The 137743-nt window shown below is 42.1% G+C and overlaps 15 protein-coding genes across 31 annotated transcripts in view; 6 read left to right on the top strand and 9 right to left on the bottom strand.

The window, feature by feature from the left end:
- LOC311032923 (uncharacterized protein) overlaps positions 1–12808 on the bottom strand; it is a 19458-nt gene extending 6650 nt beyond the window's left edge. For 2 of the 5 annotated variants that reach the window (XM_084040018.1, XM_084040017.1), the window contains exons 1-28: positions 11027–11077; positions 9416–10140; positions 8807–8975; positions 8369–8718; positions 7650–7775; positions 7373–7570; positions 7071–7214; positions 6657–6914; positions 6327–6507; positions 6071–6237; positions 5807–5950; positions 5526–5704; positions 5221–5393; positions 4891–5115; positions 4678–4787; positions 4255–4470; positions 3966–4071; positions 3684–3885; positions 3422–3569; positions 3080–3257; positions 2791–2968; positions 2447–2573; positions 2245–2364; positions 1941–2085; positions 1741–1853; positions 1070–1220; positions 733–975; positions 91–303 (exon numbers count right to left, since the gene is read on the bottom strand). In XM_084040018.1, the coding sequence (XP_083896144.1) occupies positions 91–303; positions 733–975; positions 1070–1220; positions 1741–1853; positions 1941–2085; positions 2245–2364; positions 2447–2573; positions 2791–2968; positions 3080–3257; positions 3422–3569; positions 3684–3885; positions 3966–4071; positions 4255–4470; positions 4678–4787; positions 4891–5115; positions 5221–5393; positions 5526–5704; positions 5807–5950; positions 6071–6237; positions 6327–6507; positions 6657–6914; positions 7071–7214; positions 7373–7570; positions 7650–7775; positions 8369–8718; positions 8807–8975; positions 9416–10140; positions 11027–11051 (5314 nt within the window). In that variant the 5' untranslated portion in view covers positions 11052–11077. Of the gene's footprint in view, positions 1–90; positions 304–732; positions 976–1069; positions 1221–1740; positions 1854–1940; positions 2086–2244; positions 2365–2446; positions 2574–2790; positions 2969–3079; positions 3258–3421; positions 3570–3683; positions 3886–3965; positions 4072–4254; positions 4471–4677; positions 4788–4890; positions 5116–5220; positions 5394–5525; positions 5705–5806; positions 5951–6070; positions 6238–6326; positions 6508–6656; positions 6915–7070; positions 7215–7372; positions 7571–7649; positions 7776–8368; positions 8719–8806; positions 8976–9415; positions 10141–11026; positions 11078–11809; positions 11892–12552 lie in introns of those variants that run through there. The other 3 variants (XM_084040020.1, XM_084040021.1, XM_084040019.1) reach the window with 3 other exon arrangements.
- Positions 12809–13457: 649 nt separating this feature from the next.
- On the bottom strand, positions 13458–17761 carry lrrc59 (leucine rich repeat containing 59). Of its 2 annotated transcripts, none has more exons than XM_084039728.1 (8): positions 17624–17761; positions 17359–17469; positions 17197–17256; positions 16363–16521; positions 16104–16208; positions 15887–15959; positions 15496–15687; positions 13458–15367 (listed from the first exon to the last, which is right to left on the bottom strand). In XM_084039728.1, the coding sequence occupies exons 2-8, from the start codon at positions 17458–17460 to the stop codon at positions 15087–15089; spliced, it is 972 nt and encodes a 323-aa protein (XP_083895854.1). In that variant the 5' UTR covers positions 17461–17469; positions 17624–17761; the 3' UTR covers positions 13458–15086. The 2 variants fall into 2 exon arrangements, with proteins under 2 accessions (XP_083895854.1, XP_083895853.1); XM_084039727.1 differs by having other exon boundaries at positions 13458–15370.
- Positions 17762–19222: 1461 nt separating this feature from the next.
- LOC311008477 (5-hydroxytryptamine receptor 3E-like) lies at positions 19223–20559 on the bottom strand (the record flags this gene model as incomplete). The annotated part of the gene is made up of 3 exons (XM_084002166.1): positions 20425–20559; positions 20135–20295; positions 19223–19495 (listed from the first exon to the last, which is right to left on the bottom strand). Exons 1-3 carry the CDS (start codon positions 20516–20518, stop codon positions 19223–19225), a joined length of 528 nt encoding a protein of 175 aa, XP_083858292.1. The 5' UTR covers positions 20519–20559.
- A 4174-nt stretch (positions 20560–24733) lies between these two features.
- LOC311008478 (uncharacterized protein) lies at positions 24734–32982 on the bottom strand. Its single transcript, XM_084002167.1, has 21 exons — positions 32924–32982; positions 32425–32496; positions 32042–32196; positions 31856–31900; positions 31622–31731; positions 30412–30581; positions 30163–30323; positions 29717–29927; positions 29461–29637; positions 29229–29314; positions 28791–29017; positions 28019–28050; positions 26994–27160; positions 26865–26909; positions 26665–26774; positions 26273–26442; positions 26009–26169; positions 25707–25917; positions 25513–25614; positions 25357–25424; positions 24734–25189 (listed from the first exon to the last, which is right to left on the bottom strand). Exons 1-21 carry the CDS (start codon positions 32958–32960, stop codon positions 24983–24985), a joined length of 2724 nt encoding a protein of 907 aa, XP_083858293.1. The 5' UTR covers positions 32961–32982; the 3' UTR covers positions 24734–24982.
- Positions 32983–36096: 3114 nt separating this feature from the next.
- LOC311008479 (5-hydroxytryptamine receptor 3A-like) lies at positions 36097–40047 on the bottom strand (the record flags this gene model as incomplete). Its single annotated transcript, XM_084002168.1, has 12 exons — positions 40032–40047; positions 39730–39789; positions 39029–39183; positions 38629–38673; positions 38426–38535; positions 37685–37854; positions 37450–37607; positions 37074–37284; positions 36879–36989; positions 36670–36752; positions 36447–36593; positions 36097–36111 (listed from the first exon to the last, which is right to left on the bottom strand). Exons 3-12 carry the CDS (start codon positions 39125–39127, stop codon positions 36097–36099), a joined length of 1149 nt encoding a protein of 382 aa, XP_083858294.1. The 5' UTR covers positions 39128–39183; positions 39730–39789; positions 40032–40047.
- A 2086-nt stretch (positions 40048–42133) lies between these two features.
- On the bottom strand, positions 42134–45757 carry LOC311008480 (5-hydroxytryptamine receptor 3A-like; the record flags this gene model as incomplete). Its single annotated transcript, XM_084002169.1, has 10 exons — positions 45708–45757; positions 44934–45094; positions 44421–44465; positions 44215–44324; positions 43942–44111; positions 43610–43767; positions 43029–43239; positions 42783–42953; positions 42446–42522; positions 42134–42364 (listed from the first exon to the last, which is right to left on the bottom strand). The coding sequence occupies exons 1-10, from the start codon at positions 45742–45744 to the stop codon at positions 42134–42136; spliced, it is 1371 nt and encodes a 456-aa protein (XP_083858295.1). The 5' UTR covers positions 45745–45757.
- A 2616-nt stretch (positions 45758–48373) lies between these two features.
- On the bottom strand, positions 48374–52673 carry LOC311033030 (5-hydroxytryptamine receptor 3A-like). Its single transcript, XM_084040187.1, has 10 exons — positions 52549–52673; positions 51872–52032; positions 51747–51791; positions 51544–51653; positions 50805–50974; positions 50555–50715; positions 49680–49890; positions 49404–49568; positions 49054–49139; positions 48374–48899 (listed from the first exon to the last, which is right to left on the bottom strand). The coding sequence occupies exons 1-10, from the start codon at positions 52586–52588 to the stop codon at positions 48678–48680; spliced, it is 1371 nt and encodes a 456-aa protein (XP_083896313.1). The 5' UTR covers positions 52589–52673; the 3' UTR covers positions 48374–48677.
- Positions 52674–55430: 2757 nt separating this feature from the next.
- On the bottom strand, positions 55431–72081 carry rnf157 (ring finger protein 157). Of its 4 annotated transcripts, XM_084002039.1 has the most exons (20): positions 71365–72075; positions 68358–68476; positions 65762–65850; positions 65149–65298; positions 64936–65053; positions 64762–64828; positions 64637–64680; positions 64114–64161; positions 63891–63962; positions 63596–63755; positions 63187–63299; positions 62861–63093; positions 62514–62616; positions 62036–62144; positions 60990–61204; positions 60797–60859; positions 60660–60708; positions 57989–58099; positions 56964–56998; positions 55996–56134 (listed from the first exon to the last, which is right to left on the bottom strand). In XM_084002039.1, the coding sequence occupies exons 1-19, from the start codon at positions 71450–71452 to the stop codon at positions 56964–56966; spliced, it is 1986 nt and encodes a 661-aa protein (XP_083858165.1). In that variant the 5' UTR covers positions 71453–72075; the 3' UTR covers positions 55996–56134. The 4 variants fall into 4 exon arrangements, with proteins under 4 accessions (XP_083858164.1, XP_083858163.1, XP_083858165.1 ...); XM_084002038.1 differs by lacking the exon at positions 56964–56998 and having other exon boundaries at positions 55431–56134; positions 60990–61105; positions 71365–72081; XM_084002037.1 differs by lacking the exon at positions 56964–56998 and having other exon boundaries at positions 55431–56134; positions 71365–72076.
- A 409-nt stretch (positions 72082–72490) lies between these two features.
- Positions 72491–75736, top strand: srsf2a (serine and arginine rich splicing factor 2a). Of its 4 annotated transcripts, none has more exons than XR_014596522.1 (4): positions 72491–73050; positions 73392–74426; positions 74697–74779; positions 75261–75736. XR_014596522.1 is itself a non-coding variant. In XM_084002042.1 (3 exons), the coding sequence occupies exons 1-2, from the start codon at positions 72689–72691 to the stop codon at positions 73717–73719; spliced, it is 690 nt and encodes a 229-aa protein (XP_083858168.1). In that variant the 5' UTR covers positions 72491–72688; the 3' UTR covers positions 73720–73743; positions 74120–74681. The 4 variants fall into 4 exon arrangements, 2 of the variants coding, with proteins under 2 accessions (XP_083858168.1, XP_083858167.1); XR_014596523.1 differs by having other exon boundaries at positions 73392–73743; XM_084002042.1 differs by lacking the exons at positions 74697–74779; positions 75261–75736 and having other exon boundaries at positions 73392–73743; positions 74120–74681.
- A 1378-nt stretch (positions 75737–77114) lies between these two features.
- LOC311033266 (alpha-N-acetylgalactosaminide alpha-2,6-sialyltransferase 2-like) lies at positions 77115–104768 on the top strand. Of its 5 annotated transcripts, none has more exons than XM_084040551.1 (10): positions 81900–83032; positions 83253–83535; positions 83807–83963; positions 84526–84688; positions 86349–86484; positions 86567–86670; positions 89918–90001; positions 90219–90318; positions 90817–93004; positions 104111–104768. In XM_084040551.1, the coding sequence occupies exons 1-9, from the start codon at positions 82830–82832 to the stop codon at positions 91012–91014; spliced, it is 1428 nt and encodes a 475-aa protein (XP_083896677.1). In that variant the 5' UTR covers positions 81900–82829; the 3' UTR covers positions 91015–93004; positions 104111–104768. The 5 variants fall into 5 exon arrangements, with proteins under 5 accessions (XP_083896680.1, XP_083896679.1, XP_083896677.1 ...); XM_084040552.1 differs by lacking the exon at positions 104111–104768 and having other exon boundaries at positions 90817–91043; positions 91467–91487; XM_084040550.1 differs by lacking the exon at positions 104111–104768 and having other exon boundaries at positions 90817–93956.
- Positions 96279–102627, top strand: LOC311032693 (alpha-N-acetylgalactosaminide alpha-2,6-sialyltransferase 1-like). The gene is made up of 9 exons (XM_084039656.1): positions 96279–96626; positions 96905–97061; positions 97877–98039; positions 99258–99393; positions 99476–99579; positions 100167–100250; positions 100563–100662; positions 101719–101945; positions 102419–102627. The coding sequence occupies exons 1-8, from the start codon at positions 96480–96482 to the stop codon at positions 101914–101916; spliced, it is 1089 nt and encodes a 362-aa protein (XP_083895782.1). The 5' UTR covers positions 96279–96479; the 3' UTR covers positions 101917–101945; positions 102419–102627.
- Positions 104769–108111: 3343 nt separating the features above from the next.
- On the top strand, positions 108112–117498 carry trim8b (tripartite motif containing 8b). The gene is made up of 5 exons (XM_084039887.1): positions 108112–110838; positions 114505–114600; positions 114716–114981; positions 115097–115212; positions 115298–117498. The coding sequence occupies exons 1-5, from the start codon at positions 110233–110235 to the stop codon at positions 115996–115998; spliced, it is 1785 nt and encodes a 594-aa protein (XP_083896013.1). The 5' UTR covers positions 108112–110232; the 3' UTR covers positions 115999–117498.
- A 3204-nt stretch (positions 117499–120702) lies between these two features.
- arl3b (ADP ribosylation factor like GTPase 3b) lies at positions 120703–124038 on the bottom strand (the record flags this gene model as incomplete). Of its 2 annotated transcripts, XM_084040510.1 has the most annotated exons (6): positions 120703–121789; positions 121873–122058; positions 122309–122359; positions 122463–122579; positions 122683–122826; positions 123896–124038. In XM_084040510.1, 6 exons carry the CDS (start codon positions 123896–123898, stop codon positions 121742–121744), a joined length of 549 nt encoding a protein of 182 aa, XP_083896636.1. In that variant the 3' UTR covers positions 120703–121741. The 2 variants fall into 2 exon arrangements, with proteins under 2 accessions (XP_083896636.1, XP_083896635.1); XM_084040509.1 differs by lacking the exon at positions 123896–124038 and having other exon boundaries at positions 122683–122832.
- A 311-nt stretch (positions 124039–124349) lies between these two features.
- Positions 124350–131519, top strand: sfxn2 (sideroflexin 2). Its single transcript, XM_084040508.1, has 12 exons — positions 124350–124485; positions 126580–126869; positions 127234–127404; positions 127490–127588; positions 128197–128272; positions 129114–129199; positions 129673–129733; positions 129845–129911; positions 129990–130039; positions 130129–130178; positions 130266–130313; positions 130740–131519. The coding sequence occupies exons 2-12, from the start codon at positions 126715–126717 to the stop codon at positions 130837–130839; spliced, it is 963 nt and encodes a 320-aa protein (XP_083896634.1). The 5' UTR covers positions 124350–124485; positions 126580–126714; the 3' UTR covers positions 130840–131519.
- Positions 131520–132145: 626 nt separating this feature from the next.
- timp2a (TIMP metallopeptidase inhibitor 2a) overlaps positions 132146–137743 on the top strand; it is a 9696-nt gene continuing 4098 nt past the window's right edge. The window contains exons 1-3 of the mRNA XM_084040747.1: positions 132146–132520; positions 136876–136979; positions 137100–137208. Of these exons, the coding sequence (XP_083896873.1) occupies positions 132391–132520; positions 136876–136979; positions 137100–137208 (343 nt within the window). The 5' untranslated portion in view covers positions 132146–132390. The remainder of the gene's footprint in view (positions 132521–136875; positions 136980–137099; positions 137209–137743) is intronic.

Below are 137743 nucleotides of genomic sequence, written 5' to 3' on the forward strand. Positions count from 1 at the left end.
TTTAACAGCTTATGCAATGTTACAACATTGATTTCTGTCCAGAGTTGGATCCATTTTTTTTATACAGATTATATACTGAAGTGAAATTACCTGTCTGAGCTTCAGCTTTCTTTTTTTTGGTCTTGGCTTCCTCCATTGGAAAGAACACGCCTTCCCCATTTAGTGCCACCACACGTCCGTCAGCCAGGGGGATTATGGGTAGATCCTTGAGTGTTTGCAAGATGGATTCTGCCTCTCCGTACCCGTGCTCCAAAGCACGGAAGTTACAAACCAGCAGCTTGGCCACCTGACGCAGGCCGCCATCTAGAAAACAGTGGATATGAATGTGTACCCAATGAATGAAAACCAGTTAAGAGCATAAGAGTTGAAATAAATGATTTAAAGAAGAATACCTCCCTTATTTTCATCAAAACTTTTAACATTTATTAGTAAAAACAAGATTCATGATGATTTTAACATACCCAGCTATACCGAGGAGTTCAATAAAGAAGCAAATCTTAGCCAGGCATTTATTAGATGCCATAATTTGTGTTCATATATTACATAAGTGATATAACATGGCTTTAATAAGTGATGCAAAATATCCCCAGATCTTAGAATACCTGATGCTTTTATAAGAATGTAGAGTTTCTGTCGTTACTGGAAAAGGTTGATCTATTATACACGTTGCATTCTGTCAGCAGACTCATACAAGTCATTGTGCTTTGGCATCTTCGTCCCTCCCACACTCACCTGAATGGATGCCTTCCTTCAGCTCCTTGGCCATGGCTGTGGTTATCATGGCAACATCGGATCCCCGCAGGTTTCGGACTCCCAGGTGTTTGAGCAGTGAGGTTGATGGGGAAGGACCAAAACCCGGGTGGAGATAGGACAGAGACAGATGTCTTTCGAGCTCGTCTTGGCCGATCACGTCGCGGATCACGGCGTCCTCACAGACGGCCACTTGGGACGGCAGCTTGTACACGATTTTCCCATCTGGGAGATAAATATTTACATGGTTACATACGATCCTTTCAATGACTAGTAAAACTACGCTGAGTTCAAAGCATTTCTTGTACACAAGTAGTACCTGAGCTGAGAGTAGGCAGGAATGGTTTGCCCTTGAGCATTTGAATAATATGCCCGGCAACCGGCTTGAAGAAGTCCAGCACCTCATCAGGCAGCGGGATAAAAGGCAGGAAGTGGCAGAGGCCCTTCAGCCCCTTGAACTGTGGGTGAGCCTGGAATAAGGAGACAGACAGAAGCCAATGACTTATTTGTGATATCAGTTGTTATTTATGGATTATTTTAAACATACTAGAGTTTAAGTCTTAATAGATGTTATCTATAAAGATGTCATACATTTGCAATGTTACTCGTATGATTTTAATTTGAAACATCTGCAGGAGTTCAATTAATGAAAACAGCGGCTTTCCTCGACCAAAGACATTCTTGTTCAACTTACACTTGATTTGATCAACAGATCTGAGTTTCTCCACAAAGAATCACACAAAAGCACAAGTTTGAATCATCTATTTACCAGAGATGACTTCAAAAATATTTCAGAATGAAAAAACATAATGAATAAACTACGGATATGAGTCGAAATATAGTCGACTAATAGACAACAGAGATTTTAGTCCAGAGATTATATTTGACAAATAGACTACAGAGGTCTTAGTCGACAGATTATTCGTGACTAATGGACTTCAGGGATCTTTAATCAATTCAATCCAATTTTGGTGCCGGATGCAATCTTACAGTGAAGACATCCATGGCCTGGAGGAAGAGTTGTGGTATCTCAGATCGAAGCCATTGGTTCCAGTAGCTGTCTCTGTCCACATCTTCTCGGGAGGAAGGGATGTCAAAGTCACCTGAAGAAGAAGAAGAGCATTTCTTTATACCTACATCAACAGAATGCTGATGAATGGATAGCTCTATAACCCTAAACTCCTTCTCACCTTGGATGATGAAGCGGAAGCCAAAACTGCGGAGGGGCAGGTAAGCAAACACAGGTTGTGTCTGTGGCTGCCACGCAGTTTGTGTCATGTTGCTGTCCAGCTGGAAAGCCAAGGCCAGCTCAGTGGACTCCACATCCTCTCTGATCTGAAGGAGGAACACACAAGCTGACTTCTTACACGCATGGATACTGGTGCCGTTCAAATAGCGGAAAATGGAGCACACGATTTCTCATTTCTTCTCTTAGATACCATAGATACCAAAGATCATTCAACATAAGATGTGACGCTGACGATCGAGTCTTACCTTCTCGGGCGTCACTGTAGTTTTGACAACTAGCCAGCGCTCAGTGCCGTCGGTGTGCTCGACCTCTAACACATTGTGACTCAGGTCCTTTCGAGTCATTGTCACCAGACGCTTCTCACTCTGCAGGGAGAAAGAGGGTCGTTTCTCATGGCACGCATTAAGATTAAAACAATGACACAAACTATGTCAGTGCCAGAGCTACCTGACTGAAGATGGAAATGGAGCGCAGGCGGTGCAGGAAGAGAAGCAGGGAGGGGTGCACGTCATGAAACAGGTTTCTGGTCTGGAGGCTCTCAGAGCGCAGAGGGAGGCAGATCTTGGTGGTCCAGCTGATAAGAGAACAAATGCAGTTAAGGTCGTTGGATAAATACATTTCTGTTTCTTCTTCTAATCACCCAGAACATCTGGTATAACATACTTAATGGGACGATTAAGTGTTCCCTTAATGTAATGTAATCACATCTGCACTCTGCTAATGTTACATAGAGTTGGAATTGGCCAACATCGTTGCTGTATACCCCTCTGACACGCTCTCAATCATCTCACCTGTTTGGATTGATGTCCTTCAGCTGGGTATCAAAAGGCCTCCCATCTTCAGTCCAGTGGGGCAGGATGTACCCCATGGGGCCGGAGGTCTTGTCAAAGCGCAAGTGGAAGCCATTGGAGTGAATCTCAGGGCAGTCTGTGACTTTAAACACTGACTTGAAGCCAATGCCCTTTTGACCTATGATGAGAAGAGCAAACATTTTGGTCAACACAGCAGACAAACAATGCAGATGAGTGACATCAAAATGTCTTTTATGGATTAACATGTGTGTTTTCTGAACATGCTTACCTATGTATCCATACTTGTGTTTGCCCTTGGTGCTGCGACCGACATCACAGATGGCCCTGATGTTCTTCTCCTGGAAGCCGGTCTCATTGTTGAGAATGGTGATGTTGTCACTCTCCACCACAAAGGCCAGAGCTGGAACGACACCAGCCTCTGATGGGTAACTGTTGTCGTCAGCATTCTGGAAAATGGAAGTAGAACCATAAATTAAAATTCAACTAGAAGTCATCTTTACAGAATATGAATCACACCTGATCATAACATCAAGAAGGTAATACCAGAGGATGATGATTCCTTTAACATATATATCTCTATCTTTAAGGGTGTAAGTATTAGAGAATCCACCTGAATGAGTTCCAGGACAAAGTGTGTGTCTTTGCTGTAGAGTTCGGTGGACAGTCGGTCTAAACTGCGGCCCAGTCTTTCCTGGTGGACCTTCATTAAATTCTGGCCTTCAGCTGGCAATTCCACACCAACACCAAACTCACTCTTCCTGTGGAAAAAAAAAAAGAAGAAAGGAAAGATCATCAATACCTTTAAGGACCCATATCATAATACTTTAGTGGACACTGCATAGGTCATAATAAAGAGTGGTATGAGAACAAACCTGATGTCTTCAATGATGGCTTTTTGGAGATCAGATGTGGTCATTGACTGGCAGCTGGAATCAGACATTTCTGACTGTTCCTCATCCTGGCCTCCTTCAGCTTCACTGTCCACGTCTGACGTCTCTCCTCCAGGCAGGGAGGCCAACTCATACAGCTCCTCTTCATCCTCCTCCTCGACCACTACGTCGTCCTTGCCGTTAACTAGAAGAACACATTTAGCAACTGAAAGATGGAAAGGGAATTTGGACGATCCTATTCGGTATGAAATAAAAAGAATTCACCTTGTTGTCGGCTCTGGTTGAAGTCCATTGTGTTTTCCTCAAGATACTCATCTTCATTCATATCCACGCCTGACAGACTGCTGCTCTCAGAATCCACCAGATGAGACTGAAGGCAAGGAAGAGAAGAAAAGCAAATTAGAAGTTAAGATAAAGATATTAACGCATCAGGTTGATATTAAACACAGTGTGAAGAAGGGGCATGCTGATTTACATTTCAAAACTCAAAATATGACCCTTTAAACCAACATAAGTATATGCATTTCCTCTATTATTTTTCTTGTCTCCTGACCTTGGTATGCACCACAGCTTCTGTGTGTGTGTTGTAGTCTTGGCTCTGTGGTGGGTTCAGCTTCTTGTGGTAGTCTTTGACCCAGTCTGTGATGCCCAAGAGGATCCCCAGGCGATGCAGACAGTTCATTTGCCTCGGGTCGGACTGGGCCACAGTGATCAGGACTTGTTTAGTCCTGGCCTGGCCCAGGACACGGGAGAAAGGCTCCAGAAACACCTGGAAGTTACAAAAGAAATTCTTCAATATACCTTCTGGTTCGTGTGTGAGCATTAACTGTGGTAAATCGTAATATTTATGTTTATGACTTTGAATTAAACAATCTATACTAATGTAGTGCTTGCATGTTCTTGTTAAGGCAAGAAAAAAACTAAACCAGCGGCGGCTGGTCACTAGAGGGCGCTAGGGCAATGCAGAGTGACTGACCTGCTTCATAAGAACCTGGCAGGTTCTCGTGGGGATTCGTGTCAGACATGCCAAGAGGAAGTTGGCCACCCTGCTGTAACACGACACATCGTCTTCAAACTGGGACAAATCTAAAGAACACAAGCCTTATTTTAGTAATAGAAACAGTCTCTCTCCATATGAAATACAATAAGTATTTCCCTGCTTGAATCATCAGCCCCGGTGCATCCCGACCTTCTTTAGCAACAGCTGCTGCCAGGGAGCTCTCCAGGTGATTGGCCAGCAGGGCTATGGGAGCATTGACGATCCCGTCAGCTACTACCATGGACACAAGGTGGCCGGCTGTGCCGATGGGGTCGAGGGTCATGGCAGCGCGGGCGAAGTGCTTGTCTCCTGTGTGCGTGGTGATCCTGAGGAGCAAACCTGGTGTCACCTCCAGCGCTGCCAGGCCTGTATTACCTGTGTTGGGAAATACATCAAATCTCATACAATGTTTGTGAAACACAGAATTAAACAGGCGTAGTACATTTATCTAGAATGATCGAGCCATACACAAACTCCTACCTGCATTTCTTTCGATGAACTCTCTGAGGGGGCCATGAAGGGGTTTGAAGATCATCTCCCATTGGCTCCACTCAGTAAGATCCTCCAGCAGAGGGCAGGAGATCAAGCTGGCCAGAGCCTGGGCCTTGGTCATCTCCCCGAGGCGCCCCACTACCTCACGCCCACCGTCAGCACTGTTCACACAAATGTCCATCGCTCAGAAACAAACACAAGTGGGCGTTTGCGTGTCATAATGGAGGCGTATGTTTCTATATCTAGAGGGAAGCAACAAGCAGGGACTGTCTGTCTGATAATACACCACTAACCTCGACTTGCTATGTTTGGCCAACAGGGCTGCCTCGTAGAAGACCTGGCTCTGTCCTCCTCCAGCCAGCCCTCTCTGGCGTTGGACCAGGCCGGCGAGCATTTGCAGAGTGCCGTAGCCTAGGTCCCGACTGTCCCGGACCCTGTAGTGGGATGTGAGTGCTAACTCAATGTGGGAGAGCTGGGGAAAGGAAGGTGACAGTCAGTGTTCCTGTCAACGGCTAAAACATTTATTCTACAGGGAAACAGAAAAAAATAGATATGTTTTTTTTAAATGACTCACTTCATCCGGATCGCTGGACGTTATGTCGCCACACTGTGTGATGAACTCAAACATGTCTTGTCTGGTGGGTTTGAAACCACCGGGAGCAGGTCCCATGCTGGCCCTAGCCAGACTCAAAGTGGATCCAAGTGTGTCCTCCAGTATCTGCACACAACCACGGAAAACAGGATCAACTTGTATCTCTTCACTGAGGTGGAACGCCGTAGATCTATATATTATAGCGTTAAATTTCACACAAGCCCTAGGTCTAAAATAAACTTGTACCTGAATGTGTTTAACCAGGAACTCCAGAAAGTTGCCCTGCTCCAACGAGAGGAAATCTTTGACTTTGAAGTGTTTGGTCAACTTCCTCTCCAAAGAGGCAATGTTGGCCAAAGTGATGGCTGTGCTCTGAGAGGAGAGGCTGTCTTTAAGGAACTGCTTCACTTTGGCTGAGAGACACAGGGAAGAAGTGTCACGGATCCACATGGACCAGATACATATTCTATGTGTTGGCAGAACCTATATTCTGCATTAATACCTTCACTTGGCAGGGATGTGGTGGCCTTGTCCTCGCGTTTAGTTTGTTCTGTGCTGCTGGGCGTCTCATTTTTGGGCACCAGATCGTGTGGGACGGCCAGGGAGCCTCCACAGATGGCCAGCTGAAACAGAGCCGTTGCCAGCCTGTTACCTGACACCTGCAGCAGGAAGTTCTGGATGCTCTGGATGGGACATTAAACAAAGGCCCGTCATGGTAATCATCCACAGGACATCCTAACTTTAAGTGAGGACAAGGTGTTCTCTGGCGTGGCTCTAGTTGCCATAAAATCGAATTATTGAAAAAATAGAATGAATAGAATATAGAATTCACCTTGGCCATCCTGGGATTGAACACCCCGTCTGCGTTTTCGAAGACTGCCAGCGCCACCTCGGATGCAGTCATGGAAGCGTACTTCTTCCTGAGGTCGCTGCTGCCCGTGGACAAGGAACCTGGTCCTTGCACTGGTGCCATCATGTTCTTCTTTATCTTCCTCAGCCGGTCGTGGATCTCCTCCTGCACCTCTTGCTGGATGACCTCCCGGGCGTCCTCCAAGAGGGAGTGCTCACATCGACTCACCTTGATTAAAGTCTGAAGGGGTATGGAGAAAAGACTTAGATGCAAACAAGCCATGTGCTTAGGTTGACTCCCCACCTTTAAAACTTAAAATGTGTTGTGAACTTCATTAAGGAATAACTCCAGCAGCGACTCCATATCGGACCACGGGTGTAAAGTCATGTCTCTCACCGCTATGGGAAGCCCGATGCTGTGTATCCTGACACCCAGCTCGTAGGGGGATTCACAGTTGTAGTGGTCAGTCAGATACTTCATAAACTCAGCCAGGTCTACTTTGGGCTTTTGATGATTCTGCCTCCTAAAAATGCGAAGTTGCTAAACAAAGGAAACAGAGAAGACACATTCAAGCATTTTCCAAAAGAAAACGTGTAATCAAAGTAGTCCAAACACAATAATATGTCATATAATATGTTAGTTGCTGAATGTTTAGTATCAGTGTCGTCAAATAAATCACTAAGTCATCGGAATCCTACCTTTAAGATGTCGACTGTCTCAATCTGGTGGATATCGTCGTCCTTGGTGTTACTGTCGATCTTGAACATGCGGTGGACGAGGGGCAGTTTGCAGAGCGGCCCCAGGTTCAGCTCTTCATAGCGCTTCTTGTGCTTCAGGCCAGCCAGAGACTGGCCCAGCTCATAAAGGGTACAGATGGATGACACTGCTTCACTAGACTGGCAGCGAGAGAGAAAAAGACTTAAAAGCCACCAAACATACAGATTAACAAGTATCAGCAAATTCATATGTGCCAACCTCTATGAACATGTTGATCTCTCTCAAGGTGTACTGGAGGTCTTTTAAAGCTGGAATCATCCAGGTCTGTATTCTTCCTGCATTCAAAGAGGGAATCTGCAGCAGCCTGCACACCCTGGATATCACCTGGAAACAGGAGAGGAAGGAACTGATGGGACAACGAGGACATGAGACCCTGGATGTGTGGCAGCCCTGTGGTTTCCGTATGTGCCTGGTTTCCCTGTATTTGATTGGTTGGTTTGTGTTTACTTTAGACATTTGTTCACATTACGATGAGTTTAGGTTAGCAGCTACAGCTTCCACACATCCAACTGCTCCTGAATGAGCAGGGCATAACAATGGATACCACTATTGTTTGTCTGCCAAATAAACCATAAATAAATTGCAAAAAGCTGTAGTTTAACGGGGAGAAACACGTTGAAACCATTTATTGTCCAAGTGGAGCAACTTCCTTTCTTGCCAGGTAACCAGCAAAAACATCAGGATCCACCTCACCTGGCAAGATACTTCCAGTGTAAAATGAATGTTAAGAGCACAACTTTACCCTCAAGTTACTGTATGAATGCAGCAGAAGTCATGTAAAGTGTTGATAAATACATTTTTTGTTTACCTATGGACGGACACTATTCACCCCTACTTCTAGAGCTTATGCTAAGCTAAGCTAATGGCCTGCTTCATCATATCTATCATATTGAATAATGTATCCTCTTCCTCCTCACCTTCTCTTTGGTGACCAGCTCTCCCTCTGCAGAAAGGTCCCGTATCACATCTTCCGTCAGAGTGTTGACGTAATCCTGATCCAGGACTCTGGACTTCCTTCCTGTGAACTCTTCATCCCCCATAGCCTCCACTGCCCTCATATCAGCTCCATGAACCTCTCTTAGCTGGGCATGGTAACCATCTCTAAAGACGGCAGCACTGCCATGTTTAACATCTCTGATTTTGTTCTTCTTCTCTTTGGTCGAGCTCAGACCTGCCCCCAGCACCGGAAAGTCAGCGTCAGACAGTAAGCTGGACGGAACGGCCGGTTGCGGGTTTTCTTCTTTATGCTCCCTCTCGTCCTTTGCTACTGTGGAAGGATATGGCAACACATTTGTTTTGGATACATGATAATCTTTGTGTTATGCATGAAAGTGAGTGTTGTCGTGATTGTCTACCTGTAGTCTTTAAATGTGCTTTTGGTTCAGATTGAGCGGGACCAGAGGCTCCAATGCTGTCATACATAGACATGTACTGTTTGATAGGGAGCTGTTCACCAAACTGCAGGTTATAGCAGGACTGGAGCTGCTCCATGGATGGGTTACTCAGCTGGGACTTGCTTATCACCTGGAAATCATCAACAAATGGTTTGTACACAGTAAAATGCAATGTAAGGGCCAACATCTAAACACAAACTACAACTACTATCAACTAGTTAGCTTAATGCATTTGTTTAATTCATTTGTGAACCCTTATTAGTTGATTAACATAGAAAATATCTAGATTTGATATCATAACTTCAACTCTTCAATTACATTGTGAATATACCTCAATATGCCAAAAATCCACCAAAAAGGATTACAAATGCAAATCTGTAATCTTACATATTCCTACATTAATACTTACTATTAAAAGCACCAAAATGTGTATTAAACTGCAACTGAAAATAGTCCCCATTATAGTAATACTTTCCTTCAGTAAAGGTGCATTGGTTTATGTCAACTTTTGTATCAATTAACATGTTTGATTAGGCATGCACTCTCTGTTTATTGGTCTTCATAACTGACCTCTATGACCCTCTGGTACAGCTGCGGTTGGGTCAATGTCTCGGCTGGCTTGGATGCAGTAACGAGTGGGTTAACAGGAAGAGAGTGAGTGGATGACAGAGAGGCAGTAGAAGGCACACAATGAGGGCTTCCATTCACCTGAGCACTACTCTCCCCAAAAGTAGTTCTCGGTGGCGTTGCAGGCCTACAGTCCTTTGTGGCGTTTGCTGGCTTACCAGAAACTAGATGCTTTTGAGGCTGGTGGGTCTTATGGAAGACCACGTTCCCCCTTAGAACCAGATCTCCTTTCAAAGATTCTAACAGGCAGGACATGTTATCGAAGCCCAAAGAGGCTAAGGCCAGGTTGTGGCGGTATTTCTGGCTGTAGAATACAGCCAGCCTCTGCAGAGGAATCCCATCTGGGTGTTCTGCCATCATGGCCACAATATTTTTCAGAACCTTCTCATTATTCTTGCTGTCTTCTGTAGTTTTTGCTGAAGCCTCAGCTCCAGCTTGGGTGAAGCTATCCCTGTGATGGTCCTTGTGAAACACCAGTTCCCCCTCTATAACCAGATCCTTGCCCATGGAGGCTACCAGGTTCGCCATGGAGTTGAAGCCCAGGGAAGATAAAGTCAGGTTCTTGCGGTACGTCTGGCCGTAGGTCACAGCCAGCTTTTTAAGGGGGATCCCAGCTGGGTGCTCCTTTAGCATGGCCACTATATTTTTCTTCTCCATTTTGAGTGATGCTATCAAAAGGAAAAACAACCGTCAGTGACAAATACACACTGAGGGTCACGATGCATCTCTATTTTGGTATTTATATAATGAGAATTTTTCAAACTAATACCTATTTGTATGATACCATTGATGTGGTACATTAGTTATATAAACTGTAAAAGAAATATAAAATAATAATCGATTATAGACTTTCCTGCATCAATGCAGAATCGTTCAACAAAGCATCGCGATGCATCATAGAATCGATTATTTCTCCCACCTCTAATATAAAGATATACACACACACTATATATATATATATATATATATATATATATATATATATATATATATATATATATATATATATATATATATATATATATAAACTAGCAAAGTCTCCTTAAGTAGATGTTAAACTACTGACGATAGACTTGCACTAATAATTTGATTTGTCAGTTTTGATACTTAATGCTATTAACACACTCAAAACTCAGCATGAGCAAATATTCTTGTCAATAATTACACTAACATTGCAATAGCGCATTGCGCAGTGCTCCAATCACCTATTCCTTCAGTTACATCAGATGGTCAAGGTCCCTATTTAAATCCAGGAAGCCGACAGAATATAGTGGTAAGTCATGTTTCTCTTGCAACAGAGGCACACCCAATAAGTTTGTTTATGACTAGCCAGCTGACAGACTTGAAAAAGTACCATAGAGTGGAAAAAGGTTTACACTTCTCAGCACCAACAATGATCCTACCCCAGCTGGTCAAAAATAATACTGTCAAATGAAAAATATAAAAATGCCATGCTGCTATTTAGCCTGCAGATAACATTCCCAACATATAGAAAGGCACACAGATAAAATTACAAAGTTGCATGAAAAGTGAGAGAGATTGGTTCAATCTTACCTACGATCCGTGGTTCATCTCTCATGAAGCTGAGCTATACTGAGTATAAACCAGCCAACCAACCGTCCTGTTATATCAGAGAAACTCCCCTCCCCTCCCTCCCTCCTCCTCTTTTCATTCTGAGCCAAGCTACAGAGAAACGAAACTGAAAGTTACCGAGAGGCTCATTCAAGCCTATGGCTCATCCTGATGGACAGCCACACTTTCATGTTTCCTGAAATGGCTCGACCTCATCTCACAAGCAAATCGATACAGAAGCAGCTGGTGTTGCAGTAGAGAGTACGGTCGATCAATTTGTCTGAGGCCCCAATTAATTTCAGTCTGTTTTCAGGTTCAAAGCACATCTGCAGATTATTACACTAATGTAATGATATATATATAATGGTGGTCAATAGATAACATGGAAATTATAGTAATAATAATAGGTCAGTAAGTCAAAGTGACATCACAACTGAACGATAAACAAGAGAAGCAGAGAAGTGATGTGACAGAAAATAAACAGACTTTGAGTTTCACATTCCTGGCCTGGCCCAGCTGACGAACCTCAGCTGTGTAATAAACCACAACATAGTACGCCCAATTATGGTGTCACAAAAATGAGGAAATGAAACTTTGGCACTTTAAACTCTTGAATTGAACTGTATGGATATTTACATCAATGCTTCAAGAACAACAGGGAAATATTTGCAAGTCAGAGCCCACTGAAAACAGCTGTGCATTTAAGAAGAAAAAAAACCTAACAGGATTAAGGTTAGTAGTGAAAGCAAGCACAAAATAACATACCTTTTATGGGTCAGTTTGTGACTATGTGGTCAGTCTGACATAGCTTCTCTCTGTAGCTTCCAACATCAGCTGATGGAGGACACTTATATGACAGAACAGTGATGGTAACGTTACAAACAGCAGAAAAACAACAGGGCATTATGGGTTATTTATCTTTGCACAGTCAAACATTAGAGTTCAATAATACATTTAACCTACATTTGAACGGTGACCTCCTGACACACATTAACAATACACGGTGATAGTAAACACAGCTAACAAGAAGAGTAACTGTGCCCAGGAGATAATTTGTCTGTGCTGAGTGCAAACCAATGAGTCAAAAGGTCACATGGTTCACTAATATGTTGACCCAGTGACACACAGAGAAATGTCCAACAGCCTGCCGTCTCCCTGGTAACCTGTAGGAAAGACGCTCGCATTTATCTAATGCATTTAACGTTAGCTGTAAACAACATTAAACGTTAAGAACAATGGTACTTATAAGTATTCAAAAAACATGTCTTATCATTCATTAATAACTAACTAATAATAGGACATATATAACGTTACGCTGATATATTAAACAAAACGAGGAGGGGAAGTTGACCGTGTCTTCCATCTTCCTCGCCAGAAAGCCAGAAAAACGTAGTTACTGTTTAACCAAATAAGTTGAATTTACGCTATTTTGTGAGCAATACTTTAAAGCCCAGCAGCAACACCAACGTTACCTAAAATAACGGCTGGCTGAGTGAGTCTCTAGCTACCTGTTATCGTGCCAGACACTTGTCCCAACGTATCTTCGCTCGCCTCTCTTTGCGGAAGTAAAGGAAATAACCATGGGAACGCTTTCTTTAGCTAGCAGATCGGCTAGCTAGCAACGGTTGCCAAACAATATTAAAAGCAAAAATGTGATGTGACTCGAAAACAATAACTGTTATTGGCGCTTCGGAATATTTAAACCGCTGCATTCGAGTCCACACGACTCGAAATTAAGGATAAACCGCTCGTAATTCTCACATTGTCTTATTGTGTTAGCCTGCTACTTAGCAAGCCTTATGCTGCATTCAAGTACTATGACAATAATAGTAAATCCGAAAACGTCTTGATAATTTGGGGGTTCTGTCGTGTCCCCCCTATTTTTTTTTGTTATCGATTATCATAAATAGTAACGCTGTCATCACCCAAGGAAGTGTATAACGTTACATGACAACGTGATGCTCAAATAGACAAACATTTGATTTAACTGATCTAATTGAAGAACGATATTCAGGACTTTATTCTGAAAAAATAAATACATTAAAAAAACCTGGTAATTACTGATAATAATATGTTGCTTACAGAGGAAAAACACATTTCCTACGCTTCACTTTCCCTCAGTGTTTCTGGTTTTAGGATGGTTATCATTTATTACCATGTGATGAGGGTAATAACAAACAGCACCTCCCTGTTTTTATCCTGTAATGCAGTCTCTTGGTAACTAGAGGGCTAATAATTCTGATACAACACAGGTTATTTAGTGTAAAAGCACTCTATATTATCTGTTAAAGGGCATTATTTTACATTACATTAAGTAAAATATAAGGATGAGTTGAATATTGTGCCAATGTTTTGTAAGAGATACAGACACTGAGCCACAGTCCTGAGAGAGACACAATGTTCAAGTGTTTCTTGCAGTGCATAGCCATTTATTAATGCTGACAATGTTTGAGAGCATGGACGAAACGGTACAAAAACCACAGCAGCAAAGGGAGCCCTGTAAATTTAAAACAAGTTGCATTTCAAAAGTCAGCAGTTAAACCGAAAGTACAGTTAAATTATCTGTCAGTCGTCTTTGTTTCTTCAGTTACCAGATTAATGGTATTTGACATTTTGGACCATAAATTAAATATCTGCACTTCTTAAACCAGATGGATTAAGGGATTCTGAGCAAGAGAATCACGGCACTCAAGGACTACACTTCTGTTTTTAAAAATCATATTCCCCTTCACAAAACATGTACATTTCTTATTACAGACATATTTTTGTAATCTTTTTGTACTTCCATGCAGCCACTGATTTCCATTTTCTCCGTGCAGTGTCAAAAATCCTATCTGGATAATGTGTGTCTTGTGTGGTAAAGCTGCAGATTTTAAATGAAATGTCTCTTTAGAGTAATTTTACTTTAACGCAAATGTTTGAAGACTCTCTGTTGATGCTTTAAACATCTTTAAAATGTTCCAAGAGTCTGATTACTGCAGACCGAACAGAAATGAATGGAGACTAATGGGTGTCTGGAAAGTTAGTCAAAATACATCCAAAAGGTTTTAAACACAACAGCATGTTTTGGAAAAATGGATATCTGGGATGTAGACAAGATTTTAAGCAAAAAGAGAATTTAAATTAAGTTTCTGCTGAGAAAAAGCCGACGTCAGAGCCTGACAGATGCTGGATTTTTTTAAGGCCAGTACAGAAAGTAGATATTGATTGGTATTTTATTTTAAACATGAATTTGAGTTGAAACATTTAGTCAATTATTTGATTGGTCAATTATCTGTAAAGTATCATTTTGAATTGAGAGAGTGAGCGGCATATTTTGCCCTCTGCTATATAATGACAACACCGTTTCTAAATGACTGTAAACTTATCTTTGGCATTTCTGTACAGCCTTAGCCTCCTTATAAACCTGACAATATGTTGGACATGATAAAGGTCCGCTCATGTATCACATGGGCTCCAGTTTACATGCCAGACGTTGTGTTAGCTGCAAGATTGAGCCGCTTTGAATGATGTAAGACTATAAAGACGGAGGAGGCCACAGATGACTGAGCTCTGCATTCACATAGCCTTCACTGCACGTGCTCAGACTGCCACATCCAGCACTGGCTTATGCACAACCCTGACTGGCAGCTAACGTATGACTCAACACTTGTGTGCAGCAACGACTGTGTCCATCTCTCAAATACACGCCACGCTCCACATTATGCATCGAAAACACAAACTAGGTCAAAGTGCAGAAAATGGTCGTTGGGGACACATTTAAGACGATGAGTTTTGTTTTTTTTAAAAACAGGCTGTAGTACAAAGAGGTCACAAGCGCGACAACAATTCCATAGGAATTTAAGATGATTTTAACGTATCTGTCCATCCCCCTTTGTCTATCTTTACAGACTCTTCACCTCCCAGCACCGCAAACAGGGGCGAGGGGATGCAGTGTTACCCATCTTAATGATATTCATGATTTCAGCATATATTAAAAAAAAAAAAAAAAAAATCCCCGGATTCACAGGTGGGAGGAGAGAAACCTGCAGCAGATACAAGTTTAGTTCTTAGACGCTTGTGTAGATTCAAGAAACTCCTTCGCTGCAGATGACAGATTTTGCATCACCTGCCTGACCACGCCCTCCTGCTTCTTGGCCCAGGATAGGCCGTCGTCCACGGCAACGTTGACGGGCACGCACATGGCTTCCTTCTGCAGGTCGGTCAACCGGCAGGCGACGGCGACTCCGGCCAATCCCAGCAGCAGCAGGAGGAGGAGCTTGAACATCAAGCCAATGAGAGAGCGCTGAGGTTTAGGTGCCGATTCCACGGCGGCCTTTTTATCTGCTGAGATGAAGCGAACGACCCAGAAAACAAACTCTTAATGAACGCCAGACATGTACGTTTGTTCATCAAATTTTTCATCAAACTGATTGATCAGCTTTACAGCCCTTGTGGCGCTCTAGTCTCACCTGCTCCCTGTCCGTTCTTTTTCTTCTTCTCCTCGTTCTTCTTCTTCTGTTGTTCCCGCGCAGCTACGGCCGCCATCTGAGCGTTGTACTCTTTCCTCCTCTTCTCCTTCTCCTCGGCCTTCTCCCGTTTACGAGCCTCCTTCTCTCTGGCTTCCCGATCCCTCTGCTTTACCTCCCTTTTCCTCTCCAGCTCTGATGGAGGAATTTGTTGACAAGACATGCAGTCAGACATTAATGCAACTGTATTTCTGCTTTCCTGCCATCAATACAATTCAGATAAAACTCCTATGAAACTACAAAAATGCAGTTAATTGCTCAAATTGCTTGAATTTAGTCTGAGTCAATGTCATTTTGTGTATAAAATGAAGAAGATTAAGTATATGATACCAACCTTTTTCCCTCAAAAGGCGCTTCTCTCGTACACGATCGACCTCATCCTGAAGATCTCTCATGTGCTGCAGAACCTGGAACAAAAATTAAAATGTACTCTTAAATACTGTAGGCTGCTTAATGTATCTATTGTCAGTCATTCGTAACGCCGTCTCTTTCTCGATTTAATTAAATAAGTCAAAGGAGCTTTATTGGCATCAAAGCGACACCTGCCTCACCTTGGAAGCACACTGTTTGCACTGCTTCTCATCCAGACAGTCCCCTGCTGCCTTGGCCAAGTTGGCCTCCAGCGGGTTATCCTTCAGATCCAACCATTTCAGACTCTGAGAACAAACATCACTGGTGTCAATCTTCTCGTATAACTCTCAGCAAGAAAGCCAAAAAAAAAGAAAGATCATTTTTGACATGATTTCCTATTTAAGTAATAGTGAGGCGGGATCAGAACATATTAATCTAGTGCTCGTTTCTGGAACCCACCCTGAGCTGAGAGACGCTGACGGGCAGGACAGTCAGCTTGTTGTTGTACAGGTCCAGATGCTGAAGGCTGGTCAGGTTCCCCAGGTCATCTGGCAGACTGGCCAGCTGGTTTTTACTCAGATCCACCTTTATCAGGTGGGTCAGGTTGCAGAATTCTGGCTACAGGAGGGGAAACCAAGCAAAAGAAATTAAAATCTTAACATTCCTATTTGTTAGTGTTGGTGCAAACGTTGCTAAATCTGCAGGTAAAGTTTAAGGTAAGCAGGCCAAGTGGTCTAAATAGGGATAAGAATCAAGTGAAACCAGGATGTCAGTGTCACCCTTTAATCAGTGACATCACTTTTAATCTTTTATTTGTAAATCCAAACTCCACATCACAAATTTGCCTCAGAGCTTTCTAATCATAGCACACCTTCTTTCCTCTGATTCTTGATTGAGCCAAAGAAAACTCCACAAAATAATAAGAATCCTTCTGACGGGATGGACGAAGCAACATTTGACTAACATTAACCCTCAATTGATTTGCAATAATCGAGAACATATTAAGCAACATTTTTGTCTGCTTTCTATTCCAACATAATGAAAAACATAGGATCTAAAATCCCCATATTGTTCAGTTTACAGGTATTTAAATATATATATTATGTTTTAGTACATGAATTCATCCTGTTTTCTCCTGAATTTTGTCTTAAGGCCTCTTGAGACATTTGCAACTAAATCAGAATGTCACGGTACACAAAACATATATTTATGTTAAAATGGTCAAAAGCCACAACAGGTTGGGAACAACGGGTTTAAAATGGTTTATTCCAGAATGATTGTGTTTGTACTCACAGGAAGGGAGGTGATGTTGTTGCAGGACAAATCCACAACGGTTGCTTTGGTGAATAAAGCCTGTGGGGATAAATCATCATGGTGTTTCATTACAGCAGTAAATAACACGTTCACCTGATGCTATGGAAGATTAAATCACATTTTTGACGATGAGTAACTCACCAGCTCTCTGACTGGCACCTCGGTGAGGTTACACAGGCTCAGGTCCACCTCATTACCGCTGATTTTATCCTTCAGGTTCAACACTTTGCTGTTTTTACTCATCCTGGAAGTCTGTAACACACACGACGTGGAGCCAATGTGAGGAATAAACGCAGACGCGAGTATTTTCTCGAACAAAGTTTAAACAGTTGGTGCTGCAGATACTTCTGACTAGCGGAGAGCAGGAAACCTCCCAGTACGTTTACGTTTAAAACGATTTGCTCACCTGTTATGAAAGCGGTGACGAAGCTGCGTCGATGTGTGACGAACGAAGGGAATTAAACGAGTCGTCTCAACTTCTAAATGTGAAGAAAGTTAGTGCAAAAGCTCCGAGACGCTGACAAGTCTGTGTTTTTGGCAGCACTGACTGACTCAATGAAAAATCCACGTCACTGATTGAACGACAGCGCGGAGACGTCGCAGCGAACAGCGCCACCTGTAGCAGCGGAGGACACACTACACACCACAGGTCACGTAACGGAACAGCACGCAAATATACTGTTTAACGTGACACTTCTTGTATATAATTAACCCCTTTGTATTATTGGCAATGTGTATATTTTTATAAGCACCATAATTATATTTTATATAATATATTTGCATTATATATGCTGCTATCGTTCCTACATTGTACTGCTGCACAACAATTTCATGAATTTTATTCTTTTATCTTATAATAACTCATGCATGCACATTTCATCATATTAGATTCATCTTTATATTTGTTTTAGCCTACAGTGAGACAAAGAAATGCAGTTTAGAGACTAATTTTAATTCAATTTATTTAGTTCAACCCATATTTAACCAGGGCCCGCTGAGATAAATCTCTTTTACAAGGACAACCTGGCCAAGACAGCAATTATAAAACGTCACAGACAACAACAGCCACAGAAAAAAAATATTAAAATCCAGACGCACAGTTTACCATCATTGTATTTATAATAGCTTTTAAAATCAGGCAGAGAGCAATTTCTTAGTTTTGAGTCTTTTTGAAGGCTATTCCAAGTAAGGGGGGGCATGCAAGCCTTCTTATCAGTGATAATATTCCTGCAGGAACCAAACAAAGTTGCGATAACAATTGCATGCTTCATTGATGAATATTTTAAAATGTTACACATTGAAATGTTTTTGGATGGATTACTCACGACATATTAAAGTTATATTCTTTCGATCTTCTTTCGATTAGATATCTCGGCCAGGTGGGAGTAAGGACACCAAAGTTGAAGGCAGAGTTAATCACCTGCAGCTGCAGCATGACTTTTTGGTCTGTCATCAGACTGAATGGCACTATAATTCTGGAACTAACCAATATATACCCATAACACATAAAAACAGAGTGGCAGCTATGATGTAGACAATGAAGAACACTTTGTTGATGGTCTTAGCCACCGTGGTCCAGTAGGTGGGCTTCATTTCTTCCTTTCTGCTGCTGAGGAGCCGAGTCAGTGTTTTCAGCTCCTCTCTCAGCTCATCTGAGAGTCTTTCAGAGTCGTGAGACTCCTCCTCCGTCAGTTGGCTGCTGCTCTCCTGAAAAAGTATTTCGATAAAACTGTGGTTAAATAATGTGATTATACTAATTGTATTTGTAATTCACATTTGAAATCTGAGAGGCATATAACTATGCTGATTTTCCCCGTTTGCACCGTCCTCACTCAGGTCTTTTACCTCTTTGTCTTGGGAGTCTTTTTCCATCAGAAACATCACCACCATCGTCTCCACGAGGCTCAGCATCATCAAACTAAAGCTCCCAATGCAGTAGACGGATAAAGGGTGAAGGCAGCGTCATCAATGGGACAAATAACCACACATTGACTCAGTATATGTGCTATTCCTGCTCATAATGAAGCGCAGTCCAAGAAAGGAAAGACCCTTTAGCTTCTTCTTTACCTATCAGAGGAATCCTGTCTGAAGAGGAAGGCAGGATGTCGTTGAGAAGGAGCTGCATCACGGTGACGGCGAGCAGCACGGTAACCTTGAAGCTGAGCTTCTCGCCGCCGCTGTCTGAGATCAGGAAGGAGGCCAAGTCCAGACACAAGAAGAACGTGATGGGCAGCAAGAAGTTGACGATGTAGAGGGCAGAGCGCCTCCTCATGGTGATCTGTGAAATGATGTTCGAGGGGTTAGAGCTGCATAATGAAAGCAGGGTGTAAAGTGTGAATGTGTGAATGCTTCTTGCAAGTTCCACCGGTTAAATAATCAAAAAGCAGCATAATATATGTGTTATAAGAATTTTGTATAACCTCATATCTTAAAGTTTTCTTAGTTCAGGTTACAGCTTTATGTGTTGAACTGTTTATTACTTTAGTATCTCCATGGCTGACCTAAATGTTATCAGAGGCCTGGTAGTCATGATGTCTTGTTCTGCATGAAGGTTAACTGTCAGTGACGCGTTATCTCCTGTGCCTTTAAAAGACTCAAGTCACAACAGTGATTTGAGCACTTCCTCTGTAGCATCCTCACACGTTGTTGCACTGTAACTGCTCCTCTTGTACAAGATTAAAGTCAGACGTCGACTTATGTCTCCGATCTCCTCCTTGGGTGAATTTATTCGTTTACGAGAAAATTCTTTTAACAATATGTGAGGTATGTGATGAGGGTTATATTTTGTGCATGGCGTGGTAGGATGCAGATGCTTTGTGTGTTTTCCTGATTTTTTTGGACCTTTGGCAAATCACATGCCTTAACGGCAGCAAACTTCTTGTACTTTCCACCTCCGTCTGTAACCAGAAAGACTTACGGTGAAAACCAACATGCTTTGGTTGAAGCCAAACTCGTTGACAGTTGCTTTGTCAATCCTCAGGTTGTGGAACAGCCACTCGGACTCGTCCTGCAACATATCGTGAGACCACTTTAAGTCCTCTGTGGAGGATCTCCCCTGAGTTAACTTCATGTCGTTGTCTGAGGTGGGAGATACAAATAAAACTGTGAAGATTCCTTTTAGGTTAACGATAAAGAAATGTACGGTATGTGTGTACAATAACCTGTGATAGTCATTAAAGCACATACATGCATTAAAACTTAGCTCACCAGAGTGTATGACAGACTTGAAAGAGAGGGTGCAGCTCTGAACGTCGAAGGGGAATTTGTAAATTTGCATCTTGCAGGAGCTGACCACCACCATGTCTTTCCTGAGCAAGACGCCGCCGCCACTTCTTACAAGGAGGTAAGGACTCATGACTGAATTGTCGTTATTTATCCTGTATGAGAACAAACAATACTTTTAATAATAATATACAGCAAACCTTCATGGAAAATACATTGAAAGAAGGAAATTAAATCCAAACCATACCAAATAACTGCAGTATATCTGATTCAATACTGGTTGTTGTTTCTTTAAATTAAGAATAGATCACCGACACCCATTTGATCATATCGGCTTGTTTACGTATTTGTAAAATGAAGCTGATGCTGGTTAAAATATTTGACAATGCTTATACATCTTTGTTTAAATTACATTTAAACAAATGTAATTTTCAGATTTGGGTACAAACGAAACACCACTGGGAAGCTAGTGGTGAAGAATGAGATAAAAACATAGTAATGGACGCTTTAAATGATCCTGTGCGTCTTAAAAATTGACGAGTACCAGCAGGAGACCAACAAAAAGTTCAGTTTTTGTCATTTCTAAACAACATGATGCTCTATCAGTAGTTACTATTGTTAGTGTGTGTGGATTTGTGAATATGAGAGCACATGTGTTCACACTTACATCTCTTCAATAGTTAGGTCCGGCTTCCACAACATTTTAGTAGGAAGATAAATCTTGTTAATCCCGCAGAAGTCATCTGGATTCCAAGAAATATTATCACTCTGCCACCTCTATAGAGGAAAAACAAGGGGATAAAAGCATTTCAACTAAATACATTTGAGTTTCCCAACAGAGTGAGAGGTGGGAATGAATTAAATCAACAGAGAACTCACCATGTCAAGCCAAACGTAAGCAACAAATTTCTGCTCCTTCTCGTTCTATGGGCAAAGAAATGTGTGTGAATGTTTTTCCAGCCAGACAAGCTGACAGATGTCATGAAACTTAGCACAAATTCAGTGTTAATACGAGTATTTAAACGTCAGAGTTCATGTTTTGAGTGACTCTATCAAACGTTGGTATCATGATACAGTGATACAGCGACACTCTACGACCATAAGCCAAGATAGGTCCAGTAGTGTGAGAGGTGAGCCATGGAAATGCAGCCAATATTACATCCTTACTAATTCTAGAACGTCATAGAGGAGGACGTCCAGGAACACCTCTATGGGCCGTTCAGCACTACCAGGCCGGGTCATGGAGTACAGCTCATTATTTCCGGTCAAGTCCAGGTGCTTTACAACATCCTGATGCCTGCAGTCGCCACTGGAGGACAATGAGACAACATTTCCATGAGAGGGTTCACTCATTCAATTCAATTCAATTCAATTCAACTTTATTTATAAAGCGCATTTCATGCACAAGGCTCAATGTGCTTCACAACAGGTATACATAGTTATATAGAAATCAATTAGAAATCGAATAGAAAACAAGAAGAGTGCAAGTAAACAATCATATATGTCATCTTCAGCACATACACACTTAGACTCACACATGCGCACCCACTGACACAATCACATATGGGCACATGCACACACACACACATACACACACACACACACACACAGTTCAGCAGAATGCTGTTGAGAAAAGATATGTTTTTAGTCTGTTTTTAAAGATCTGTATCAGGCAAGGTGTTCCATTTTCGTGGTGCATATACACTAAAAGCTGCCTCGCCTTCTTTGGATCTGGTGCGAGGAATGAGTAAGTTGCCACTGCCTGTTGACCGAAGTGTTCTTGCTGGGGTGTAAGTGGTGAGCATATCTGTGATGTATTGAGGTGCAAGGCCATGTAGTGCTTTGTAAACCAGGAGTAGTATTTTGAAATCGATTCTTGTACTAACAGGTAACCAGTGCAAAGATTTAAGAACGGGTGTGATGTGTTGATATTTCTTGGTACCAGTGAGAATGCGTGCAGCTGCATTTTGAATTAGTTGTAACCTCTGAGTACTTGATTTTGAGAGTCCAGTGAATAAACCATTACAGTAATCTAATCTACTTGTTATAAAAGTGTGGAGTAATTTTTCTGAGTCTGATTTTGACAAAAAGCCCCTCAATTTGGAGATATTTTTGAGATGATAGAAAGATGATCTGGTAATGTGATTGATATGATTTCTGAAATTTAGATCGCTGTCAATGATTACACCCAGATTCCTTGCTTCAGTTTTGCTGTTTAGAGAGAGAGTATTGAGATGTGCTGCAATTTTCTGTCTCTGAGCCTGTGCACCAAAGATGAGTATTTCTGTTTTGTCTTTGTTTAGTTGTAAAAAAATGTCTGACATCCAATGATTGATATCTTTGATACACTGAGTGAGGGATATTATGGGTGATAGGTCATCTGGGTGTAGTGAAATATAAAGTTGCGAATCATCTGCATAATTATGGTAACTAAGATTATGTTTGCGTATGACATGTGAGAGTGGAAGCATGTAGAGATTGAATAGCAGTGGTCCAAGAATTGACCCTTGTGGTACCCCACATGTAATCTTCGTTCTGTTGGAGGTAAATTCACCAATGGAGACATAAAACTGCCTATCATGAGGCATCACTACATGACGATCTTAATGTTGTCTCTTAGACCTTCCCTGTTTGACTAGGTTTCATAAAAAAAAAACACATGATATGAATGATGATGATATGAATGACCATCCTCTCGTTTCTTCACTTTGTTATAAAAAAACGACACCACCTGTATGAAAGGTGCTAACGTAGGCTTACTAATAACCTTGCTGGTAGAAGCCCAGAAACTATCTGAACGTAGCCTCTGTGTTGTCTTTCACTGATTAAATATTAATCCAGCTCACAAAGGTTTGCAGTAATGCAAATCGATTGTGGTCTCACAAAGACCATCTTGAAGTGGGCATTAGCAGATGTGGACTCGCACTACTCAACCGCTGTATTATTTTATACTCTCCATCTGCTCTACGTCACCAAATGTGTTGATGATAATAATAATGGCCAGCAGCACTCAGAACTGGCTCTAAAAACCTTCAGTTTCCGCTATTGAGAGAGCTGTTAGCAAATGTTCTCTCAGAATTATATAAACATATTCTCAGTTGCCATATTCTTGTAACGCATTTTACTGAGAAGTGTTTATAACGGTTTGGCCACCTTGTTTATATCAGTGAGAGCACCTGTCATTATAGCACAACACCATTCAATCGCACCACAAACTACATCTTCTTAAATGATCATAAAGTTTGTATCGATCTCTTTCAAACAGGCTAAAATAACATCATACCAAATTTATGAGTAGGACGGGATTTCTTTTGTGGCACTCACAAATCTGAAAAGTTTTAATTGAGATACTTTTCTTGGGAGATATTAATTCCAATGAAGGGGAGTCCCAGTGAGGTCTGGGGATTATCCGAAGCTACGCAGATGATGTGATGATGAGAGAAATCTTACCTGTGAGCAGCAGAAAGAGGAAGCAAGCAAGCATCATGAGTCGGTGAGAGGTTTGAACGGCAAACGTACTGTTCGGAAAAATTACCAGAGGCTCGTCTTCGCACCGGAAGAGGGATGGGCTAACCGCGGACCAACCCATTATACTTGTTTGCTTGTTATTGTCTCAGTCATCTAAGGCCAACTGTGTGTTCATCTTACAAGGGAGTCAATCCCTGAATAAATATCATATAGAATATTTGGGGGGGGAAACGATTTCACAGAGAAACAGACAGGATCTTCAATATGCATTTCAAGGGATATTTCCAGCTTTTCAAACTGATCGACTAACATGATAGATAGAAGCGAAAGCCAACGAATCAGTGTGAAGGTGAACCCCCACTGCACCTGGCGATCAAGATGGAAGACAATGGATGAAAGACGTGAAATCACTGTTCCCGTCTTAATTTCATTGACTAACCGTCTTGTCAATTTATGGAGAGCGTTCGATTGTTTTTGCTCTTTTTTAAGGGGGCCGATAAGTTAATAATTTGTTTATTTGCATCCACTACTGTTTAGGAACATTTTGGCTAAAGTTTCCTGTCCTTCACTGCTAACTCTCTGTGCAGGTTTCTCCTGACGGCAAACAGACATTCTACTATTCAAAGTTCTCCATTTTCTCCGTCTGTCTGCACCCATCAGTCTAAAAATGAGGAAAATCTCTAACATGATTGTCTGAGAGTCTATGGAGCAAAGCCCTTTGGTTGTTAAACGAGGCAGTTGATATAAGAAGAGTTTACTTTTCAGAAAAATACACCACAAAGTGCATCCTTTATTTTACATATCTTTTTATTATGCATCTGGTGAATTCATTGAATAGCATTGTGTTCAACACATATCAAATATATCTGCTACGTAATGACGTTACAGTGTAAAAATCAGATTAGGGTCGTAGGCTAAAACAGAATAAGACATGCAAACATCACTATTAAAGGACTAGTTTTATATCTAACCTGTTCTGGTGATGCAGGATACAGCAAAAATGCATTTAACGTCTGTATAGTCAGACATTTAGTAGTGGAAGTAATAACAAGGGAACTCTCAATCATACGTGTCATTATTGTGCATTATTCCAGTGGGAAAACATGCAGACTAAAAACAGACCTGCAGCTGTGACATAGAAAATGAAGAAGACTTTGTTGATGGTTTTGGTGACTCTGGTCCAGTAGCCGGGCTTCCCTTCTTCCTTCCTGCTGTCGAGGAGCACAAGCAGCGTTTTCACCACCTCGCTCAGCTCGTCCTCCGTCTGCCGGCTGCTGCGACCCTGCAGACGTTTGTTTAGTCAGTGGTTAATCGGCGAGATTAAAAGAAAACATGCAAAGAAAAGATAGCACTGCCAGTTGTAACATGTAGCACATGCAACACGATTTAACCTGCAACGTTCACAAATGGTGCAGACAATTAGACATTTCTGTGCAACGTAAGCCCAACCTTCAGCTGTTCAATTGGTGTTTCATCAGCAGAAGCCTGGGCGATGCACGGAGTCCATTTCTTCTGCCCTGGACAGACATGTTAGACAAACAGGATCCAGTATTAGAAGTTATAAATGTGTATTCAGAGAGTAACTCCTTTATGTAGCTTCTTCACCTCTGCACTCGTATGCAGAGTCTTTCTCCATCAGATGCATCACCAGGATCGTCTCCAGGAGGCTCAGCATCATCAGAGCAAAAATCCCGATGCAGTAGACGGCTGAAGGGAGAAAATCATCCATGTGGACACATGACCACACACTGAATCAGCATATCATCAGTGAGAGTTCATTAAAAAGGCGATACGTTTACCTATCAGTGGAATCCTGTCTGAAGAGGAAGGCAGGATGTCGTTGAGAAGGAGCTGCATCACGGTGACGGCGAGCAGCATGGTGACCTTGAAGCCGAGCTTCTCGCCGCCGCTGTCGGAGATCAGGAAGGAGGCCAAGTCCAGACACAAGAAGAACAGGACGGGTAGTATGAAGTTGACGATGTAGAGGAGAGACCGCCTCTTCATGGTGATCTGTGAAATGATGTGCAGGGTCAGGTGGTTCCTACTCCAGCATGTTTGAGGAAATAATAAACCTCAGCAATGATGCAATAAACTTACTTACAGTGTAAATCATCACATCTTGTCTGAAATCAAACATGTCAACCGTTCTGTTGGTGACCGCCACGCTCATGAACAGCCACTCGTACTGGGTCCGCATCACCTCGCGAGACCACTCGGTGGCCTGTGACGAGTTGTGAAGGCGAACGAGCTGGATTTCTGCGACTGGGAAATATAAAAACAGAGGTTTCCTCCGGGGTCAACAAAACACAGAATGTATGTATAAATAAACCGTAATTATAAAAGAGTGAACCAGGAAGCTCATCACCAGAGTGTACCACGGACTTGAAGGAGAGGTTGCAGCTCTGTGTGTCGAAGGGGAATTTGTAAACGTGCATCCTGCAGGTGCTCACCAGCACCTGGTCGTCCTGAACGTGGACCAAACCATTACTGCTAATGGTAATATGAGGACTTGGAGGGGCTTTGTCCTTCTCTGTCCTGTATGATAACACACACACACACACACACACACAGACACAGAATTATGACAGCAATTCACCATTTTGTGTGCGTGAGTGGGCGTGCAGCTCTGTGTCCGTCCACGGCTAAACTCTCATTCTGCTGCAGCCAAATGCATGATATTCTGGGTGGCACTTTAATTGCCCGTTTTAAACATGTGGATGTGTGAGTGCGAGTGCATGAACATTGATTCACACTTACATTTCTTCAATAGTTATATCCGGCTGCCATAAAACCTCGGTCGGAAGAGAAACGGTCTTAATACCGCAAAAGTCATTTGGTTCCCAGTGAATGTGTTCGTTCTGCCAGTTCTACGGAGGCAAACAAGTGGGAAGTCAGGAATATGATCGGAAATTATCAAACAAGTTATTCGAAAAATTATTTTCTCAGAGAAAACTCACCATGAAAATCCAAACATAAGGAATGAATGCCTGGTCAATCTCCCTCTACAAACAAATATGTGTGGAAAACGTTCAAATGAATGAACAGACAGCAAATTCAACTTATATGTGAAATCCCACTTTACTCACCACGTCTAGAATGGCATAGAGCACTACCTCCAGGGATACCCGGGTGGGGTGTTTGTGGTCTTTGACAGGCCGCGTCATGGAGTACAGCTCATTGTCTTTGGTCAAGTTCAGGTAGTTTAAAATATCCTGATAGCTGCACACCGTCTCCGAGGACTCCCCGTCCACAGCTAAGAATATCAGGACACGGAAATGCAGACGCCAATGTGTCAAATTACAACTTCACAACGCTCACTGCTCCTGAATTTAGCTTTCTGAAGTTTTTCATCAATTCGATAATAAAAAATAATAAAATAATATCTGGTACTTGTGATCACAGTTGGCAGGCCGGTAATGTAGAGCACCAGCTCAGATACTCGACCGCTAAATTATGTTTGTTTTACTAGTCACCTGAGTCTAATGAGGCTCTCCATTTGAGATCCATCTACCAGCAAATGCATGATAATACAATAATGGCCAGCAGCACTTAGAGCTGTCTGGAAAAATCCATCACAGTTGCAACAAATTGAAGAGCCGTTGGCAACAGAATTTTTGCGATCACGTGTCCCTCTTTAATGTAATAATGAGCTGTAATACCCTAATAAGCAATATTGCCAGTCTGAGCTGAGCTTAAAAACTTAAAAAAAAGTAAAATATTTTCCAATTAGTGCTTTAGCTATGCAGACAGTTTGAGTTTTTTTTTCATTAACTGTTTATTTAACTGTTTAGACAAAAACTTTACTCTAAATCGAGATTTTTTCCTGAATTAATTCCACTAAAGCTGTTCACGTTGAGGTCAACAGGATGAAAGGAAACTTACCTGTGAGGAGGAGGAGCAGCAGGAAGAAGAAGCCAGAAAGCATCTCAAGTGCAGCACCGATAACAATCCAAGGTCTGTGAGCAAATGTGCTGATTCGAAATATTATCCTCACACTGGGAGAGGGCTGGGCGAAGCGAATGACCAACCCTTTGGTTTGATTTTTTTTTTTTTTTATCTCAGTCGTGTAAGTCAGCAGCTCCCACCCAGATGTAGATCCTTCAGGGTGTACTTCTGTACTCCTCCACAAAGAATTGTTTCTTACTGAAACGGTCGAGGGCAGGGGGGTCGTGACCTTCAGGTTTAAGATGCCAAACAACATCCCTGCTTTTCAACTCATCTCCCCATACATTTTCCCAACTGACCAACTGCTCTTAATCCTTGAAGTGTTTTCCTCTTGTAATACCCAATAATTCCTGTTAAAAAAACACTTCTGATGAAACATAATTTCACCCTTTTTGTGGGTTCACTGCTGCTCCTTGTGGCGGTTCAGGGCAGCAATGAGCTCTTTATGAATTAGGACACCAGCACTAGAAAACTAACAGGCCAACACGAATACACTCAAAACCCAGGACTGGGATTTATTTTAATGTTGTGAATAAAACCATGATCGTCACTACAGAGAAAAGTCGACAAAAGCTCAACATATAAGCGACAACCAGCCGAAAAAACAATCACGGGGACTTCGATTGGGAAACACAAGCACAGAGTACTTTTAGAAAATGAACACTTGAAATATATATGTTTAGTATAAGCAAACAGCAACACTTCAAAGGCATTTACTACATTGCATTTCCACAAAAGAGAACCTCATATGAATTATAAGAGCTACACTTAAATAATAATATATTTTGCATTTTACATATCAAAGGCATATATAACTTTACTTTACAACCAGACTGGTGTCACATGCTAGTACAGAGTATATAGCCACAATGGATTATTTATTTCTGTGGTTTAGACCTGAATTAGTAGGATAAGTACAGTTTTAATCTCGTTGGTACTACTCATCTTTTGCAACGGTCCAAATGAAAACGATGACAACTAAAAACAGAGTGGTCACTGCGATGTAGCACACGAAGAAAACTTTGTTGATCGTTTTAGTCACCCTGGCCCAGTAGCCGGGCTTCCTGCTGCTGATGAGCTGACTCAGCGTTTTCTCCACCTCCTTCAGCTCATCTGAGATCTTCTCCAAGGCGTTGGAGTCCTCCGTCAGTGTGCTGCTGTTGCCCTGCAGACGTGGACCGGCAGTTAATGAGACAATAAGAGACGACTACATGGGACGTACCTGTTTTGTGTCCGTTGTGATGACAATTTATATTTTATCAACGTCTTTTCCCAGAAACAGAATCGTGGTCACTCTGAACAAACTCTTGATATAATTTGTTTTATATGTTTTTTGTTTTTTTAATTAAACCAACACTTTAAAACCTGATTCTGACCTCTTTGGCCATCGACAGCAGTTCAGATGAAGGTTCATCAGCAGACACGTCACAGACAGAAGCACAGGGAGTCCATTTCTTCAACTCTGACAGGACACAAAGACGGTTGCATATTCAAAATGATGTATTACAAGTTGTAAATGTGAGCATTGAATCAGATTAATATAATAGTAGCACAACAATAGATTTGAGTTGAAATTCACAGGTTTGTATACGTTATGCTGAATCTCACCTCCACAGCAGTAATGGCCGTTGGTTTTGCCAAGATTGTCCCTGCCGTCCTCACTCAGGCTTCGGTCTTCGTCCGCTTCTTCTTCTTCTTGGGAGTCTTTCTCCAACAGATACATCACCAAAATCGTCTCCAGCAGGCTCAGCATCATCAAACCAAAAATCCCAATGCAGTAGACGGCTAAGAGGGAGAAGTCATTAATGTGGACAAATAACCACACGTTGACTCAGTATATGTTTGCAGTGCAAAGCTCCTTCACCTATCAGAGGAATCCTGTCAGAAGTGGAAGGCAGGATGTCGTTGAGAAGGAGCTGCATCACGGTGACGGCGAGCAGCAGGGCGACCTGGAAGCTGAGCTTCTCGCCGCCGCTGTCGGAGATCAGGAAGGTGGCCAAGTCCAGGCCAAAGAAGAACATGATGGGCAGCAAGAAGTTGACGATGTAGAGGGCAGAGCGTCTCTTCATGGTGATCTGTGAACGTTTTCAGGATCAGGTGGTTGGTTTTTCAATGAGGGACAGATATTTCCCTCAGGAGTCGGTTGAGACCAAAAACAGAGCAAAAATTGGAGTAAATATTGGACTTAATGGCAAGTTGGCCACTAACACAATGATAATAAGTGCTGGATTTTGAAATAAGCAATTGAAGTCAACATATATTTTTGCTGAAAGAAACCAGGTTTGGCAGTAAAATGTTCTCAATACTTACCGTGTAAACAATCATGCTTTGGTTGTAGCTAATACTGTTGACAGTTTTCTCTTGGACTGTTATGCTGAGGAACTGCCACTCGTACTGGGTCCGCATCATCTCGAGAGACCACTTTGTGATCGCACGATGGTCAAGGATGGCTTCGAATTCTATTTCTTTATCTAAGGCGGGAAAATAAAAATGAAACTGTGAGGTTTCCCATCGAGTCGACGAAGAAGGAATGTGCCGGTGTGTGAGAGGGCGGCTCACCGGAGTATACAGCAGACTTGAAGGAGAGGTTGCAGCTCTGAATGTCGAAGGGGAATTTGTAAACTTGCATCCTGCAGGTGCTGACCAGCATCAGGTCGTACCTCAGTTCCACGAGACCGTAAGCTTTAATGGTGAGATAAGGACTTGGAGGGGCCTTGTCTTTCTCTGTCCTGTATGAAAACAAACACACATTATGGCAAAAGCATTATTCTTCACACAGAGTATTTTTCATTATCCTATCCGGAATGATGCCACATACTTTTTGAGTCTTATGAGTTTCCTTTAATCTACCTTTGTTTCTTCAATTAAAACGCTAATAGATACTGTATCTGCATGTTACTTAAGTGTCGGCCATGGAAGAAGTACAGTACCGGGAATAAGGGGGTGACAAATTTGCATTTAGGACCTTCATTACACTACAATGTAAAGAATTATCCCGTACAATTTACATTTACATTTACATTTAGGGCATTTTGTCCAAAGAGACTTACAGTAAGTACAGAAAGAAACCACAACATATCATTGCCGAAAAAATAAAAACAAGTGTTAGGTCCTTATGAGTAAAGTAGTAGCTGTTCAGCAAGGCAGTACAACAGTCTGAAGTCTGAACAGGTGAGTCTTTAGTCTTTTGCAGAAGACGGCAAGTGATTCTGCAATTTAAATAGAAACTTATAGAAAATGCATTCGTGAAGAATATTTGTGGATTTTTTTTTAATGGTTTTTTCGAAAAAGCTGGAAAACTTCAACTTCACATTCGGGCTTCTGCCAGAGACACTTGCAACATGTTTGTTTTTAATGCATGGCCTCCCCAGAGACACTCTGAGTGCAATCAAGTAAGATCTAGTTTGTGGGACCATTTCCTATCTCGAATATCAATACATTTATTGCATTATTGGCACAGTTTACTGTGTAATATTTTTGTACCCTGTAAGTACTCAGTAGTTAAAAAATGACTTGGCATACATTAAGCCCCCCATATTTGTTATTCCTTTATTCCCTAATTTCCCCAATGTGCAACATTTACCTACATTTTATTCATTCTTGATGTAATTTGCGGGATAAACTGTTGTATTCAAACCCAAGATGCAATAAAAGGTTTTTTTTTTAAACTTTTAATAAAATGTTTATCATAAATGGGTCTGTATCGCCAAATAAATGCTGTGTGTGTGGATTTGTGAGTGTGAGGTCATGCATATACATTCAGACTTACATCTCTTCAATAATTAGATCTGGCTTCCAGAGTAGTCCAGTAGGAACTACGATGCTGTGAAGTTTACAAAAGTCCGCTGGATTCCATTCAATGTGTTTATTTTCCCAGGCCTACGCCCAAAAACAAGGGTTTAGAGGGGGATGGAGAAGCAAGAAAAAGAATGAAAAGATGCAATTCAAAGTTTCCAGCAAGGAAGAACGGGTGAGAAGGATCCAACACTGCTGTCGAGCTCACCATAAAAATCCAGATGTAAGGAACAAAAGTCTGGTCAATCTCTCTCTACAAAGAAATACAGAGTGTGAACATTTTTCCAGCTGCACAATTAACACACAGTTGCTGAGCATATACACAGCAGAAGAACTGTCCTTATACACAGCCTTTAATGTAAAATAGAACACTTTGAGTTCATTTCAAACTTACCACATCTAGGATGCCATAGACGGCCATTTGGAGGTACACCCGTGTGGACTCTATGTAATCTTTCACAGGTCGGACCAACAAGAACAGCTCCTTGTTGCTCAGATTCAGGTGGCGTAAAATAGCCTGATAACTGCAGTCTTTATTGTCCGTCGAATCTATTGGACAAATATTAAAACATCCTATATCAAAGAGTTTTTTTTAGTTTAGTTTTAAGTAAATGCAAACTTTCATGCTTTTAAATTGGAGCTCGAGTTATGTTTGTCAGTATGTTCTCTTGATAATTACAAATTAGAAGAAATTACAAGCGTGTAGGTCCTCTGAATTCATTTTCAGGTCCTTATGACATCAAGTTCATGTTTGGAGTGTTTGTTTCCTGTACTTACCCTCCACAGAGGTCTCATTGGATTGATCGTCCAAAAGCTCTGATTGCTCTGAGTAACTTAAGGTGCTTCCACCTGACAGAAAATCACATATAGCTCTTTAGAACAAATATTATTTCCATGCGCACACACAAACACACCCACCCACCCACCCACACACACACACACACACACACACACACACACACACACACACACACACACACACACACACACACACACACACACACACACACACACACACACACACACACACACACACACACATCGACAGTGAGATATTCCTCTCTACCCTAAAACAATGGGAGTGAATGGTATGTTATTTGTGAAACTCACAGCATTGTAAAAAGGCGATTAAAAAAAATCCATGCAACTGAATAATCCACATATTGATATTGCTTTACTTATTATTGTATTTAGTTATTTTCTTTGTGCTGTGTCATAAACCAAATTAATTGTATTGAATTACCTGCAAACAGCATACAGAATTGTCCCGGCTTACCTCTGACAAGGAGCAGAAAGAGGAAACCTGCCAGCATGATGGCGCACAGAGGACCAGTATCCCCGTCCTCTCTGTGTTGTCTGGAAATCTTCGTGGCAGTAATAATATCACTGCCTTTCCTTGGGAAACGGATAAACAGACGTTAAGACCAACCCTCTCATTAGTCTAAATTATACAAACAAGTCTAATGCAACCAAGCTGCCAGGAACTGGCAACATCCTCACTACTTACCTCGCCTGTTAACAGATCAATTTGCCATGAAACGCCACTTTTGCTGCGGTTTGTATGCATTGTGTTCTTGGAAATCAGCACTTACGATATAGTTGCTAAATGGTTTCTTGCCCAAAGAACTTTATTGTTTGTTTCGTTTGTATGATGTTTTCATAACCAGATGACATGAATGTTACTCCACCAGGGCATGAAATACAAGAAAACAGGACGCTTCTCAAACCTTGAAAGAAAAAACACATCTTCTTCAGAAAATGTGATCTGACAGGAGCCAACCACTTTACAACATGAACCCATATTGCTTTGTCATGATACAGTCAGATAAAAGTATCAAACTATGTTAAAATGCACCAGAATACAGGAAATGCCATTGACTGTGTTAACAGGTGATTATATTTTTATGCACAATATCTATCAGGTACTGGACAAACATATCCTTTATTTGTGGTGTTGCAGGAAAGTCCAATCTAGAGATACAATCTAATACAGATACGATCAACTACAAAACCATACAGAAGGAGGACTCCAAGGTGGACCAGCTGAGGAAACATTTTCAAACCCAGTAGAAGACGGACAAGAGCTACGAAACCATACAGAAGCAGGAGTCGATAGTTCGCCTGATGAAATCTTTTCAGATGCAGGAGCTGCAGATCCAACGGAGGGACAATGAAATCCTGCAACTCAGGAAAGACATGGAGGGTCTGTCTCAGCGGCTCACAGAGAAGACAAACCTGCTTGTGAGAAAACAGGATGAACTCCTGGAGAGTTCAACCTGAGATAAGGAGATGAAAATAACATGTACTGCCAAGCACACCAATGAATCGTGTCCATGCAAATTTGACGGTCCTCACAAGTGACCCAGAAGTCAGTGGTCCTCACAACTGACAGAAACAAGAACTTGTGTGTGTTTGGATAAGGAGTGAAAAAAGAGATTTGGGTGTCTATTTATTTGTTAAAGTCAAGGCAATATGTGATACATAGATTGTGCATATCACACACTAAATAAAGACGTATAAATATTAGATGTCATATAAGCGTACTAGAATTTTACAATACAACCAGACCAGTCCATACAGTCTATATCTGTAAAACATGCAAACACTAGTTGCAAAATACGGAAAGACTTAATATATATAAGTGTGTAAATAGCCTTTCAGCTCAAACAGTTAAATGATAATCATCTGTGGGTAGTCATAACAGTTACTCAATGATATGTTCATTATGCAGCAACGACCCCCTCTATGCATTTCATTCTCCAGACGTTTGACACTCTGGAAGCCGAGTTGAGGACAGAGCTGGCCGAGAAAGAAGAGAGCCGGGTGAGGAACGTCCAACTGATGGAGGACCAGAGGAGGGAACTTGACGACAAGTTCCAAAAGGACCTGGCCAAGTCCCAGCAGAGGTCGGAGACAAGAATCCGCCTGCTGGAGACAAAAGTCCAACAGATGGAGGACGAGAAAAAGGAACTGGAGGACAAGTTCCAAAAGGACCTGGCCAAGAATGAAATGTTGACAACAAAGCTACACAAGGAGGAGGAGGAGAACAAACACCTGGTCCAGACAGTCCAGAGCTTGGAGACTTTGGTTGAACAGATTCACAGCGTTCAGGTGAAATCAATGGACAAGCTCACAAAGGCCCTGGACAACGAAGCAGAGAGCTGTAAGACAAAGACCTCGAGGACAACAGGATCCTGGAGAAGCTCTGTCTGAACATGAAGAAGAAGAGGAGAGGAATCTTCTTCTTCAGGACAAAGAACCAGGACGAGCAGGCAGTGCTGCAGAAGATGAAGGACAAGATGCACGAGAAGGAGAAGAAGAAGGAAGCCAAGCGGGAGAAGGAGGAGAAAGAACGTGAGGAGAAGCAGAAGAAGAAGGGTTTCTTGAGCTTCATGCACAGAACAAAGAGGCATGACGGCCACAAAAAGGTGGAGGAGGCTGCTGATTGTTCAACTTAGGTTGGACAGTAGCACCCTTCATCCATCTACCTCACCTCTGTCCTGCCTAACCTCCAACGTAAAAGGGTTTTCTCCTGGTGCTCCCACAATATATACATATATATTATGTATATATGAAAAAAAAACACCCTTCATCCATCTACCTCACCTCCATCTCCTCCACTCTGTCCTTCCTCAACTCCAATGTAAATGCCTCACAGAGACGCTTCCACCCGTCCCTCTGTGTGGAGTTTGTATTTTCTCCCTGTGTCTGCATTTTTTTCCCCTGGTAGTCAGGTTTTTCCCACTAAACCAAAAAAAAAAATCAGCAAGTTGACAATATAGAGGAGAGACCACCTCTTTATGGTGATCTGTGAAAGGATTGTTTGTCTGATGGTTGATAATCCCACTTTAAATACTATGAAGTGCACAGCTTGCAACAACGAGGTCATGTTCACTGTATGACAGACTTGACGTGTGTGTGTGTGTGTCGTAAACACACAGGGTGCGTGTGAAGCGTCAGTGCAGTAGTACTGTGGTAGTAGTGCGTGTAGCTAGTGCATGTTGCATGCCACTTCTGCTTGCCTCCTTCTGCTTTCAGCTACAGAGGAGCAGAGTTTGTAAGTCTCCCCCTGCAGGTACCTCACGGTCCCAGGCTAAACTGTAGGAGATCATTAAGTGTCATTAAGTATATAGTAGAATAAACCAAAACTGATTGTAAAGTGAAATCTGATAACATAAATATGAACTTTACCCAAATAACTGTTTTGTATGTATTTATTCCAGCAAAATGAGGATACATTGTCTAAAAGAAAACACACACACACACACATGCTTTACAGAAATGCTTCTTTCTAAAGTATATTCTTTCTACAGACTATGATGCTATAAATGCATGAAATTCGATGTATACCCATTTCATCAGTATGAGATTATTATGAAGATGAAGACAAAACAAAAATAGGACTCTGTATTTGAGATCCATCATCCAAATATGTAGCATCAACACAGGTCAATACGTATCTACCTGCAACAGACCAAGAACACCCTCGTTAAAGTAAATATTTCCGTTTACTGTTGAAACCAATACATCTTTTAGTTTAGCTGTAGTTGAAACCTAATTTAATTGTCCTCAAGCTGCTTTTTTGATTTACAGAATACGATTTTTCCTTAGAAAGAATTAATGTTCAGATTGAGGCTGTGAGATGTGTAAATAATAAAAATAGCAAATTATGTCTTTAAGCTTTCTGGGTGTAATCGTGTTGTTAGACTTAAGCTCTACTCATCTTCTGCACTGATCCACATTAAAAAGATAAAAATTAAAAACAGAGTGGCAGCCGTGACATAGGAAACAAAGAAAACTCTGTTGATGATTTTAGTGACTCTGGTCCAGTAGCCGGGCTTCCCTCCCTCCTTCCTGCTGATGAACACAGTCGGTGGTTTCTCCACCTCCTCCGGCTCGACCTTCTCCGAGGCATCGGACTCCTCCGTCTGCTGGCTGCTGCTGCCCTGCAGACGTGGTTTGGTAGACGATTAAATGTGATTGTGGTTAATATAAATGAGTCCTTCACAACACAACTCTAACCTCTTTGGCCACCGACAGCTCTTCAGATGTTTCCTCAACAGACACGTCATAGATGCAGCAACTGGGAGTCCACTTCTTCAACTCTGCAAGGATATGTTTGATTCAACGAATGCAGAGTCGAATACGAGGTTTGTAGAATTTAAGCTTCATCTCACCTCCACAACAGTTACACAAGTTGGCTTTACTGTGTTTGTCCCCACCGTACTCACTCAGGTTCTGGTCTTCATCTGCTTTGGCGTCTTTCTCCAACAGATACATCACCAAAATCGTCTCCAGGAGGCTCAGCATCATCAAACCAAAGATCCCAATGCAGTAGACGGCTGAAAGGGAGAAGGCACCGTCATCAATGTGGACAAACAACCACACGTTGACTCAAGATATACACGGTTCTGCAGCTTCTTCACCTATCAGGGGAATCCTGTCGGAAGAGGAAGGCAGAATCTCATTGAGAATGAGCTGCATCACGGTGACGGCGAGCAGCACGGTGACCTTGAAGCCGAGCTTCTCGCCGCCGCCGTCGGAGATCAGGAAGGAGGTCAAGTCAAGGCCAAAGAAGAACATGATGGGCAGCAAGAAGTTGACGATGTAGAGGGCAGAGCGCCTCTTCATGGTGATCTGTGAAGGGTGAAAAGATGTTTACAGTGACTACAGATAATAAAGAAAATATGTTATACAACAGCGGAAATGTAATAAAATATAGAGACTCACAAAATGGTGCTACTTCAGTTATGTACTAGAAACGGAACATAAATGTGTACTTTCCAACCGTGCATGCCTTACCGTGTAGACCAGCATGCTTTGCATGTAGCCAAAGCTGTTGACTTCTTCCTTGTGTATGCTCATGTTGATGAAGAGCCACTCGGACTGGGTCATCATCCTGCGAGACCAGTAGTTGGTCCAGGTGGAATCAACTAACTGATCTAACTGCACGTCGTCATCTGTGAGGTTTATACAGCATATTAAAAACACATAAATATATACGTATATGCATTTGCAAAAGAGGTTAACCGCTCACCAAAGTGTATGATGGACTTGAAGGAGAGGTTGCAGTTCTGAACATCGAAGGGGAATTTGTAGACTCTCATCTTGCAGTTGCTGACCACCACCATGTGGTTCCTGAGGACGACTCCGCCATATGAGCTCAGCATGAGGAAAGGAGTCGGGAGAGCCTTGTTCTTCTCTGTCCTGTATGACAACAAACAAATACTTTTACACATAATACACTATCTGCAATAGTATACGGCACACCCAGTTTTTCCCATTATTTCTTTAAATATAGAAAACGTTTGATCATATCACAAATCTGCTTGTTCACACACCTTGTACAATAAAACTCACACTGATTAAAATATTTGGCAATACTTCATTATTGCATAATTACAATGTTAATATTTTGCATTTTATTGGGAACCAATTGAATAAAGGGCAGCCACTGGCAGCTAAGGAAGACCTACAGAAAATACGGCGGTAACAACTTTGCATTCAGGATGAACATTGAGAAGAAATTACACAATTATACACAATTATACTTTAAAAGTGAGACTAGTCACTCATGAAAAATAAATAACACAATCTTCCTTTTAAAGATGAAAACTTCAATTCAGAAGCACCAAATAGCTCAATTAAATACACTGAGGGGTTTTGCTTATTGCTTATGTTTAAAATTTAGATAAACATTGCTTAGTTATGGATACTCTTCACTAGTTCTATGTTAAACTACACGTTTGACCATTTTGCACACACATATCCAACTTACATCTCTTCAATTGTTAGATCTGGCTTCCAGATTGCTTTAGCAGGAGGATAAATTCTGTAAATACCACAAAATTCTTTAGAATCCCAAGAAAAGTCTTCATCCCTCCACATCTACAGAGGGAAAACAAGCGGAAATGCATTGAAACAGATGTTTCCCCAACAGAGTGAGTGGTGGATATTAATTCAATCACAAATGTGACTCACCACATCCACCCAAATGTAAGAAACAAATTTCTGCTCCTTCTCGTTCTATGGGAAAATAAATATGAGGCCTTGAGCACTGACATTAAACAGTTTAAATACAAGTGAGTGAACATACGAGTTTGTATGAAACAGCTTTGAATCGTTCAGATACTAAACAGTATTTTATTGATCCTAATTCAGTTATGATAAAGAGCAGAACTTCCAATATTTACTGATACATACTAATGAGTCAAAACTACAAGCGGCCACATGGTGGTGCTGTCATCACCAAAAACAAATCATTTGCTCCTTGGCCCATGGACTAATTTCCCAGGAGATACAATAATACATCGCAGACAAACAGAGATATGGATCTAATACAACTTCCTCGAAAGAAAATGATAATCGTAATTCTACTTACCACATCTAAAATGGCATAGACTAGCACATCCAGGTCTACCCGCAAGGGGGATCCAGCTTTGCCAGGCCGGATCATGGCGTTCTCATTCATTTGGGTCATGTTCAAGTGCTTTAAAACGTCCCGATGGGTGCAGTCACTGTTGGAGGATTTCCAGTCTACAATGAAAACACCACCTCCATTAGGTCCTGAAACATTGTAAAATGCAATAATAGCCGAATCCATTTCCCCTCCTCTGTTCATGTGAATGAGGCCGAGACCATGGCTTTATTAGCATGAGAAAAATTATAGGTACATTTTGTAATTTCATCCAGAGGAAGAGCCTGCCTCAGATCCCATTTCAATTCAGTTAAAAAACAATTTGTCCCCGGGGGCAATTAAGGGCAGAGTAGCTGTACGAGAATAAAATATTAGATGAATATATCTTCTGTCTTTTTAATATATAATATATATACATAATATATATTTATATATTATATATGAGAAGAATCCATCAGTGTTGCCCAGAAATGTCTCAACAACTGTCGGACAGATTGCCATGAAATCTGGTTTGATGTTCAAAAGATTGTAACTGTTACTTGAATTGGTGATCCCTACATGTTCCTTTATTAGGCCAAAAGGGCTTCAAGAAACATAAACATTTCTAAAAAAGTTTAAAAACATATAATTACTGTGCACTTTTGTAGTTTATTTTCTGTACATACCTCCCTCATCGTGCTGATAGTTCTTCAGTTTTTCTGAGTAATTGAAGAAAGGACTTCCATCTGACAGAAAAAAAGTGTGAATGGGATTTATTTGTTTGTAAAATGGAAATTAAAAAAAAATTCAACAGCAGCATCTTTTCCCTCATTAATTTTTAATTGTCAGCTTACCACACTGTGGAAAGAGATATTGCTTAAGTTTTTTTATATATATTTAATTTTAAGAAAACTTAATTCACCTCCATTGTATTGGGAAAAGCAACATCAATTCACACCACACATCATCCAGAAATGTTCCAGTTTACCTGTGACGAGGAGCAGAAAGAGGAAACCTGAAAGCATCATGACTGCGAGAGGTCGACGAGCATCTCCGGCTTCTCCGCGACTGTTTAAAGCAATAATAATATCACCGCCTTATACTGGCAGAGGGATGGGCCAGCCCTTTATTATTATTTTTTTAATCTCATTAGCCTTAAAATGGAAACACACCTTCTGCAACAAAGCTCCCAGGTACGGTCAACACTACTGACACGTAACCACCTGTGCATTCATTTTGATAACAAACAAAAAAGCTGTTTGATTCTTGCTTCCACAATGAATATACAAGTAATCTCAGGTGTCACAGATTACTGGAAGAAGTCAAGGTAAAATGCTCCCAGCTGCGACACCAACATGCTCTGTGTAAAATAGCTCAGCTTTCTATTTTAGGTGTGTTTCTACCTTAACATCCATGGTGAGACAGTGGTCCATCAGACAGCTTAGAACATCAAGTGCATATTAGAGATGCTGCAATCACACACAGAGATAAGGAGATGAAAATAACATGTACTGCCAAGCACACCAATGAATCGTGTCCATGCAAATTTGACGGTCCTCACAAGTGACCCAGAAGTCAGTGGTCCCCACAACTGACAGAAACAAGAACTTGTGTGTGTTTGGATAAGGAGTGAAAAAAGAAATCCGGGTGTCTATTTATTTGTTTAAAGTCATGCCAATATGTGATACATAGATTGTGCATATCACACTAAATAAAGACATATAAATATTAGATGTTATATAAGCGTACTAGAATTTTACAATACAACCAGACCAGTCCATACTGTCTATATCTGTAAAACATGCAAACACTAGTTGCAAAATACGGAAAAGACTTAATATATATAAGTGTGTAAATAGCCTTTCAGCTCAAACAGTTAAATGATAATCATCTGTGGGTAGTCATAACAGTAACTCAATGATATGTTCATTATGCAGCAACGACCCCCTCCATGCATTTCATTCTCCAGACGTTTCATCCACATTTTCAAACCCAGGAGAAGACAGACAAGAGCTACGAAACCATGCAGAAGCAGGAGTCGATAGTCAGCCGCCTGATGAAATCTTTTCAGATGCAGGAGCTGCAGATCCAACGGAGGGACAATGAAATCCTGCAACTCAGGAAAGACATGGAGGGTCTGTCTCACAGAGAACACGAACCTGCTTGTGAGAAAACAGGATGAATTCCTGCAGAGTTCAACCTCTTTCAGCGTTGCATCTTCAAGATGCAACACTCTGAAAAGGACCTGGCCAAGTCCCAGCAGAGCTCAGAGACAAGAATCCTCCTGCTGGAGACAAAAGTCCAACAGATGGAGGACGAGAAAAAGGAACTGGAAAACACGTTCCAAAAGGAGCTGTCCAAGAATGAAATGTTGACAACAAAGCTACACAAGGAGGAGGAGGAGAACAAACACCTGGTCCAGACAGTCCAGAGCTTGGAGACATTGGTCGAACAGATTCACAGCATTCAGGGGAAATCAATGGACAGGCTCACAAAGGCCCTGGCCAACGAAGGACAACAGGATCCTGGAGAAGCTCTGTCTGTACATGAAGAAGAAGAGGAGAGGAATCTTCTTCTTCAGGACAAAGAACCAGGACGAGCAGGCAGTGCTGCAGAAGATGAAGGACAAGATGCACGAGAAGGAGAAGAAGAAGGAAGCCAAGCGGGAGAAGGAGGAGAAAAAACGTGAGGAGAAGCAGAAGAAGAAGGGTTTCTTGAGCTTCAGATGCACAGAACAAAGAGGCATGACGGCCACAAAAAGGTGGAGGAGGCTGCTGATTATTCAACTTAGGTCGGACAGTAGCACCCTTCATCCATCTACCTCACCTCTGTCCTTCCTCACCTCCAACGTAAATATGCCTCCACCCATCCCTCTGTGTGGAGTTTGTATATTCTCCCTGTGTCTGCATGGGTTTTTTTTCCTGGTAGTCAGGTTTTCCCACTTAATCAAAAAAAAAAAATGCACATTAGGTAAAAGGTTTTTCTCCTTGTGCTCAGGTTTTCCTACAATATATATATACAATCTCCCCCGGCAGTCTCTCTGGACTACATGACTATTAGTAAGAGACAGTGGGCAGTCACAGTCAACTCTCACGTCTGTTTCCAATTCATAAAGATAATAACTAAAAACAGACTGACCACTGTCATATAGAAAATAAAGAAAACTCTGTTGACTTTTTGAGCTACTCTGGTCCAGTAGCCGGGCTTCTCCTCTTCCTTCCTGTCGCTGAGCAGCAGGGTCAGAGTTTTCTCCATGTCCCTCAGCTCATCTGAGAGCTTCTCCAAGGCGTGGTACTCCTCCATCAGTTTGCTGCTGCTGCCCTGTAAAAAAAAAAAGAAATGTTTTGAATGTTTGTACGAGTATGGATTGTAATATCAGCAGCTGATATTCATCGTGATTACCTCTTTGGCCACAGGCGGCGGTTGGGATGGAGTTTCACTCGTAGAACCGTCATAGATACGCACACATTCGTGCACCTCTGAAAGCACAGTTTTCCCCAAGTTTTAAATAATAGGATTAAGATGAACGTATGAATTCAAAAATATATTACAAAACATTCCTACAGTACCAACATTGTTTGGTATAAAATGTACTGGCATTGGCATGTTGTAATTAAAGGTATTAATACTTTTGGAACAACTTATCTCTAAGCAAGGTCTAGCAACTCCTGAGGACTGTTAAGTTTTTCTTAAGGCTAATTTTGAACTTTTGAAAAGCTGATGCGACTCCGGGGCTTACCTCCGTGACAGTTGGCCTTGCCCTGTGAGTTACAGTCATCCCGCCGGATACGCTCTTTTGCTGCCTTGTTGTCTCGGGAGACCTGGGAGTCTTTCTCCATAAGATGCATCACGAATATCGTCTCCAGGAGGCTCAGCAGCATCAGAGCAAAAACCCCGATGCAGTAGAGCGCTGGGAGGGGAAGCAGCACGGTTACTGGAGACGAAACACTCAGTCTAACAAAGGAACGACCCTGAGCTGCTTTACCTATGAGAGGAATCCTGTTGGACGCGGCAGGCAGGATTTCATTCAGAATGAGTTGCAGCACGGTGACGGCGAGCAACACGGTGACCTTGAAGCTGAGCTTCTCGCCGCCGTTGTCAGAGATCAGGAAGGAGGCCAAGTCCAGACACAAGAAGAACAGCACGGGGACCAGGAAGTTGACAATATAGAGGAGAGACCGCCTCTTCATGGTGATCTGTGAAATGATTGTTTGTGTCTGATGGTTGATAATCCCACTTTAAATACTATGTAGTGCACAGCTTGCAACAACAATGTCATCTTCACTGATGTGATCATGTCTCAGTTGTTAAAAGAAGGTACAGTAGAAGAGTCACTACACACAAATGTTGGTGTAAAAAGCAGTTAAATGGGGGGACAGAAGAGTTGCTGGTGGATTTGTATATTTTCAGATCAGATCAGTTTAAGAAGAAAAAGGATGGAAGAGCGAAAAAGAAAAAGAAGGTGGAAGAAAACAGTAAAGCAACAAAGTAAAGGTTGATGGAAGATGGAAGATGGAAGTGCAATAGATCTTTTTATCCACGTACATCCCTTTTTGCTATACATACAGTGTAAATGACGATGTCTTGGCTCGCCATGTCACTGGCGTTGTTGGCTGTGACCGTCATGTTGATGAACAGCCACTCGTACTGGGTCCGCATCACCTCGCGAGACCACTCCGTGGCTTCTGACGAGTTGTCGCTCGGCTGGAGCCGAATGTCCCGAGCTGAGGGCGGTAAAAAGAGATGCGTAAGACGGCGAGGAAGGAGAGGATGATACGTGGTGGAATCTGACCACATGTGTCCTTCAGTTACATTCTTCTGCACCCGCTTACAAAATGAACATCAGTTCCCTCTCCACCCAAATAAGCATTCGGGTCACAATTGACTCAAGCGCTCACCAGTGTGTATGACGGACTTGAAGGAGAGGTTGCAGCTCTGTGTGTCGAAGGGGAATTTGTAAACGTGCATCCTGCAGGTGCTCACCAGCACCTGGTCGTTCTGGACTTCAACGTCCCCTTTGTCACTGATGGTGAGGTAAGGACTCGGGGGGGCTTTGTCCTTCTCTGTCCTGTGTGAGAACACACACGTGAACACATAGACGCAACTAGAGATGTCAACAAAGCACCAATACTCAGATGGAATGTGTGTGTGTGTGTGTGTGTCACACCTACATTTCTTCAATAGTGAGATCTGGCTTCCACAAAGCTTCAGCGGGAAGAGAAATATTAGAAATTCCACAAAACTGTTTCGGATCCCAGGAAATGTATTCGTTACGCCACCTCTGCCGAGAGTCAAAGCGAGAAACAACACACAAATTACAAAAAATACAAATAAAACAACAGAAGTTCAGTCTCCATCATGTAGTGGAAGAACTCACCATGACAGTCCAAACATAAGGGATGAATTTCTGCTCTTTCTCAACCTGTGAACAGAGAAATATGAGCCAAAGCAACACTTCAGACAAACTAGAAACCTCAGAAGCACAGTCTTATATCCCTCCGAAAATGAAATAAATTTGGAAATACAAATAGTGTATTTTGGCTTAAGTCAAAACTGCAGTTACTGACGATACATCAGTCGCACAGCAGAGTTTATTGTTAACACATAAATCAAGGTATCAAAATACAAAGTTTGAGAATAGAGCAGCTGAAGGAACACATAATGCCTGTTCCCTTCAATCAAGCGTGTGTGTAACCACAGACTATATATCGGGCATCTAACCAACAACCCATTCAAAAGAAAAACCAATTAATTTCAAGATGATGGAACTAGAAGTACTATTCAAACAAAACTGAGAGAGTATCGGTAGTGGGCGTGGCCTATTCTGCCCAATCAAAACCAACGCTAATTGTCTTTGGAATATTTGACGACTGGAGCTTTAATCACTTACCACATCGAGAATGGCGTAAAGCGCCACTTCCAGGTAAACCCGCGTGGGACGCTTGTAGTTTCTAACAGGCCGGGTCATCGAATACAGCTCATTGTTCTTGGTCAGATTCAGGTGGTTCAAAACATCCTGATAACTGCAGTCACGCTCAGGCTGAACAGCACCTACAGCAGAAAGAGACGAGCAAACATGCTTTCACCTTTCTGTGGCTGCAGATTTACTGCACTTCAATTACGTGTAATTTAGACGAAACGCACGTGTTTATGGATTCATTATCAGACATTAGCTCACACGTATCTGCAGTAACATCCAGGGCTTGTGGTCACTGAAAGGCCATTTTGAGATGGGCGTCGGCTGAACTGTGGGCATTTCATCTCATCAGTCCAATAATGATTTTTTAAATGTGAGCATGGTTGCTGTAATTTGAGTTCAAATGGGGCTCAGTCTGCTATTTATCAGCGAATAGATGTTGTTCTAATCAAGGCGCAATCCTATTATTTTAGAAAATAAATGACATTTTTAATACTGATATGCTTCCTTTGCTTCTTCTTGTTTATTTTTCTCCATATTATTTTTATGAAAGCACTCGTCTTTCATTCCTCCACTATGAACCCAAGTAGACACATGCACATTTACAAAACAAGCTTTCTGAGCTCAATATATTCCAAGTTTAAAAAGGACAACGTCTTTGAATTAAAATGCACAGGAAATGAGTTCATCTAACCTGCTGGCGATTTTACCCTGAACGCATCATGTCAAGCAATTGTCCAAACTTACCTGTGAGGAAGAGCAGGAAGACAAACCCGGCGAGCATCTTGACTGCAACACCTGAGAATCCAAAGCCAGCGAGACGTCCGTGCAGTCACACTTGCATCCCCGTCCTCCCAGCGTCGTCTGGAAATGTCACTAAGTGTTGCGGTAATAATATCAATGCCTCATCCTGGAAGAGGGCCGGGCAAAGAACGGGCAAAAACGGCAGATCATTTATGGTTTCTTTAAATAATCTCATTAATCTGACAGCCAGACGGCGGTCACTCCTGCAGTGGTTAACACATGATCCCTCAGTGGTCTTTCAGGAGGAACAAGAGCTTTTAGGGAGGGAAAAGAGGCAAAAGTGGGCTGTAATGATGTTTAATGGTAAATGTAAGTGGAGCTGGTGCAACAAACAAACATCTTGAATACACATCAAGGTGGAAAATACGTCCCAGTCCGTAACACTTAAACAAATAACAAATTATTGATGTCCTAATTGATGATTAATGACCACATTCTGAATTGTCACTATAATCACGGTGTAAGGTTACAGGTTATAGAGTGCATTTACAGGCAAAAATTATCTTTTGTTTCACATTTTAGAGCTAATTATCAGTTTTGAGTAATGGAATTTCTTTTGCAGCAAATTCAACGATAATTAATTGTTTTAATTGACTTCATTTGGATGAAAAAATAGGTCATTTTGGCCTCCAAAGTGCACATATACATATACAAGTCCAACCCTGAATTTACCCTGAAGTATATAATAGTATACTTTCATTAACATGTGATTTGGTTGACCCTTTGGATCACATAAGACCTTGAATGACCTTGAATGACCTTGAATGATTGCATGTTTTTCTCCGGTTTTGGCAGCTTTCCTTCCGCAGTCCAAAGACATGCTCGACAATAACACACACAAAATACACACACACACACACACACACACACACACACACTGAATCTTTTCATGTTCTGTTTGTGCTCAAACCGCACGCCATTTCACATTAATTATGAACTCAATTAATGGAGCTCCTCCTTTCACCACCCCAGGACAATCTCTGCTAATTATTGTGCGTAATAATAGTGTAAGCCTGTTGTGTGTACTCTAATTAAAGTGAGCACACAGTGAAATGTGTCTTCTGAGCAAACACAGCGTGCGTAGGGTCGGCAGATATCACTCATATCGGAGGTATTAAATTACTTAACGTTCAACAGCTAGCTCGGAGTAAAGCTGATGCCCCGAAGAAGTGGCTTGACTTTTTTTTTTTTTAAATACTGAAATATGTTCAGAGCCATAGTGATCCCTCTAAATCTCATGAGCTTTGAGTTTAGAGTGCTATAGTTATACTGACAATGTATGAGTGATTAAATGTTCTTTATTGATTTGTTTAGCATTAGAATGTAAAGTTACTTTATTACTTAATTTTAGTTAAATTATTTATTTTGTTCTTTTTGCCTTTACTGGATCTGACAGTGATTAACAGGCCATCTGGTCTCATTCAGACCAGAGCTATTAAAGAAAAATGTGAAAATTCAGCGATTGGCCGAGTACAAAAAGTAGAGCTCACCACCTTGTGGCGGCACACAGACACAGGCAGCGGCCGCCGTTAGGTCAGATCTGGAGCAAGAAGGCTGGACTACACCAAAAGTCGACTGTGACGTTCCCCGTCGGCCCTCCTTCTCTGTGTTACAGATTGTGGATAACGGTTAGTGTATTGATTTATAATTTAAGTGTAATATTTAGCTATTATAAGTGCCACACGAGAGCAATCAACCACCGAATGCAGAGCTTAGTGATTGTTGAATGTCACCAAATAAATTACTACATTTTAGGAATAAATGTTGACACTCAAAACAACATATATTAACCTTTAGCTGGGAGATCATAAACATCAGGACACATCATCTGGGAACCATGAACGTATAAAATCGTATGCCGGCCCCTCCAGGAGATGTTGACTCTCACAAGATGAACGTGAACTTTTAGCTTGCTGGCGGTGCTATAGGGGATCATCGAAGGTATTAGGGTCCATCCTCTGGGGATCATGAATGTCTTTCTGGCAATATATATAACAGTTAGAGAGATTTCAGCCTGGAGCAAAGAGATGGACAGACGGACCAACAGCGTGGCTATAAAAAAAAAACAATATTGCATCCACTGTGACTCGACGTCGTTAAACAATAAAACGTGAAAGTCCTCAGGGGACTTTTTATTGGCAGCCTGACACGTTTTTTCTCCTCGTGTCAAACATCAGATCCTCCCGTCTGAGGACGTGTTGGAGGATATCAGGCCAGAGAGCACGGCTGTGATTGGTTTAAAGTGACAGATAAGGCGTGAGGTCAAAGTAGACGGAAACAGGACGGGAGGGAAAGATTTGATGTGAAATATTGCAGTGTAAAAAAAAAATGTGAGCGTCAGTGAGAACGTGAACTGGAGGCAATCAGTCTTACAACTCATCGTTGGATTAGATTATGTTTGTCTCCGTTTGTTTTGCACACATGATTTTGGGAGGCGGACGTGACCCCATCAGACCCAGCTGCACCCTCAACATCCAATCATATCAACCCTTTTTCTTTTTTACTGATGTATCTGCAGTTTAACCCACAATGATGACCTTTTAAATGCTGATTTAAAGCTCTCCAATGGATGGTGAGTGTTTTTATTCATTTAAAAACACTTTGAGGTCTTATTATGTATTTATTTTAGCTACGAATTGATCAAGAATTCACATTTTATTATTATTATTTTCCTTTCTCTCTCCCTACACATGTTATACCATCAAATTCAAAGGCAATGCACTCAACTGTTTTCTTTTTCCATTACTAAATATAATAAATCTTTCATCAACAGTTAAAATCTCGGCACCACAAACCACATAAAACGAGATACTGTGAATACACGGCTACTGTGGTTTCTACTGGGAACTTTTTACATGACGTGTTGACATAAAGGTCCAATCCAAAAGTATTCCAAGGTGTTATTTTACATTTCTAAGTGTTCCATGCGATGAAGATGAGCGATAGAAACAGTGACACGGTGGTGACATAGAAAATGAAGAAAGCTCTGTTGATCCTCGCGGCCCAGTGGCCGGACGGCTCCCCTTCCTGACGGCCGTTGAGGTTCTGAGGGTTGAGGGTTTTCTGCAGGTCCTTCAGCTCCTCCAGGATCAACAGCAACGCGTGATACTCTCGAGACTGAGCGCTGTTGTTGACCTGCACAGAGCGAGAGGCACAAAGTCATGAGAGAGTTGGTTTATTCACGTATTACAACTCAGGGGGGAAAGAATTGTCGCGTGCATGTTGTCACGAAGGATATTTACTTATGTTTGTGTGTTAAGGTTGAATTAGACCTTAAATATGTCTGTACCTCTTCAACCACCGGTATCAGTTCATGCGGTTTCTCACCGCCCGATGCTTTGCAGATGCACGAACAGCAGGTTTGTCTCTTCTCCACTGAAAACACACAGTTGAGTCACAATTATGCTGCAAATAAAAATCAAATCTACGTGTTTTTCTATTTTATTACATTTCTGTGACTACATATAAAAGAAAAAACAGCCCCAGTTTAATGAGATTGAACTGCTGAAAACAAAGCCTTCATCAGGACTTGATCAGATATGATCAACTGTGGCTGTCGTGAGATTTGGATTAATATTCTGGAAATCGCTGATTGAGGAAAATTAGGTTACTAAGCGACCAACAAGATCCGTGTCTCACCCGTGTTACAGTTATCGATTATGTCTTTCTCCTGTTTGTCCTCCCAGTCGTCCCTCAGCCTGAGCTTCGCCTGGGATGACGAGTCTTTCTCCATGAGATACGTGACCAAGATGGTCTCCAGCAGGCTGAGCAGCATCAGAGCAAAGATCACAATGCAGTAGGTCGCTGAGAGGAGGAGACGGGCAATAACCACATTACGTTTCAGTGCCTCCAGCTCCTGACTGCATGAATCATAATCCAGTTAACCAGCCGGCCCTTGTAAGTGTGAGTCACTACCTATGAGCGGAGTCCTGTTGGACATGGAGGGCAGGATGTCGTTCAGTATGAGCAGCAGGACGGAGATGGCCAGCAGCACGGTGACTTTGAAGCCCAGCTTCTCTCCTCGATGGTCTGCGATGAAGAAGGAGGCGACGTCCAGACTCAGGAAGAACAGGATGGGCAACAGGAAGTTAATGACATGGAGGAGGGGCCTCCTCTTCATGGTGAACTAGGGAAAACGGGTTCAGAGGTCAGACTAGATCGACCAACAGATAGTATGAAATGTCTGGATCTCAAAAAGATTTTTCTTTAATTTGTGTGCACAAATAAGGAATTTTCTCTTGAGTTACTTCATTTAGTTTCACACGAATAATCAGAGACACTTTATTTAATTCCGGAGCAGCTGAAAACATTCTTTTAATTGTTAATGTTTGTTTAAATAGAGAAAGGAAGTTACTGTCAGGATCAGCACCGTGGAGCTCTCCAAGGTGCTGATCATCCTGGGAGCAGCTAGGGAGCTGTCCAGAGTGCTGCAGAGTGCAGCCAATAACTTCCTGGTCTAATTTCACCTGTTTTCATATATATATATATATATATATATATATATATATACATATATTCAACATCTTCAGTCTCCAGTCTTACAGTAACTTGTATTACGTAACTTGAGAGTGTGAATAACTTTATTCCAGATCAGAAATCTGCAAAATTGGCTATATTTTTCTTGTGATTCAATATGAAATTTGTAAAACTGACTATCTACCATTCTCTTTATCTCTTTATTTGCGTGCACAAACCTAAATAATGCATAATTTACCCAACTTGAGAACAGAAATTAGTGCCCACACATTTGTTTCGTGTCTGATCATATAATATTGTATATATACACGTACAGTGAATATGAGCTGTTCCCACAGTTTATCGTCAAAGGTGATGTTGTGGCTGGCGACAGACAGATGGAGGAACTCCCACTCTCCCTGAGACTTCATCAACTCTCGGGAAAACTGCGTGGCTCGAGACGAGTTGGAGAAAGGAAAGAGACGAATCTCTTCGACTGACGGGGAAAAAGAGAGAGAGAGAGTGAGAGCCGATGGAAACACTGAGCGCAGACAGTCATACGACCCCAAAAGATGACACACTCACCCGAGTGAATTGCCGACCCAATGGAGATGTTGCAGCTCTGCGTGTCGAAGGGGAACTTGTGGACATCCATCTTGCAGGTGCTGACCACCTTCATGTCATCTTCGGAAGTGACCGTCCCGTCGTAGGACACGTACATGTACGGATTCTGAGGGGATTCATCTTTCTGTGTCCTGAGACACACATACACACACACACACACACACACACACACACACACACACACACACACACACACACACACACACACACACACACACACACACACACACACACACACACACACACACACACACACACACACACACACACCTTTTCATGTGATGTTTGCAGATCATTCCCAGCTGCTATTTCCAGTTAATCATTAACAGAATGAATAGACGACGGAGCTCCTCCTGTCACCACCTCAGGATGATGTCCATGACTTATTATTGGGTTAACAATAGTATAGAAAATGAGGTTTACTTTAATATAATTCAAAGAAACACCTCCCATGTTGAGCAAACCTTTCCTTTCCTCTTCCTTTGCACTCGTGAATTAAACATGATATAACGTTATATAAGTAGTGAGCTTTAAAGGTGCTGGTGGGTGGAATTTGATAGCTTTGACCCATGCTTCCCTCTGTTTCCAGTTGTTTTGTGCTAAGCTAAGCTAACCAGCTCACATATATGTGTGAGAGTGGTATCTTCTCGCTGTTTTTGTGTATATTTCCATGTGTTTGTGTGGCGTTCTGCAGGCTCACATCTCATAGATGAAGAGGTCCGGTTTCCAGAGCATTTCCCGAGGAACAGAAATATGTTTGATCCCACAAAACCGAGCGGGGTCCCATGAGATACGTTCGTTGTTCCACATCTGCAGGGTATTACAAGGGTATATTAGAGAAAAATAAGAGACAGCAAGTTGCAGGTGACCAGTGTTAAACTTTGCATTTTAGTAAAAACTCACCATTGTTGCCCAGATGAAAGGAATAAAAGTTTGAGTTTTTTCAATCTGGGAATAAAAACACACGTCTGAACACAAACGTAACATTTTTTTTGCAGAATCACACACCAAATAAATGTCACACCTACCACAGCCAGGATGGCAAAGAGGATGATGTCCAGCTGCACCATGGTGGGTTGTTTGTAGTCCAGAACGGGCCGGGTCATCTTATACACGCTATTCTCCGTGGTCAGGTTCAGGTAATCCACTACATCCTGGTAACTGCACACTTTCTCAGAGGATGACCCGTCTGCATTCAAACCAAGAATAAAACTCTTAAAACTTTGATGTAAAAATCAGATTTCCTTCATTTTAGTTTGGTTTTTGGTTTTATTTAATTTAATTTCATTATGCTATTTGATTATTATACGTTTGCATGTTGCTAATATTTTGATACTGTATACTGATACTTACTGTATTACAATAAACTAAACTTAATTTATTTTTTACTCCTATGTTGAGCCAATAAGGAACCCCTTATGCTTATGTATGCTTACATTTGGGTGATTTTTTTCTTTCTCATAAAAAAACATTGTTAGTTATATTCTTATTTTCATTTTACCTTTAAATGATGTACTGTTTTCTCCTCAATCAAAATGAAGCAGGCATTTCTAGTTGACACATCCTCAAACTGTTTTACATATCAGATATAAACCGAGCTAGATTTAGGAAAAACGATAAGGCAACAAAATAGTATTTCTGTCAAATGAGGAAGCAAAAATCATTTCCAAGGTTCACAGACATAAAAACACGTGAAAAGTCTTACCTGTGAAGACGATCAGGAGGAGAAAAGCCACTGGTCTCATGTCTGCTGCCGTCAGTGTGCAGCCTCGAGGCGAGCGCTGATGTAAGAACCGGACCGAATCTGTGACGACGGCTCGGCTGAATGAATGACCCCTGCCTGGAATAAGAAACCCCTCCCATGGTGGACAGCAGGGATTGATGTTGTAATTGGTTAACAGAGGAGGGGGGGGCTATCAGAGGAGTACATCAGGCCTCGGTTTGACTCTCCATGCAGGCGAGATTGAAAGTCACAAATAATGAAACTAAGTGAAAGGCAGATGGAGAACTCGTCCATTTGAAGAGGAGCCGTAATGTGAATTTACAGCTTGCTTCCAGCTTGTTTGACGCTGGTGACGAAAGGTTAGTGGGTGTAATTCTGCACTTGTTGGGGGGGGAACATACGTTTACTGTAACACTGCCAACATGCCGTAATCAAATGAGAAGGCAAAATCCAATTAGAACAACGGAGTAATAGAATTATGAACACTGGCGCCATTTAAAACCACTCTCTCGTCAACATCCCGCTGACGAGCTCGACGCGGCCCGGCTGAGAATTAAAGCTCGTTTATTATTAATGTGAAACAAAATCACGCAGTTTGGATTCTGGAAAAAGGGTTTTGTGTTTTAATGGATTTCACACATTGGAGTGATGTCTCACACTAATGACTGTCCTCCTCATTTTGTCTCATCAACAGTCCCAAACCCAAAGATATTAAATGTTTAGCCAATGATTTAAGGGCTTTGGAAAAAAAAACTCGATGGATGTGTATATTGCAAGCAACGTAAACACAACATTGACATATTAACACCTGATGAATTTAAGACCAATATTCACTCTCCTTTTATGTCTGTTTTGGTCTCCACCAGCTAAATGCTGCGCTACGTACATCGTTTTCACCTTTTCAGCAGGAAAGCACCTGCTGAGGCCCAAAACCATGCTTATAAGAGCAGTGAACTAAATCTACTGTTAACATTTATTAGTGCATCTTTAAATAAAAATGAAACAAAATATCGCTGCTTTGTTTTTTCTTTTGGGCTTTATTTCTCTTTTAGTTTAGTTTTCTTTTTTAAATTTTGATTTTTAGACCTGGGGAAACAAGTGTGGTGAAAGTAATGCTTGTGGAAAGAAGGGCTTCCCACATTTTACTGCTATAGAAGAAACATATGTGACGGAAACGGCAAATATAACGTATATAAAAAAGGGAGAAATGGCCTATGGAGAAAACCCAGTCAAATGCAAATAATGCAGATGAATATTTTAATTTCTTCTGGTGATTTCCAGTCTTGAGAAGTTATTTTTACTGGTGAAATAAATACAAATTGAGCACTGTGCTGGGAAAATGCAGCAGAGCGGAAAATAATAATCACATAATTGGGGCGAGGAGTTTGAGCGAAGGTGACCATGTTAGGAAAAATCTCAGAGCAGCAACATAATCCTGCTCTGATTAATGAATCCTTCCCATAAAAAATAAATAAAAAATCAACAGGAAGTGACCTTTTAGTTGCAAAAACCTTTATTGTATGTTTGATGTTTGTCTTTGACATTTTTACTCATAGTTCTAGAAAAGTGGGGGTCTTGCGGATTCGGGACCCACTCCTTTTGATATCATACAGCGAGAGAACGGCTTCGTCTACACATTCGGACCGTGATCACGTGACTGTTTGCAGCTTGTATATATGAAGTGCAATCCTCTTGACCGTCAAGTAGGGAAATAGGGAGCCAGCAACCGATACGTAACACTGCAGAAGGATCTGGTCCAGCTTTATGTGTGTGCAGTGATCCATCATCAAGTATTCTACTGGCCGGCTTAGACTAACATGCTTACTCTACTTCCACCTCATGCACCGCCAAGAGTGTCGTCTAGGACACAGAAAATAGTGCATTTCCATTGATTTTGAATTATTCGCTATGTGAAGGCGCATGTGTGTGTGCGCCAGTGTGTAAACCTTTACAGATGTTTCACATATTTTCATCCACATTCTAGTAAACGACACAGTGTTTTGCAACAAATTAAAACACGGCAACGGAGAACGTCAACAACAGGTGAGCTATTCATTTAAGTTATGCAAAAACAAAAACAACTAAAAGCTTCACAAAAGGAAGAGGAAAAAGGGTCTCATCAGGATGATAATAATAATAATAATAATAATAATAATAATAATAATAATAGGAGGATGAACAATATGACAGTTAACCACGGTGTGGCCTAAATATCACGTTTAGGTTTTTAAATTCACTGTAGTGTTTTTTCACACAATAAATCCCTTTACAATGGCAAAAATTAAAATAAAAAAATAACAATTAAACACATTTAAATGCACAAATTTGAATGCAACAGGTCAGTGCAAACACAGTTTTTGTTTGAAATGCACATGAGCGTCCTCCTGCAGGAGGAAAGCAGGATTTATCTTTATTGCTTGGTTGTACTTGTTGGTTTCCAGTTGCACTACGATAATACTGACATGCTAAGATGGAGCTGCAGAAGGAGAGGATGGCGATGTGTGTCCGTTTGCGTGTGTTTGGAGAACCAGTTCAGGGTTCAAAGTTCTTGTTTAATTCCAGTTTAGATGACGGTTTAAATGTCTCGTACATTCCCCTTCTGAGAGATCCACGTTCATCGTCCTACATTCTCGGTAAAATGTCCTTTTTTCTCGTCGTTTTCAGTCCATTTCTGTTCATTTTGGCCGCCATTTTTTTTGGGCTATTTCGCCGCTTTACAAGTCCGACCGCTTCTGCATTCACATTCAGCAGCGGCTGTTTGAGAATCGTGGCGGGGATGAGAGGGAAAAACATCAGCAGAGGTCGAAAGCTGCATGCGAAGTTGAGACGGGAGCTCCGTGATCCGAAGAGAGCGAGAGAGTCAGCGAGTTTTAGTCCACTAAGATAAGGTAGTCCGGTGTGAGCTGACTTTTTAAATAGTGTCAGAAAAACTCGTTCAACATACAGTTTATAAGAGAGCAGAAGAAGTACGTTAGTTATAAATCAGATTGCCGATCACAGTAGCCCCTGACTGTTTGGCTGGTAATAGAGGAGAGGGAAGGAGCAGCATGTATTTTTCTAGAGATAGTGTCACGATACACAGCTCTCATTGGTTAGACCTAAAGGTAATAAATAATAATGTAGCAGGAGGCTAATTAATCCCACAACAAGTAAGGTCACAGACAAAGAAAAGAAGAAAACATAAGACCTGTGATGCCCTCCCGTTCCTCTTCCCTCCTCTTTCTACTCCAGCAACACAATCAATCCAGGAAGTGTTCACACAGATGGAAAGGTGGAGGTGGAGGTGGGGGTGGGGGTTCCCTGCTCAGTGAGGACAGTATCCAGTGATGCAGCACTATGGCAGGGTAAGAAGTAAGAACTGACTCTGGACGGAGACGTCTGTGTGTTTGTGTGTGTGTGTGTGTGTGCGTTTTAGTGTGTTACACAATGAGTGGTCCGTGGCGAGGATGTTTCGGACTCTGGCCGTCCCTGTTCTCGGGCCCCTGCTCCTCCAGGTTAATGTTGCTGGTGGAGGTGTGGTGGGGGCGGGGCTCTAAAACAGGCCTGTAGCCCCCGAGGTACATCAGACCTAAAGGGGAAGAGAAGGCAGGGAGAGAGAGAGAGGGAAAGAGGGTTATGTTGCTCTTGAGGACACAGTTGTATTTCACCAAGACCTGACACGGGAGGAAAAGACTGTGTTGCTCATTTTTCTACTAAAACGATAATATAATTTTATCATCATGCCTTTTTCCCCAACCAACCATTGATCTCGATGCTGCCAACTCCTAATATCGCATGACAGCAGTGGATGAACACACTTTTGAATGGAGACTAATGTCTAAAGATGCGTGTGACGCCACGGGACTCGATCCCGTACGTTTGCCTCTACAAACATACTAAATGTAAATTCCCTCTCTCTTCTCATCTTCTGAAGCATTTAAATATTTTGATGACTCATCCTGCAGCTTGGCCGCTCTAGAGGCAGGACAATAATCAATATATATATGCATCATACTCTGCATTTCATCTTGGTTGTTGAACAAACACAATAATATTCTATATAATTTGGACCCATGAACATTACATTTTGAATGCATTACACGACCCTGACTCACAGTGAATAACGGTAAATATCAGCCAGGGCATGACATTAATTATTGAGAGTTTTAGGTCTCGACCACAAGGAACATGAATAATGAATAACATCAGCACTGAAAGCTGCCTCACCTCAGAAAAAATAAATACCGCACAAAAAGAGCATCACATTATATTTGATTACTGAATGGAATCATCTTAAATAAAACATGATAAACGGATCAAAGGGGTAATTAAATAAAATATTGTGATCGTTATGGTGCATGCAAACTGTGATATATGACCCCCGGTGTCTGATCTACCATCTAGCCATAACTCCATACCTAGTCCTCAATGTGCACTGGGCACGACTCCTCATCTGTCCATCCGAAAGAAGGCGAAAGAAGGAAGAGAGCGAGAGACACCGGAGAGGAGAGAGAAAGAACAGAGAGGTGGGAAGGGAAATGTCCAGGAAAAGACAGCAGAAGACATGAAGAATGACGGGAGGGGGGGGAGAGAAACAAGAGAGATAACAGAACACTTTTACGACACAGAAAGAGAAAACATGTCACACCATCCACCATAAAAGACCAAAGGGGTGACGTTCAAGGAGATGGAGGTAAATCAGGGAGGTTTTGAGCGATGAGAAGGATGCAGAGCTTAAAGGCTGCGAGGCAACTTTGAACCCTAAATTACTCGACTGTAAATTAAACATCCAAAACGTCCAGTAAATAAGGAGCAAAGTAGCCCGTCGAGTGCTACGAAGCAGGGAGGGGGATAAGGAGAGGACGGGGAGGGAGGATGGAGGGGCGTGTGAATGGGGGGTTGCAGATGTTTGGCAAAGCGGCTCGGAGCTGGCAGACGCTGAACATGAACGTCAAACTCTGGGATGGACTGCACTCTCTTTTCTTCTCTCTCTCTCACACGCTAACAGAAAACACAGCATGCAGAAGGTGCTCTTCAGACACTCATCACACACACACACACACACACACAGGAACACACCAGGGCTTCAGCTAAAGGAGGGAGAGGAGGGAGAGAGTGCACAGCTAACCAGCACCGAAGAAGCAATGAAGCACCACAACAACACCAGAGGGTAGGGATGAAGAGAAGAAGAGAAGCTCCAGATCTTCATGCTGGGCAAAGATGCTACAAAAACTCCTCTCTGGTCCCCAACAGCAACTAAATCAGTTTTTCTTATTTCTTTCTGGCTTCTATGTGCATTAGCGTGTTGCTAACGTGCTGGAAATCCTCTGTTACCCTCCTCATCTTCCTCCCCTCCTTCATCCCCCCCCCCCACCTGCTCCCCTCGCTCTCATGCCCAGTCCTCAGTTCTCATCGGTCCATGTTCGAGAGGTATGCCACTCACCGGCGAATCGGCTGTCGGAAGCCTGCTCATTATCCAACCCCAAAGAGGGCGTGTCACAGAGGGCGACGCCCTGATTGTTATTGGCCAACTCTGGACACCTGCTCCGCCCACCTGCAAGCGAGGGCAAAGGTCAAACAAGAGCAGCCAGGCACAGCGGGGGTGGGGGGGGACAGGCAGGGTGAGGGAGGGAGGGAGGGAGGGTGTCAGAGATGATGGGGGGGGAGGTCGGCCATGCTGGAACGGCATTAATAAAAATGATAAATGATAGAATATTTCTGGAGTGTTTACAGGCAAGAACACAACAAGGGACGTTCATCTTGCTCTCTACATTACCATCAATATATCAGGAGGGATTTGTGAATTTTCTGTCTTCAAACTGGCAGTTTGGGCCTTTTTCCAGGTGTATATTAATTTATCGGTTAGTTAATTATTCGTTCAAACAGCAGCATGACTGAAAAAGTATCAGGGTTGGAGAATATGATTGCATATTCATACAAAAAGTTGCTATAACATTTATATTTTTGTAGGTTGTGACTTTAATATCTCTCATCATGTTTAGTTAATGTGGGCAATATTTTATATGATCTTTGCATTGGTTTGCCTTTAATTCATTGGACTGCTGCATTATTTAAAAGTTTTAATTGTTTTTTCTCCCTGATAATGATAACATGTATCATGATTGATGGTTAAATTGCCCATATCTAGATTTTTCAAATATTTGATATTACCAGATTAACCACACTTAAATTTAGCTTTCGAAAACAAATAATAACAAATAATCATAAACAAATATCTTATCATATATTTAATGTTTTTTTTGTTTCAAAGCTGCCACTCTACCATCCTATTAATTTATCGGCCATCAATCAACACAGAGTTTACAGTGTATTTCCTCATTAGTTGGGTTAGCCTACAAATGAGACAGAAATATTAACATAAACTGTCTGGAGAAGCGGTTTTTTTTTTCCTGCCTTTTCCAGCGTGGCCAGATAACACTGACATGTGTGAATACGTGCCTCATGCCTGCAGCAAGGCTGTGAATGTGCAAGCCCAGTGAGTGTGTGTGTGTGTGTGTGTGTGTGCTAATGAGGAAGAAGGCGACTGGGTGATTGGCAGCTCAGCACAGAGACACAGACAGGGAACATACAGAAGCTGTCTGGCAGCGCTGGTGCAGATGCAAACATAACATCCCACAGCGCGTGTGCACATTCACAGTCTGTCAGGCAGCACAGCTCCCCTCGCCTCCTGAAGAACTCAAAGGTCATTCGGTAACTCACAGGTGCACAGGTAGATCGATTCAGTCTTGCCCCAGGTGTCACACACACACACACACACACACACACACACACACACACACACACACACACACACACACACACACACACACACACACACACACACACACACACACACACACACACACACACACACACTCCACAAAGAAACTAATTCACATCGACACTTTTTCTGTTTAGTGAAGGAAGCCTCGTTGTTTTCGCTTCAAACCTTACTGGTCATTGACTCACACTCTCCGTACAGCACAACACTTTCTTTAGCACTCCATCACTCTCTCTTTCTCACACATAGACAAACACACACACACACACACACACACAGATGGAGCATGAAGAAGCTTTCCCTTCATGATGCAGCAGCTTAAAAAAAAATGGTGCAGAGCAAACACATAAATGAAATACCTCGTAAAGTAAGTCCACATGCACGCATGCACATGTACTTATTGAATACAAATATTTATATAGAGTTGGATGTCATGCAAATGCAAGTCAGTAGGCCGGAGTGCAGCAGAACCTCATCTATACAACACAGGATGCACATATTTCCTGTTTGCCAAGAGGAAGAATGCTCCGAACGATTTCTCCTGCTAATTGCTCGATTACCGGTCATTCAGTTCCACAATAAGGAAACACTGATTGTTATATAAACGGAGATTGTTAATGAAAAAGCCACTGTCAGCTGTGTAATAATCCAGGGGTGGATCATCTGAAGGATGCCAGGTTGGTATCAGTTTAGTCTTTTATTAGCTTTAATTATGTTTTGTGTTGTTTTGCTAAACCACAATTACTAGTTTTCTTTTCTTTTTTTTTTTACACACATAAAGTTATTAAAAGGCACCATTGCTGAGTTTGTGGTTTCACTCTCAGAGTAATGGAGGCCAAGTCTTTAAATTCATTTTCTAAAGTAAAACAATTTTATATGTTTGCAGTGTTGACATCAGAGTCAAGGAGTCAACAGGTCTGGAATTAATTCAAGTCATTTCAGTATTTTAATTAAATCTCAAGAGCTCGGCCTTCACTGCAAAGTAGACGGAGGTTCTCGTGCACCCAGACCGCGTGTGAAGCCATTCACTCTGGTTCAGATACTGCATGTTACAGTGGTTTCAGCCAACATCACGTGCATTTGGAAAGGGACTGCCCCATCTAGAGGACAATATCTGACATGGGATCCCTTTGTTTTGAAAGGGTTGTCATCACTCGGCCATGACTCAAAAAGATATACCGACAGCAACAAAATATTCGGTCGACCACTCGGTCCACAATGTACGGTTTGGATGAAAAGCTGTATTTCTTTTTCACATGGCCTGAGAGCAACAACATGCAGAGGGAGGTGAGAGGTCAGGGGTGAAAGGTGGAGGGATGGTCGCCATAGTTACCTTTTCCATTAGAAGGAGAGGAGCAGTCCTCTTCAGTGACATCGTTTCCCTGGTGAAAACAGAACAGTTGGCTTTGTAAGACTTTATTTAAGTTGGATAAATACATAAAATGTGCATTAATCACCCCCTGCTCTCACCTCTGAGTCCTGCTCTTCAAGAGCTACTGAGTAGTTTTGTTCCTTTGGCTCCTGGGAAAACTCCTGAATGAAAGAAAAGACACACAGGGAGGCAGTCCGATGAGGAGAAAACCCGGTTATGATAAATCTCAGGATCTTGCGGCCGTTTTCTCCTCCATCCATCAATCCATCCCGCCATCGCCGGATGCCTCACCCCGTCCTGCTGCGACGGTCCTCGGCTCTCCATGGGGGCATCCTGGTTCTCCTCGCCCTCAGCATCTCCCCCCTCGTCCCCCCCGGGCTCGCCTTCCGCCCCGGCCAGGTAGGACCCTGACATGGAGGACATGGTGTCAGTGCTGATGTGGGAGTGCTGCGAGTGGGACGAGGCCATGGACATCACTGACTGGACCAGGCTGCTGCTCACTGGGTCTGACAGACAGACGGAGACACACGTCACGGTTGGGCTTCGGGGTTTGTTTTTTTTTTTTTCCTCTGGATGCCGGGTGAGATTTCCAAAGTGAACCCACTCTCACAGAATTACCAACAGCAGAACACTTATACAACAATGATTGTCCTTTCTGGAACGACTGCATGAGGATTAGCTATGTAGAAGTGATTGTTTCATTCCAGCTGGAATAACAGGCCTCTCTTCCTGTCTTGTGTCGAAAAGCAATCCAGCAGAATTCCCATAAAATCATAATTAAATATCCTCATGACAGGGAAACATGAAATTAAAATTAGCATGCATTGGTATTTATTTGTTTATTAAATAAATATACAAATATTGATATTTGTTGATTATTTGTGCATAAGAGATGTAGATTGAATTATAAATTTAATTTAAAATTTAATTCGTCTTTCTTGCTGTGTGCCGCTGCAGCTTTTACAGTAATCTGATCACAGCATCATGTTCAGACTCGTGTGGTGGAAACGGAAATGTTCATCAGACAACCGTGTAAGATTGCTGCTGAGGCTTTTAGTGACGTCGACATTTTAAATCACTTTTATGTAATAAGATGCACGTCTGAAAGAGGATTTAATACATTATGAGCATCTAGTACAGCGGATACAATATGAAGGACGAAGAAATAATGAAAACATTTTTGTCTTTAGGAAATGAAAGTGATTTGACAGTATTAGGATTTTTGTGGGCTTGCATTGCCATCTTCATGAGGACATTTCTGCTGCTCCAAACAACTCTTTGAAGGTTATGACCTGGTTTTAAGGTGACGGTTCATATTAAGTTTAGGTTAAGTGTACCTTCAGGGGAGGTGATGGTGGAGGAGAGCGGGGTTCCCGTGCAGGACGACTGGTCGATGGCTCCGGACGAGGACAGCGTCAGGTTCTCGCTGTCTGGAGTGACTCCGCTCTGTCAAACAACACAAGCAGCGGTAAGAGAGGAGCTCACAACAGCACACATCCCCCCAAATACACACACACTCACTCACTCACTCACACACACTCACACACTCACACACACACACACTCACACACACTCTCACACACTCTCTCTCTCACACACTCTCTCTCTCTCACACACACACACACACACACACACACACACACTCTCACACACTCTCTCTCTCTCACACACTCACACACACACACACACACACACACACACACACACACACACACACACACACACACACACACACACACACACACACACACACACACACACACACACACACACACACACACACACACACACACACACACACACACACACACACACCTCCTGCTGGTCCACGGCGAGTTTGTGGCGACAGGCCTCCGATTCACTGCACGACTTCTCATCCTCCTCCTCAGGAAGGACAGAGGAATTCTGGGAAAGTGACCTAAGATAAACACCGTAAAGGACAAGCTTCAGACAGAGACTTCATAACAAGAGAGGGTTTGATGTTACTGTACTTTAACAACACAGACATGGACAATTAAAAACGTTTTTTGCTAAAGTAGCACTAAATGCATCTTCATTGAGACGTTGACTGATTAAGAGAAAACAGTCAAAACATTGATTTTTGAATAATAATTTCACGATAATGTCCCCAAAAACAAACATTTACTGTCACTAATACTCACTTCGAACCGCTCTTCTTGAGTTTGAGTCCCTGACTGGAGTTGGAGTGGTCTAGAGGGGAGAGGGAGCGGGCGGGTGCCGGGTGAGGCTCACTGCTGTAGGGCGGCAGCGTTCCAGCGACGTGGCTGGGACCGGAATGGAGAGGAGGAGGATTCACGGAGGAGGTGTTGAGGGGGCCGTTCAACGCCTCCAGGAGAGACACCACCTCGTAGCCAGGTGGGATGTGCTCCGACGCCTGCCAAACGAGGACATGACACTGGTGAGTTTTCTGGGAATATGATCATCATTTCATATTTGCTCGTTTTTTTCTGCGTCAGCTCCGTCTCACCGAGTGTTCCTCCGAGTCAGAGGTCTGTGACGTGATGACGGGGTTAAAGCTGGTTGGTGACAGAGGACTGAGTTTCTTCCTCATGGCTCGGATCTGCAGCAGAGCTCTGAATGCTTAAAGGAAAAATGAGATTTTTTAAAATTTGTCTATCTCATAATAATTGCAATGACATGTAGAGGGATGAATTTGGAGGCTACAATTAATCTAAAAAGGGCCAATGAGCCTGAAGTGCTGTAAAATATGATTAACACTTGAGTCTCTCATTTGATTCCTTGGCTCAAAATATTATACCTTTTCTATTTTAATTAGAAATAGACATTTGAAAAGGGAGCATTAACATCAATTATTTTCTCAGTGGCGGAAAAGCCGTTTCCAAAACACTTATTTTGGAGAGAAGGCGGGAACTCACGCAGTCTGCAGATGGGGCAGCAGTTGGCCTGGTAGCGCAGAGTGTCTGCGCAGGCGTTGCAGAGACACAGGTGTCTGCACGGCAGGATGAGTGTGTCCCGCACGTCTGACAAACACACCACACACTCAGCGCTGTTGTCACTGATCTCATCGTCAGCAACCTGGTTATTAAAAAAAATAAAAATAAAGACAATTTTCAAGACAGACAATTACACTGATCTATTTTACTACGCTGCCTTATCACTTCTGACGCGCTCAAAGAGGATCAGACGGCAAAATCTCTGCCTGATATTTACCTTTGATTCTTGGCTGTTGTATTTGTTCTCTATCCCGTAGATCTCCTGCAGCAGATAACTCACTCCGTCCACCTGGGAGAAGGAAGATATTGAAGAATAAAGGCTGCGGGTCTCATGGGTTCAGGCTTAATGTGCAAAGCTTCTGTATATCTTTGTGTTTTAAAAACATTTTTAAAAAAAAGTTACACAAAAGGAGGAAGGAAAAGGAAATAGGTGTATTTACCACTTGTTTCTGCTTCAGAGGCTTCACACAGTAGCTGCCGTCCATGTGCTGCCAAGGAAAGCAACAGTTGATTACTTCTTTGTCTATTTCATTCAACAATTCTTCCAGGAAGCTTCATTCTTTTTCAAATCCTTTTTATTCTCCGGTAAGTTGGCTGGAAGTGATGTAATGTAGCCCCGCTGCGTTTTATGTGGACTGAGCTCTGCGCTGGACTCCATTTAAAAAAACACCCTTTTATATGCTAGATGCAGTCAGCAACCAGCTTTAAAAGTGACATATGTCAAGAGTGGTTCATGGTGATAACAGCAGTATTTGTTTTACACTATTCAGTTGTATAAAACTCAAAGATATTAGATTTAAAGTCATGGAAAAAGAGGACAAAACACATTTTAGAAGCTGCAAGTGTTTGGCATTTTAAAAAAGTCCTGCTGTTGAGTTGTTTTGGCAATGTCTGCAAAACAGCGAATTCCTGCAGACATATCACGCCTGCCCAAATTCCTCTGATAAAGAACGTCTTTCTTACCTTTTCAAAAGTAGCCAGCAGTATGTGAGAGTGGCCCAAATGTTCTGAAAAGATAAAACACAGCGGACGTCTTTGCTTAACATTCTGCAGCTCTACTCTCACATCAGACCATCGGTGTAACTCACCATCCCCCTCGTCGACGACGGCCTGCACCACCATGGGGAAAACCTCTTTGTCCATATCAAACAGCAGCTGAGAAGAGAAAGTAGATTTTTATATCTGCCCTTGTGCATAAATTGGTTTCACAGCACAGTTCGGCATGCGTCCCAGTATTCAGGCGACAGACACAGGCTGCTTACCTCCTCGTCAGCCCACTCGCTGAGGTTGACGGTGTGAGAGGGCAGACAGAACTGCTGGCACACCCCCCTCTTAAAGTGCACCGTCTCTGACTGCAGAGAGCTGTCCTGGGGCAGGTAACTGCAGGGAAGTAGTAAAAGAAGTATTTAAGGATGTACCTGCTGTGGACAAGTGGTTTTGAGCAGAAATCATTGAAAGAATTGGTTTCCACTTACACTGGCACTCCGTTGTGAAACTCCTCTATGGCCTGGTAGTAGATGGTTATGGCCACCTGTGTGTCAGCGTCGAAGGTGAACTCTACGTTGTAGCAGGCCCGGTTCTTCCCCGCCGCCTCATCACCCGGCAGCTTCAGGTCCTCGCTGCACCTACAGGTAGAGAATAGAACAGCACCCAGACTCCATCAACTTTTGAGAAGAGTTTGAATCGGGGAGTGTGCATCTATAATATGAGGTGTTTTAACACTCAATAATCATAGAGAAATTATCTGCAAAAGATGGATTAATTTATTGTTTGTAATGAACATCAATTATTAACAAAATGCAAATGTCTTAAATCGCTTTTTATGTATTTGTTATAGAATTTTCATGGACATTTTGTGCTTTCATTTTTGTCTTAAACGTTACAATTGGATGTTATATTGCTATGTTTTCTACTTGGGTTTGCCTAAAGACCGTTAAAGTTAGAATTACAAGGGAAAACATGCATATGACACTACGCCTTAAATTAGCTGTTGCGGCTTGTTATGTAAAAGTCAGTGTGAAGTGAGTCAACGGTGGTGTGATGAGGAGTTGCGTATATATATATACTTAGGCGGGTAGGGGTGCGTACCGTACGAGCCGCAGCGTGTCCTTGCGGATGTTTATAAGGCTTCGTAGCGTCTTTACTGGTTCCTGAGGTGGAGGGGCTGCATACGGGAACTGAAAACAACAAAAAAATAAAAATATATAGAAGTAAAATACACGTTATGACACTGAAGAGAAGTAGCATTAATCTTCCCATAAACTGCACTGACATTCCTCTGTTAACCACAGGGAATTCCCAGTTGCCCAGTGACCACGGCTGCTCCCGGTTTAACCTTAACACCAGTGATTGGGTCGGTCAGCACCAGCGAGATCCGTGCTGACAAGTGCTGAGCCGCAGCAAAAAAAATCTGCTCAGGCTGTGTCTTTCCAGGGATGGGGCTGACACTTCAGACAAGCTTTAGGCCCAGTTTTTGCAAACGCTGGGACCACAGGAGCGTAAAACACTCCAGGGTCAAACAGTCCGTATTTCAAGGACCAGATGAAGGGAAGATAAGGATGTGAAAAACCTTCTTTTTCACTCTTGTGACCAACCCAATTATGATCAAAACAATAAAACCCTGGTGTAAAATCGACACATAACCTTCAAATTTGACCCAATCTGTGGTTCACTTCTCAGCACAGCGTTTGAAGCCCCCAGTTCTGCTGACTGAGCGTAAGAGGAGAGCCGAGGTGGTTGGAGGATCGCTGGAGGAGAAACATGCAGGATGTGGTCAGATACCTCCACACTACAAGCCCTCATCTGTCCATGTGTGTGTGTGTGTAGTATATAAGTGTGTTTGTGTGGCTGTGAATAGATCCACATTCAGCTGTTACACATGTGGACTCAGCAGGAGTCACGCCCGTAAACCTACACAAACAAACACACGCAGTAACAGATGCTGAAAGGGACCATTCATTAGGAAACTCACAGGAAACACTGTGGGTCTTATAATCGCATTAAAAATCACGGAAAACGCCGGAGCGGCCATCTGTGATTCATCGCACACGCTAAAATAACAATGTATTGTATGTTGTTTTTCCTTTTCTAATACAGACTGGTAGTTTTCTGCACATAAATCAAATATAGAATGTCAAAATGCGAAGGGAATGTTAATACATCCCACTCTTTTGTGGTTTTCTAAGAGTTTTGAGTTAAATTAACTGTAAATGTGGTAAGCTGCTCCTTTTTTTCCCCCTGTATTGCTTTTATACTTTTGTGGCAGGAGAGGACGTGATGCCTGGGGACATTTCCGTCTTCCCATTGCATCACATACCTGGGCTCCAAGGTGTGAGTTGGAGCTTTCTCTCATTAGCACTGAACACAAAGTGCAGCTGAGCTGGAGTTGTGATCTTGAACGTTATCACAAAATGTCGTTCCCATGGTAGTCCATCAAATAAATGTCCAGACATTTCACCAAAACCCCCCAAAATGTCAACCTCATCATCGCTGTGAAGTCAGATCACCAAAGGTAGCAGGTTTCATCCTCTGGGTACCATGAGCACATTTCAATCCATCAGACGGCTGTTGAGATATTTCAGTCCAGACCAAAGAGGTGGACTGATCGACCGTCATTGCGAGCAACACGACTAAAAGTCCATTTTGTAAATCTCTGCGCTTCACGCAGGAGTGTCTGAAAACCCCTAAATATAGCCGCATCCATTATCATATTTGTAGAGCGGTGCAGGAGACCGAGAACACAACAACTGCGGTCGGCACCATCTGCTTGGAAACCACCAAATATTATATAATGCTGGTAAAGCTCCAGACACACAGAAAAATCACCAGCTGCATCCTGTGCCCACAGGAGGATTATAAACACCCACATAATCGGGAGAAAAACTGCACTCCTAATTTTAGCCCTGGTCTAGACTGAGACAGCAGTCCAACCGAGATTGGCACACGCAGTGATGCAGCAGAGTCACTCCAGATCAGCTTCACGTCGTCAAAGAACGTTCACTCCCTCCAAAGCCTTTTCAGTCTGTGACAAATCATCTCTTTCCTCTTCGGACTCGAGCTCTTTTTAATCCGCAGCTCTCGTTAGTTTGACCTTCAGGGTCACAATGAGGGTTGAACGAACCCTCCGGAGGAGCCGTCGCTTATTAGCTTCTCCGTACGAGGGAGCCTGCAGACTGTCGTTTCATTTTTAATTAGCTTGATAGGATGAGACTTTGAAATAAATTTAAAATCAGTGACAGTCTGAAAGCCTGTTAACGGCCGCCGCGGGAGGCTCGGCTGCTGAAATGTATCGGCTCACGTTGGTCAAGTAATGAATTAGTCGATGGACATGAAATTATTTTGACAATCAAGTCGAGCCTTAAAAAAAGTGCTTTTCTTCTCAGATTCCTGGTTATATATAATTGTTATACATTTTGGTTTGGTTTCATTTCCCAAAACATTGATCAATAATGAAAGTATTCGTTGTTGCAGACCGAGAACCTCACTTATAATCTTCATACAATTCTTGGAGATTGGTAAAAACATGGCCAATGTGTGCCATGTGTGTGAAGTGAAATCTAAAACTCCCCGACAACTCTATCCGCTGAGGAAGCTGGTGTGATGCGATCGAAAGCTCCAGAGCCACCGGTTCAAACGTGTGCTGAGATTGTTGTTTGAGTGAGAGTGTGTGTGTGAGGTCCCCTACCGCCACAGGCCTGGTCCCCAGGAAGTTGAGGTCCGTGTTTTCCCCAAACAGGTAACCCTCCGGATGGGTGGAGTCAAACTTCTCTCCCCCCATGATGAAATGGCTGGCGAAGTAACTCCCTGCACACACGGAATCACACTTTTAAAAACACGCTCGACTCAAAATACATCACATCCTCTGAAAACACAAATCAATGACAAAGACCTCCGTGGTTGTGCTATAGTAGTGGTGAATAATTTCACATACATACAGTTGTTTTTACAGTCAAATTCTCATTCATAGATTCTTGAGATTTCCGTGTTTAATGCAGATCTCTGCGATAGTGTGAAGAATATGACACTTGATTTTGGTAAATATTTAAATAGGTTAATTGTTCAAAAAGTGAAGCAAATCAACTGGCAGTGAACTATTATCAGCCTCAATTTTCTGATTATTAAATGGTTAATGTTGTACCTATTTTACCCTTTTTCACTTTTTATGAGAAAATAAGGTTTTGACAAAAACAAATACAACATTTTTTGCAAAAATCCACCAACCTGACACTTTACTAGCATGAAACATTAATATTTCCCTTAGAATCTGAACCATTTAGCTGGCACCATTATCCACAGACACCTCCAGTCACTGCAAAAGCCCAGTTATGTCAAGGTTTGCATCCTAAATCGTGCAGATAAGACAACAAATGACAGGAAAAGATAGAGTTGTTTCTCTTTTCTGATTTCAAGAAAAGCAAGTCCTGAAAGGGATCTGTGGTTGCATTCTGGCTGAAGTTGGGTTGTTACTGGGTGTACTACAGCTCCACAGTCTGTTTACCAAGACGTTGGGTCGATGACCACAACACTAAACAGACGTCCTTGCCTTTTAAATCACAGGGTGACCTAATATCATAAGTCCGTAATAGTGGTTCATGTTTAAATACATGCTGGACAGGCAGGTCGTCTGGCATCTCTCACACCTGTTAACGCTGGAGGGGGGGGTTGGATGCTCTGACATTAAAAGCCATTCACACTGTGGAAAAAAAAAAAATCCACTAGCCGTCAAATCATGAACTAAAAAAAGCCACAATGACGACACTCTCTCTCTGTCTTCGTCACCGTATTATTATTTACAGCAGTTGGGAGAGGCTGGCTGGGCCGAGGAGGCTTTTGTCACCAGATCCCAGAAACAGGAACTGGGTCTGACAGATCGGTTTCACTAGCAGCCACCGCCGCCACCACCACCACACTGCAACCAGGGCCGTCTCATTACAAATTCACCCAGCCTCTGACTAATTGAGCTAAATTATGGTGAGAGGGGTGTTAATGGCAGCCACCAGCCAACAATCTTTGTTCTCCTACCTCCAGCACATAATGTCACTGCAGATCTAAGTTATTACTGCGATATCAAAATAACCCAACACGTCACATCTGCCTATAATAAAACTCTACGTCTATTCCCAGAGTCTGTTCCAGGTCTCATTGTGTAAGAGATGTTCATTTACTTAATGGCTTTGCTGATGACAGAAGTGAAAAGCAATTACATTATTTGTCCATACGATTGTGTGACGGCATTATTGGATTACAATCCCTGGTGGGAGATGAACCAAGTGATGCAATTAGAAAATGTCACATAGGGGGACAATAACAAGACAGATTCAAAACCCAGAGGTCATCTTGAGGTGTTAAGGATAGTTTGTGTGTTGGTGAACCGGGTTTGAGGGAGTACGGTTTGATATATTACACTAAATATAGTTTGAAATGTTTTGATGCGGGTGCCAGTACCTGAAATTTCATATCCGTGGACCTTTAAAGCATTTTAAAAACTGAGGAAAACCTCTAAAATACAACAATGTATTATGTTTATATTAGAACAAACAGTGGTAAAATAACTTAGGAGGATACGAATCTGATGGATATTAGATGGGTTATTATTCTGTGCTGAAACAATTAGGCATTTGACAGAATATTAAGTGATTTTTTAAACAAAAAGGCAAAAATATTTCCAGCTTTTTTCTGGTTTCAAACGTGAATTTTTGCTGGTTTTCTTATTTTTTTTTATAATAAACTGAATATCTTTCTGTTTTGGACTTGTCTTCTGGGAAATTATGGTGGAAATTGATCACTATTTTCTAATGTTTTATAGACTACACAATTACTCAAAACAAAACAAGAAAAAAATTAAAGATAAATTGATAATGATCACATTTGATACCTGTGACAGCGATCTAATAAAATTGTATATATTTGTCTTTAAATTGTTTAGTCAAACGGCACATTAATCAATAACTTTGAAGTTATAATAATTTAATTGAGTTTTTCTGCATTTCTCTGTATTATGTTACTAAATTTTGAGCAGTTTAAAGATGTTGAGCTCACTGACATTTTATATTGCAAAAGGGATCCACAAATTAAAAGGATAATGAAAATATTATTAGCTGCAGTCCTAATGACTAAAAAAACTACCGTAAGTAATTTACACTGAACACGCCAAAAACTTCCACTTCTAATGATGAGGTCTTTTCATTTTCACCCCCCCTCCCTGGGATCCATCATGACTTATTTATTTTACAGACAGACTTGAGGCAGACATGATGCCATCAAATCCAGCTCATCATAGAGGATATAATATATCCCAGGTATGTATCAGACACTATACAAATAGATAGAAATATAAAAAAACGTGTATAATGAACGTGTAAAAACGTAAATATGTTGCTGTCATTATCCCATCCTGGACATTTAGACACTGCATTGCCAACACACAATCATATGTAATAAATCAAAATCAATAAGGGAAATGTACAATATGTACAATCAAGGGGGGATTAAGTAGAAAGGAAGACACTGGTGGTCCCCCTCTTTTCTCCACAGGTAGCTACTCCAGGTTGGAGGCTCAAATGCCCCGTAGGCCTGCAGCTACAAGGTAAGGTGGTGATGGTTTTTGATGGCGATTCAAAGCACGCGAACCAAAACCCATCTGCATTCAGTTCCACCCGCCCCGGAGCCCGACCTGTTGTACGGTGACTTACCAGATTTCGGCGGATAACGGTACACCGAGCTGGACGGAATGTCCACTTCTTCCACGCCTATGTTTTGTCTGCTTGTTAAAGCTCCCATTTCCAGTCAAGTGAAGACAACGCGGATTAACGGGCATAACAGTCCAGCTTCGCTTCTGTTCCGTCCCCCCCTTTTTTTTTTTTTTTTATAAATGATTTTACTCGCTATCATTTAATCCGGTTCTCGCTGTCCCAGCGTCCATGTCTGTCGGGTGCGAGCCCCGCCGTGAATGTGACCGTCCTGGGGGATTAGTAGTTGTTCTCCAGTTGCTTATCCCTCCCCCTGGTCAGCGGCTCGGGGTTTTTTTTTTTTTTTTTAAGGCAGAAAAAGCCGCTGTAGTCCCTTTAAAAGCGCGGAGGTGCTCTCATGGTGCGCTGCAGTCAATCAGAGCGGATGAAAATGGAAGAAAAAAAATCTCCGCGGCTGATTTTACTGTACGGGCGAGTGAGCGGCTCTAAACAACAGCCGTGTAGTCGTCGACATCTTCCGGCCCCGCTGGATGTTGATCACACATCCCCGGTGCTTCTGGTTGTCGGATCCTGTCAAAGAGGTCTGAGGCTCCCCATGACGTCAGGCAGGAATAAAAATCCGGGGCCGTGGTTTTTTTTGCGCAGTCCCCCTCTCTCACCAGCAGCAAGCTAGTGCCGACCCACTTTGTAACGTGACCTTCCTACGCCTAATGTGCGAGTGGCGCCGCTGACTGCAGTGCAGGGAGGACGGCTCTGTGGAATACAGCAAGCAAAAAAAAAAAAAAAACTACATTACCCGCTGGACATTAAAACCCGAACGACAGGGCAGACTGGCGCTGCGATAAAAGCATTTTTTTCGCAACAAGTAGGAACAAAAAATAAAAACTGACGCAGCAATAATTGATAAACTGGGGAAAACAACGCGTTAAGTTATGACAAACAGCTTGCAGGGTATTTTTTGATGACACTAAACGGAACAAAGGCAGAACAACGGTCCATTTCAATAAAGCCGCTAAGAGCGACTCCTCCTCGTCGACAGGGGGCAGTATAACGGTTACGGTTACGGAAGTGTACAGTTGAGCAGCCAATCGGAGCAGGCCAACGCGGGCGCAAAGAAAGGGGAAGGAAGCTTTATTGCCGCCATTTCACGTGAAAGTAACGGAGCGGGGACGACGATCAGTGTCGAACAATTGAAAGTAGTGAGGCGGAATTCGAATCAAACACGTACATTGCGGATTCATAAGTTAGCAGCGAGCGTTTACTTTGCAGTTTGGGCCGAACTGGGTTCGACTTCGCTGGCGCGCTGCGTTGCTTGGAGACGAAGAACATGAGCTACGGAAGGGCGCCGCCAGACGTCGAGGGGATGACCTCCCTGAAAGTGGACAACCTGACTTACCGAACTTCGCCGGAGACTCTACGCCGAGTTTTTGAGAAGTACGGCCGCGTGGGAGATGTGTACATCCCCCGGGACAGGTACACCAAGGAGAGCCGCGGGTTCGCATTCGTGCGGTTCCTCGACAAGCGTGACGCCGAGGACGCCATGGACGCTATGGACGGCGCGCTGCTTGATGGGCGGGAGCTACGGGTGCAGATGGCCCGTTACGGACGACCACCAGACTCCATGTATAGCCGGAGAGGTGCTCCGCCACGCAGATACGGAGGAGGGTATGGCGGACGCAGAAGCAGGAGGTAAATAGTGGTGTGATCAGGCTCCGCTATGGAACTAGTTTATTCTCCAATGTTGCACTGAAAAAAACGTAGTTTTGAATGTTTTCCTGCATAGTATTATATAAACCTTAACATTTCTCAAGTAGCAACACATTGTTGAATCATCCCACGTGATTCCTCATAAGTTATATTGAATTGTGTGTTGTACCTATTTTCATAATTTAGTAATCACATGCATGTTTTTTCTTTTGGTTAATTAATAATTTGGCTAATATATTAGCTGTTCATTAAGAATTTAGTAAATACTACATATTTTGTTTGTTCTTACTGTTGAGTTAAAGTGCCTCTCTCCGTCATCATAGCCGCTCAGGGAGTCCTCGCCGGCGCAGGCGTACCCGCAGCCGCTCCAGGAGCAGAAGCCGTTCCCGATCCAGGAGCCGCCACCACTACAGCCGATCCAGGTCCCACTCCGACTCCAGGTCTAGGTCCCGGTCCAAGTCTAAATCCAAGTCCAAATCCAAGTCCAAGTCCAGGACCCCCCGACGAAGCAAGACAAAGTCTCCCTCCAGATCTCGGTCGTCCAAGTCGAGGAGTCGGACCCCGCCTTCCAACAGAGGGTCCAAATCTAGGTCCCGCTCCAAATCCAAGAGTAGGCCTAAATCCCCAGAAGACAACGGAGCAGAGACATAATCCAGACTTGGACGCAACATGATGGTATTCAGGGGAAAGGGTGGCTTAACTTATCTGCTTAAAATACTATATCTGAGATGGCTATCTGTCATCACTTGGGTTGGTATTCTGCAGTGTTGGTGCAACGTTAGTCACAACTCTGCAGAATCCTGAATGTTTTTAAACGTTAAAAATATGATTGGGACTGATGTAGTGTGCAGTCCTAGTTCTGTGTGTGCTTAACATTGCTTGCATGTTTAGCCAATCTAAAGCGCGCACACAGACAACAACAATAACAAGGACATTTGGGTTGATGTGACCTGTATCACACATTTCAAAATGGGCTTTATAGTGTGTTTGGGAGGGACGTGGGGTGCTTCACTCGAAACGTTCACCTAAATGTGGAATTCTTTCCTCCAAGCTGCGGAGTCCTGTTTGCAAAGAGAGGAGGAGATGGGGGTGTGGCAGTGTGAGAGCAGTTAGTGTGTGACCCGCCCATGTGACCTGCCTGTTGCTGAGAGCGACGGCAGTTGCTAAGGAGCAGGTCACCAAAGGCAACGGTGGTTGCTATGGAGCAGGTCGTCATGGCGGTGGTTCGGGCTGTCAGTTGGTGTATGAGGTGGTGTTGGTGAGGTACGTTCGCAGGGATCACAGGCAGATGCACTGAGCACTGTTCCCACCTGTGCCTGTGGGTTCCTCCGCCTCTCACAAAGGGAACGGACCCCGAGGTTTGTTTTTCAAATTCGCCCGAGTGTAAGAGTTTTGCTAGAGATAGTTTTTTTGGGGGGAAAGGTGTGTAAACAATTAACAAAATTACTATAAATGTTGGGTGTAATTCATGAAGATCGATGTCCAGGAAAACAAATGCTTGATAAATGTTTGTATCAGGGGGAAGAAGATCAGATGAGTTTTGTGTTTAAATATCCAGGTCAGCTGCAGGAGTTGAGAAAGCCATTTTTATTTTGCACTTCTTAATTCAGTTTTGTCTTTCCTTCCAGATCTCGCCTTTGCCGAGGACGTCGGGAAGAGTCTCACATTGAGCAAGTGGACTCCACTATTACCACTGAATGCAGACTGAAAGGTTATTGGAGCTTGGTCTAAAAATGTTTTAAATTCGACTTAATTTACCTAAACAAATTCTGTAACATTGATGTGATCATTGTTTGTAAAGTTGAGCATTTTGAAGGGGCTTTGGAAGCTGTTCATTTAATTTTTATTTTTAAAAAACATTTTGATTACACTTGTATTTGTTCATAAATTTTCCTTTATTAATATAGAATTTCTTTTAATAAAATCCCTTGTTTAACACTCTTTCTAAATTGTTATGAAAGAGTAACATTTTCAGGGTGTCATGTTTGATGTTCAAAGCCTTTATGGCTACATTATACCACGTTTTTTGGTGACTTACTGTACAGTGAGAAAGTATCGCTGTGCCACTTAATTTGTGACTCGCTAATCCAGCGGCATACATTTTCTTTTCTGTCAGATCTCTATTTTCTGTCTGGTTAAAGTTGCTTTCCTATGACTCTAACCCTCTTTCTTGTGTATCTTTTGTGCACTAGGCGCAGTTGTGTAGCAGTTGAGTAATGCTGGTTAGCTGTTAAGATGCGGTGCAGTGCGGTGGTGACATGGTGTGGCGTGTTGCGGTGCTGAGTGCCCGGCGCTGTTCCGGGGCTCGACCCTCCGCTGCTGTTTGCCGGTTTGTAAGCTCACAGGTGTGGCAGATCATCCATCCTCTCCTGTCTTGTGACCTCTCCTTCCCTCCATGTGCTGTACATATACTCTCTACTTCTTCCCTTTTTTTCTCTCTTTATTCTCCCCTCCCCCTACCCTTCTGTGGTTTATCCACTGTTGATAACTGGTTCTGCTGAGTTCGCTTTTTAAAACTTGGTCCAGAGTGACTCCAAGTGAAGGGTTTAAAGGGCAATCCAGGCTGATTAATGAATGCTTTTTGTGTACTTCATTCCTCCTGTGAATCTCTCAAATGTCTTGTAATTGCTTCGGATGAATGCTAATAAACATCTTTGATGTTAATAAATGGTGGAATTTGTCGTGTTTTCTGAACGATTGTTCTCGATAGTTGAATGTATCGTAATCCGGTATTTGCAACACAAGAAGCAACTGCTTCAACGCAGGTGTGAAATAGATTAATAGGTTATTTTCCGTCTACAATAACTAGGAAATTCAGGAGCGTTTGAAGGTGTATTAAATATTTATAGTACCATGTTATCTTTTCAGGAAAATTGAGAAACTATGGGTGGAAGTCAGTTGTTTGCCAATGATGTGAATTACACACATAACTCAAAAGTTCTTAATGCCTTTCATTCAAAAAGGCTTTATCCATCATAGGAATGTCATGCTCTATGCATGTTACACTGATGGACTTAACAGTGAAGTATGAAACAACTTGTGTCCTGCAGTTTTAAGCAATTGTAATAAAAATATAACATTCTTAAATTAAATACACTTTACAACTACGCCTGGTATGATGAGTAGCATCTGGAAGCTAATGAGTGCAGATTATTGTGGTGTCGCTTTAACCTTTTTAAAAAGTATTTTTTCCTAATAACAGCTGAACACATACAAACAGCAGAGATGTTTTTGTCTGGATGGGAAGAAATTTAGACCACAAGATGGAGCTTGTCACAAATTACCACCATCCATATCGAGTCTGGTTGGTGGTCCAGCCAGCACTAAACACATGTTTGATATTGTGATTGATTTGAACCAGACGTTGGCCAAAAAAGTTGTATTTAAAAGATCCAAATACAACATTTTCTATCGTGATGTATCGGGGTTAATTACGGTCAGTGCATCAATAGGGTTTAACCAATACATTTGGAATAGCATTATATGAGAATCAGGTGTGTTATCAAGTAGGTTTTCACATACAAGGAAGATGCTTTGGTATTTGGTGCATAAAAAAGAAGCAGTGAGTGAAAAGAGTACTGTAAAGCTCAATCATCCAAAATGAGGAAAATGGCTAAACATTAATAGAAATGTGTTTTAATGCATTTTTTAAAGAAATATCTGAAAGGGATTATGAGGAAAATATATGTACCACATCCCTGCTGGATGGGAAATCCTTTTTTTTTTTGCCATCAGGAGTTTATTGTCCACATTTATAATCCCGGGTGCAGACTGATTGGAGGGTGCGTCCTCCGGCGAGACCTTTACTCCTGCACCGACTGTAAACCCTGCTTGACTCCCGTCAGCCCGCACAGACCGGGAGACGGGAACGATACGTGACAGGTCCCGTGTACCGCCGGTGCGCTCACCCCTTTCTGATGGGATTACCGGCAGAAAAGTAGCGAGCCCGAGCACGTTGCAACGTGCCGTGCCAGCCCAGTTGATCCACCCGGCGGGGGTGGGGGACGTGACGCCGGGGTGTACACTCTGTAGAGAGAAACCGTCTGGACCAGGGGGGGGGGGGAGGATGTGACGTCATGCTCGGAGAGGAGATTGTGTGCTACCATATCCCGTAAACGCCGCTCGTTAACGCTGATGTTTGGTGGGGGATTATTACGCGCAGCGGGATGGCCGAGTGTGAACGCAGCCGACTCCGGTGAACAGAAACAGGCCGTCATCGACGTCACCCGCCGCGCTCCGCAGACATGGATCTAACTTTCCTGCTGTCGGCCGCTATCTTCACGCTGCTCGCGATCGTGGTCGCGACGTCGCTGTTCAACGGCTCCTCGCCCTCCTCCGCCGACTTTGCGAGTTATTTCGGACACAGGGGAGACGGCGCGGCCGGGGGATTAGCTCAGCCGTGGGAGAATGGCCATTTACCGGACAAGAAGAAGAAGAAGAAGAAGACCGAGGACGACTGGTGTGAGATCAGCGGGAGCGCACACGACCACTGGGATGTGGTGAAATCTGTGCTTTCAGTAAGTCATTTAAGGGGGGGGGGGGTCTGCTTGTTTTGTTTTTGCCTTTCATTATGTAGACTAATTCTATCACTACACTCCCACTCAGTTTGCATGTCCAGTCAGAAGTGGAAGAAGCACTCAAATCCGTTATAAAGATGAAAGTAACGGTGATAGACGGGGGAAAATGCTCCTCTGCGTTATATAACTTGAATTAACTGCAATTAAGAGAAGATTGCAAACAGTGAAAATCTGAACCTAGTAAAATATGATGCATGTATAAAATCGAAGAAGAACAAAAATAGAAATTGACTGTAAAAGTCCTTCTATGTAGTATCTTTATCTAATTATCGTCCATAAGCAGGGGTGGAATAAGTATTCAGATCCTTAAATGACATTAGCAAGAGCTACCAACATAAAAAAGTTCACTTGTATTACCAATCTGAAGTATTACCAGTAAAAAATGCACTTTAAGTTACTTAAAAACACTAATTTTGCTTCATGCGTGTTATTTTATCATATATAAAAACACATTTCATATTGTTAGATTATCATCTCCCTTTGATTAATTCCTCTGTAACAATGCATTGTATTTTATGTATGTTTCATATGTCTGGAGCTGCAACAATTAGTGGATTAATCTTAATTAAATTGATCGAAGGGCAATTAATGATATGATAGTACATTTCTTCACATTTTGCACTGGTGATTGATTTTCATAAAACAAGACGGTTGAAGATGTCACAAAACAATTTGGGAACCCGGGGCCATCATTCTGTAGACAAAAGATGATTTCATAAATCAAGAAAATAATCTGGAAATTATTCAATAATTAAAATAATTAGCTGCAGCCAATACATGTAGTAGAGTACAGAGTACAATACATTCCCCCGTGAATTTTAGTGGAGTAGAAGTGTAAAGTTGCATGAAATGGAAGCACTCATGTAAAGTAGAAGTACTTCAAATGTGTACTTAAGTACAGTAGTTAAGTAGCTTAAATGTGGTTGAGTTCAACATTTGCAGACATTATTCGTAGCCGATGTGACCCGTGCAAAAAGTAATTGGCACAGAGGGCATCGACTAGGAGGATTTCAACAACATAAACTGGACATTTTGTTGCGTCTTTTAGCCTAAATTGGTATCAATATATAGAAAGAAGCCGAATGGCTTTACCCTTCTATTCACCTCTTATAATGAGCCTCCTCCACACCTCTCAGCCAGCTGTCAGGACCCTCCCTGGGCTGGTTTTAGCCTCTTAAGTGCCAGGTGAGGATATCTGGATGTCTGCCTGTAGAGATGTGAAAACAGGACAGGGAGAGAGGGGTCAAATCAGCACCCAAGGGAGCAAAGTGTGATAACCTGACACCGGCGCCAAGTGTAGGCCAGATCAGCAACCGGGGGAGGTGAGGAACAGAGGTAACAATTAGTTATTTCTTTGGAGAATCCAGGCCTGCCTGCAAGGACATGCACATATTTCACATGTAAAAAAAAAAAATCTATTTGTTGTTTTTTGTGAAAATCTGTGGAATTAATAATTGTTTGTTGCCCCTCATCTAACCCCTCAATTCTCACAGGAGGAGGCACATCCCCACCCTCACACTGAAGAACTGGCAACACCAGTTGAGCCCTCCTCCTCCACATCCAGCCTGTCTGTCGCCAGACCTGGATCGAGGCATATGAGCTTAGAGGCAGACTCTTTTTCCGAGGCCTCGTCAGGGAGTCGCCGGTCATACATCGGGCTCTCTGATAAGCAGCTCCTAAAGTGTGCTTTCTCATACCCCCAGACTGAAGGAGCCACAGAGAGCCCGGGGATCAACGGTGAGTTTACACACCTTGTAAAAGCTGTGAGTTAAATATTTCAAATATACACCACTATGTGTGTTTTTTCTCAAAATAAAGGTGTTTCGATATTAAAATGTATTCTGTTTCATCAGAGACAGAGGAATCGAATGCAACCGATTCCTTGAAGTACGTCCCAGGAAAGGCGCGATCCCACCACATGCAAATGATGATGTCCTCAGAGGAGCTGGAGGAGGAGCGGAGGTCAGTGAAAACTACAAATAATGATACCACTTTTAATAAGGGAGACCCATCCAATAGCTGGGCAGTGCATTGGGGCTTTCCTGTCCAATTAAGGAGCTTAGACGAGTGTCATGCTGGAGGAGGATTTTCCACAACCTGGCAACCAAAAAAATATTAGTAATGGCTTTTAACTGACATAGCATTAATAAACAACATCACAACCATTAATAAAGAAATGTAAAACATGCCTTGTGAAAAAAGTGACCAAATGTCTGCTAAAGTTTTACTAAAAATCAAATGTTTTGATTGATTCGAACGTTTACATTCCGTTGCCTTGTTTCCACGTAGCTGCTCTGCCATCTGTCCAGTGTCGACTCCTCCTCTTCCTCCCTCTAATCTCCCCTACACAGGCTTCACGTGTGTTTGTGTGTTGTTGCCATTTGACTCCACGTTTAGCTGCTGCAGCCCGCCTCTTTAGGCTAGACTGAGTAAGGCTAGATTGAGTCTCTGCCAGGCATTAGCTGAAGGATGAATGACACGAGACTTAAAGAAAGCACTGGAAGCGTTCGCCGACTGCTAGGGAAAATAAAAAAAACAAAAACAAAAGGAGCACCCACAAGTTTTTTTTTTTTTTTTTTCCTGTAATGCATCTGCATGCCCTGCTCTTATCATTGCAGGATACACTCCAACACAGACTTTAACTGTCTGTAAGCCTGAAAAAGGAGCAATTATGTGGTAAGGTATGAGTTATTCTCACCCGTTTTTTTTCTCAGGGGAGTCACTTTCTGGCCATTGTATGAAAACTACTCCAGAACCATTTAGCATTCTCAATTTTGAGCTCAGCTGAGCTTCACATAAAGCGGCCATGAAGCGACTGATGTGCATCCCACATACCCACCCCCCTCCCGCTGCCCCATTATTCCACATTAGGCGTGTGATTCTCAGGTGTCGCAGCAGGTAGTGATTGTTTCTCAAGTCGTCACTTCTGGCCAAAGAGTGTTAGTTAATCTTCTCAGGACTCTCCTCTCTTCTGCCACAAGGAGGACTCAGTGTAATACAACACCTGGACTTGTGTCCTGACATGGCAGTCAGGAGCCCCTTTTACACGTTGCGGGAGTATCACACCTTTTTTCCGCCCCGTCATCAGTGTAAACGCTAAGTGAGATGGAAAGGGGTGACAGAATACTACGCCTCTGAGACGGCAACCATAGGAAGTCACAGAGCCGCATCAGAGGCGAGGCGAGGCGAGGCGCCGTTCTTTGTAAACTGAGCGAGCCGGGTAACGCATCCCCGGCAGACATAACAAGCTGAAAACAGTAGATCCGAAGAAGATAAAACGCAGACGAGTCTGTGTGAACTCTCTCTTGTTCAGCAACGCTGGAATGCTTTGTAGAAGCAAATACCGTAGTATGACATGGAATATCAAATATCATAGTGTATCTTTATACTGTATACACATCATAAGTTATAATAAATGAAGCATAACAACAACAAAAAATGGCAGTCCAACAGACAATGCATGTTTTTGCATGCTTTTCACATTTCCACTTGCTCTCTGAAAACCAGGACAGGGTTCCTCTGCTAACCCGACAGAAGCTTTTTGGTCTTGCTCACATTGAGCTTCGGATATTAACGTCACATGTGGTGACAAAACTATTTGGCAGTCCACCTGTCTGTCAGCATAGTTGGTGTATCATCATCAAGCCAAGCACATCCACCCCACCCAGATTCTGACTATAGATTAAGATGGGGGAGCAATTCGCTCATACTGTTTCTTTGTTCGTACCAGTTACTTCCCATCGTCTCGGAACTGCTCAGAGGCAAGATGAGTAATGATGACATTTCATGTGTTTTTCTTACAGAATAAATAAAGTTATTACTGCTTATTTTCCGTGAGCTTTAGAGGTGCTGGAAGTCATGCTAGCCGTTTCCCCCAGTGTCCAGTCTTTATGCTAAGCTAAGCTAAATGGCAGCTACCACCTGTTTGCCGTACAGAGGGGAGGAAGAAAGTGATGAAGATTTTTTTTTTTTTTTTTTTTTACAGTTGTAAAATCTCTAGCAGTTAATTTATCTTAATTAACAATCAAGTTGGGAGGAGATCTGAGGAGTTTTTAACAGCTTTTTTAAATATATTTGTTACACTGTAACTTTTACCTGATAAACGTTTCTTTGACACATTTGTTTTTTTCCAGGGTGCAACGTGAACAGCTGGCTGCCATCTTCCAGCTACTGAAAGACAACCAGGAGACGTTTGGGGAGGTGTCCGATGGAGACATGGAGGAGCAGCTCAGACTCTATTCCATCTGAGACTTGTGTTTTTTTTAGATCCACCCTCGAATGGCACTCTTTTAACCCGTGAAGGACTATTCCGGCACACAAAACACTTCAATAAACTCGTTCAGAAGGTTCACCACAAGCTATACGGTCCGCGCAACCACCACTCCCATTTCTGTTTTAATATGACGTACTCTCTTTTAATTGTGTTTTATTGCTGTCCCATTGAGGCTGGGTAACGTTACAAACATTTTGATGTTTTGATAGAGTAATTCATTGTTTACCCATCGTGTGAATGGAAAGTGTGTGTGCGCCCCACTGGCTAGATAATCGGCGCTGCACAGCTCTCATACAACTGCGTCCCCCGACCCACGGTGACAGGGTCACGACCCGACTGAAGAAAGTTTCAGTACAACTTGGCACTGGTATAGTGAGTATAAATAACCAGCCCTTTGTCCGATCTACCCGCATGATCATGCCACATATAGATTGTATCAACTGGAAACTCTTGCAACAGGGAGCAGGATTTTCTAGTTACCGGTAGATAAATAAAGAGGATAGGTGAGGATAGATGGTGCAGTGGTTAGGGCAGCCGCCCCATGTACAGAGGCTCAACGTCCTCGACGTGGTGGTCCGGGATCAGTTTCCCGCATGTCTTCTCCCTCTCTCTCCCTGTTTCCACACTGTCTGTATAAAATAATAAAAGGCTTGAACGGCGCTCTAGCCGAAAAATAATCTTTAAAAAAAAAAAGGGCTATTGTTTTAACGTAAGTAAATAAAAATGTGTTTCACAACTTTTTTTTATTATTATTCAATTTTATCATTAAACCTGTAAGAGGTACACATCCTGGAGAGTTACTTCTGCATAACTTCCCCTGTTGTGTAATAAACCAGCTAATGTACCAAAGTGAAGGGGTGTGTGTGTGTTAATAGTTCACATTTTATTGTGTGTTGCTTTAGCCCTGCCCAATGAAGTGGCAGGTGGCCTGGGCACAAATACTAGGAGGGAAAGAAAAACACTTTTGGCAGCATTTAATTGAACAGAAAACTCTCCGGTTCTCAGTCTCGGCGATGGCAGTCCAAACCACCCAGAAGTTTTCTGTTCTGTTTGTGATGTCACTTTGCATTGTACTTTTTCTTTTTTCATGGGGATATTTATCAGACAGCAGCAGGTAAGCTAAATGTAGTCAAGAACGACTTCATGGGAACAAACAAACTTATTTATAATACTTTCTAGTTCATTATTAAATTATCCGGTTAATTTTTCATTAAAAAAAGTGCAACAGAACAATTTTAGATACAGTTTTTTAACTGAAGACACTTTAAAGTGTATCTTGCTGATACTTGTCTGTCACATTTTTTTTTGTCAATTTTGTCAAATTTCCACATCAGCTGGACTAGATTCTCAGGAAAAAAACACACAGGTGAAGAAATTTTTCAGTTCTGGGCTGAAAGAGGAAATTCGACTGCACCACCTGTTGCGTTAAGGCATGCAGCAAATATCACCACAATCACAACCCAGGAAACGATGCCAGAAAGTGAACAAATGAGACACTCTACCCATGGCGCTGTGGCTGAGACTCCCATGCCCGTCCTCTCCAAAAGATCCTTCAAGAAGCTTCCTCAGTGGGATTTTGAGGATATTTATAACCAGGACGCTCCACCTTGGCAGACAGTAAGCAAGCTATGGAAAGATTGGACAGGAGTGTAATTAATGTATTAATAAATTAGGTAAAATGCACCGCCACATATTCAGCTGTGACCTGCATAGGTGTGTTTGCTTTCCCTTAAAGTTACAGTAAACTGCAATCAATTAAATGTCTTCTTTTTTTTTTATTTGTCTACCTGTTGGTGCTATGTGGCCTCTCTCCTGTTGTTAATTCATATTTAGCCATGTGATCAGGATTAATCTCATTTCATAATTTAAAATGTTATCCTATTCTCAGACATGTCCTCAGTCTCTGCGTAACTCCGAGGACGAGAGCTTCAAGAAGGCTTTCCTTCCCAGAATCAGTTTGTTTCTGCACAGCATCACCATGAGCGAGTGGAACCGGCTTTCACATTTCAACAATCCCTTTGGTTTTATGGAGTACAAGTATGACGGTAGGTGTTTCAATGCGTCTGTGTGAGTCGCGTCTCACGGTGTCTACTTCTATAATGCTCGATTTTGTATTCCATCCATCCATCCATCGTCTACCGCTTATCCTGTATTCAGGGTCACGGGGGGGCTGGAGCCGATCCCAGCTGTCATTGGGCGAAGGCAGGGTACACCCTGGAGAGGTCGCCAGTCTATCACAGGGCCGACATGTAGAGACAAACAACCATTCACGCTCACATTCACACCTACGGGCAGTTTAGAGTCACCAATTCGATTTTGTATTGTGTAAAAATATTTGTTTATTAACAAAATACAATGAGAGTTGTTAACCAAAGCAGTAAAGTTGCTGCCGGACAGCATAACAAATTAGGGATCTCTGCCTAATCCGCTGCCTACCCATGGCCACTTGCTCCGCTAGTGTTGACTACAAACATGTGCACACGCAGGAGCGGAACCAGACGGGAACGGTTGACGTTCTTCTTGCATGTGATGTTGATACTTCTGTTTTTTAATCTTTAAATCCAGTTTTCTTTCTTTTTTTTTTTGGTTTGTTTGTTTTTTTTGCAGATGTGATGGCGTCAGTGAGGTTGATCCCAAAGCCAAAAGTGCCACTACTCCTTCCAAAGCCAGGCGGTGACGGGTGTGTGCGCTGTGCTGTGGTGGGCACTGCAGGGATCCTCAATGCCTCTAAAGTTGGGAAAGAAATCGATGCTCATGATTACGTTTTTCGGTAAGAAAGAAACGTGTCGATTTCATTTGTTAAGCCCCAACTAGCAATTAAGTTTCACAACGATTTGACAGGCCATTCATGGTGAAGATCATACAGCATATCCCTGTAGTGTCAGAGAGGTGACAAATATTATCTTAGATTTTTTAAACTCTTTTACCTTTTATTTTTTCATACTTATGGGAATCCCATAAGGATATGATTTGATGACCTTAACATGAATTGCCTTCTGTATTTAAGGTAAAGCATCACCTCTTCTTCCGTTTACATATTATTTCTATCAAATTATTTGAAAAACTGGAGAACAAACTAATATTTGCTTTATTAATCAGTTTTACTTCTATTATCATGCACGCACTGAACAGTAGAGTCCGGTTAATAAACCAACTTTCAAATCATCATCCGTCATAAATGTCAAGGTTTGTGGATCTCACGATGTAGCACCTTTAAAACCCTCCTCAAATGTTCTAACATCTGTTATCCTCAGTGTCAATTTGACGCCAGCAATTTAAACCTTAAGAAAAATAGTATAATCAAAATTGTTACTAAGGTTTATGCTTCAGTGTACTTCATGTTTCTTTGTTGACAGCCTACTTAACCCATTAAATACCCCTTTATACATCTAAAATACGTATTGTGTAAAAAAAAAATAGGCAAATCACGCATTTAAAGAATTTTATTTCTGAGGACAACTTTGTCATTTAAAAAGAAAAACTTGCCATCATCAAGGATAGTAACATGCTTTCATCAACAGTCATGTAGGAGGCTGAAGTTCGTCACATTCTCATTGTACCTGCCTTGTTTCCGTCATCAATTCATATGACAGAAGAGAAAACATGAGATGTTTTAAGAGATATGATGTCTTCCAGTGTCAACATTCCAAAGTATTCCCGTTGTGTTTTCTTTTGACATGCCTGCCAAAACAAGCAACCTGATTTGATCTTGCAAATAGGTTGGATCAACATCCTTCCAACTGTCCCATACATCCGCCTCCCATCTAAATTAGTCATCTCAAGTATAACCTTCTCAATGGATGCCATTAGGAGTAGGGGTAGGGGGAAAAAATCAACGATTTACAAATGTCAAAAATCGATAATTTTTTATTCCGTGTTTATGGAATGCAAAGGGTGGAACTTGGAAATGCAGCCGGTAAAGTCTGTGGCGTTTTACTGCTTTGTTTGTACATGTTATACACACCAGGAAACAGCGTCCTGTCTGAGTATATATCTTTACCTGGAGGGGGATCAGTAAATCTAACAGTCGCTATCAAAAAACGACGCGGTGGTTTAATTACAATTTACGGATAAAGAGTATGCCAAAGTAACGACGATTAGTAAAAAGTCAGAAGTCATGGTTTGTTAAGTCTGTCCGTTAAGAGGATACACAAATAACTTTAAAAATGCTTGTTTTGGCAATGGCACTCAGCTCACTCACAGCTAAGCTAGGCTAACATGGTAGCGGCTTCCGTCTGACTTTATATGTAACTTGGACGCGCGACAACTTTGTGTCGCGTTCGGTGTGATTCATTTATTTTGGACCTATTTTCCTTTTGCATGCAAAGGTAACCGGCAGCCAATGACAACAGCAGTCTTTCTTGATTTTATGATAAACGTTAGCTTAGTTTCTAAAGCCACTCTCCCGTTTGGATTTGTTTGTGCGGTAGGATGAACGGTGCAGTAATCAAAGGTTACGAGGAAGACGTAGGAACCAGAACATCGGTGTATGTTCACACAGCCCACTCCATCGTTTCATCGCCACTTTTCTTCAGGAAGTATGGATACACTATCCCTCATGATGAGGTACTGAAACGCAAATGTAATATTGCAATGGTTTATGCCCCCCCACACACACACTGATCAGTAATCCTCGTCCTTTTGGCAGGGTATAAAATACGTGCTGATTCCTGAGGGGATGAGGGATTTCAATTGGCTCGAGGGTCTTCTTAAAGGAGAACGGATCACTGCTGGGCCATATAAAAACACGAGGTGAAAATCAACTCTCTATAGTCAAGAACGACATGTATGAACACAAACACACTTATACAGTGCTGAAATATATTGGATTGGAAACGCATTGGGCCAGGAAAAGTCTTCCAGTGACTCCATGGAACTTTATTTTGGGGGAAAGAAATATGTACGGTAGCCAACAGCGATAGACAAATGTTTTTTTTATCCTGTTTGAATTGTTCCATGAATAACACATATAATATCTGTCAATTTAAGAGATAATTATGGAGGTCAAAAAAGTTGCAGTTTGTAGTAGATTTGTAGTACAATTTAGTTTTGTGTGAAACCGCTTGGTGAACTAAGTCTCTCATCTGGCTTTGCAATTATCTTGGCTTGTTAGCTCACTGGCTTTTTTTGATTGATTGATTGAAATTTTATTTCGAACGCGTAAAAAAAAAAAAAAAAAACAATTGTTACAGAAATAACAGAAATAGAAATAGAAAGCATAATTATATACATGAATGACAAACAATTGCAAAAAAGAAAAGCATGTTCGAAAAGGAGTGGGAAGAAGTTTGCACTTATCTAATCCCACCCCTTCTCCATCCCTCATTTTAGTTAGGCTTCCTTATTCATAGTAATTATTAATAACATTTTCATGTATTATTACTTATTATATATATATATATATATATATATATATATATATATATATATATATATATATATATTTATTCTTAATGTATCCAAATATAATATAATATATATACTTTATGTAAAATAAAAATGTATTACTTATATGTTCATATCAAATATATACTATAATAACTGTAGTATAATAAATATAATATAGTATAGTATATATAATAACTAATACTTAAATACAAAACACGGATACAAAATTAATAAATAACAAACTAATAAATAAACAATTAACACCCAATGATCATCAAACACCCTCATCCCTGTACCTTTCGAGAATCATTTCCTTTAACCTCTTTTTAAATAATTTTATGTTTGGACATTGCTTGAGCTCTTCTTTCAAACTATTCCATAGTTTTACACCACAGACAGAAATACAAAAACTTTTTCTGGATGTACGCACCTTTCGCAATTTAAATTTAAACAGTCCCCGTAAGAAATAACTCCCTTCTCTTTGGGTGAACATTCCTTGAATATTTGCTGGTAGTTAGTTATTTTTTGCTTTGAACATTAATTGTGCTGTTTGAAATTCAACCAGATCTGTCAATTTGAGTATTTCTGACTGTATGAATAATGAGTTTGTATGATCCCTATAACCAGCATTGAAAATGGTCCGTATAGCTCTTTTCTGCAAAATAAACAGTGAATGTAATGTACTCTTGTAATTATTGCCCCAAACCTCTACACAGTAACTTAAATAAGGTGAAACCAGTGAACAATAGAGAATGTGTAGTGATTTAAGATCCAGAACCTGTTTGGCTTTATATAATACTGCAATGCTTCTGGACACCTTGGAGTGTATATGTTTTATGTGCGATTTCCAGTTTAGTTTTTCATCAATTGTTACCCCGAGGAATTTTATTTGACTAACTCTTTCAATGTCTACCCCATCAATCCGTATCTTTATTTGTTCATTTATTCTGCAGTTTCCAAATAACATTAATTTTGTTTTGCCTAAGTTTAAAGATAATTAATATTGAACCATAATTTTAATTTGCTCATTTCTAAATTGATCACCTCTACTAATTGATATAAATCATCACCAGAAAAAAATATGTTTGTATCGTCAGCAAACAAAACAAGCTTCAACACTTTTGATACATTACATAAGTCATTTATGTAAAGAATGAAACATTTTGGGCCTAGCACTGACCCCTGGGGAACACCACAAGCAATGTCCAAACACATAGAGGAACAATCACCAAGAGTCACAAATTGTTGCCTGTCACTCAAGTAACTCCTCACCCAGTTCCCCACTATACCCCTGATGCCATAACGTTCCAGTTTTATTATTAATATATCATGATTTATTGTGTCAAAGGCTTTTTTTAGATCTATGAATATCCCTACTGATTGTTGATTTTGGTCTATAGAATTTGTTATTTCTTCAACTGAGTCTAGTCAAGCCATTGATGTAGATCTATTTGCTCTGAATCCGTATTGATTTTCACTGAGCAGTTTGTGCTTATCTATGAAATTATCCAGTCGATTATTGAATAGCTTTTCAAGAATTTTGGAGAATTGTGGCAGTAATGAGACCGGTCTGTAATTTGTGAATTGGTGTTTGTTCCCAGATTTGTACAGAGGTATGACTTTTGCTATTTTCATTTTTTTTGGAAATGTACCAGTTTGGAATGATAAGTTACAGATGTATGTGAATGGTTTTGTTATTCCCTCAATCACTTTTTTTACCACAGTCATATAAATGTCATCACAATCCTTAGACTTTTTGCCCTTACAACTCAAAACAATATCAACAATTTCCCTTTCTTCCACTGCTGTGAGAAACATAGAGTACTCATTTCTATTTATTAATTTTTCCATATTTTGCTCGGATGTCCCTTGATCAGGAATTGTTCTTGCTAGGTCAGGACCAATATTTACAAAAAAATGGTTAAAGCAGTTGGCCACAACATCCATATTGTACTCCTCCTTTTCATTAACCAAAAAGTACTTAGGATCATTTCTGAGTCCCAAACCATTTTTTATAACACTGTTCAGTATGTTCCATATTCCTTTAATATTGTTTTTGTTCTTTTCCAATATATTCCTATAGTAGTCTTTTCTATTAGTTCTTATAATTTTAGTTAACTTATTTTTATACGTTTTATATTTATTCTCAGTATCTTCAGTTTTCAGCCTTATAAAATTTCGGTACAGTGTGTTTTTCTTTTTACAGGCATTTTGTAAACCCTTCGTGATCCATGGGCATTCCGAGTATTTACTTTTTCTTGTATATTGGGTTATTGGACAGTTTTTATTGTATAATGTTGTGAATATTCTGAGAAATTCTTCATATGCACGGTTAATGTCTATTTTTGTCATACATTTCATTCCAGTTATATGCCAGCAGTTCATTTTTAAAAGCCATCATCGATTTAGCTATGTTCCATGCAAGACATCACTTGCTTTTGGGTGTGTCGTCTTTCCAGTTATACATTTTCACAGTTTTATACTTCAAAGGTTATACAACAAAAAGCTTTCTTGACGTGAAAAATGATCTTTTGTTTCCCCAATAAAGAGTACTAACTTCATTGTACAGAAAAGAAAAATCAGTCTCTGACTTTGTATTTCAACCCTGCAGGCCGAGGAAGTACTATGCAGGGCAGTACAATGAGACCCGCTTCTATGTTCTGCACCAGGATTTTCTCAGATACGTTCGAAACAGGTCAACCTCCTCTAACAATCCTACATTTTATGCTTTGGAATAACAATGATAACAACTTTATTTGTAGGGCACTTATGTAGAGATGCAGCCCAAAGGTATTTACCAAACAGAATTAAAAAGCATTACAGCAAAAATAATTATTTTATTTGGAGGATGTAATGTGTCTTGTCTTTTAGATAGAAGACTATGTTAACTTGACACTGTTTATTCCACGCAGGTTCTTAAAGTCTTCTAATCTGAATACTGTACACTGGCCGATAGTAAGACCAACCAATGGGGCGTTCACGCTCTTCCTGGCTCTGCAAACCTGTGACACTGTGAGTTAATATTACTGAATCTTGTCCACCTGTCATCTATACTGTTAGTATACAGAAGTGCTGATTTACTTTCTTGTTGAGAGTTAGATGAGAACAGGGCAGGAATTTCACCGGCAGCCATCTTGGCCCTTCTGTCTGGCCTTGATGCCCTTCTGAAAATCATATGCATTTAGAGAATGAGAAGGATGAGAAGGTGGGTTTTTCTGGGGGCTACATAAGGGATTATTAATGTTTTTGAGATAACTTGTTAATTAGTGAGCTTTAATTGGCATAAAACCTTTATCTTACCTTTACAGTTTTATGCTAAGCTAAACAAATCATCGGCTGGCATAGCTTCCACTTTTTCAGACAGACATGAGAGGGACTGATCTTTTCATCTTAATCTCCACAAGAAATTGAACAAGCGTTATTTCTCAAAATGTTAAAACTGGTCTTCAAACCAGTCTTTTCTCGCTGAGTTATTCTCAATCGTCGCTGTTCTGTTCTTGTCGCCCTCAGGTGAGTGCTTACGGATTCATGACTGAGGACTACAATTTATACTCTAACTACTACTTTGAGAAGCATATTAAAACCCATGTCGTTTTCTACATCAACCACGACTATATCCGGGAGAAGAACCTGTGGAAAAGACTACACGACAGCAAAATACTTAAGCTATATCAAAGAGCTGTCCAAACAGCAAAAAAGTCTGTGTAGGAAGGAGGTCAGGGTGGTTGGATGGGTCAAACAACAAAGGCAGGATTTTCACCCAGGAAACTGCTGTTCATGTCCCATGTGGAACCAGAAGTCAATTTTGACATACTTAACTAACGCCACATACGTACTATGTAAGGCAATAAAAGCCCCAATATTAGGAAATGCAACTTAACACAACTCCTGTAGAGCTGAAAGCAACCATGAAACCGTTAAATACAATCAGATATCAACAGGGACACAGGAGTCAAAGTCAACTTCACGCCACACAGCAGATTTGGTTAGAAGCTACAACAGAACTGAGAGCTGAACAAACATCTTTCTGTCTGGTCTCCTGCAAAAACAACAAGTTGAGTCTCGCTCAGCTTGTTTAAGGTGCTGGGCACGTTCTAAAAGACGTCACCGCAACCTAATTATGCTCCCTAACTCACTCTGGAGAGGTCCATCTCAGATGCGAGGTGGCACAGCTGGGCATTTCTCAACCGGTAACGCAGGTCAAAGTATCAATGAAAGTCTATCTGGCGAGGGTTGAAGTTAAATGAGTGCACATAAATTAGGTCAATAAAAGTATTTTTCTTCTTTCTTTCATGGGAGAGAAAGCTGCACCGCCCAAGGCAATAATTAGGGAAACACTGGTACTTTTAACCCAAACCACAACCTTTTCTTTAACCTCAGGTGTTTTGTTGCCTAAATCTAAATTAGTTTCGTTTCAATTCGCAATTTGGTAGGTGAAGTTGGGCCCATCTGAAGCATTAGAATGGTGGTGATAACCACTGATAACAGCCATTCAATCGGCTGATAACATTCAAAACGGGTGGAAGATGGCAATAATGCCATCAAAGATAGGATTAGGTCACTTTATACATACTCAAAAATGTATTCAACCCTCATCTAACTAAAATAGAAGGAGTCGTCTCTGTCTATCTGTCCTTCGATTTTGACGCTCATCTAATCGACTCAGCACAGGATGGCAACCTCCGGTTCTGAAAAGTGAAGCCAAGGCTGAAGTGCCTTAAAATGTAATTATTTCTCAGGGGGGGAACTCAGCTGGTTGCAAAAAAGTCCTAAGTCCCTACTTGTCACTTGATTTATTACCTCTTGGCAGGACTTTAGTCACTGCTGCAATCATTAAAAAGCAAAAGCAGCATGTGTATACATTATGTAGCTAGTGTAACATAGAAATGGCAACGCTAGTTAATGATGTGCTAGCATACTCTGCTAATGTTAGCTGTGCAGGTTTCTTCTCTTATCGACCCCCTCTGGGTAACGAGCATCACTATTACACAACATTCAACCAGGACTAAATCGAAATCCACAAAAACAGCCTGAAAATGAAGCAAATCTAATAACATTTACGTGAAAGTCTACGGGACGTAGCCACAAAGTTGCTGGACCCTGGTCGGAGTTGACCGGAGGCCAGAGTAGGCCCTATTTACAGTAGCATTTTGGCTAGTCATCAGAGGGTAAAGTGTAATAATAAATCAGGTTAATTAGTCAGGGGGGTCAGCATCCTGATATTGTGCACACTGTGGGACCATCATTAGCTTAATCAATTCCACCTGTGTGTACCTGCAATGACGTGTCAAAATGGCTGCCGTGAAAAAGGCCCATGGACTGCACTTAATAAGGTTTAGCTAATTTTAACAATTAGCTTGTTTTAATTGAAGTTGCGTCTCGGACGTTGAATCGTTCAGAGATGAGCCTGCCAAAATAACAACACACAAACATAGCATACGGTAACAAATAGCGAGGAAGACTGAGAGGAAGGACATACCTTTGAGTCAACACAGGGTCGTCAACTACAACAGCTTCACGCAAAACTATGACGCGCTACGTCCACCCTCTAGCGTCAGTTTCGCGCGTGCCAGGTTTTCGTCTTGCTAATGTACGCTCTTTGCGTGCGTACGTCGTCTTTTCAAACTAAACTTCCGTCTTCCCCAGGAACCTTGTCTGGGTATAATTGATTTTACCAACAAATAACACACATCGGTAGGTTTAGGAAAAGATTGTAGTTCAGTTTCAAATAACTGTCTTTAAGAAGCACTGGTATACTTACACCTCATATATCCATCCATCCATCCATCTTCTACCGCTTATCCTGTATTCAGGGTCACGGGGGGGGGGCTGGAGCCGATCCCAGCTGTCATTGGGCGAAGGCAGGGTACACCCTGGACAGGTCGCCAGTCTATCACAGGGCTAACATATAGAGACACTCAAATTCACACCTACGGGCAATTTAGAGTCATCAATCAATCTATCCCCATCCTGCATGTCTTTGGACTGTGGGAGGAAGCCGGAGAACCCGGAGAGAACCCACGCTTACACGGGGAGAACATGCAAACTCCACACAGAAGGTACCCGGGCCGACCCGGGAATCGAACCCAGCACCCTCTTGCTCTGAGGAGAGAGTGCTACCCACTACACCACCGTGCAGCCTCACCTCATATGTGAAATTAATATAATATTATCATCAGTACTGGTATATTGTGACACCTCTACTTCATGACGTATTTCCCTGGTGATGAGGTCAACAAGTGTTCAGAACTTCAGCTGTCTGCAATTATTGGTATCTAGTCCTTATGTTGGGAGTGTTGTTGTTTGTTTGTTTTTTGTCTTTTGCGTTGCATCCTTTTTTTTTTTTTCTTTTATGAGTTATTAATATGCATCAACATTATTAGCTCCTCCAACTAATACAACATGATGGAATAGACTATATTGTAATTATTTAATTTTAAACCATAAAAAATGATGATTACTCCAGTTTATAGAATCAAAATACATATAGGGGTTTTTATATTAGCTGTCCTATTAAATTGTGTTTTGTCTGAATTATTTTGAATAAGGTCCTTTTTTAATTCCGTTTTTTTCTGTGTGTTCTTCTCGTGAAAGGCTGTACAATTTTGTTTTTTTAGTATTCGAATAAAAGAATGTTTTAATAGGTTGCAGGTAGACTTTGCTGATTTGTTGCTGTGTTTTCTAGGCATAAACAAATGCTAGTATGATGAGAGGCTTGTTGTATGATGAGGTGGATTACTATCACCTATAACTCTTATTATGTGAAACAAAAATACACAAGAGAAAGCATAGGTTTAAAATGCTTAAACAAAACAATTAAAGAGTAATGTTACATCCAAACCATTCAGAATTTTTTATTTTTTAAGTATTTTTATTAAATTATTATGCAGCACATTTCTGTTCAGAGCAGATGTAGCCTATACATTCATGATGGGGCCAATAGTATTTATTCATTTTTATTGTTATCTAATTTCTTATTCTATTTCACTCAGTGATAGTAAGCACTCGAAATGCAAAGAAAAAGAAGTAATTCAACAGTTTCATATGGTTACCACAAGGGGTCGTTGTCCTGCATGAAATCTGCAGACTATAGTAAGTCACAGTAGCCCTGTGCTTTATGAATTGTCTGTGTGATGATGTAGTCTGACAGAATTGCTGATCCTTGTATGTTACGTTAGTGTTAATGGGTGCAAATGCTGCTCCTCCTTGGAAAAATATACAACGACAGGGCCGACATATGTTCTCTTATTTATACGAGCCACACACACAATATTGTACCATAAATTATGTATTTCTGCAACTTCTGACGCAAAGCATGTACCATGTGTTATTCACAACACACACAAAAAACGATTTTTATCACTTTAAAGGACCGCGGTCAAGCCAGCCGCAACTCCGATCTCCGTGGTCAAATCAGCCGCACTTAAATTTCGAGTGTACAAATTTACTACAACTATTTCTAAAGAGTAGCTCAAATATGGGCAAAGATGCAATCTCAGGTATAAATATGGGACATTTATACTTGAATTTCTCCACATTGCTACAGTAAAAATGCTTGATTTAAAGTATAGTTGTAGTCCTCTATGTGTAGAAGTCAAATATACCACCCATAGCCAGGAATTATTGAGCAAAGTCTTTTTACAGGAGCTCAAATATGGGCAAAGATGCTATCTCAGGTATAAATATGGGACTTTTATACTTGAATTTCGGCTGTTTGCGGCTGGCTTGACCGCGGTCTAACTCCCGTAGTCATCCATAACACGCCATGTGTTTACTTTGCGAGTCTCTGTAGAAGATAGTTTTTGTTGATCGCTTTGTACCGCTTTACGGCGGAGCGGTACTTATCGATGTTTAACGCGCATTTCACTCGCTCCCGAGGGCGTTTAGGCTCCTTATGTGGGGGAATTGTCCGAAAAGCATTTGATTTTAGTCTTCGTTTATACCCAGCTGCTCCGGTAAGCTCTTTCAGCAGTTGTGGTCGACTAAAAGCCTCAAATGCATCAGGAGAAAAATGTCGAGAACACAGCCGCGGATCTTTGGGAAGTTGTGTCCGTCCACAGGCATCTTCCCACTCCTTTCTCCTCTTCTTGTCAGTAGGAAAGCAGTGTAAACTCACATCACTCCCCTTGTTGCCTTTTGACTGGAAATCGCACCCAAAAGCAGTACAATGTGGCATTTTACTTGAAATTACTTAACAAACGCACGTAAACAAACACTAGCGTCAATAGCTATTCTACCGAGTGCAACCAGTCTACGTCATCGCCCCCAGAGTGCATTGCGCGCGGAAAACATGGCGTCCTACGTAGGTCAAAATATGTACTAAATATTATATATTTTTAAAGCAATGGCAACATTTTGTGTGCTTCTGACAACATATTTTAGTACAAGAGAACAATTGTGGCGTATTAGGGCCTACAAGTCTTCATAGCCGGGGTTCCTTTTAACGTAAGTAAATAAAAAATGTGTTAATCTATTTCACAACTTTTTTTAATTATTATTCAATTTTATCATTAAACCTGTAAGAGGTACACATCCTGGAGAGTGACTTGTGCATAATTTCCCCTGTTGTGTAATAAACCAGCTAATGTACCAAAGTGAAGGGGTGTGTGTGTGTTAATAGTTCACATTTTATTGTGTGTAGCTTTAGCCCTGCCCAATGAAGTGGCAGGTGGCCTGAGCACAAATAATCAGAGGGAAAGAAAAACACTTTTGGCAGAATTTAATTGAACAGAAAACTCTCCGGTTCTCAGTCTCAGCGATGGCAGTCCAAACCACCCAGACATTTTCTGTTCTGTTTGTGATCTCACTTTGCATTGTACTTTTTCTTTTTTCATGGGGATATTTATCAGACAGCAGGAGGTCAGCTAAATTGAGTCGAGAACGACATAATGGGAACAAACAAATTTATTTATAATACTTTCTAATTCATTATTCAATCCCGAACAATTTCAGATACAGTTTTTTAACTGAAGACACTTAAAAGTGTATCTTGCTGATACTTGTCTGTCACATGTGTTGCTTTTTTGTCAAATTTCAGCTGGACTAGATTCTCAGGAAAAAAACAAACTGGCGAAGAAAATTTTCAGTACTGGGATGAAAGTGGAAATTCGACTGCACCACCTGTTGCGTTAAGGCATGCAGCAAATATCACCACAATCACAACCCAGGAAACGATGCCAGAAAGTGAACAAATGAGACACTCTACCCATGGCGCTGTGGCTGAGACTCCCATGCCACGCCTCTCCAAAAGATCCTTCAAGAAGCTTCCTCAGTGGGATTTTGAGGATATTTATAACCAGGACGCTCTACCTTGGCAGACAGTAAGCAAGCTATGGCAAGATTGGACAGGAGTGTAATAAATGTATTAACTTCGTGGGTAGTAGGTAAAATGCACCGCCACATATTCAGTTGTGACCTGCATGGGTGTGTTTGCTTTCCCTTAAAGTTACAGTAAACTGCAATCAATTAAATGTCTTCTTTTTTATTTATTTGTCTACCTGTTGGTGCTATGTGGCCTCTTTCCTGTTGTCAATTCATGTTTAGCCATGTGATCAGGATTAATCTTATTTCATAATTTAAAATGTTATCCTATTCTCAGACATGTCCTCAGTCTCTGCGTAACTCCGAGGACGAGAGCTTCAAGAAGGCTTTCCTTCCCAGAATCAGTTTGTTTCTGCACAGCATCAACATGAGCGAGTGGAACCGGCTTTCACATTTCAACAATCCCTTTGGTTTTATGGGGTACAAGTATGACGGTAGGTGTTTCAATGCGTCTGTGTGAGTCGCTTCTCACGGTTACCCTAAGTTTTCGCAAGCCTATTACTACTATATATTATATTACTGCTATATATTATTTTATATACAGTTACTAGAAAAACGTTCTTTTTTTACTCCTAAGTGAGATGTGAAGCTATGACAAGGTTAGTTTTGGTTTAAATATCATTTATTTTCTCTCTGAAGTTAAACATCACACAAAAACTGTAGAACATTATAAAACTGAATTTAAAATAAATAAAATGGCTATATATATATATATATATAGACTAAAATCTTAATTCTGACCAGTCAGTAACTTCAAGTGTTACAGAGCACAAACAAAATGGACAACTACATTCTAGGTACAAAATAAAAACACCCTCGCTGTATCCTTTCCTTTGCATTGATTCCAACAGTTTTAAATGTAATGTAAATGAAGGAGAACATAAAAGCCATTACTTTTGTGATATTGCCGCGTCTCTTGGTCTGTTGTTGTTGCGCAGGATTACACGGTAAAGTTGCTGCCAGACAGCATAACAAATAGCTGAGACTCACTATAAAGTGCAGTAAAGGAGGCAAGAGGAGCTGCAGATTCATGTAATTATTCTCTGTAGATGCATCACTATGAGCAACACCTTTCACACAGTTATTTATTTAATATACAGTTACTAGAAAACGCTGTTTTCGGCATAACACAACTGTTAACACCTAGCAAGGGGTAAGACATATGCTCTTGACTTTAGTTTGCAGTAAAGTTCCTGTTGTTTTTAAATCTTAAAACCCAGTTTATTTTGGTTTGTTTGTTTTTTTGCAGATGTGATGGCGTCAGTGAGGTTGATCCCAAAGCCAAAAGTGCCACTACTCCTTCCAAAGCCAGGCGGTGACGGGTGTGTGCGCTGTGCTGTGGTGGGCACTGCAGGGATCCTCAATGCCTCTAAAGTTGGGAAAGAAATCGATGCTCATGATTACGTTTTTCGGTAAGAAAGAAACGTGTTGATTTCATTTGTTAAGCCCCAACTAGCAATTAAGTTTCACAACGATTTGACAGGTTATTCATGGTGAAGATCATACAGCATATCCCTGTGTCACAGAGGTGACAAATATTATCTTAGATTTTTTTTTTTAACTCTTTTAACTTTTATTTTTTTATACTTATGGAATCCCATAAGGATATTATTTGATGACCTTAACATGATTTGCCTTCTGTATTTAAGGTAGAGCATCACCTCTTCTTCCGTTTACATATTAGTTCTATCAAATTATTTGAAAAACTGGAGAACAAACTTAAACTAATATTTGCTTTCTTAATCAGTTTACTTGTCATGTATGTTAACAGTCATGTAGGAGGCTGAAGTTCGTCACATTCTCATTGTACCTGCCTTGTGTCCGTCATCAATTCATATGACAGAAGAGAAAACATGAGATGTTTTAAGAGATATGTCTTCCAGTGTCAACATTCCAAAGTATTCCTGTTGTGTTTTCTTTTGACTTGTACATGCCTGCCAAAACAAGCAACCTGATTTGATCTTGCAAATAGGTTGGATCAACATCCTCCCAACTATCCCCTATACATCCGCCTCCCATCTAAATTCGTCATCTCAAGTATAACCTTCTCAATGGATGCCATTAGGAGTAGGGGTGGGGGGAAAAAATCAACGATTTACAAATGTCAAAAATCGATTATTTTTTATTCCGTGTTTATGGAATGCAAAGGTTGGAACTTGGAAATGCAGCCGGTAAGGTCTGTGGCGTTTTACTGCTTTGTTTGTACATGTTGTACACACCAGGAAACAGCGTCCTGTCTGAGTATATGTCTTTACCTGGAGTGGGATCAGTAAATCTAACAGTCGCTATCAAAAAACGACGCTGTGGTTTAATTACAATTTACGGATAAAGAGTATGCCAAAGAAACGACGATTAGTAAAAAGTCCGAAGTCATGGTTTGTTAAGTCTGTCCGTTAAGACGATACACAAATAACTTTAAAAATGCTTGTTTTGGCAATGGCACTCAGCTCACTCACAGCTAAGCTAGGCTAACACGGTAGCGGCTTCCGTCTTTGTGTCGTGTTCGGTGTGATTAATTTATTTTGGACCTATTTTCCTTTTGCATGCAACAGCAGTCTTTCTTGATTTTATGATAAACGTTAGCTTAGTTTCTAAAGCCACTCTCCCGTTTGGATTTGTTTGTGCGGTAGGATGAACGGTGCAGTAATCAAAGGTTACGAGGAAGACGTAGGAACCAGAACATCGGTGTATGTTCACACAGCCTACTCCATCGTTTCATCGCCAGTTTTCTTCAGGAAGTATGGATACACTATCCCTCATGATGAGGTACTGAAACGCAAATGTAATATTGCAATGGTTTATGCCCCCCCACACACACACTGATCAGTAATCCTCGTCCTTTTGGCAGGGTATAAAATACGTGCTGATTCCTGAGGGGTTGAGGGATTTCAATTGGCTCGAGGGTCTTCTTAAAGGAGAACGGATCACTGCTGGGCCATATAAAAAAAAGAGGTGAAAATCAACTCTCTATAGTCAAGAACGACATGTATGAACACAAACACACTTATACAGTGCTGAAATATATTGGATTGGAAACGCATTGGGCCAGGAAAAGTCCCAACTCTTCCAGTGACTCCATGGAACTTTATTTTGGGGGAAAGAAATATGTACGGTAGCCAAGAGCGATAGACAAATGTTTTTTTTATCCTGTTTGAATTGTGCCATGAATAACACATATAATATCTGTCAATTTAAGAGATAATTATGGAGGTCAAAAAAGTTGCAGTTTGTAGTAGATTTATAGTACAATTTAGTTTTGTGTGAAACCGCTTGGTGAACTAAGTCTCTCATCTGGCTTTGCAATTATCTTGGCTTGTTAGCTCACTGGCTAATTTAGCTATGTTCCATGCAAGACATCACTTGCTTTTGGGTGTGTCGTCTTTCCAGTTATACATTTTCACAGTTTTATACTTCAAAGGTTATACAACAAAAAGCTTTCTTGACGTGAAAAATGATCTTTTGTTTCCCCAATAAAGAGTACTAACTTCATTGTACAGAAAAGAAAAATCAGCCTCTGACCTTGTATTTCAACCCTGCAGGCCGAGGAAGTACTATGCAGGGCAGTACAATGAGACCCGCTTCTATGTTCTGCACCAGGATTTTCTCAGATACGTTCGAAACAGGTCAACCTCCTCTAACAATCCTACTTTTTATGCTTTGGAATAACAATGGTAACAACTTTATTTGTAGGGCACTTATGTAGAGATGCAGCCCAAAGGTATTTACCAAACAGAATTAAAAAGCATTACAGCAAGTGAAAATAAACAAAAGCAGTCATTAAAATGTTTGCTAACATTAGAAACAATGACGATAATAAACCGACAGATAAACAAATTATGAAAATAGCAAAAATAATTATTTTATTTGGAGGATGTAATGTGTCTTGTCTTTTAGATAGAAGACTATGTTAACTTGACACTGTTTATTCCGCACAGGTTCATAAAGTCTTCTAATCTGAAAACTGTACACTGGGCGACGGTAAGACCAACCAATGGGGCGTTCACGCTCTTCCTGGCTCTGCAAACCTGTGACACTGTGAGTTAATATTACTGAATCTTGTCCACCTGTCATCTATACTGTTAGTATACAGAAGTGCTGATTTACTTTCTTGTTGAGAGTTAAGCCCTGATTATGCTTCCGCGTAGTGATAACGCAACGGCAACGCAACGGCCACGCAGTTGCTTGGAGACCGTGATGGTTCTGCGTTGGGTTTACGTGTCGAAATGCAATTCAATGCCACACCGGTAAAGGGCGCTATGTTTTTTGTAAAGACTGACCGACCGACCGAGACTCTTGACGTATATCGTCGTTAGCCTCGTTATAGCGTATTTGTTTACTTTCCGGCTTTAAACGTCCACAATTTTTCAGAACTTGGTGTTTTATTTCTTTGTGCAAAAGCGAGAAGGTGCAAACAATAAAAGTAGCCTTTTAAAAGTTTAAATGGCGGTACCGGATAGCGGTCTCCAGCGGATGTAGTTAGCGGACCAATCACAGCCAATGCCGCTGCGTTGGTGTTGCGTTGGCGTTGCGTTGGCGTTGCGTCGCCTCGACGCGCGTCTAGGATTTTTGGGAGGTGCACGTCAGGCCCTTGCGTTGGACGTAAGGGGGGTCCGCAAGGACGTAAGGGGTCTGCAAGCCCCCTTGCGTTGTGTAGACGCGGAAGCATAACTTGGGCTTTAGATGAGAACAGGGCAAGAATTTCACCGGCAGCCATCTTGGCCCTTCTGTCTGGCCTTGATGCCCTTCTGAAAATCATATGCATTTAGAGAATTAGAAGGATGAGAAGGTGGGTTTCTCTATGGGCTACATAAGGGATTATTAATGTTTTTGAGATAACTTGTTAATTAGTGAGCTTTAATTGGCATAAAACCTTTACCTTACCTTTACAGTTTTATGCTAAGCTAAACAAATCATCGGCTGGCATAGCTTCCACTTTTTCAGACAGACATGAGAGGGACTGATCTTTTCATCTTAATCTCCACAAGAAATTGAACAAGCGTTATTTCTCAAAATGTTAAAACTGGTCTTCAAACCAGTCTTTTCTCGCTGAGTTATTCTCAATCGTCGCTGTTCTGTTCTTGTCGCCCTCAGGTGAGTGCTTACGGATTCATGACTAAGGACTACAATTTATACTCTACCTACTACTTTCAGAAGCGTATTAAAACCCATGTCATTTTCTACATCAACCACGACTATATCCGGGAGAAGAACCTGTGGAAAAGACTACACGACAGCAAAATACTTAAGCTATATCAAAGAGCTGTCCAAACAGCAAAAAAGTCTGTGTAGGAAGGAGGTCAGGGTGGTTGGATGGGTCAAACAACAAAGGCAGGACTTTCACCCAGGAAACTGCTGTTCATGTCCCATGTGGAACCAGAAGTCAATTTTGACATACTTAACTAACGCCACATACGTACTATGTAAGGCAATAAAAGCCCCAATATTAGGAAATGCAACTTAACACAACTCCTGTAGAGCTGAAAGCGACCATGAAACCGTTAAATACAAGCAAATATCACCTGTAGAGCTGAAAGCAACCATGAAACCGTTAAATACAAGCAGATATCAACAGGGACACAGGAGTCAAAGTCAACTTCAGGCCACACAGCAGATTTGGTTAGAAGCTACAACAGAACTGAGAGCTGAACAAACATCTTTCTGTCTGGTCTCCTGCAAAAACAACAAGTTGAGTCTCGCTCAGCTTGTGTAAGGTGCTGGGCACGTTCTAAAAGACGTCACCGCAACCTAATTATGCTCCCTAACTCACTCTGGAGAGGTCCATCTCAGATGCGAGGTGGCACAGCTGGGCATTTCTCAACTTTTAAAATATTGTTTTTCCTTGTTAATAAGAAACTTTATTTGCTTGCTTGCCTTTTAACTTGGTTTTAACTTGGTAAGGTGCTAAATTAATAAAGTCAAAGTATCAATGAAAGTCTATCTGGTGAGAGTTGAAATTAAACGAGTGCACATAAATTAGGTCAATAAAAGTATTTTTCTTCATCTCTGTCCATCTGTCCTTCGATTTTGACGCTCATCTAATCGACTCAGCACAGGATGGCAACCTCCGGTTCTGAAAAGTGAAGCCAAGGCTGAAGTGCCTTAAAATATAATTATTTCTCAGGGGGGGAACTCCGCTGGTTTCAAAAAAGTCCCTACTTGTCACTTGATTTATTACCTCTTGGCAGGACTTTTGTCACTGCTGCAATCATTAAAAAGCAAAAGCAGCATGTGTATACATTATGTAGCTAGTGTAACATAGAAATGGCAACGCTAGTTGATGATGTGCTAGCATACTCTGCTAATGTTAGCTGTGCAGGTTTCTTCTCTTATCGACCCCCTCTGGGTAACGAGCATCACTATTACACAACATTTAACCAGGACTTAATCGAAATCCACAAAAACAGCCTGAAAATGAGGCAAATCTAATAACATTTACGTGAAAGTCTACGGGACGTAGCCACAAAGTTGCTGGACCCTGGTCGGAGTTGACCGGAGGCCACAGTAGGCCCTATTTACAGTAGCATTTTGGCTAGTCATCAGAGGGTAAAGTGTAATAATAAATCAGGTTAATTAGTCAGGTGGGTCAGCATCCTGATATTGTGCACACTGTGGGACCATCATTAGCTTAATCAATTCCACCTGTGTGTACCTGCAATGACGTGTCAAAATGGCTGCCGTGAAAAAGGCCCATGGACTGCGCTTAATAAGGTTTAGCTAATTTTAGCAATTAGCTTGTTTTAATTGAAGTTGCGTCTCGGACGTTGAATCGTTCTGAGACGAGCCCGCCAAAATAACAACACACAAACGTAGCATACGGTAACAAATAGCGAGGAAGACTGAGAGGTAGTGATGTGACTTCCGAAACGGGCGTGTCCGCTTCTCTGAAGTCCCGGATCGAAACGTTTCGAAACGTTGTGCCGAAAAGCGGTTCTGAAACGCCCGTGTCACGTTACTGTAGTTCAGCGATTGAAGGAACGCCTCTATGTTTCGAAACGGCTATTCCAAGACGGGCAGATCCTACTGGCAAGAGCGACGAGCTTCCCTAATTTGTACCAACTGACTAAGACATTTTTAAATGTCCCTGCAACAAGTGTACCCTGTGAAAGGATTTTTTCGAAAGCAGGGGAAGTGTTATCCAAAAAAAAACAAACAGACTCAGCTAAAAAAGAGCTGAACAAATATTATTTTTGAATAAAAATCTTTGATTATTGTATTGCATATAACAATGTGTCATTTATTTATTTTTAATGTTTCTTTAATTCAACCTGTATTCTACTTAAATTAAGGAAACCTAAGACCGGCTCATTTCATAGTGGCACATTATTAGGAGTTTTCTTTGGCCAGAGCATGTAGTTCACAGAAGTGGCCACTAGATGCCACTGTAGAGTTAGGTTTCATATTCGTTTCAAGGCTTCAACAAATACTGAAACATCGCTTCGAACTGTTTCGAAGCTTCCCTTTGCCCATCACTACCGAGAGGAAGGTTTAGGAGAAGATTGTAGTTCAGTTAAAAATAACTGTCTTTAAGAAGCGCTGGTATACTCACACCTCATATATGTGAAATTAATATAATATTATCATCAGTACTGGTATATTGTGACAGCTCTACTTCATGAAGTATTTCCCTGATGATGAGGTCAACAAGTGTTCAGAACTTCAGCTGTCTGCAATTATTTGTGTTGTTGTTTGTTTGTTTGTTTTTTGTCTTTTGCGTTGCATCCTTTTTTGTCTTTTCTTTTATGAGTTATTAATGTGCATCAACATTATTAGCTCCTCCAACTAATACAACATGATGGAATATATTGTAATGATTTCATTTTAAACCATAGAAAATGATGATTACTCCAGTTTATAGAATCAAAATACATATAGGGGTTTTTATATTAGCTGTCCTATTAAATTGTGTTTTGTCTGAATTATTTTGAATAAGGTCCTTTTTTAATTCTGTTTTTTTTCTGTGTGTTCTTCTCGTGAAAGGCTGTACAATTTTGTTTTTTTAGTATTCGAATAAAAGAATGTTTTAATAGGTTGCAGGTAGACTTTGCTCATTTGTTGCTGTGTTTTCTAGGCATAAACAAATGTTAGTATGATGAGAGGCTTGTTGTATGATGAGGTGGATTACTATCCCCTATTACTCTTATTATGTGAAACAAAAATACACAAGAGAAAGCATAGGTTTAAAATGCTTAAACAAAACAATTAAAGAGTAATGTTACATCCAAACCATTCAGACTTTTTTATTTTTTAAGTATTTTTATGAAATTATTATGCAGCACATTTCTGTTCAGAGCAGATGTAGCCTATACATTCATGATGGGGCCAATAGTATTTATTCATTTTTATCTAATTTCTTATTCTATTTCACTCAGTGATAGTAAGCACTCGAAATGCAAAGAAAAAGAAGTAATTCAACAGTTTCATATGGTTACCACAGGGGGTCGTTGTCCTGCATGAAATTTGCAGTCACAGTAGCCCTGTGCTTTATGAATTGTCTGTGTGATGATGTAGTCTGACAGAATTGCTGATACGATTTATTATTAAAGACCACCTCCATGAAAATACATACGCCGTCTATAATAATACATATTATCGGCAATTCTGTCTCGGTATTGTCTGGTATCGTATCGCATCTCCTTGTATATGTTACGTTAGTGCAAATGCTGCTCCTTCTTGGAGAAATATACGACAGGGCCGGCATGTTCTCTTATTTATACAAGCCACACACACAATATTGTACCATAAATTATGTATTTCTGCAACTTCTACCGCAAAACATGTACCATGTGTTATTCACAACACACAAAAATGATTTGTATCACTTTAAAGGGGGTTGACCTGCATGTCAGTATTTAAAAGTCAGTATAATCCGCCTTAATCCTCAACAATAGATACCCCAGTGTGTGTGCGCATGCGTGTGACTGAGGGGGGCGTGTCTTTGGTACATTTACGGTAAAATGAATTTAAAAGTAGTAACATTGAACAGAAGGGATTCATTCGCTTTGCAGCGTAGATGCGAGTTTGTTTGTAACGTTGGAATTACAGTTTTTACATTCGCGGAAATAACAGACGTGAGAGATTTTGATTTGTGTAACTGGATATCCCATCATGCATTGCGCCGCAGCATGGACTGAAAACCCGTACAGAATAAACGTGTTTGGTTGTTTTTGTTTGTTTTTTTTACGTCATAATTCTGCAGTAATGTTTAATTCCTCGCTGTGTCTTTACTTGATATGGTTCGGGTTTTTTTTTTTTTTTTTTTTTTAAACGGAGTTGGTAGTGAACCGTCACCCAAAGTGGTTTTGTCTTCAACCTGGTCCGTCTCAGGGACGGCAGAGAGGCAGATCACTCTTGTTTCTCTTCAGATCGTATAAATCTTTCGCCTTTTACTAAAGATTTCCGTGGAGAGGAACACTAAGAGTTTACTCTAATTTTTTGATGCCCTGCTCACGCGGGGCTTCCTTTCTTTGTCAATCAAAAATACCATCATTACATTAGGCTACTAAATAATGCCCACATCAAATATATATCTGTGGATACATGCAGTGTTTATTAGTATGAAAATCATCTTTATTTATTCATTTCTATCAAGAATTCAACGTTCGAGTTCTATCGTTTACCTACAATAGTTCTCTGATTTTGTTTAGAAATTCATTATTTTGTTCTGATAGTTTTTATCTAATTCGGCCCGAGACGCTGCAGAATGTAACTTTAATCTCTTCAGGGGGATTTTACAGGAATATAATACATTATATGTTACATGTTCCTGCATTGCCAACAATTCATTTTTGTATTAGTAATATGAAACAAAAAAAAAGCAGTGCAGAAAAAAAGTCAAATATTTTTTGTATTTTTACATTCCACCACTGATCCATCACGAGCATCCGGGCCATTAACAAACGCAGTAAGCCCTTTAAGTATGATTCCCTGCCCTTCCTCCCCGGTTCGTCCCACAGCTCCTCCCGGTTAAAACGTGACACACATCAGTTGTGTGACAGGTCACGTGACGGTAGCATTGATCCGGAAGGAGGGAGGGGAGGGGAGGGGGGGGAGGGGGTAGCTGATGTTGCTGAGAAACTGCGTCAGGTCAGCCAGAGATAGTCTGATTCATACAGGAAGCTCGATGACTCGGCTTCAAAATAAAACTTTTTTTTTTTTTTTTTTTTTTTTTGCAGTTTAATGCAATCCTGACCACCGTTTTCCTGACTGTGATGTATGAGAGGTATCATCACCCCAAATCTGCAGCTCTATAAAGCCTCTTGCAATTCTATATTTCAATGCCGTGTTACATTTATGGTTCACTCTCAATCTCGCTGCCATTTTTTAATAAGTGTAGCCTTAAAGACTTAATAACATATTTTTAAGGCCTATAACACAATTAAACTACAGCCTCTAAAATGACCATATGATTCATTCAGTGCCGCTCTAAAATAGCTTCAACAAAGATTATTGGGGGACATTGTGGTTACATGTCCTCGTCCTACATCCCTGTGAAGCCTGAATTTATATTCTGAATGAAACAAAGCATTGGAGTGGGTCAAAATGTGCATTGCTTTTGTATTTCCGATGTTTCCTTTATAATGTGCGAAGCTTCAAATGTAGCCGGTAAAGAAAACGCAGTGCAGGGAACGCCTCACAGCTGGAGAGGGTCAATAAAAGGCCCACAAGTAATTTTATAAAATTGCAAAACTGGGAGCCCCAAACGTCTTGCTGTTACCCCAGCGTCTACTTCAAAGGCTGCTGCATTTATGTATTTAATCATTTTGTACTAAAAAAAACCCAACACAACCATCATAAAATATATAACATGTACACAAAGACATTCACATACATGTTAAGAGATAAGGCTTAATAAAGCTATGCATATATACTGTAAAATTCATAGCTTACTTGTGAATAATAATGTCTACTCACTGTCATGAACTCATAGACAATATTTTACTTTTATATATGGATGTTTTTGGATCAAAGTGACTGCGGCATTGCTGCATTTTACTGTTGTAGATGTTTATTGGTAATTTTAACTCCTTTGGGGTTGTTTAATTACAGCAATGCATCATGGTCTATAAAACGATCAGGTTTATAGGATCGCCGTTCTGTGGGAACGTCATATCTCTAAAAATTTGATTTATCTTAAGGAAGATAATTTTCTTAAGCATTAAAAAGGAACACTTCATCCTTCAGTTTAAACTGTCAGACACATGGAATGGAGTAGAAGTGTACATTTTTATTTAAAAAAATATTTTATAAATAATAATTTATAAATAATAATTTATATAATATTGTTGGTATAAATCAAAGTAGGCCTAGTAGTAGTGCAGTACTGCCCTTTGTTAGTTTTCATTTTAAAAACTAGAATTTTTAGGTGCAGTGGATGTTTTAGTGTTCGTGTAAATGTTTCTTTCTTAAATCAGTCTTGACCTCAGTGTCCGGTTTTATTTTGAAAAGCGTCACCGGAAGTGGGCGTTTAAACCGGTTTTCTTGACGCTGGTTTGGAGAGACCAGTCCAGCTCGCCTGCATTCCTCCTCTCTCTAAAGCCTGACCGATAGAGACAGAGAAAGAAAGAGGAGGAGGAGGGGGAGAGAAAACACCGATTATTATCCTCAACCGTGTTGGATTTTCAAGAACCAACGGAGTCGACTCGCACCGGACACCGCGACCAGAACAGGCCGCGACAGACAACCCCGTCAATCCTGCTCCGCTTGGATCTACAATAACGACCAAAAAAGGCGTGTTGTTGTTCTTTTACCCCCTTTTCTCTTTGATAATGACGGGACTTTGTCGTTAATGTGCCCGTGTAGGTCAGCTATCGAGAAGCAGCTTCGGTGAAACAGCCTCTCCACGGCGGATATCTCCCCTTTTTTTTTTTTTTTTCTTTTTTTTTTTTTTTAAATGAGGATTTGCAAGATGGCTGATGACAGCTACCCCTAACAAGGACAGAAAAACGACGTCCCCTTTAAGATTAGGAAGGGTATATTTTTTTTGTATTTCTATTAGTTGAATACATAAAAAAAAAAAAACATGGCTGCTTTTTAAAGAAAGGGAATGACTGCAGCTTTTTTATTCTCCTCGTTGGTTAATGAGGTGTTTATCTGTACTTTACCTGTGCTGTGGTAGAAAATGGTGAGGTGACGTCTGAGCTAATGTGCACCATCTAATCGAGATAAGGAAGTAGGGGGGGGGAGAGAGAGAAAAAATAATGTCGGCGAAAGGCTGAGGTTGGATAAAGGGGAGAGCCAAGTGAAAAGAGGATAAAAGCTGGGTGTAATAATAGTAATAATCTTTAAGGGGGTATTTGATAGATGTGTCGGAGGTGTGTTTGTGTGTTGAGAGGGGAAACCAAAAGGCTCTGCAACAGCAGCCAACATTCCTGCGGATCCTAAAACCCTTTGTTTTGTGCGCAGGAGCCGGACTCGACTATTAAATAATGATAATAATAATAAAACACGCTGGTTAACTATGCAGTAAACGGGCAACCGAAAATGATGTGATTTTTCTTCCTCTTCTTTTTCGCGTGTTTAATGAGATTATGAGGCCTTTGTTGTCGACAGAAAACCTGGTAGAGGGAGAAACGAGCCGAGGCCCTGTGTACAGATATGCGAGCTGTGCCACATAGCAGGCGTTATTCATCAGATGGAAATGTCGCCTTTATGTTGAATGGAAGGGGCCGGAGGTAGTTGTGTTGCTCATATCGTCCTGGTGGCTGGTCCTACGTGTGTGTGCGTGAGCGTGCGTGTGATTAAATCGCAGGTTCGAGGCTCCTCCGGTGCTTATTTATGATCCGGCGGACAAAAGCATCGCGCTGCGTGGGGGATTATTGACGGAATCAAGCGTCCTTGAGGTCCAGATTCAGGTTGTTGTTGTTGTTGTTGTTGAAGTTGTGTGTGTGTGTGTGTGTGTGTGTGTGAGTGGTTATCAGGGTGTGGGCTGGAGCAGTCCTTCTTTTATGGTGTTCATGCTTCGTGTGTTGGTCCGAGCTGGTCCACGGTCAGTCGTAATCCGACGTTAAGGGGGCCTGAGAGAGAGGAGGAGGAGGAGGGGGGATCAAGTGTCTTTTCATGTGCTGCACAGAGATTGATTCACCTCGTGGTCGTATAGTAATTATGTAGATGTTTAGTTCTCTGTGCCTTGTTTGCATTTCATGGTTTACCTGTAGCTGGCAGGGCTTTTAGCTTCCTGTAGGCCTGTACACACACACAGAAGCTGTAAAAAGGCAGGCCCAGTGTGTGTGTGTGTGTGTGTATGTGTGATTTAGAGGAAAGGAAAGCACCGTTTACTGTAATCTGTATAACGTCAGCCCCTGCTGCGTGTGTTGAAATCACCAAGGTGTTGTCATCCTCGCCCCGAAGCCTTCTCTGGTCTGTTTTCTGGAATTTGCCTTCATGCTGCAGCAATAAGCAATACTGGTCATCTGTCAGGGAGCCTCGCTTAATTTGGTCACAAGAGTCGAGCTGCACAGACTGATCTTTCAGGACGGCATCGGTTCTGTTTTTTTTTGTTTTTGTTTTTCTAAAATCTTTTTTTTCCTCGAGACTCGTTTTGGGAGTCGGGTTTCCTGGCGAAGGCGGCGAGGTGCGGTGGAAGTGGGGGGGGGAAACAGTTAGTGTATGCCTGCCCGCACCATGATGGCCTCTGACATGGCTGAGACGTGGAGGAACTGTTTTGAGGAGGAGCTCATCTGCCCGATCTGCCTGCACGTGTTCTCAGATCCCATCCAGCTGCCCTGCAAGCACAACTTCTGCCGGGGCTGCATCAGCGAGGCCTGGGCCAAAGAGTCCTCGCTGGCCCGCTGCCCCGAGTGCAATCATGCTTACACACAGAAGCCCAGCCTGGAGAAGAACCACAAACTGTCCAACATAGTCGAGAAGTACAACGCCCTGAGCGTGGAGAAGGCCACCACGCCGGCGCTGCAGTGCATCCTGTGCCGCCGTGGCCCACCTCTCCCCGCGGTGAAGGTCTGCCTGCGCTGCAACGCCCCTTGCTGCCAGTCCCACGTCCAGACACACCTGCAGCAGCCGTGCTCAGCCCTCGGGCACCTGTTGGTGGAGGCGGAGGCGGTGAAGGCGTGGACCTGCCTGCAGCACGACGAGTACAGGCTGTACCACTGCGAGGCCGAGCAGACGGCGGTGTGCCAGTACTGCTGCTTCGCCCGCTGCCACCCCAGCCACGGCCATGCGGTCACTGACGTGGAGCTGCGGCGCAACGACATCAGGGTAAGAATTATATGCATACAAACGAACGCGTGCTTGTTTTTTCGCTTCAGGGTGGCGTCACAATCTGACAAAATTAAAAATCAACTGGCAACTATTTTGATGATCAACTCATCATATTCCAAACAAACATGGCCGACATTCACTGGTTCCAGCTGCTCAAATGTCTAATAGTAAACTGATTATCCTCCTTTTTGAAAGACATTTGAAGCCCGATGGACATTTCTTGGGCTTACAATATATAAAGTAATCAGTTCCTGTTTTTGCACCCAGCACTGTTGGTGAAAAGGTAACTGTTAGTTGTGGCTCCGCTTGCAAGAATTTGTCAATTCATTGGTGATCAATACGTGTTGACAAAGTGCCCACTCAAGTAAGCCTTCATCCACCTTATTATCATAAAGGAAATTTCACCAGAACAAAGGGCATACTATTGTATCCATCTAAAAATATAATGTGATTTTAATGTATTTAATACATAATTCCACTCTTTCAGAAGCAGAATTCCCCATTTTTAAGACACAAATGCATACTAAATGGGGTTTTTTTTAGGACCCCGGTGAGAATCTTGTACATTTTTCAGTTGTGATCCACTCCAGCCCCCGTTCTCATCTGTTGGAATGACAAACAATGCAGTCGAGGGTGGAACAATGAGGGGGCCCTCAGAGGGCCTTATCTCCCCAGCACAGGTGCATCCTAGCTCAGGGATCGCCAGTCGTGAAGGGGGGTGTGGGGGAGTTGGAGTGGAGACAAGGGGAAGGGGGATTAAAGTGATTTGTCACTTGATTCTGCGGCCTACTTGGTTTTTTTTTTTATTAACCTCTTCCCCTCCTGGGGGTTTGGTGCTCGCCGTCGTCGGTCCGGCTGGTTTTCTTCCCCCTTTCTTTCGTTTTTTAAAGGGGTGTGTGACGGGGCAGCTTAGTCAGAGGGTGAACCGTGGGGCCTCACTGCTGACTGACTCACGGTGTTCACACAACACCCTATTGAGGTGCCAACTGTGTCATGCTCGGGTGTACTTCCTGTTGGTAATGCTATGACTCCGCTTTATGTATAGTTAATTGGCGGCCTGGGGCGCAGAAAGGGTCGTCGGGTGGGACCTGGTCTTAATTTAAAAAGCTGTATAAGTAGAGCCAGATTTATTTCGGGCTGCGTGCTAACGTGCTCACAATGGACCTTTTTCACAGTCGTCATTGTGACATGGTGTAGAAGGAAAAGCACAGGTGGAATTTATAGCATTAGCAATGTCTCGGTTCCATTACGTCTCCAAGTAAGCCAGCGTACATAACACCACGACTCGGAACGCAGCCATCCTCATCAATGTTATTTGATACACCTGTGATATTATTATTGTGACAAGCCAAAACGTCTGTGGTGATGTGAACATGCTTACTGTTAACCATCATAAATGCCCCACATAATTCCCCAACAGCACAAGGTTATGCCTTCTTATGTCTCAGCTGTCCAAAAACAACAAAGGTACTCAGTTATTATCATTCAAGACAAAGAAAAGCATCACAACCTGACTTTGAGAAGCAAACGTTTGACATTTGACAGTGACATCATTTTGAATAATTACAATTAAAGAGCAGCAAATATGATTTATTTTCATGTGTGGCTATCGTAGAGGCCATCTTCTACTAAAACAAGACAAGACCTCGGAGGTTTAACACCTCTGCTGAATGACTTCCTGGGGAAACCGCGTTATATGTAGATGTAGAAAACGTATCTTGATAACATTCGTTTTTAGCCATATTGAGCCTCATGGTGGTGACTGCTGCAACGGCCTCCATGTTGAATACAATATCAAAGAATGCAGAGTGGACCCCCTCTCCCCACACACACACACACACACATACACAACCCCCCAGCAACTGCCCCTTCCGCTCTTCAACCCCCCCCCCCCCCTCCGAACATTCACCTCTCACACCACCCTCCACCCACTCCAGGCGAGGGCCGACCTTCCCTCTGGCCTTGCTATCCTTCTCTGGTGGCGCTGATGGAAAAGACGCTGTGGTGAAATGACAGCTTAAGAGCACCCTCCCCCTCTTAATGCACCCCTCTCTCACCCCCTCCCTCCCCTGAAGGTATCCCACACGTTTAGTCGCTACCCCCCCCCTCCTCCCTCTGGGAAGCTTCGACCCTGTTTTTCCCCCTGGCTTCTGCTTGGAGCCTAAATCAATCAGCACAACCAGGTCACAGTCCTGGATCTAACTGTGTGCGTGTGCGTGTGTGTGCGTGTGCGTGTGCGTGTGTGTGCGTGTGTGTGCGTGTGTGTGTGTGTGTGTGTGTGTGATATCTAGGGCAGTGATTCCCAACCATGTTCCACTGAGGCCCAAGACTGTGCAGGTTTTCATGCCTGTGGAGGCTTCCACAGCAGCTGATCACTAATGATAAAGTCAGCTGCTGTTTATTTGGAATGGTTGAATGATGATGATGATGATGATGGTGATGATGGTATGTGAACAGGCCTTCAGCCTGTGGAAATGAGCCGACTATTGACTTGTGGGATTAATTAACCAACCGATTAATCCCTTTTTTAATCACTTTGCTCCCAACTGAAATATGTAGTGTCTGTGTATATATGTATATATATATTTTATTATTATTTATTTATTATGTATAGTAAACAAATATATAGTAAATAAATGTCTTTAGGCTTTGGATTGTTAGTCGGTCAAAACAAGCACTTTGAGGATGAAATACAACGGGCTTTTTGACATTTTAACGCCAAAAAAACCTAAATATTAAACTCATCTATTTAACCGGAAATTAATTAAGCAGATTAATCATTAAGGAAAATAATCATTACCTGGAAAACGTCCTATTTACCTGCCTATGCTTCACTTTGTTTTTGCTGCACATCAGCAAACGCTAACAAACAACACTAAGATAGCCGCTTAGCACATTAGAATTGTCACTGTGAGCACGTTAGCATGCCGACATTAACATAAAGTAAGTCTCACAAAGCCTCTCCGTCCTGTTTATTTGAATCTGGATCATGTTGACAGTGCCGCATTATTTTTTGCTCCGTGCCATCTTATCAGCATGCTTCTCTATCATTAAATGTCGATTGAGGATTATTCATATCTCACATGAAATATTAATAACATGAAGGATTAGCAAATCTGTGTCAATGACATTCCTACTCTCAGACCCCAATATAGGGAGCGACATAAAGGAATCGTTGCTCTCATATGGAGCCGTTAATTACGTTTTTTTGATTTATTTTGGCCTCAAGCTGAGCCGGATGGGCCGTCTCCGTTCTCCCTGAGCGGGCGTCTGCTGTTGTTCACATGCCATCGTCGTCCTAGAAATAACAAGCGTTGCCTCCGTGTTGCCCCCCAGCTGACAGAGCAGCCGACGCCGTGTGAATACAACTTTTAAGTACGGAGAGGAGAGCTGCTGGAGCCTTTTCTGCCCGTTTATCTATCTCTGCTCGCCGTCCCCAGCTTCCCCCAACATTAGTCCTCACTCACTTATGCAAACACAAAATAGCTGTTGGTTGCTATGACAGCACACCCTCCCAACTCCCCCACAGGGATTGTGTGTTGGTTGGAGACTAAATTAGCCGGCTCCCAGATTCCAATATCTACCAGCATGGGGAGGGGATGCTAGTGGTCAGCCGGGGTCACAACTTCCCAAAGCATTAAGTTCTTCTTTCTCGCCTCGCAGCAAAGCCTGTTAAGACAGCAGGAGCGCATGGAGGAACGAGTGCAGGAGATCGAAGAACAGCTCTGCAAACTCGACTCTGACAAGTGTGTCGTGGAGGTACGTTTTCACACCCCGATGTGGGCGTCAACTCCGCGGGTTTACAGAGCTTCTGCACGCCGTTGCGTAACACAAAGGAACATTTGAGCCGATTTTGATGTTTGTGTGTCTACAGGACCGGGTGTGCGAGCTGAAAGAGGAGGTGCGTCTGCAGTACCAGCGCATGCACCAGCTCCTGGAGGAGGATCTGGGTCGGACACTGGAGGCTCTGGACCGAGCTCAGGCTCGGTTCTGCCAGGAGAACGCCGCCCAGGTTTTGGCGCTGGGCGAGCAGCGCCACGAGGCCCAGAAGCTGCTGAGCTCCATCCACACGGCCTTCAGTAAGGCAGAGGAACTGAGCTTCATGAAAAACACTAAACCTGTTAAAATCCTCACAGACAGGTGAGAGCAAAGATGGTCTTTTTAAAATGGAAGGCTTTTTCCCTGTGGGTCTATTATAAGCCGTTCACGGATCGTCTTATCTTGAATTTTGCATGTCTCTGCGCTCGTTTTGCAGGTCTCAGGCATGTGTGGGCAGCTCTCTCCCTCCTTACAAAGTGGGGAATCTTAACTCCAAACTATTCCTCTCTGAAATCTCTAAAAGAGAGAAGAGCTTGAAGAGAACGCTGGAAGGTAGGATCTCGAGCACGATTCGGATGGGTTTTATTCTAAATCGCCACCTTTCACCCCTCATTTAACACCTTTTCTCTCTCCTCAGTTCCCCTCACCCCTCCCTCGACCTTCCTGCAGTCTGTTCCTGCGTACCCCAGCGGCCAGAGCTCCGCCTCTGGAGCAGAGAAACGGAAACATTCCACTGCCTTCCCAGAGGGAAACGGGAACGTCGGAAAAACCACCACTCCCGGTTTCAAGGACTCCTCCTCCTCTTCCTCCTCTTCTTCCTCATCGTTAGCCAAACAGCCCTACCTGGGCTCCGGCTCGGCCTCCGGAGAAGGTCAGTCTACCAATCAGCAGCCTCTCGGCCCCTGCGGCCCACCTCACATCGGCGACAGCGGCGGGACGGGAAGCGGAAGCGGCCCTCTGACCAACCACCATTCCGGCTCCGTGTTCGGCTCCTCGCACTTTCCCCCCGGAGGCAGCAGCTCCTCGCACTCCTCCCAGCAGGCCGTGCTGCCTCAGTATGGCGGCCGCAAGATCCTGGTGTGTACTATGGATAACTGCTACTGCTCCGGAGTGCCCTCGGTGTCGGGTCACCGCAGCCACCCGCCGTACCCGCGCTCTGGCTCCTTCCCCTGGGTCAGCACCCAAGACTACCCCCCTCCTCCAGGCCTGGCCTCTGGAGGTCCGTCCATGCAGGGCTTGGCCGTGAGGGACTGGATAGACGCCTCGCAGACACACAGACATGCAGATTTCTACGGGCTGTATGGGCAGCCTTCTACAAAGCACTATGTCACCAGTTAACAGAGTAGACACACACACACACACACACTTGGATATAGAAACAGGCACCAAAATAGCACACCTTTACCGTCGTATTAACCGGAAAAAACAACAGTTATCCTACACAACCATTAAAAATAAAGATTCATATTAAGACACACACACACACACAAACGTGTACTAGAACATGTACACACATTCGGGGGCAGGGTTGATCTCTTTAAAAAAAAAAAAAAAAAAAAGTATTTTCTTTATTTTCCGTCAGTGTTTCATGTAGTGTATTATACGTAAAAATGCATAACAAGCCAACGCGCTCACTCCGGCACAACGTAGACACATCTTACACATAAACAAAGAGAGGCCTAAGAGGAGAGTGTGACATGCATCTTTTTTTATTTATAGAGAGGATGGATAGAAAATTGACTTTTATTAGGAAACGCCTCTCCATGGCTTCTCACCGACGCTAAAGGGAAAAGAGATGAAAACCACGCAGTGTTGAGCGTACCAGTTTAGCGCCTCATGTTTCTCTGATATAATCACCCCTCTAGTTGTACTGAGGTCAATTGCCTTATGTTATTATTAGCATCATATTTTTTTCTCTGCCCAGCTCACTTTGTTTGCTAGATCTTTTTAAAGAGGGACTGCGGTCCCTCCGCGTCTCATGATTTTTCAACGTCATCGCACCTCTTCCTTTTTCTTTGCTGAGTTCAGGGATGGAACCGCACGGCTTGAACACAAAACGCTCTTCCATGGAACACCCACAATGCACTTGTGGACGCCTTGTTATGCCTGGACTACAGATGCTGAGCCGCAGGGGGGACACTGGAGCTGCATCTGAAGGGTCGGTTGACCCTGGCCCAATGATTTGGGGGGGAATTTGGCCCCTTAATCCTAGCACTCCCTTCCTGCTATCAGGCTTCCCACAGGACAGAAAATCTTCTGACAAAGACTGTTTCCATTTAGTAATTACTATGACTTTGTGTTATTTGGTACATCTGTAGGTTTCCTGCTTGTCTAGAGAGACTCTTTGATTTCAGAGAAAAGGCAAGACTGGACAGACCACACCAATCAAGCATCTGGAGGATCTGATGATGCTGTAATTGTACTTCCTGCAGGGCAAAGATGTCACTTCCTCTCAATAAGCACACAAGCTCTTGGCTTCCTGTTTGCAGCTGAAAGCACGCGAGGAAGAGTTTTTTTAAAGCACTCAAAAGAAGAACAATGTGGGGGGGGGGGGGGGGGGGGTGAAATGTATGCAGTTTTAAAATGAGTGTATGGAAGAAAAGAAGGGTGGGAGGAATTTTTTTTTTTTTTTCATGAACTTTTTCTAAAAGATCAAGACTGGACTGCGAGATGTAAGCAACCGTCATCGTCCTAAAGAGGAGCCGTTACGACAGTCAACATAAAGAGAAGAAAAACCCCAACAACATGAAAGTATGTTTTTTTTGTAAATATTTTGTGAAATGGAAAAATTACAGACGTGATTTGGAGGAGGGTTCCAAATAAACAAACAAATTTAAACCGGCCTCTGCTGTCATCTCTTTATGTGCAAATCCTGTTTAATTTCTGTTTTTCACAAGATAAGACTCTCATTTTCACTACTAAACTAATGTTAGACGTCTAATACACATCGATTAAACATACTTTAGACGTCAAATGGCTCAATAGGACATTGACTTTGAAACCAAACATGTCTAACAATGTCTTTTGTTTAAAAGTGCTAAAGTGGAACAAATCTAGTGACTCATAACTCTTCTCAACATGGCGACGACTGAGCTGGCAGCTGATGTTTGCAAACTTCAAACAGCAGGTTCATGTGACCTCATCATTTCAATATTTTTTCACCAGTTCACAGTCATCCACTTCCCTTCCACGGCTTTAAAAAAAAAACTAAAAAAGCAGTCCTCCCACTCCTACCCGACAACGAACCATCCTCCTCTAGCCGTGTCTTTCTTAAAAAATGCAAATAATAATCTGCCTGGATACGGTGTTGGCGTATTTATTTAACTGGAGACGTGTTAGCAGAAGGACACTTAAACAGAACTTTGTGTGTGTGCTCAGTGCAAACGGGGCTCATGAGAACGTGTGGGTGGAGGCCTGCAGAGAGAAAACAGGATGGAGAGAACAAGTTGTGAGATGAGTGGTGTTTGTTCCACTCGGCCTGATTAAGACGATGCATTTATACCCCCCCCCCCCACTCAGCACTTTGAGCCTCCATCCCATCCAGACAGCAGGGATGATCCACTCGGTGTTTCGGGGGAATGCAGAACTATTTTAGTAGAGAAAAGTTTGTCTTTGTGGATTGAAGACTTTCGAGAACGAGCCACCTGAGAAATAAATATGAATAAATATGCAGCTTCATCAGGAGCTGGTTAGCTTAGCGTTTTGGCAGAGAGTTGAAATAGACGAAGCATCAACCAGCAACATGTTAGCTCACACCTGTGAGTCGTTTCTATTGTCCTATTTTGACAAGAACATTTGTAGCTTTGGATGGAGCCATGCTAGCATTGCCACCTGCTTCCAGTCTTTATGCTAAGCTAAGCTTAGCTAAGTGTCTGCAAGGATGAGGGATGTATATCAAACATAACTATTCATTTATTTCCTTTTGTTTTCTTAGTGACGGTTCCCATGTGCTGAAGAAGACCATGTGATACAACTGAAAGCTCTAAGAGCTGCTGCTAAATGAACCTCACGACTAGAGGTCGACTGCCGTTTCCAAAAGTCAAGAATGAGCTTTCAAGAGTTGAGCATTCATTCAGAAATGTCATTTCGCCATTTCTTTCCTTCTGACGCCGATCGGTGGTTACTGTACACGTAAAAACAAACCTTTTTAATCATATGGCTTGTTCTCGCTCCGCCCTCGTCTTCCTCCCACTTCTTTCCCGTCTCGAGGTCTGATGTGCTGCCTTTCTTTTTCTCTCTCTTTTTTTTTTTTTTCTCACGTCAGCAAACCTCAGCAGAGACATAGGCAGCCAAGAACTGTGGGGTCGGAGGTGCGGCATAAATTACAGCACTGCTTTCCATATTTTACTCTCTCTGACACACACACACACACACACACACACACACACACACACACACACATTAACAAACACCCCCCTCTCTCGCCTGACACACACATTTTCTCACACTTGTGCACACAGCTGCTGCACAGCTGTCTGATCCACGAGGAGAAAGGCAGTAATCCGGTCGCCTACATCTTCAATATGTATCTCTGACACACACACACACACACACACACTGTCTGGCTACTTAAGATTAGCTGCAAACACACACATACACACACACTTTTTTCTTCTCTCATTTAGAGGTTTTTGATAAAAACAAAATAGATAAAATACTAGAATACAAGTTTTTACCGCGTAGCCTACACACTTAATGTATTGTGTATTGTTTATGTTCTACTGTTACAATACAGAGTTGCAGCTGCTCTTCATTACCCCAATTGTTTTAATTGTCTTAAATGTTTCAATGCCCTCAAGGAATTCCTCCCAAATGTCATTATATTGTTGTCTGACCCTCAATTTGATGACAATCAAGCTACTACTCCTACAGCAGCTGGTTAGCTTAGCTTAGCATAAAGACTGGAAACGGGGGAAACAATTAGCATGACCCAAGTCCGTAGTTAACCTCCTCATTCTTGTTTGTTTTGTACGTCTGTTTGTTATTTTACTCAACAAAGAGTAAACATGACATCATGAAAAATATAAAATATAATAATAATAGATTGTATTTGTGGTGCACTTTTCATTCAGTGAATCTCAGAGTGCTTACATTAAAATAAAATAAAAAGAAATAGAAAAAGCATAAAAATGCTTATTTATGCATAGGTATAAAAACATTGGATCATATCACCATAAATTATATTAAATATGACAAAAGCAGTTCATTAACATGTTAATTAGGGAGTTTTAGAGGTGATGGATAGCAGCCAGGTTAGCCGTTAGCTCCTGTTTACAGTCTTAATGCTAAGCTAAGCTGCTAGCTGTAGCAAAAAAAAGGATATCCCCCAATCATCTTCTTATTCTTTTAAATGCCTTTTGTCTCCAGATGCGACTCTGAGCGTGGATCATACTTCCCACAATGCTTTGTGGGGGATTTTAACGTAACGGGGAGTCAAGAGCCAGACGTGAGGAACACAAACTGGTGCATTCTGTCCGTGAGAAGAGAGGCCGACTGGACAATGAGAATCTTTGTGAGCAAAGAAGAGGAGGCTGTTTGCCGGTCTCAGGTCTCGGCTGAATCAGCCTCGTACACTGTTACACACAATAAAACACACGGCATACTGTGAGACGCGTTACACCTCCAGACGTCTTCTTTATGGCAGTCGTAGACAAACCTTAATGTTGATTTCTGAGACAATTTTGAATTACTGTGATGGCGATCTTATCACTTTGAACACATGCTCTCCAGAAGAGCTGTATTTTAATATTGTACATGAAGAGTTTTTGAGATTAATATGTTAGAATGAGACTAATAGTAATAATAGAGCTACTGCCCATCTTTAATACTGAATTCAGTGTTCTACTTAATCCAGTTCCCTGTGCTCTACCTCCGGCTGCTGTCTCCCACAGAAGCCTCTCAACTCCGGCTTTTAATGCTGCCATGAACAGCTGACTTCACCTGCTGCAGGAGTGTGTGACCGCGAGAGTCTGGTGAGATCAGAGTGAGTGTGTCGGTGCAGGAAGCGACCTGATTCAGTTATTACAAACTCAATGATTTGGGAATTTCTTGTCTTTTTATTCACGTACAGTACCTTCGATTCTGGACAGATTACATTCAAGAATATCAAAAGGAAATGCCAAAAGAGTGAATTCCCTCACAAACCCAGAGAGCACAAAGAAATGCATTGGGACGTACAGTACGTATACCTCTGTTAAAAATCTCCACGTGTAAGATATGCAAACATCATAGACTACAAAGTACGGCTGGGTAACATGTACTCTATAACATGTGCATAACGTCACATATGACCACAGGGCCCAGCTATTTACACTTGATCCAAAAATGTAGTTCCTCTTAACCATTTAATCTCATAATTTGTTTTAATACATATTAACATGTACAGTATTGTTCTTTATTGGGGAGTGTTGGAATCGTTTCTCCAACATCCTGTACACACACACACACATGTCACACTGGTTGTTGTTTGAAAGCACTCTACACTCTACTTCACCATAAATAAAACAATTACAAAAATATACCTCACTTCAAACAGAGCCATAGCAGGAAAAGAGCTTACAGCTATTGTGGAATGATTAAAAAAAACAAACACACGGAAACCTGCAAGAATAAGATGGGAGGAAAAGATGGAGACGGAGATGGGATGAGAGGTGGGCGGGTAAGAGTTTAGGAGAGCAAAAAGGGTTCAAAAGCCAAGCTGGAATTCCAATGACAGGCGGCGGTTTAATGGGAATGCTTGAGGTTGTGACGGGCTGTGGATGGTCGCTGGGATTGGCTGGGACAGGGATGGTGACGTGGGTAGTGTGGGTGGAGGAGGTTGATTTCCTGGCATGGGTTCCCTTTGAAGTACAGACCGCCTTCCTCTTTTTGGAGGCCAACGTAGGACGATGTGCTGAGATTAGTGAACATCGGTGATACGGGAATGCAAAGGGGTTAAAAAAAACTCCAGGTCCATGTTGGATTAGTAGTGTGTTTACATTCACAGGTATATCCCATCGTACTAAGGCTCAGGAGGGTGCAATGTGTGTCAGTGTATGTGCTGCTGCCGTTCCTCCCGAGTAGCAGAAGACTAGAAGCGGAGCTATTTTTTCTTGGAGTTGACGCTCTTGCAGACCCAGTTCATGCCCTCCTGAGAGCGAATTGAAATAGGAACAAGGTAAGAAGAAGAAAAAGATGAACGCACAAAAAGGAAAGCTCGGGTCGTACGCTCACCTGAATCCCCTCCCCGGTGAGGGCGGAGCAGGATTGGATCTGCCACATGCGATCCCGGATGGTGTGCAGATTGAGACCCTCTGCGATCTCGGAGGCCGGGGCGGCCGTCAGCAGGTCCTGCTTGTTTGCAAAGATCAGCACAGGAACGCCGCTCAACTTCTCTTCATCCAACAACTCAGCCAGCTCCTGTAACAGACACACACATCTGTTATGATTATATGTAAACACAAACGAAACCAAGAGGAAACAAACAAACAAATCAAACAAACCTTGAATGTAAAATATTTTGGCTTCTGCAGTGAAAGGACTTTTTCTCACTTATGTAAAAAAAAAGAAGGAAAAATGCTAAAATGTTGTATTTATTGGTCAGCTATTAGACCCTAAACTATTGGAGTACATGCATTGTGCTCACTGACACAAAACATACTGTACATACCTGACCCGTCTCCTCAAATCTCTTTCTGTCAGCACTGTCAATGACATAAATCTGAAACGAAATGGACGTTTTCATCATCAGCATGTGCAGCAGTGCATGAATGACAAACAGTGACTTTGCCAAAAGATAAACACTACTTAGTGCATCCTCTCACCAGCACATCTGTGTTTTCAAAGTAGTTTCTCCAGTACGGCCTGATCTTCCTCTGGCCCCCGATGTCCCAAACATTCAGCTTAAACCCCTGAGACTGCACACTCTTAATGTTGAATCCCTGGAGTCAACACAAAACACAAGGCGGTGGTTAGACAGGGGACGCAGATGTAAATCCCAGTGCCAATTAGTGTGTCTTGTGTGAGAGCCTTCCCCCTCTGTACCTGTGTGGGGGTGATATGGCTGATGTCCTCAGATGCCAGTTGTTTGAGCAAGGTGGTCTTCCCACCGTTGTCCAGACCCAGCAGCAGTATTCTAACCTCCTGGTCTGGTGTGCTCTTTAGCTTACGCAGGATGGACAGCAATCCCTGCATAAATCAGTGAAAACAGGGCATGTGATAGTTAGTTTGCCAGGGGGGGGGGAGGACAGGTGGAGCACTTTTACAGCCGGTGTGGTACAAAAAAGGGATTGTCCACCAGAAACTGATTTCCATCCACTGTATCGCCCAGTTTATATATGTCTACAGCTGCTTTTATCTGGAACCCACAGTCATAACTACACATACAAATAACTTTATGTCCGTGGTAAAAGCAAAGGTATGTCTTTGTGAAACTGTTTTTACAGTTTATATCAGAATCAGGACATTTACGTGAGAATATAGCATTGTTTCCAGTGTTAATATGTGTTTGTGTGTCTATTATCGTTGAGTATGCCTGTATTTGGAAACTAGACTGTTATTAACAGATGGGTTGTGTAAAAACATACAGAATTGACTCTATATCCAACTCTATTGCAATTATTCTTATGACTCTCCATTATTTTACCTGCTCTGTGCCCTAGATTATAACCAACCCGGTCCTTTTTACCTGCTGAAATACCTTTTAAAGGGCCAAAACAACTCACAAAAGGCAGTATTTCCCCTGCTAAATCAGTTTCTGGCGGACGATCACTTTTTGGCACCACACCGGCCACCATTGTAGAAATGCATCCTTCCATCCATCCACCCGCACTCCTCTCTCCTACGGGCCCGTCCAAGTGCATTTCTAGTCCCCACGGTGGCTTTTGAAGCCGGGCTAGCACTCTTCTAACGGTAACCTTGATAAACAAACATCATCATCCTCATCTTTTTCTCTCTCTCTAATTTCATTGTGCTTTGTGTGGCTAGTTGTTTCGGCTCCGGGGGGCAGTTAACGGCACGCAAACAGGGGAGCTAAACCTAGCTAACGTGCTAAAGCTAATCTCCCCTGATAACTAAACGAAGCAACAAGGCAGCTTTTGCAGTTGATTGTCTTGTTTTTCTCGGCAAGTTGAGAAAAGCAGCCGCCGTCAGATCTCGGATGCATTTTGCACGTGAGCGCTAATGAACGCGAATACGTCAAAACATCGCCGGTTTTTCCAGCCGTTAATAGCTAATTATTGCGATAAATTAAACTCACCATCTTGTTGCCTTCTCTCCTAGAGACGCCGCCGAGGGTTACTAAGGGGAGTGACGTCAGACGCACAGTTACGCACACGCAGACGACGAGACGACTCGGGCACGAGCCCAAAACATGGAGGATGAGTTGAGTTAGCTAACCTGCTAACTGCTAAACGTCAAAAAGAATTCAGGCCAATGATAGCTCCACGCGTTTAACTTTATGAACTGACCTTCCCGACAGACGTTTATTTAAGTTACTGAACGTGTATGTTTGTCGCTTGTGACGTAAGGCAGAGGAGAAAACCCATTTGTTAAAGAGCTAATCAGCTAGCTAATTAGCATAGCTAGCTAATTAGCATAAGTATCCGTAACCCAACATCGTGACCGTGCACTTTATGGATTTTCACTTTAATCGGTAAAAAAAAGATAAATAATATATATTTTCATACTAAAGCGTCAGGTTTTGGTGTAACGTAGGGAGCTGCCCCTGCCCGTGATTGGAGGACGGCGTGCCACGTGCACACATGACAACCGCTACAGCACACGAGCGTGATATCTGACTACCTGACAGGTCGCTCTGTGGGGCGGTTGAGGAGAAATCTCACTAAGGTATGTGCAAACGTTGTTCCAGTGTGTCTGTAAAAGGATTGTTTCGACTCGTGTTTGGAGTTTTTGGGTTTGTTTCCTGTCTCCAGAAGTCAGCCGGTAACTTGGGGGACGAGTTGCATCACTCCGAGCTCCCGACTGACACGTTTTAAAACTCTTCCCAGAGCAGTTTGGGTCGCGAGACTGAACACGACGTCAGACCACATCTTTCTCAGTGCGATTCAACGCACTTGTGCACGTACGAGCTTGACTCCGATCGTTTGTGTTAACCGATTATGCTGATTATTAGTATCCAGATGTAATCAGATGTTGGTTGTCCTCCGGCCTGCAGATCCAGTTTCTCAAGACTCTGTGAGCTTAACCAAACCGTCGTCGAGCTCTTAACTTCCCGTGCATGTTAGTGCTGCGGCTCACTATTATACTATCCATTAGTCATACACCGTTTTCTTACAGCTCACCTGTCTTCAGTTTGCTTCCAGCCGACAATCCAGAAGATATTCTGTTAAATCGGCTGTTAAATGTGTGGAAGAAAATCAAAATTTTCTGCTTGCAAAATGTCTTCTTACAATTAATTGATTATTAAGATAGTGGCAGATTAATTTCTATCTTTTCATGTATCATTTTGCAGCCTAAAGTCGAGCTGAAGTGAATATTTCCAGATCATATTGTGTGCACCTATTTAATATAAGATATATGCTGAAAAAAACTCCCCAAACAATCAATTTATTCATATTTTTATATTTAAATTCAACTTTTCTTCCTGGAAAACCAAATATGAGGCTAGTACCAACTAATTTCAACCAATAACATGATATATAATCTTGCATGTTTCAGCTCGTCTTTAAGTTGCAACCAACACCTGCAAACCGTCAGATATACAGTAAAAATAAAAGGTTTGTTGATTGAATGCATATTGTAGTGCTGAAAGGGTTATTGGACTTATATATATATATATATATATATATATATATATATATATATATATATATATATATATATATATATATATATATATATATATATATATATATATTCTTATTGATAAGTCCTGCTATGTAGGGCCAAGTTGAAAGTTCAGCGTTCCCTGCAAGGTTCTGCCGGCCTTATCTTACTTTCCAAACAAGCAGCTGCAGAAACAATCCAGTTCCAGCCGGACGCAGCTTCAAAGAAGAACACTGATATATCTCCTCGTTTGCCCTTTTAAGAGATTAAACCACACAAGCCAGGTTTGTGTTTTGGGTTTTTTTCACCGTATACCTACAGTAAATAATTGCTAATGTAACGGTGAAGATGCACAGTGGGGCGTTTGGATAGTTTGAGCTGAAGTCAGCAGGTTCTGGATCCTCCGGTTTGTCCAATGGGAAGCAGAATGCTGCAGCTGCAGAAACCCCAAAATGACAACCTGTGGAACCATTTACCAGGAGGTGGTCAATGATTTCTAGTGGAAGTTTGGCCCTTGAGAATTTTTTTTCGGGGAGGGAACCCGAGGGCACATATTGGCAACAGCTCGGGAGGAGGCTCGAGCTGACCGGCCTCGCCACGGGTTCAATACCGACGTGGGTACTTTAGAGCTGCAACTCCGATTTTCATTATTGTCTGATCTAGTCCGTGATGTTGGGAAAGCTTGAGCGTGTTCTAGTCCTGCTCAACATTTGTTGTGATATGAAGCTATAAATCTAATTTATTTGAATTGAAATCTACTCATTATTTTATAGATTAATTATTAAGTCTATAAAATGTCAAAATATCTGGAAAAAAGACCTGAAATTAACTAGAACCCAAGTCTTAAAATACTTGTTTTGACAAACTAAAACCTAAATATATTTCATTGTCAGACATGGGAATGTGAGTTCAAAGGTAAACAGCCTGGCCCCGTCTGACCCATCCAGTTAAAACTCTGTTAATGTTACATAAACACAAACGAGGTCCGTCTGGTTTCACGACAAACATGGAACCAGGTTGTGTGAATGCAAATGTGTCGTTCATTCATTCATTAACTGTGAATGATTGCATGTTTTCCTGAAGCTACAGCTGCGTCCGTCTACTGCCTTTATTTTCATCAGCACATTTGGCTAATTATATTCTCTCTTTCTGCAGGTTTCTACTGCAGGCGCTGACGTACCTCCTGCAGAGTAAACAGACGTGGCCTCAGTCTTCAACTTTATTCTCTTTTTTTTTTAATGCATTAAGTTGGGACTGCTTTTTTGTTGTTGTTTTTTTTAAACAACCACGATGGCTTTGAGCTCGTTCGACATCGATGCGCCGCGATGGGACCAGTCTACGTTTACGGGCCGACTGAAACACTTCTTCAACATAACGGACTGGCGAACGGCGCTCTTGCCCGACGCACGTTTGGATGAGGCCAAAGTTTTAGTAGAAAGCTGCAGGTAAGAAGATGAACGCAGAGACTGTAATATGTTGATTGTACGATGAAGCACAGGATCTAAAACATCATATATATGTTGAGCTGTTGCAATACTTTTAGACATTAAAGTCAATACTTTCATTCATGCATTCGCTGACTTAATTTAGTCAGGTAGTGCTTTTTTGTTGATTGGTGCAGAGTAGAAATACTGCCTGACTTCCTATACAGATTCCTAAGATTAAATACGTCTAAATCAAGTGAAATATATTGTAAAGAACTATGGATATCTATTGATATTTGGCACATACAGTCAGTTTCAACATTCAAAGTGCAAGAATCCCTCTGTTGAAAATGTTTTGCTATGTTCACTATGTGTGTCTGTTCAGGGCGGGGTCCGTCCCTCCCGGCACCACGGAGGAGCAGCTCCACTACGCCAAGAAGCTGTACGACTCGGCCTTCCACCCGGACACCGGAGACCGCATGAACCTCATCGGCCGCATGTCCTTCCAGGTCCCCGGAGGCATGGCCATCACCGGCTTCATGCTGCAGTTCTACAGGTACCTAAAGAGCAAACAGGACGGACTGCATTTGTTTTTGTTTTTTCTAACAGCAGGAAAGCTTTCATAACCGTCTGTTTTCTAGGACAGTTCCGGCTGTGGTGTTCTGGCAGTGGGTGAATCAGTCCTTCAACGCTCTGGTCAACTACACCAACCGTAACGCTGCCTCCCCCATCACTCCCAAGTAAGAACTTCCTGTGAGCTTTCAGTTCACATGTCTGCGTTGTCCTTCCGACCACGTCGCTTAAATCTGGCGGCAACTCAACGGTCAATGTCACACGTTTGAATAAGTTCTTGATGTAAAAGAACCGCAATCGTAGTTAAAAGTTACATTTCCACAACTTTTCAAACATGTCTGAATTGAAATATGTCACATTAACTTAAAGGCAACAGAACTATATACATGTGTCACTTATTTATCATCTTTTCTACACAAAATAAATCAGTTTAATAAACCACATTTTTGTCTTGTAAACATCTTTTTTCCCCTCATGGTGGGAAGAGGAAATTTGAAAACCTTCATACAACCACAAAAACAATCACACAATAACTCTGTATTTCATTCAAGTCAACAGCAGGTATGTAATTATTCACTTAGATATATATAAAGAATACCCAAAGCCTTGTGGTTTCAATACCTTTGCACTGCAGTGAAATTGACTACATTTATAAAAACCATCACTAGTGCATCCTGTGAGAGAATGAAAACACTCTTTATTTATGTAACAGACACTGTCTGGATGTCTGGATGACAAAAATACAATGAAAAATTTAATTTGCTGTCCCTCTCAGGCAGATTGGAGTCGCCTACGCCACAGCGACCAGCACGGCGTTGGCAACGGCGGTCGGACTCAACCTCTACACGAAGGTACGAACACACACACACACACACACACACACACACACACACACACACAGATTATTCAACTGTTTATTTTTATGCAAAAGCTTGACTTTGTTTTAATGAGTTCTTCCTTTGGTTTAATTTGTCACCAAACCCAGTTTGGATAACCTGAAACAATGAATCTGAATGAATGAATTAAAAAAAAAAAGACATTATTTTGACCAGATTAATTGTGAATATTCACCATAAGAGTTACTTTAATATCAGCCTTGGGAAATGCACTGTAACAATATGCAAATAATTAAACTGAGAGATCCCTCATTATGCAAAGTGATCCAGTTTGTTGCCTCTGAGGACTCTCACCACATGCCCATGCAGATAAACACAATCAAAGATTGATTTAGGACTTCTTACCTGTTATATTATAAGTGTACGGTTGTGAGGACTCTCCTCTACATCTGCACATAGCTAGCCTTTTGGAAATTGTCATCAAGCATTCCCCAAACGGCCTTCGTCTTGCAGAACACCTCTGCTTTGACGCCACCTCCTGGCAACTTCCAACAGCTTAGGAAACCTCCGGAGATCTCCTAAATCCTAAAGGACATGGGAGAGATTTTTTTAGACGTTTGGAAAGTTGATAAAGAGAATTTTTAGCCTGTTAGGTTTGATTTTTCTGCTCTTGAGACACTTGATAAATACTGTATGGGCCCAGAGCACTCGAGCATCAGATGAGGGTGAAATACCTCATTTCAGCTCATTTACCCCTCTGATTCATATGTATGTTGAATACACATTTTAGTGTATTAAGTCAAATAAAGCTGACGACCATATTAATACGTAACACCTGATTGTCTTCCTCCTCCAGAAAGCGCCTCCTCTCGTGGCTCGCTGGGTCCCCTTCGCAGCAGTGGCAGCAGCCAACTGTGTTAACATTCCTATGATGAGGCAACAGTAAGTCCTGCTGCGTCAACCCCTTTAAAAAAATATATATATTTAAAATGCATGATGAATTCTGTTAGATTTGAATGTGCTGCAGGCAAAGTGCTTTTCTTGGATCAGATATTCTGGGGAAACTCGGATCGCTTTTTCTGTCAGACCCTGAAAGATCTTCTTACTTCAAGAGTCCAGATCTGTTTTTGGAGCTGCGGTTGTGTTTGTAGAAGCTGCATTTTAATATGGAAGTGTGGATATTCATGGTTCCCAGAGGTGGGATCCTAATGTCTCAGTTAATTTGTCTCCGTATCGTTCCCCTCACTGTGGAAACGATGCTCGCTGTCTGAAGGCACCGTTTAGTCTTGTTTAAATGTAGTCTTTTCTGTTGAACACTCTTTTAGATTTGTTCTGAGATGTGTTGCTGCGTGCTGCAGGGTCGGAGTTGAGAAAACCCTGTTTCACCTTCATTTCTTCTCTTGTTTTGTTTTCAGGGAAATTCTGAATGGCATCACAGTCACGGATGAAAACGGCAACAAACTGGGCCACTCTAAGGTCGGCGGTCTGGACACACTTTAGGAGTTTTTTAAAGGATTAATGCCATTTAAAAAAACACAATAGTTGTCCTTTACTGTCTTTGAATCTGTGTTTTATCTCCTCCCGCAGAAAGCGGCAGCAAAAGGAATCACTCAGGTGGTCGTCTCTCGGATCACCATGGCTGCACCGGGAATGAGTACGCTTCATCTTTCACATTATATTGACTTCTTCCATTCATCTTCTCCTCTTAACCGTCTTCTTCTCTCCCGTCCAGTCATCCTCCCCATCATCATGCAGAGGATGGAGAAATACAAGTTCATGCAGGTGAGACCTTCGTTTCAAACCTTCGTCACTGTCCTCCGGATGAAGCGTGCGTCCATCATCAAAACCCCTGTCTTTCCGTCTTTCCACAGAGAATCACGTTTCTCCACGGGCCGCTCCAAGTGATGATGGTGGGAGCGTTGTAAGTAGAGAAGGTCGCGGCTGTTCCAGTGTGATCGGGAATCTCTCTATTGTGGTTAACTTTTTGTTTTTCTGTTGTTTTTTAAAGCTTGGTCTTCATGGTGCCGGCTGCCTGCTCCCTGTTCCCTCAGAGATGGTAACACACTTATCTCTGTATTTTACTTCCTGACAGATGAAGCTTAAATACTATAAATATGCTACTCCATCGATGTTTAATACTGTAACACTGCAAGACTCAGGATGGACAGTAAAATCATCAAAATTGATGCAACAGAGTCTGAGATGTCGTCTGACATATCCTTGCTTCTTAAAACCCTGGTGCCTACATTACCCACAATGCAACTGTAAAAAATATGATCTGACTAAATTACATGTGTCAAAAATAAGCTTAGCAAGGATTTGGTTTTCAAAAATCCAAATAAAGAACATATTTATGAAGGGTTTTAGAAAATGTACCTGCTGTAAATACTAATGAATAATAATGTTGCAAATAATTAATTACTTACTTTTGTAGTAGATTTGGTTACTTTACTAAAATCTGCCTCTCTCTCCGTCTTTCCAGCTCTATGTCGGTGTCGAAGCTGGAGCCCGAGCTGAGGGCCTCCATCGCGTCTCAATACGGAGACGCCGTACAACGAGTTTACTTCAACAAAGGCCTCTGAGGCTCCGAGGGCCGGTTAAGCATGATCTACATACGCCTTTATGTAACGAGGCTTCAAACTCTAATAATAGGTCACGATGAAATGCGTGTCTCCAAATCGGTGCTTATTTGTGTGATGGTTTTAATCAATCGTGTCACTTTATTTTATGTTTCTTTGGTTCAGATGATTTTCTTGCATTAAACGGATACAAGGGGAACTGTGTGTACTCCTGTCGAGAAACCAAATGATCTCCTCTCAGGAATGGCACATTACTTTGGTAGATTACAACTCAGTTTTTCCTTCTGGACTAATTTTCTTATGTCTCAATGCTTTTTTTGTCTTCTTTTTTTTTTTTGAACTGCGTCGTTCACCTCTTCCTTCCAAACTGTGCCTTTGACAAAGCGGCAGGATTTTATTTTCTTGAAACCAGCTTTACTGTGAAACGAGAAAAATACTTCTTCATATGGGTTAAAACTGAAACGTCATTCATTGTGGGGTGGAGGGTTTTTTTTTGTTGGGTTTTATTTGTGATAAAAGTGGAGCACACTGCCCTCTTCTGTCCGAATAGAGGGAGATGGGAGACTAGTTCGCATGATTTATCTGAAAGGTTTACCAGTCGGTTCATGTTTCTGTGTGTAAACTCGTTTCATGATCTTCAGTACGAACTCGAATAAAACCACACAAATATTTGAAATGTAGAACCATGTAGTGTTGGGTTTTTTATGCATCTTTATGGGGTAAAATGTACTTAAATATATTCACAAAAACACAACACATGGGTGAAGAGGTCAGGTCTTTAATGAACTAACAGGGTGGAAGAAATACTTTGATCCTAGTTAAAATACAAATACCATTTCAAGTAAAATGTACTCACTTAAAATTTTAAGTAGAAATAATTAGCTAAATGTATGTAAAAGTATTGCTTCTGCAGAAAAGTGTCCTCTGTGGCTGATGTGCTACCACTACTTCACTAGTTCATAATAGTTATTTATCTAATCTGTAGTTCTATCATGAAGTATTAGATGATTTTACCTCTCTGGGCCTCACATTCATTTAAAAGGAATCTGAATACAAAAGCAAATATTTAAATGTTGAATTATGTCTTTTATTGCTTTACGTTTATTATGTTTTAACTAATGAGTATTTTTTAATTGCTCATACATGCTTAAATATGGGGTTAAACAAACATTCGTAAATATATAAAACGTGTTTAGATGTAGTTCATCTGAAGCAACAGCGCCCTCTGCCGGTTGAGCCGGTCGCACCAGGGGGGAGGAGCCGTGCTGGCTGCTTTATAAAACCGCCTTCATCCTGGAAACGAAAACACTCCCTAAAGACAGACAGCTGCCGTCACCAGCCAGGACGCCTCCGGGAGCCGCCGAGCACGCAGCGAAACCTCACCGTCAACACCGGAGCGAGCCCACGGTTGTTTACCCGGTAAAAGAAAGAACGGGCGGAAACAGCTGCCTGCCGCTGGATCTACACTGCGACGCATCTGCGTAGCACACGGCAACGAGGAGTGCTGAATAAAACGTCGCATCGGTGCTCGTGATTTAAAAAAAAAAAAAAAAAATGCCGTTTTCCGTTAACGGCGTCCTTTGCACGCTCGCGCTGCTGGTCCTGTGGCGGGCGGAGGAGCTCGCGGAGGCGTGCAGCTGCGCTCCGGTACATCCGCAACAGGCGTTCTGCAACGCCGATGTAGGTGAGTACAGCACCGGGGGGCTGCTGCTGCTGCTGCTGTTGTTGTTGTTGTTGTTTACCTAGACCATGATGCACCAGGCTCCTGCGCAGTTACCGGGGGGGGGGGGCACAGCGGCGGGTGTTGCATCTGGCGCGCGCTGCGTGTGCTAAGAAGCTGCTGGAAGGGGGGGGGGGAGGTGGTGGAGGGTCCTCGAGGCCATGGCCCGACAGCCAGATTGCTCACTTTGCACACGCGCGCAGATCGCGCCGTCATATTTTGTCACGTCATTTTGAGACAGCTTTTTTTTTTTTTTTTTTTTTAAATAATAATAATCAAAGTAACCATAAAAAAAAAAAAAAATGTTTTAGGTGTCATGGAGGCACACCCACAAACACGCCCTCATTTGGAAGTAAATAAAAAATGAGTGTAAACATCACTGTAAAACATGCACCTGTTAATATAATATGTTAATATAATATTTAAATATGAATAATAACCCCCCCAAAAATATGAGAGGGCTGTATTGGTGTGTGTGTGAGAGCACCACGTTTGTGCACGTGCAGTGTAATGCACGGGAGAGAGGGGAGTCCGGGACCAGGAGGCGAGTCCGGGACCAGGAGGGGAGTCCAGGACCAGGAGGCGAGTCCGGGACCGTCGCCTGGCTTTCCGCAGGGCAACGTGGCACAAAGAGAAGGAAAAGAGCAGAGAGGAGGACAAGGGATGGAGAATGTGAAGAGGGTTTTTTAGGGGGGGGAGGGGGGGGGGGGGGGGGGGGGGTCTAAACCACATAATATGTCACACCGCCACATTTTTTTTTTTAAATTTCCATCCCTGCCCTGTTTCTTCCTGTGAGGGGTGGTGCTGGGAGGAATTACAGGAATGCTGCTGGGGTTTTCCCAACTTTTGCTCCGGTGTAACGCAGGGACACACACACACACACACACACACACACACACACACACACACACACACACACTAGTTACACATGACATCTGGCTGTCAGTTCAGGGTGTGTTTTTAGAGGGGAAAAAAGCAATAAAAGTCCCAGTTAAAATATGTATGGTATTCTCCAGAATGAGAAACTCCAAGACCACATTTCTCTGGCTCCGTCTCCTCTTGAAGCCTTATTCACACACACACACACACACACACACACACACACACACACACACACACACACACACACACACACACACACACACACACACACTTCCACATGCACATACTTACACATGCACATATACAGCAAATCCCTTTCCAAATCAACATCTCTATATTGTCATTATGCAATGCGGGGATGCACACACCGATATGCAGTCGTAGGCCACTTGGCTACACAAGACAAATAACAGAATAAACAGTCGTAGTAGTGCTGAATGCAAACAGCAGCAACAAAACATTTCTCTGGACATCAGGGAAACATTGTCCATCCACTCTGCTTGGCGTTCCGTTCCCCGAGAAGATGTTGAGAACAGTCGCCGACCTAGTCTGACCTACGTGACTCAACCTCTAGCTGAGCTGGCAGGACTTGGAGACAGGATGTCGAACAGCAGAGGTGCATACGTGTTTGGTGTGCTCATGTTGTTTTTAAAGGGTGTGCGTGAGTCAACGTGGCTATTGTCGGAGGTGTGATGCACGTTAAAGGCACAGTGTCATTTTCAGGCGATTTGGATGATTGGTTTTCGGCACCTGAGGATGGAGCTGTAGTTTTGGGCAGATGTGAAAATCCCAGTCTAGTGGGAGGAACGCAGCGGTGAGATTTCTGCAGGATTGCAAAAAAGGCACAGAATCAGAATAGAGATGGTTGTCTGCTCGCCCACAATGTGACAAACAACGTGACAACAGTGATAATTATAGATTTGTTGTGCTGGAAACGGGATCGTCTCACGCCCACACCTGTACTTGCACGGACCGGCACAGATGTGTGTGTCACCTTCTGTTGTTCACAGACCACACGCCGTTCAAACCGAGCGCTGTCATGCAACCTAGCACACAATCACGCGTACTTCCTCTTTTCATTTAAAGCTGTTGCCCACAAAGAGGAACTTCTCCCGGCAGCCCGGCGTCGGGACGCGTTGTGAAAGACCAGAGGACATGCAACAGCACAGGCACTATAAATAAAAAAATAAAGCATCTTTGAGCACCTGGAAAAGCACTATGTTGTTCCCCAAATTGACGGAAAGGTGATGAAATGTCAGCGTTGCATTTATTCTGCGTTCTATTACAACATTTGGTTGATGCCAGATTCTCAGATGTGAGGATTTGCTGCGTTTGTCTGTTCTATAGCATCACAGATTTAATACTTTGAGGTCTAGGAAGGGGAGGTTTGCAGGTATTTTTCCACAATTTTCTGACATTTAAGTAATTCCTAAATCGAAACACAACTAATGTATTACACTTGAATTAAGGCATGCTTAAAAAGCCGATCACAGTCTATTTTATTGCCACGGCTGCTGCGGTCTTTGAAGGCCTCACAAAGCAAACCCGGAGCTTTCTTCTGTACCACGCAGGTCTTCTTCACACGGATCTGCTCGGAGGTCACGAGGGCGTTTCGTCTCCGGCCGGATGACAGGTTAAACCACATACGTCTGGAGACGAACCACATCGGGGAGGGTTTGGTGGCGACTGGTGTATGAAAAATAGAAATGGATAGTCATGCTGGTGGGTTTGCATGGAAAACATTGCGTAGCACATATGACACGCATGTAGAAGTCATTAACGGTCATGGATGGGAGGGAATGTGGGTCAGATGGTGGTTCGTGGGCTGTTTAGTGCTGATTGACTGCCTCTGATCAGATGGCTTTAGGATCAATCGGCGCTGAAGCTGCAGGCCTTCTGGTGGTCGTGCATCCGCCTCCGCAGCACGCTGTTCAGACTGCACACGATGATCCGCTCTGGCTTTATTAGTGTGGGGGGGGGGGGGGCAAAGTAAACATGTCTGCAGCCCCACAGCAGACAGATAAGCTCCCATAATAGCAATGCGTCGTGAACAACGGGGTAATTTCCCCTCAGCATTGTGTCCCGCTGCTGATTCTTTGCTCATTAGTTTGCGGCTCGGATTGAGGTCAGGAAATGAGAGCGGAAAAACTGTGAGGAATGCAGGGGGAGAGCGCCAGCCAGGTATACTGCTGCGTGTGTTTATTTGTGTACTCTGGCTGCCGCCACCGCATATTTGCATAGAACATCAGAGTGGAACCCGAAATGCACAAGTTTGCTCGTGAGGAACAAGGATCGGATTCTCTGACGCACTGATAAATAAATGGCAGCTGATCTGACTTTCAACTTACGCGTCGTACGGATGGACACCTGATGAATGGGAGTCCAATACTGTATGTAGAACGTGTTTACAGTGAAAAAGCCGGCCACTAATTGACCTCAATAGATTCAATTAAGTGTTAAGTTTCATTTCTGCATTCGGATTTAATCAAATTCAGGGATTTCTGCAGAACTTTATATTAAACCCCTCAATGTCACACTTCCCCATCAGGATGTGGATGACGATCACTGTATAATAGTAGATTAGAAGATGGTAGTTTTGCTTTGTTTGTGGTCCTTCTGTTTTTCTCACATTTCACAGACGAAATGAGTAATACACGTTGTCATGGTTATACGTGCAGAACAGAGTCTTGGACGAGGAGGGGAGAATGAAAAAGGCAAGAGGAAGAGCGCGAGACGTCATTAACTCTGGGAGTCAAGAATCCCCATATTTGTGTCCAAGTCATTAACTGAACCCAGGGGTGGACGAGCAACAGCAGTGTGTGTGTGTGTGTGTGTGTTTATCTATGTGTACGTGTCCTCTGTTCCGACTTATTTTATGTTTGTGTTTTTTTTCTTTTGTCCATTGCTCATATTTTCCATTCTGAATAAATGCCCGAAGCATAGCTGAAGCTTGATGTAGTCGGTTAAGCCGTTAAATCACACGGTGAGAAACATACCTCTCTCTCTCTCTCTCTCTCTCTCTCTCTCTTTCTCTCTCTCTGCATATCAGCTTTTAAATTCTCCTCTTATTCCTTCATTCTGCTGCTCTCACCGTTTCCTGGTCATGTGTGGAAGCGGGAAGCTTCTGCCGATTGTTTTGTCCGGCTGAGATATTTTTAACAATTATGACGCTGTGATATTTTTAGCGCAGAAATCATAAGTTGATGATGTCGTCATTTCAGCTGTTTATCAAAACTGTTTATGCAAATATCTCTGTTAGTCAGACAAAATGAGACATCTGAAGACGTCGCCATGGGATTTTTGAAAGTGTGGTGGATTAATTTCTCATATCGTTGGGCCTCCAGTCCCCACAGAACAAGAGCCCCTTCTCACATATCTGGTTGCCTGCTTTTTATTGCTGTAACGCTGTGTCATCTGTCCTCTGCCCCCCCCGACAGTGATTCGAGCGAAGGTGGTGGGAGAGAGAGAGGTGGAGTCTGGGAATAATGATGTCTATGGGAACCCCATCAAGAGGATCCAGTATGAGGTCAAACAGATCAAGGTAGGGAATCGACTTTTTTTTAATCCTTATGTTGGTTAAATATCCACCGGATGTCTCAGAGTGTTTTGATGCTCCTTCATTCTGACCTTTGACCCGCCAGCTGTGTTCTTTTTCTTCCAGATGTTCAAGGGGCCTAACCAGGACATCGAGGACATCTTCACTGCTCCTGTGTCCGCTGTGTGTGGCGTAACCCTGGATGTCGCCGGCAAGAAGGAGTACTTGATCTCAGGTGTGCATTACTTGAGAGATATTTTATGTCCGCTTTGGCTAGCTGTTTCCCTCCGTTTCCAGTCTTTATGCTAAGCTAAGCTAACGGTTTCCTGCCTATGTTGAACTGTTCCTTTAAGCATACATCGTGTTTATTTAATCTGAATTGATTGCAGATTGGAATGCCATTTTAACAGTAGTAATTATTTAACTCATTTATCTAGTAACATAAGGAATAACGACTTTAAGATTAAACCGCGGAGCAAAAAGTGAAAGAATAAAAAGGCAGACGGGAAACGGAATCAGGAGCTCCAGGTGTAAACAGCCGTGGCAGACAACCGTAAGATGGGATAAAGACTGGAGGGCCTTTTGTGTGTAGGAAGAAAAACTGTTTGTGTGATTATGGGTAATGACACGCCGCCGCCGCCTAAACCCTGTGGAGACAGGGAGTGACCTCGTCTGCCGTGCTGCAGTTGAGCTCCTGAGATTCGAGACTACTGTATATCTTTGTTGTTTCCGGGTCAAGGCGACGTTGACCGTCGCATGAAAGCAAAAAT

This window comes from Eutrigla gurnardus, assembly GCF_963514095.1.
Source record: "Eutrigla gurnardus genome assembly, chromosome: 22".
In the NCBI taxonomy this organism is placed as follows: Eukaryota; Metazoa; Chordata; class Actinopteri; order Perciformes; family Triglidae; genus Eutrigla; species Eutrigla gurnardus.

What these genes read in the sequence shown, in the direction of transcription:
- LOC311033030 (XM_084040187.1), bottom strand. Translation starts at nt 52,588, where the DNA reads ATGAGACCAGTGGCTTTTCTCCTCCTGATCGTCTTCACAG. An exon ending in TGGGTCGGCAATTCACTCGG is followed by an intron (nt 50,716 to 50,804) that starts GTGAGTGTGTCA and finishes TTTCCCCGTCAG; the next exon opens with TCGAAGAGATTCGTCTCTTT. An exon ending in AATCGATAACTGTAACACGG is followed by an intron (nt 49,140 to 49,403) that starts GTGAGACACGGA and finishes GTGTGTTTTCAG; the next exon opens with TGGAGAAGAGACAAACCTGC.
- trim8b (XM_084039887.1), top strand. Translation starts at nt 110,233, where the DNA reads ATGCCTGCCCGCACCATGATGGCCTCTGACATGGCTGAGACGTGGAGG. An exon ending in CTGACAAGTGTGTCGTGGAG is followed by an intron (nt 114,601 to 114,715) that starts GTACGTTTTCAC and finishes GTGTGTCTACAG; the next exon opens with GACCGGGTGTGCGAGCTGAA. An exon ending in GTTAAAATCCTCACAGACAG is followed by an intron (nt 114,982 to 115,096) that starts GTGAGAGCAAAG and finishes CTCGTTTTGCAG; the next exon opens with GTCTCAGGCATGTGTGGGCA.
- lrrc59 (XM_084039727.1), bottom strand. Translation starts at nt 17,460, where the DNA reads ATGAGTAAAAACAGCAAAGTGTTGAACCTGAAGGATAAAATCAGCGGT. An exon ending in AGGTGCCAGTCAGAGAGCTG is followed by an intron (nt 17,257 to 17,358) that starts GTGAGTTACTCA and finishes TTATCCCCACAG; the next exon opens with GCTTTATTCACCAAAGCAAC. An exon ending in TCAGCGTCTCTCAGCTCAGG is followed by an intron (nt 16,209 to 16,362) that starts GTGGGTTCCAGA and finishes GTTTGTTCTCAG; the next exon opens with AGTCTGAAATGGTTGGATCT.
- LOC311033266 (XM_084040551.1), top strand. Translation starts at nt 82,830, where the DNA reads ATGAAGTGGCAGGTGGCCTGGGCACAAATACTAGGAGGGAAAGAAAAA. An exon ending in GCTCATGATTACGTTTTTCG is followed by an intron (nt 84,689 to 86,348) that starts GTAAGAAAGAAA and finishes TTTGTGCGGTAG; the next exon opens with GATGAACGGTGCAGTAATCA. An exon ending in GGGCCATATAAAAACACGAG is followed by an intron (nt 86,671 to 89,917) that starts GTGAAAATCAAC and finishes TCAACCCTGCAG; the next exon opens with GCCGAGGAAGTACTATGCAG.
- LOC311032693 (XM_084039656.1), top strand. Translation starts at nt 96,480, where the DNA reads ATGCCAGAAAGTGAACAAATGAGACACTCTACCCATGGCGCTGTGGCT. An exon ending in ACACTATCCCTCATGATGAG is followed by an intron (nt 99,394 to 99,475) that starts GTACTGAAACGC and finishes TCCTTTTGGCAG; the next exon opens with GGTATAAAATACGTGCTGAT. An exon ending in GGGCCATATAAAAAAAAGAG is followed by an intron (nt 99,580 to 100,166) that starts GTGAAAATCAAC and finishes TCAACCCTGCAG; the next exon opens with GCCGAGGAAGTACTATGCAG.
- srsf2a (XM_084002041.1), top strand. Translation starts at nt 72,689, where the DNA reads ATGAGCTACGGAAGGGCGCCGCCAGACGTCGAGGGGATGACCTCCCTG. An exon ending in GGCGGACGCAGAAGCAGGAG is followed by an intron (nt 73,051 to 73,391) that starts GTAAATAGTGGT and finishes CCGTCATCATAG; the next exon opens with CCGCTCAGGGAGTCCTCGCC.
- LOC311008478 (XM_084002167.1), bottom strand. Translation starts at nt 32,960, where the DNA reads ATGCTGGCAGGTTTCCTCTTTCTGCTCCTTGTCAGAG. An exon ending in TGCTGTCGATGGCCAAAGAG is followed by an intron (nt 29,018 to 29,228) that starts GTCAGAATCAGG and finishes CCACGTCTGCAG; the next exon opens with GGCAACAGCAGCACACTGAC. An exon ending in ACCGTTGCAAAAGATGAGTA is followed by an intron (nt 28,051 to 28,790) that starts GTACCAACGAGA and finishes CGACCGTTTCAG; the next exon opens with TAAGAAACAATTCTTTGTGG.
- rnf157 (XM_084002037.1), bottom strand. Translation starts at nt 71,452, where the DNA reads ATGGGAGCTTTAACAAGCAGACAAAACATAGGCGTGGAAGAAGTGGAC. An exon ending in TCGCCGTGGACCAGCAGGAG is followed by an intron (nt 62,145 to 62,513) that starts GTGTGTGTGTGT and finishes GTTGTTTGACAG; the next exon opens with AGCGGAGTCACTCCAGACAG. An exon ending in TTGAAGAGCAGGACTCAGAG is followed by an intron (nt 60,709 to 60,796) that starts GTGAGAGCAGGG and finishes TGTTTTCACCAG; the next exon opens with GGAAACGATGTCACTGAAGA.
- sfxn2 (XM_084040508.1), top strand. Translation starts at nt 126,715, where the DNA reads ATGGCTTTGAGCTCGTTCGACATCGATGCGCCGCGATGGGACCAGTCT. An exon ending in GTTTTAGTAGAAAGCTGCAG is followed by an intron (nt 126,870 to 127,233) that starts GTAAGAAGATGA and finishes GTGTCTGTTCAG; the next exon opens with GGCGGGGTCCGTCCCTCCCG. An exon ending in AGAAATACAAGTTCATGCAG is followed by an intron (nt 130,040 to 130,128) that starts GTGAGACCTTCG and finishes GTCTTTCCACAG; the next exon opens with AGAATCACGTTTCTCCACGG.